General features: G+C 54.0%; 2 protein-coding genes, 1 long non-coding RNA gene, 1 other non-coding gene and 1 pseudogene across 13 annotated transcripts; 2 read left to right on the forward strand and 3 right to left on the reverse strand.

Annotated features, from left to right (window-relative positions):
- Nucleotides 1-4,161: 4,161 nt before the first annotated feature.
- Nucleotides 4,162-72,947, reverse strand: CRTC1 (CREB regulated transcription coactivator 1). 9 transcript variants are annotated; one of them, XM_074350381.1, is made up of 16 exons: nt 72,736-72,947; nt 30,580-30,696; nt 29,351-29,398; nt 27,653-27,790; nt 26,563-26,624; nt 24,809-24,903; nt 22,657-22,742; nt 19,717-19,757; nt 19,013-19,233; nt 14,191-14,324; nt 12,291-12,443; nt 12,132-12,182; nt 10,080-10,184; nt 6,606-6,797; nt 5,907-6,087; nt 4,162-4,524 (listed from the first exon to the last, which is right to left on the reverse strand). In XM_074350381.1, the coding sequence occupies exons 1-16, from the start codon at nt 72,859-72,861 to the stop codon at nt 4,313-4,315; spliced, it is 1,962 nt and encodes a 653-aa protein (XP_074206482.1). In that variant the 5' UTR covers nt 72,862-72,947; the 3' UTR covers nt 4,162-4,312. The 9 variants fall into 9 exon arrangements, with proteins under 9 accessions (XP_074206482.1, XP_074206479.1, XP_074206481.1 ...); XM_074350378.1 differs by having other exon boundaries at nt 12,132-12,443; XM_074350380.1 differs by having other exon boundaries at nt 6,711-6,797; nt 12,132-12,443; nt 72,736-72,944.
- Nucleotides 22,372-22,472, reverse strand: LOC123613443 (U6 spliceosomal RNA; annotated as a pseudogene).
- A 177-nt stretch (nt 72,948-73,124) lies between the features above and the next one.
- LOC141574652 (uncharacterized) lies at nt 73,125-80,903 on the forward strand. The gene is made up of 2 exons (XR_012501605.1): nt 73,125-73,275; nt 80,667-80,903. It is a non-coding gene; the product is annotated as an uncharacterized LOC141574652 (long non-coding RNA).
- On the reverse strand, nt 80,851-108,190 carry KLHL26 (kelch like family member 26). 2 transcript variants are annotated; one of them, XM_010972173.3, is made up of 3 exons: nt 108,054-108,190; nt 85,862-86,044; nt 80,851-83,661 (listed from the first exon to the last, which is right to left on the reverse strand). In XM_010972173.3, exons 1-3 carry the CDS (start codon nt 108,128-108,130, stop codon nt 82,080-82,082), a joined length of 1,842 nt encoding a protein of 613 aa, XP_010970475.2. In that variant the 5' UTR covers nt 108,131-108,190; the 3' UTR covers nt 80,851-82,079. The 2 variants fall into 2 exon arrangements, with proteins under 2 accessions (XP_010970475.2, XP_074206488.1); XM_074350387.1 differs by lacking the exon at nt 85,862-86,044 and having other exon boundaries at nt 108,054-108,184.
- LOC123613441 (U6 spliceosomal RNA) lies at nt 105,614-105,718 on the forward strand. Its single transcript, XR_006720813.1, has one exon. It is a non-coding gene; the product is annotated as a U6 spliceosomal RNA (small nuclear RNA).
- Nucleotides 108,191-121,538: the final 13,348 nt, after the last annotated feature.

A 121,538-nucleotide genomic window follows, 5' to 3' on the forward strand; every position in this document is an offset into this window, starting at 1 on the left:
GGTCCACAGAGAACGCAGGCAGAAACAGACCTGGCTGCCCACCCACCCCAGGCAGGCCTCCAGGGGTAGGTGAGGATCCTCCCCCAGCTCTTCAGGCAAGTGCTCAGGTGGCCACAGCTCCCTCACCTGGAGCATCACCTGCAGGGGCGGTGGGCCAGGCCCAGGGGTGCCAGGTACTTGACCTTGCACCCCTGTGCCCAACCCCGTGCCAAGGGCACCCTGAGGCCTCTGACTATGGTTCCATCAGAACCCAGTGAGGGTGATGGGTGCTGTTGCTCTGTCAGGGCCGGGGGGCAGGGGAGGTAGAGGGTCTCCCTACACCACCAGGCCTCACCACACCCAGCCTGTACCCCAGGGTGGGGATGCCTTCTCTGGAAATGCAGAAACCTCAGAATCCACTTAGGGGCAGAAGTCTGGCGGGATGTTTGGTTATGAACTAGCTCAGGGTTGGCCGAAACGTGGAGGCCTGAGGAGGGGTGCACCATCCCAAGTGTCCTCAGCCCCCTGGAGGCTTCTAGGTCAACAGAGCCCCCCTGAAGGGCAGGTGATCATGAGGGGTCATCAGGCCCAGGATGCTGGAGGAGGGTTGCCCCTGCTGCCTGAGCCCTGCCCAGGCCCCCACAGGCCCTGTACCTATTCCTGTCCCACCTGGCCACAGCCAGCACCTGGCACACAGCCCCCAAACCAGACACCCACCCTGGCGGGACAGATAAATAACATGAGGCCTCTTGTTCTCCACGCAGGGGTCTCACTAGCACTTGACAGATGGACATAGAGCTGTCCTCACCTGCCCCGCTGTGACACACGGGCCTTGTGACAGGGCCCACTTGGCTAGACATCCTCCTGGGAGGTCGGCCGCCTGAAGAAATCAGGCCAAACAAACCTACAACATCAGAACCCTCCTGCCCAGCCCCAAACCCCCACAAGCAGATGACAGCAGGCAGACCATAAAGGCTAAGTGTCCGAGGCAGGGCTCCCACCCCCAGTGCACACCCGTCGGGCAGCCAGGAGGCCCTGAGGCCAGTGGAGAGGCTGGAGGTTAGTGTGGAGCATCGCTGGGAAGAGGGTCACACACACACCCCTGTCCTGGCCTGGCCTGGAAGGCCTGATCCCGAGGAGCTCTGTGGACCACAGTGTGGGGAGTGGGGTGGGACCCAGTACAACTGGGGTACCTTCTGCTGTGTGCTCGTCCCCACAGGAGAGCCTGGCCAATTTTTGGATACTGCTGGTTGTGGGTCCCCAAATTTTGCTGAAGGGTTGACCTGCCCTGAGCCTCTCACTGAAGGCCTCAGGGTCCCCTGCCCCAAGGGACTGGCACCAGTGTCAGGGGAAGCAAGGCGTGCAAGGACAGCAAAGAGGGGCTGCAGGGTACCCCAAATAGTGCTGCCTGTCTTCCCTCTCGTTAGGGTGGGGGTGGAGGTCCACACAGGGACCTGAGACAGGGATCCCAAGACTCTTCCTTCTCCCCCAGGTCTGGGCACTGGAGGGGGTGATGCTGATGGGTGGGGGACAGGGGCATAAACTCTTCTCCAGAGGACACAGAGAGAGGCTGACCCCAGCACTCATCCTCAGCCCACGAGCCTCATTGGGGAACCAACTCACCACCCAGAGGGTTCAGGGGACAGAGGGTAAACCAAGGCAGGTGGGGACACACTGGTTGGCTCATACTCCCGGAGGAAAGATTTACACAGCTGAGGGGCCTTGGCCAAAGCGAGCAAGGACGCAGGCAACGGGTCTACATACACTACGCAGGGGCCCCAGCTCAGCCCTCGGCCCTCACGGCGCAGCCTGCCTGAAATCACAGTATTTTCATATCACAAGTCAAAGGGCTGATACCCTTAAGCTGTCTTGTTTCTAAAAGTCTTGGCAATTTAAGAGTATTTAGTAGAGAAGTGACATTTAAGAAGAAAACCCAAATCCCCTGTTGTAGACCCCCAGAGGCCTGCCCAGACCCAGGAGGGGGTGGTGAACCCTTTGAGGACGTCTGGCTGCGGGCTCCTGGTTGGAACCCCTTCCCAGGGAAATCTCTGCACCTACGCCTCTCGTGGGCCGAGTTAATGCAAGGTCACCTGTGCTCCTGGCCGAGGGATGCTAGAAATTGGCCATGGGGCTCTCCTGCCTGTCTGCACCAAGAATGCAGGGCCAGGCAGACTGAAGTATGGGCTGATGGGGCTCCCTCAAGGGGTCCCCAACGACTTGTTTGAAAATTGCATCCAGGATGGTTGCTTGTAATTTTATTAAGGCCATTTTTTTTAAAGTTCTACATACAATTCTAATGGTAATCAAATCCTTCTATGTACATGTAGTTTTTCTGTAAAAAACAAAACAAAACAAAACAACCCTCCCCCAAACCCAGTCTCCATTCTTTGCCCCCAGCCCCCGCCATGGAAAGAGGACAGGCCTTGACCTGGATGGACTGACACTGCATCCCCCAGCCCAGATAACAGTGGCGGAGGCCAAGTGACCAAGGAGAGGGCCCTTCTCATGTGTGGCTGCCCAGCCACTTGGCCACGTGCTAACAGCCTGGCTGGGAAACAGAGGGAGAGTGGTCGTGAGGATCAAATCTGGCTCCCACAGAGGTGGGTGCTCCCAAGGCCCCAGCGGAAGCAGAAACGCACCAGGCAGGAGGAGCCAGCAGGCCACCAGGCAGGTGGAGGAGCGAGTAATAATTCGAGATACGATGTCGGAGGGAATGAAACAGAGGTTCCTATTCCAAAGCAACCGACAGAAAACAAAGCCAGCCCTGCCGCCCACTCACAGGGCCTGTAGGGCAGAGGGACGGCCTCCGGTGCGCCAGTGAACCCCGAAGGATGGTCCACCTCAGCCTCCTGAGGCACTTTGAGAAGCACCTGGAAACCAGCCGATAAAATACATACTGTTCTCTGCCTCCAAACCCAGCCCTGACAGGAGGAGCTATGAAAGGGATGGTGGAGGGGATGAGGGTCGGCTGGTTCTCGGGGTGGGGGTGGCAAAGACAGTCTCACCTCTAGGGCATCTTAGGGCAGACGGGCTGCAGCTACTGCCGGCCACGGGGTCTGGGATGGGCCCGCCCTGAGGACCAGCTGGCCCCTTCGGGAGGGTCAGGTGGAGCTGGGTCTTTGTGAGACCCTTAATGAAAGCCCTAGCTCCTTTCCAGGAGTCTGTCACACGAGCAGAGCGGAGGTAGCTCTGGCTGCTGCTGCGAGCTTCCCTGGAGAGCCCGCCAGCCCAGCCCGGCCCTAGCCAGCCCAAGCCATCCTCACATCCTGCCGTTTTGAGACAACAGGGCAAAACTAAAAAGGCTGGAGATGCAGCTCAGACCCGGGCAGGTAGCGAACTGCTTCCAGTTAGCTTACAAATATACAGAATGTGGGATTTCTAGAATAAAAACATGCTCTCAGGCAAGTGTTGTCAGGGAGTCAGTTACTCATCTACAACCAAAATGTAAATACAAACCAAAAGAAATAAACAACCCCCCCCCCAAAAACACAACGAAAATGCCCTGGCCGCCCCCTCCCTACCCCATTCTTTAAATAATAGTAACAGTGACTACAGTACAGAGAAAGAAAGATGGAAACAAGTTGTGAAACTCCCCAGAAATAATCCCTGCCTCCCCGTGCATCCCAAGCAGGCCTGCTCGTCCTGGGCAGGGGGGTTTCACAGCGAAGGTGGCCACAGAGGGGCCTGGCTGGGGGTGGGTGAGGCTGGGGCCTGGGCTTCCCACTGGGCCCCGGGGAGATTTAGCTGCTTTGCATGCTCTGTTCACATGTTTGCATCCCACCTCCATGGGATGGATTCTAGCATTCTGTGTGTGCTCAGAAATATAAAAGACAGCAGTCCAAATAGTGTTTATTTCACTTCCTGTCCACCTCCCACCCTCTGGCGCCTTCTCCTTTTGGAAGGGTGGGGCTGGCTTGCTACCTAACCACGGGCTGGGGGCGCGGGCGGGTGGGGGGACCAGGGACAAAGGAAGGCAGTGAGAGCTGGACAACAGTCGGAAGATGCACCTCAGCCCACCGCCGTCACAGAGCACAGCGCCCTCCCAAGGCCGGCGGCCCTGCCCAGCACTTTCCGCATCTTACAGGGGGACGAGAGAGCAGGGAGGGTCCGCGGGGGCGACGCGCGACCTCACGCGGGAGAAGGGTGACGGGGATGGGGCGGCGGGCGGGGGGCGCTTGGCGGCATTGCAAGCTCAGAATCACAAGCTCGGCCGTTTGCGAGGGACGGAGCGCCGCCGTCCCTGGGCTCAGGGAGGTGCCGTCGGGACCACTGACCGGTGGGGTGACGGAACCAGGGGCTGGGCGGCAGTGTGGCAGTGTGCCGGGCGTGCCGCTCACAGACGATCCATCCGGAAGGTATCCTCAGTGGCCGGGTCGGCCAGGACCATGTCTGGGTCATTGAGCATGTGCAGTCCGTCCAAGGTCAGGGGGTCAATCTTGAGTTCATCCAGGGGGAACTGGTTGTCAGAGTCGAAGCTGACATCACCGACCCCGGCAAGCGTGCTGGTCAGTTCTTTAGAGAGGCTGGGAGGGGACTCTCCTGTCACTGGGGGTGGGGGGGCGGGGGTACAGACAAAAGGCTCAGCTCAGCCCTGGCTCTCTGCACCCACACTCTGTGCCTCAACAGCCCCCGTCAATGCTCAGGCCACATCAGGGGTGCTCACCTGAGTGGTCTGTCCCCCAGGGGACATTTGCAATGTCCAGGGACAGCTGTTGTCACAACTGGAGAGAATGCTACTGGCATTGGGTAGGTGGAGGCCAGGGATGCTGTTCAATACCCCACAGTACATGGGATTACCCCAACCCAGATGTTGGGGCACCAAGACCAGGAAGCCCTGGGATAACGGCTGCAACACAAACTTCAGTGTGACCTGGTGGGAGCAGGGACCTCTCCCACTTGGCCAGGTTCTACCAGGCAGTCTGCTCTGTGTGCATCAGGAGCCTTCCTATGGGTTGGAGGGAAGCCTGGGTTCCCCAACGGAGACTCAGGTTCAAACCTGGGCTCCCTCCTCTACTTGTGGTGGGACTCTGGGCCTCAGTTTCCCAATCTGGGAAATGGATGTGAAAGTTCTGGTCTTTCTGGGCTGTTGGACAATCATAGGTCCTGATCCTTATCACACAACCTCCACCACTAAGGCCTCCACTCCCAGAGCATTAACTGCAGACCCCTGGGGCAGGGAGAAGACACCAGGTCTGCACTGGGAGTCAAGGCCATGCAGGAGCTCTGGACAAGGACCCCTCCATCCTAGAGATGTCAGTGGGGACTTCTGGGAGGGTCTCACCCTCAATCCCACAACAGCCCTAGCTTATAAATAAGGAAACTGCTTCCTTCTTTGATAAAACCCAGAACCTTCAGCGGCATGATGAAGGGTGGGGGTAGGGGGACTAAAGGGTCTGAGCTCTGCTGGTCAGAGTGAAGACTTCCTCACACGTGCATGTGCATGTCTGGGTGCCTGGGCACTGTGCTCAGGTCATTTGGGGATGCCTGACACAGCATGTGGGAGCTGTTACACGTCTGCTGGCTGCACAGGAAAAGCCCCACTAGGCAGCGCCCATCCCATTGTCACTTGAGTCCCCAGCACACTCAACTAATGGGATTTAGGGGTCTGAGCAATGGAAGAGGGGATAGGTGAGTGACTGGCTCTATCCTGTTCTCGCTCTGAGCCTGGGATTCTGGACATTTGGTCCAGGACCCAATGTGTGTTCCCCACAAGCCTGTCCCATATGCCCAGCAGTGAGTCAAGGTTGTTGTCAAGAGGTGTTCTGGTCTCCCTGGGTCTGCACCGATGCCTCAGCCCTGTCACACCTCACCCTGCGGGGTGGGGATTCCATCTCCCCCAGGGCTGCGGCTTCTCACAGCAGCCTGGTCCCAGCCTTGGACCATGGGACCAAAACCCTCACCCAAGACACCAGCATGGGTGGCCTCACCTGTGAGGATGATGTTGGGGATGCTGCTGTGGCTGGGGTAGCCAAGCTGCTGTGAGTCAGGCAGGCTCCCGTGGCTGCCTGTGAGGCCCATCATGGCGGCCTGTGAGTAGTTGAGCGTTGAGCCCGGGCTGTACAGGCTGCTGGAGCTGATAGCGTTCTCCATCATGTTGAACTGCTCCAGCTGGGAGAGGAAGCAGACAGGCATGAGGCCAGCCCCATGGAGCTGGCCATCCTGGGGCCCTGGCTGCTGTTGGCCAGCAGGCCGGCCTGCAGCCACTGGCACCCTCTCCCCTATAAGACACCTAGTATCCATGCTAAGGTACACCTGGGGCTGCCAAGCATGAGTCTCTCCACCTTGGGGTCTCCCCGTCTCTGAACCTGCTTGAGTCTGCCAGCACACAGCCCCTTCAGGGCTTGCTGGATGGATGGATGGATGGATGGATGGATGAGCAAGTGAGTTACCAGCTCCAGGCAGCAGCCAACCCCTCCCATGCCCACACGCCCCCAACCACAGCCTCCACACAAAGCCAGCGCAACCTCCCGGCAAACCCACGTGCAGGGCCCCCATCAAGGCACCGATGTAAGAGCCACCACGCATCCCTGCCAGCGTTCACCACTCGCCCTTCCGCCCCCTCTGAGGGCAGCCTCGTTCTGTGGGCAGGGTGCAGACGCCAGGGGAGGCAAAGCCAAGCCACCTACTCCAGGGCCTGGGCCTCTGCAGCATGGAGACAGGAGAGGGCTGAGAAGCTCACACCCGAGGAGTGGGTGGGGTCTGGCGAGCGTCTGCTGAGGGCGCCCGCTCACCTGGTGGGACAGAGCATTGGCCTGCCTGGCCGCCATCTGCTGCTCAAAGTATGAGTCCCCAAACACGCCGCCCAGGGTGGAGGAGTGCTGCAGACAGAAGAGAGGCCCGCTGTCGTCAGGATCCCCAAATCAGGCAGGGGGTGAGGCTACTGTGGGGTGAAGGGTGGGGGATGCCCACATGGGCTGGCTGCACCCACACCCCTCTCCCGGGACCTCACCAGCTGGCCTGGGCTGGGAGACGAGGGAGGCCTCTGGAACCTCCTGGAGAATACTCAGGACACAGGAGGCTGACAGCATCTGTCTCAGGGCTCCTGGGAGAGCTCACAGCCACTCGGACGGACGGATGCACCCTTAATCTTGGGATGACTGCTCTCGGGGGAACCTCTGTATGCCAACTTCCCCAAAAGTGCCATCCCATCTCCTCTCCTTGAGGCCCAGGTTGGGGTGAGCCCATTTTTGTCAGATGGGAGATGGGGGGACACATGATGGGGAACCCCACCTGACAGGCCCTGGAGGAAAGTTCCTGGGGCAAGGTGAGAGGCACTCTGGATGTTCAGAATGGGATGTGCACGTGGTGACCCTTGTCAGATGTGGGGGACACGGGAGGGAGGCCACACACACGTAGGCAGGAAGGCTGCACAGAGTGAGCACGGGACAGGCACAAGGAAGCACCTGCCCACCTGTCCACTCATGGCTGCATATTGCCTGTCTGCCTGTGAGGCCCCAGGGCCGGTCCTGCTTGTGCAACATCAGATGCAGCAGAGGGATGGGGTCTCCCCTGGGAGAGGAGCAGGGGGCTGGGGATCCTCAGAGGCAGCAGAGATGCCAGAAAGAGGAAAGCAGAGCCCCTGCCCATCCTTGAGATGCTGCCAGGGAGATGGCAGGATAAGGTCTGGTGGGATGTGGAAGAGAGGAGAGGGAGGGCCATAGCATCCCCGAGGCTGGGCGCTCTGGCCTTTTTCCTCTTCTGCATGATGCATGTGCTCGGCCTGTATCCAGACCACCAGCCCTGGACCTCCTCCCTTTGAGCTCCCTGTTCTAGAAAGGTGCTCCCACTCCCTGACAACTGCCAAAGCTTGAGTCTCAGGCCTACATACCAGAGAAGGGCTGGACACAAACCCACCTACCACTCTGGACGATCAGTGGATAGACAGCCACCCTGGCAGGTGGGGTGGCTCCTGGGGATGGATGTTCCATTCAAACACAGGAATGAGTTAAAAATGTGAAAGGAGTAAAGAGGTGGAAAAGACAATGTGGCAAAAATGCCACATTTGCCGTAAAAATCGCCAGCTTCAGGTTTGGAAAGAGGGGCTGTGAGGTGCTGGGTTTACCCATGAAGGAGGCGGCAGATGAGGGCCTTGGCTGAGGCTGGGGGCAGGTCGTTCTGGGGCACCTGATCCTGTCCCCGTGGCCTTGGCCCCAGAGAGGCCTGGCCCACACGGGAGACCCCAAGCTATGCTTCCTCTTCTGAAGCTTTCAAAAGGGTTTGCCAGAAAGGTCTGCTCAGAATGGAAGAGGGAAGGCAGCCCACAGAACCCAACCCCAGCACCCCTGGTTGGGGTCAGATGGCCTGGCTCCATCCTCACATTTTTCATTTTTGGAAAGGGAGGTAATTAGATTTATTTATTCATTTACTTATTATTTTTTAATGGAGGTACTGGGGATTGAACCCAGGATCTTGTGCATGCTAAGCACGCGCTCTACCACTGAGCTACACCCTTCCCCTCCCCTCACATTTGAGTGAGTGGCCTATCTCCCTTGCAGGAGCACGATGGATGGACAGACAGATGGACCAACACACAGACATGAGCTTGATGAGATAGCAGCATGCTCTTTGCCCAGCATGAACCGCTTTGGTTCAGGTGAATCTCTCCTGAGAGAAACTTGCTCTGCCCTTAAATTCCTGTCCTGCCTCACACAGAAGAACGGATGTAACTCAGGAGCCAGCCCCCGACAGGGCAGCCCACCGGGGAGCAGAACCCACCTGCTGCTTCCCCTGCCTGGACGGGCTTCTCCCACCCTTAAGCATCCCCCCTCCCCCACCGCATCCCCCTGCACCTCATGAGGAGACTAGACGCCAGGGCTCAGAGCCAACAAGGACAGACCGAGAGCGTGCAGACACCAGGCTGACCCCTGGCCTGCCCCGAGCCACTGCACTTTCCCCGCCTTCTACAGAGCGGGAGGCTGCACACCTAATCCCAGCAGGACCCTTGGCTGCAGAGGGTGGGAGATGATGGAGGGCCCTGGGAAAGCCCCTCCTCTATCAGAGAGTCATGAGAAGAGCCTTGGGTCCTCCTTGATGCCCACTGTCCTGACCCACAGGGCCTGGCTCAGAGTGCACCTCTGAGAGCCTGGGAGATGGGGACAGCACGGCATGTCCCGGGACAAGGATCCCCAGGTCCTGCCTGGAGGAACAGCTCCTCTTCCTGCTCTACCCAGGAAGTAACAACATCCCTTCAGCTGAGAATGAAGCTTCAGGGCCTGGGGCACTGTAGTGGCTCCAAGAGGTTTCTCAGCTTAGTGACACTCTGGGGACAGGGAGGTAGGTTCCTGGGGAGGCTCCACTGCTACAGTGAGATTTAGGCCCACATGTCAGCTTTGTGGGAACTCTTTCTCTTCTGATGGAAGGTTCCAGGTAGAATGCAGCCATGGGTGGAGTGGAGCCAAGGGGAATTTTGAGGAACCTGGATTGGGTGTGTGTGTGTCTGAGTCGGAGATCAGAGTCCTGTGGTGCCTGGTATGGAGGGAAAATGTGAGTCTGACAGAAGTGGTCTAGCCCTGCCTGTCACCTGGAGCAAGCCTCGGTCTCCTCATCTGTGAGAAGACCAGGACCGAGAGGCTGCTTTGCCCTCAGAGAAGCTTCCTCAGCCTGGAGACCGTGAGACACATCCTCTTAAGGGGTGGAGAGGGCCGAGGAGTTGGAGTCCCCACTATAACCTTGCTGTCACCTCAGCTGCACCCTCAGGCGGGGGGGCACCCCTCCACCTCCAGAAGTCTGGAAGCACGAGGCCTCAGGGTGCACAGGCGGTTTGATGCCAACTCCGAGCCTCACACCAGGACGTCCCAGCCTTGGGGTGAGGAGCTAGGGCAGAGGCCACACCAATGTCACTAACGTGAGTGGAGAGCCCACCACCCCCAGCCTGGGCTTTGCACAGACCACAGAGGCACGGAGGGAACGGGGGCGCTCCCAGGGAAAGTGCCTTCTCCTTGGCCACTGCCCAAGGTGGCCACCCCTCTCCGGTCCCCACCCCGGTGGAGTGAACAAGATGGGATGGAGTGAGACAGGAGCACAGATAGTGGATGGGTGGGCCGGAGGCACGAGCTAGGCTGGAGCCAAGGAGGTGGGGAAGGGGATGCGGCGTCCCTTACTTGCGGGGAGCTCCCGGGGGAGAAGCCTTGATTGGAGACAGGCGAGGTGGGAGACTGGTTGGCTGGGGAGCCGGCGCTAGTGCGGTACTGCTGCAGAGCCGGCGCCTGTGACGACAGACAGGTCAGGACACTTAAGGGGCCCCGCGCCTGGCTGTTCCCTGCTGGGCCCCCTGGCAAAGCCCCCACCCCTCAGGTAAGCAGAGTACCCAGGGCACCCACAGGAGGTGCAGGTTCCTGAGCCCAGCAACTCGAGGGGACCTGCCTCCTCCAGCTCTGGGAGGGGTGGGGGCGCGTGGTCACAGAATCGCCCCAGGGGGCTGTGGGAGGGGTGTGGGGGAGAGAGCTGGCCTCTACTCAGCAGGTTTCAGAGCACCCCCATGAAGGCGCACCCACACCCACGTACCCGTGCACATGGCTGCACACACGTGAACGTGCACGCCCACACACATGGGCAGGGAAGGCCCAGGGCCAGTCAGATGGCCTTGAGGGGTGGCAGGACTGACAGTGAGGGCTGTCTGGGGCACGCTGCAGGGCTCCCGGCGCCAGGCAGTCGTTGTCACTGATGTTGCTTGGAATGAGCCTGCTGGGGTTATACTGTCCACAGACTTCTAAAGGGCGGCCACCCCCTCACTTGGAGGACAAAGGGCCTTGGCTTCTCACCAGATCCCTTGGAGGCAGGATGGGCCAGGCCAGGACCTGGATTTAGACCCTGTTCTGGTCCCACTCAGTGAGGCCCTGCTGTGTACCTCTGGGCAAACTATCTAACCTCTCTGAGCCTGCTGTTCAGTGAGGCCCAGCCAGCCGACCTGGGGCCCCCTAAGTGCTACGTCTCTGTCTCCTTCAATTCCTCAGCATCCTGTCCTGAGTAGTCTGGGATGGAAGTTGAGCCCAGGTAGGGCAGGGGGTTTGCACAGGAAAGTATGGGTATCAGAGACAACACTGTGGTCACTCAGCGATGACCAGCTCAGGCCTCCTCGGGGTTGGAAAGAGGAAAATGACCAAGGAACATTCTCCTCGCCTGGGTGGGTCTGCAGAAACACAGAAGCCACTGGAGCCAGAGTCCTGAGAGAGCCAGCACTCTCTTGGGGCAAAGTGGGAGTAACAGACGACACATGCCTTGACCTGAGAGCCTGGCCTGGACACCCCATGCTTCCAACATCTCCCCAGCTCCACAGTGAGGAACCACCCACATCCTCATTCAAGGGGACCCTTGAGGTCTGCCCTCCAAGGGGTCAGAGCAGCTTGGAAATGTGGGTCTCTACCTGTTGGGTTACCTGCCTGCCCTGCCCAGCTCAGGCGGGGGGCCTGTTCTTTGCAGAACACATGTTCTGATGACATTTATCCTGGGGCTGGCAGCCAGGGGAGGGCTGGCTGGGCCCCAAACGTGGGTCCCTGTTCCTCTGGATCTAACTGTGACCACCTCCCTCCTACCAGGGAAATCAGGGTGAAAGTCTGAACAGTCAGGAAGGTTTGGGTGCAGGGGTCAAAACCTAGCACTTGTTACCCTGAGCCTGGCCACAGGCAGGGGGTCTCATGGTCTGAACTGCAGGTTCCCAGCCCAAGGCCCTGTGCTGTATGAAGCAGAGCTGGCTTCATCCCTTCTTCTCCTCCAAGTTTCTCTCTATCCCTCTGGCTCCCAGAAACCCATTTCCCAGGCCCTGAGAGCTCTGTGCTCTCCCTGCCTCTAAGGTAGCCTTTTCTTGGGCGGGAAGGGCTGAGGGGGCATTTGGGCCCACGGGGGAGGGCTTGGCAAAAGACATGCAGTGGGCCATCCTGGTGAAGTTTGGGGCACTTGACCCTTGCTCGTGCCTCAGGTTCCCCATCTATACTGGGGTGACGACCTTGGCTTGAGGATTCCAGGGAGAATCCCCTGTGGAACCCCATGCCTCAGGCCAAGGTGGCCTCAAAAGCGGAGCCTCAAGGTGGCTGCAGATAAAGCCAGGTGCCCTCACGGTCCTCCTGTCAGGCCCAGTGGGGGCCTCTCATAGCCCCCAGGGTTCCTCCCACACAAGCCTCCCACCCAGGCCCCATAGGACTCCATCGCTAGCTTACCGAGGCAATGTCGATCCCCATCGGTGGCTGGCCTGCATTCTCTGGGGGGGACTGGGGGAGAGAGGACGGTACCGTGACTGCAAGTGGGGGCAGTTGGGGCCCCCGCGTCAGGCTGGTGCTCGGCATCAGGGAGCCGCCTGGGGGGAGGCCAACAGACACCTGCGGGGGCGGCGGGGGCGGCTGCTGCTGGGAGGCAGGCGGCGGCGGGGGTGGGGGCTGAGGTTGTGGTGGCGGCGGCTGCTGAGAGCCTGCCTGGGTGAAGAAGGCGTAGGGCAGCTGCTGCTCCAGAGACAGGGCATCCATGGCCACGGCCTGAAGGGAGAGGAGGGCATCAGACAAGAGACACGCTCAGAGGTGGGGCAGGGCTGGGAGCACCTGGTCCCCAGAGGACCCCCATCGGCCTGGCGTGCTTGGCAACAAGGTGATGGGCAAACAAAGGGATGTCCAGATCCTGGATCGGTGAAGCAAAGGCTTAGCAGGGAGGCCTCCTCCAGGACCCACGGAGGACCTGTCTTCAGCAAGCCTCTCTCACCACACACTGAGCAACAGCACCACCGTCTGCACTCAGAGACTCAAGATGCCCCTGGCCTTTCTGAGCTGGAGTTTCCCCACTGTGGGCAGGCACGGGGCACCACACTCTGGAAGCCTAGTGGGGAGCCAGCGCCCAGCCCCTGTGGGGTCCTGCAGGGGGAAGGAACCCCCCTCCCACCCTCCTCAGCCTGGCCCATCAAGGGGAGGCTGGAGACGAGTTGGGCGAGGAGACACTGATGTAGTCACTGAGCAATGACCAGCTCAGGCTTCCTTAGAGTTGGAAAGAAGAAAACAGCTGGAGAGAAGTTTTCAACATTCACAAGTCTGTGCAGACAGTTCCAGGGGCAGGCAAGGGCTCCTGCCCTCTGAGGGAGGCTGGACGTGCCCAGGAGCTACAGGATGAAACACTTATCAGGATGCCAGCTTCTGATCAGTGGGGAGCAGTTTATGCCCAAAAGAGTGTTTCCGGAAAGGGAAGGCAGGACTCAGGGGTGGGGCGTGGTGGGAGCAGAGAAGAGGCAGGGGCCACAGATGGAGAGACTGAGGACACAGCCACCAGGAGCCACCCAGGGCGCTGCCTGGATCCTGGTCTGAACAAGAACTGTACAAGCAGTGACACAGTGGGGAACTGGGCCCAGGTGGATATAGGAAGGTATAGAAGAATTACTGTTCATTTAGTTGTAAGTGGATAAGGTCATCGAGGTTATGTAAAGAAACAAACGTTATCTATTAGGGTCTGAAAAGTAGACAAAATAGACAAATTCCTCAGAACACACAAACTACCAAAACAGTCCAAAGAAGAAAAAGAAAATCTGAGTAGACTGATAAAAGTGAGATTAGATCAGTCATCACACAATTTCCAGTGAAGACATGCTGAGACCGCAGTGCCTTCAGTAGTGAATTCTACCAAACATTTAAGAAAGAATTAACCAATGCTTCACAGACCCTTAAAAAAAAAAAAAAAACCAGAAGAGGAGGGAACACTTCCTAACTTGTCCTATGAGCCTACGCTGACTAAGCGAAAGAGAAGATTCCAATTACTGAAATCAGAAATGAAAGAGGGAACATTACTGACCACTTTACAGAAATAAAAAGGACTATGAACAGCTATATGCCAGCATATTGGGTAACCCTCAGGAAATGCACCGATTGCTAGGCATAATCAAACTCCCAGAGAAGTAGACAAAGCAAAGACTGTAAATTGAAAAAAAAAACAAACCTCTTAAAACATTTTATTTTGGGAAATTTCAACTAGATCCTAAAGGAAACAAAACAAAACAAAACTGGATCCTGAAAGAGAGACTAGCATAATGAAGAAGGCCAGTCACGCAGGCACACGCTAACAGCCATGATTGGCAAAGGGGACCTCAGGCCACTGATTTCTGCATTTCCCATGTGTTTGAAAATCTGACAACAAAAAGCAAACATGTTGGGAAAGTCTTCAGGATTCTGCTCCCTGGAGGAGCGAGAGGCCTCCCAGAGAGGCAGAGCTGGGCCCCACCTCCCCTGCCCCACTAAGCCCTCGCACCTGAGTGATGGGTGACAGCGGGGAGAGAGTGGGCGACACCTGCTGGGCCTGCTGCCGCCTTGCCTCCGTGCTCAGGGACAGTGGGCTGACGCCAGCTGGGCGGTGCTGCGGTGAGGAGCCAGGCGTGCTCATCCCTGAAAGGGAGGGAGGGAAGGTGGGCGTGATGCGAGCCACTGGGAGCATGCAGGGGGTGGCACTCACACACCCAGGATCATTGCTGGGGACAGCCCAATCACACAGACAGAAACCAGAGGGCACATCCTGATCGCCAAATCCAGGACTCCACTCCCGCCCCAGGTCCAAAGCCCCGATACCCTAATCTCTGGATCCCCCAGCTCTGCACGGGCTCCATTCTCCTTCCCACCTCCAGTGCTGACCAACGCTCTCCCCACTGATCCCACCAACCCTCTAGGAGGGGCAGGTTCTGCAGGCCCCACTGATCAGCGCTTCCCCACCTCTGGGCCACAGCATGATTGGCCCCCAGATGGACATGTGACCAGGCTGGCCAGTGAGACCCTGTTCAGGGGCTTTTGCTGGGACTCCAGGAAGGGAAGTCCACAATTGTGTGAGGGGGCATCCGGTAACCACAACAGGGAGGGCCGGATGACGAACAGGGGGCTGAGGAGCAGAGTTAGCACCTGAGCCCCAGACCCAGCCACATTGGTGCTTCTTGATTTCGGGAGACAATTGGTCCCCTTTTTTGCCTAAACTGGTTTGGGTTTTGGAGAGCTCCAAGCAAGTCAGTCCTGCCTGATGCAGTTTCTTCTTGAGTCTCATCATTCTGCTCACCCTCCTTTCATGAACTTGCCCCTTCCCATAACTGCTCCTTTGGCTCCTCTTGGCCCCTGATCTATGTATCTGGTGGTCCCTCCCTCACACCCACAACCTTCTCCCCCCACCTCATGCACTCCCCAGGCTGGAGCACCACTCCCACAAGGATGCCCAAGTTGAAATCCAATTCCTTCATCTTCTTCCTGATAGAGCTCCAGCTGGGGGGCTCCAAGTCACCCTTTCCCTCACCCTGGCCCCATCCCTCAGCAATGTGATCCCTGAATGTATCTGCTGTGAAGGGGCTGAGTGAGGTCAAGTTCAGTGTGGCAGCAGTTAGGGCCTGCCAGGTGATCCTGGGGCACTGTGCCAGGGAAGCAACAGGCCCCTTGATGCTGGGGGAAGGATGGGGACCCCTGGCGGGGGAGGTCTCACCTGATCCCCCAGACTCAGTTTCCTTGTGGGTTCACTGTGAGGCCCTAATGAGGTCATGAGCAGCTATGGCCCACAGTCAAAGCCAGGTGAAGGCTCCTGACTCACTGGGGCAGCTGGGCCCATCCTGCGAGGGCACCAGATCAACCCTGTTTCAGCAGGTGAGGCAGCAGGTTCAAGGGCTGGCGAGCGCGCTCTCAGCACGCACTGAAGGGAGATGACGGGCAGCCTGCCCTCCACCAGGGCAGCTGTTCACTGGGGCTATGTCATCCGCGCCAGGCGAGCCCGGTCATGCCTGCACTTCCCCTAGGAGCCCTGGCAGCTTCACTTGGCCAACTGCGGGGGCGCCTGGCACTGTGGACTGCTCCCGCAGTAGAGCCCTGGGGGCCAGTTTCTACACAGACTTTGGGCCCACAATCAGGCTGCTGCAGACATAGCAACATCACAGGAGCCACTGGCGGAGGCCTAGGCAGGAGGAGTCTGGAAGACGCCTGTTGAGAGTGCACTGGGAGGTAGGACCCTGGGTTGCTCCTTGTCTTCTCTGAGCATCCAAATGCCTCATATGTCCGGTGGGCAGAGGAACACTCCACACCCACGTTGGGAGGAGATGTCAGGGCTCGGTAAGCAGCAGAGAAGCAAACACCAGGAGTGAGGGAGATAGAGGGATGGCAGGGATGGGAGGAATCTGTGGCAAATTGGAGTGCTCCAGCCCAAATTGAGGTGCAGGACCTCGACCCTCCATCGCTAGGCCTGATTCTTCCAGAGAAGCTAGAAATCCAGGTTTTTACATGTATGTTTAAATGTTGATTCAAAGCATCACACACAGTCGTAGGCCAGCCAAAATACACTGATGGGCTGGATCTGGCCCTTAGGCTACGAGCCTCTAATGTCTGCCCTGAATACAAGGGAGTTTTTAATCCTCTGCTGGGCTGCAGAGCTCGCTCTTGGCCTTCTATGGGGCAGCCACCACCCCCAAGACATCAGTTGGGCCGGGAGGGCTGAGGGCCACTTTGCCGTTGAATTTCTTTTGACAACCCGGATCACTTTGGGGAAAAGAAGTGGGTCCAGCTGGAAAGGAAGCCTATCTTGGGCAGGGAGAGCTGCCAGGGGAGGGCAGGCCTGGTGGCAGAAGCCCAGCCCAGGGGCACGAAAGCTCAGTGGCAGGCCACAGAGCTGTGCCAGGAAGGAGGACCCCAGCCTGTCCACCCTCCAGGTCCCACAAGCAGCCAGGGAAACGACTTTAGCAAATGTGGAAGGAGGCGAGAGGGGCCGCTGTCTCCCTGGTGGCGGAGGCCTCCCTCTTCCTCCTCCTCAGGCTCACGTTCTGACTGCAGGGTGGGCCGGGTGATGGTGGGGGTGAGCTCCATGTGTGCCAGCGGCCGGCGGCTCAGCTTGACTTAAAACGCGCCCAGAAAGTGAAGCCCCTGCCATGCGAGCTGCTGGAGCGGCAGGTTCGCAAACAACCAAACACATGTCAGACATTACTGGGCCGACGCTCTGAGCCAGGGAGGCTGGGGTCTGGGCCCCAGGCTCGGGGTCTGCACTCCGTCCCGCATCTATGGTTTTCACATGTGTGTGTTTTCCTGTGCTTGTTTAGACTCGGCGCGGGCTGGAGGTGCGCGGCTCCCGGGCGGGCGCTGGGGAGCTGCCAAGGACCCTCCGGCGGAGGGGGGTGGTGCTCTGGAGGCTGCTACAAGGCGTGAGGAGAAAAACAGGGGCCAGGGAACAGCACTGTCTGCAATGGGGGGGCAAGTCCCTAACCTGCAGCCCCAGAGCCAACCTTCTGATTTCTTGCCTTGCACAGGCGTGCGTGGACGCTGCCCACCCATCTGTCTCTTGGAGGGCCATGGGTCTTGGGCTCCCCCAAATCTGCTCATTTTGTCTTCTGGGGCTCCCCTGGAGGCGGGGCATGGCCAGGGCTGGTGTCCTCTGCCCAGTGGCTGAGCCTCAGCGGGCACACGGCCAGGTGTGTGGAAGAAACACAGCCTCAATGCAATCAGGCCAGAATCCCACTCCCCGCTTCACCATTCTGGCTTCTATCTCCTCATCTAAAAACCTAGGAAACCCTCACCTGCCCCCAGCCCTGTCGGCACCAAAGTGAGGAATGACTCTAGGCTCCTGTTTTGCTTTACTCCCTGAATCAACCCAGCTCCAAGGCTGGCCAATTTCACCCTGAAATCTCTCTGCACAGCTCTCAGTGGGGCTCTGCCCTGGTCCAGTTGCTGCTGCCCGTTCCTTATGGCCAGCTCTCCCCGGCAGCCAGAGGAAATGCGGCAAACACGAACCTGAGTGTCTGATTCTCTTTCACAAAATCCTGTGTGGCGCTACCCACCATGCTCGGGGCAGGGGTGCAGGGGGCCCGTGGATGGGGTGAGCGCTGGCCCGTGCATGGCTCCAGGTGAGGTAGTGCTCTCACTGACCGCTGAGTCCCGACACACATGGACTCACAGAAGGGCCCCCCGCCGTCCCTCCTGCCTGCCCCACCACCAGGCTGTGGTGGGGCCATCCCATCTCCATGGATACAAACCCACACGTCCCACAGTCAACATGCATACAGAGGTCACAGCAAGGACATGGGAGATCAGGGCCCAGCCCAGGGGACAGATGAGAGCAAACAGCGACTTAACAGCAGCAGGGAGGGTGCAGAAAGGCAACCCAGTGTGAGAGGCGGCGTGGGTTCGAGCAGGGAGTCAGGAAGGCCTGAAGATGGGAGGGGAGGTCATCTAAGCCGGGATGGAGCAAGGGGCCTGGAGGAGGAGGAGGCCAAAGGCCCCAAGGTAAACTCATGGGCTGAAGCAAAGTCAACATGGGGAGCAGGAATTAAAGGTCCCGGGGGTCTCAAGGTTTCACTAGGAGGGAGCTGAGGGGCTGTGCAAGGTCCTGACAAGAGGGCCATGAGCTGATGGCAGTTCTGGTGGTGAAGAGGCTGGGGGGCCCAGCAGGTGGAGGCCATCCCAGGGAGAGGATCTGAATCAAGCTGGGTCATGATGGGGGGCCGACAGGACATGCCAACGGGTCAGAGTGGATAAGAGGACAGAAGAATTGGGGAGGATATCCCCAGGGTCTCTGCCTGAGTTGTAGGGGGACGGTGCCGCTGGAAGTCCCCAGGAGGAGGGGTGAGGCAGCATCGAGAGATATTGGGATAGGAGAGGGGCCCGTGGAACATCCTCAAGGATGTGATCTGGAGAGAAAGGAGCATGGAGCGCTCCTCTCCCAGGGAGGGGGCTGGCTGGAGCGTCCCAAGCAGGCAGCCAGTCAGCTGCGGGTGGGAAGGGCAGATCAGGTCTGTCCCTCGATGAGGGGCATGGGGAAAGCCTGGCCCACCCCAACTCTCTGAAGCACCCAGCATCCCCTAAGAACCACAGTCCAAGGTCCAATCCCTGGGGGCATGAACCTGCGTAGTGCCAGGCCTTTGCCCAGGAAGTGCCCTCTGCCCAGATGCCTTTCCCCTTGGGTCAGCCTGGCAACAGCAAACCCTCGTGGTGGACTCTGCCCTCCACCCCCACGGCCAGCATTGTGGATGTGACCCTGCTAGGTCATCATTCAAACACATGTGTCATCATCACTAGATAGTGAGCTCTGCCAGGGAAAGGAGTGTCCCCGCCGCCCGGCCGGGCCTTACCCTGGCCAGCACCGCCGATGCCCAGGTGTGTCAGGTTGGCTGCAAGGTTCCCGGTGCTGCTGGAGCTGCTCAGCGCAGGGAAGGTGGGCTCCTCCGGGTCCAACGGGGTCGGGAGGGGGGAGGGGAAGTGGATGTTGGTCAGGTCAGGCAGGGAGCCCCCCGTGTTGTGGGTAGCGGGGATCAGGGCTGTAGTGTTTTCCTGGTCAGCAGATGGAAAGATGCTGGGGGGAAAGGCCAGACAGAGGGGGAGGTGAGCTCTTGGGATGGCAGCTGGCCCATTCTCCCCCAAAAGCTGTGGCTGAGGCAGGAGGAGGCCGGTGCAAAAAATCAGCAGGTGCAAAATGACACCCCACAATTAGGCGCTGCCCTGCTCGAGAAACAACTGTCAGCCCACACTTCCAACGGAAGCTTAGGAAGCAGCCTGTCCCTGCAGGATGGGGGCTGGGGTGAGGGTCCTCCCACTGACCAGGGACAGACTGTGTCTGAGGGGTGAGTGTGCTGGGGCTGAGGCCAGGGGTTCAGTCATCTCGGGCAGGGAGGGGTGGGAGCATCCCCCATGGTGAGGCTTGCTGGGTGGCTGCCAGAGGCACAGTGTCCCCTCCTGTAGGGACCTGCAGCCTCATGAGCAGACAGGAAGCCCTGGGGTCATCCAAGTAGCCCATGGTGGCCTTAGGCACACAGGGTGGGGCCCTGCTGACACTTACTTGATTCCGGGGACCTCACAGGACTTGGGCCTGGACCCTGTCTGAAAGAGAAGACAGCAGAGGCTGAGCTGGCTCCTCGTGTGCACTGTGCCTCCTCACAACATACTGATCTCCCCAGAGGGGCCAAAATATGCTCAACAAAAATCGAGTTTATCTGCAGATGAAGAACAGGTAGCCCCGTGGGATGGGGGGCCTGCCCCAGGCACACTCAGGGCAAAAATAAGAGCTATGTGGAGACGGTCTTCCTACAGGCCCCTCCCAGCTTCAATCTGTCTGCTTGGTAAGGTGGGCACAGCCCAGGGGTAGCTCGGTCCCTTGTCAGAGCAGGCATGGGGGAGAAGAGGATGCCTGCCCACTCTTCACATATGAAACCCCCTCCTCCAAGGGCTGTACCACGGCTGTCAGCAGCCAGCTGGGGGGCGAAGCAGCTGAAAACCCAGGTGCCTCCAGGCTAACCCTGAAGCCATTCCTGAGCCAGGGCAGGCGGGGGCTCCAGTGGCAAGGGATGCCTCTGCTCGGTGTCCATCTACCCGTGACAGAGAAGGACATCACATAGGGAAGTCTGAGGAGGCTCAAAGCGGATGCCCTAAATAACACAGAAGGTACTGCTGGTGCCCTCTGCTGACCCACCTTACAACGGTGCCCCAGAGCTGTGACTCCCACGGGGACCCTGGTGCTGGCATGCTTCCTGGCCCACAGGCCCAAGGACAGAGACCGTGGTTACCAGCCCTGGGAAGGGGGTCCCAGAGAAACCCTATTTCCTCCTCTGTGAACTGGGGACACTATCGCCATCCAAGAACTGCAGGCTCCAGGCAGGATCCCTAGACTCACGTTCAAGGACAAAGGAGGCAACTCTCTTCCGGTGGCAGCAGACATGATCGGACAGAACCCCGCGTGCCAACAGAGGGCTCAGCTGTGTGTTACATTCCCTTAGTCCTCTCTGCCTCTTGGGCCCTCAGGCAGACACTCCTGGCTGATGTGTTCTTTAGGGATTATCAGACAAGAACGTGGACACAACCAGCGGAGGGCTGGGCCTGCTTCACCGTGCACACACCCGGTGGGGGTGGGGGTGGGGTGGGGAAGGCCTGACTGGCAGAGACTGAGGAGCCCAAAGGATGGCACGTGACCAGCGGGTGGTAAGCCTCTGTGGGGAATGCCAGAGGAACGGGTTTCTGCTTGGCCACAGGCTCCTTAATTCCGTGAGTAAACACTCGCTTCATTACCAGATTTTTTTGCAAAGCACTTTGACAATGACTTTTTCTGAAAAATCTTTTCAAAAGCATTCCACGAACATTATGGGATACTAATGGATTTCTAAACAGCATTAAAAATCCACCCATCATCCCCCCACCCCCACAACGAATCCCCAAGAATTCCTCTACTGACACCCTCACAGATGCATCGTTTTGCGCGGCAGTTAAAAGGCATCTTGCCAAGATGCTGGGCTCTGCCGCCCTCTTCTCACTCCCAGGATGCTGGGGCTGTTTCCCTTCTCAGAGTCACGACACTTGCCACCTTCATTTTCTTTACAGCAGCACATCTAGGCACGCAGAGGGACCCTGTTGTCCTTTCTTATGCACCCCTTTGCAACTAGATGTTTCAGTTGCTTTCTGACTTTGAATTGTCAAAATTTTTAAGTTTTTCCCCAGAGTTTGAAAATCATATGCATTCTGCATGCAAAACTGGAACATGTAGACAGGGATTAAAAGGCCAACAGTGGTGCCCACACCCCACTACTTGGCAGGACATGCCCCACTCGGGGCTACCTGGGCTGCGTCCTGTACACCCAGGGATCTGTGGGCATCTCTGTGTGGTCTGTGCCTGTCTAAAGGGCTTTATCCCGCTCTTCCCACATAACAGTTTTATCACAAGTGTCTCTCATACCTTTAAAATTTCTTCAAAATTCCCAATTACAATCACATGGAGCTTTTCATGAGGTGCTGAGGACAATTTCCTTATAAATCCCCTACTGTCAAAAATTCAGGTTGTTTCCAGTTGATTTCAAAAGCTCAGAATCTATGCTTTTAAGGAACATAGGGCTGTTTGCTCATTCACCAGCTCCCTCCAAGTTCCTCAAGGAATAGGTGATTTTTGGTGCTGCCCCTTTCATGCAACTTGACCAGCAAAGGGTTTCAATTCTTTTTTTTTTTAACATTCAAAATAGCTTTAGTGTTAAATGCATTTTTGTTCTATTCAAATTCTTTGAAATCTGTATTCATGGCACAAATTCTATTTTATCACTAGACAGTTTCGTAGGTTGAACTTGAGAACTTTCTTTCTGGATACAGAAATCCCAATACAACTGGGAATTCCAAGTAGACGCTGTACTCTAATAAATTATGCGATTATTGTGCAAATGAATGGGAGTTTATGTTCAAGGATGATGATAAACAATGATAATTACACAATACTGTGCATTAGTAGCACGATTAAGGCTAAGAATTAGGAGGCATAGGTTCTAAAACCCTAAGTATCTTCACATTCTTGGGCAAATCACTTAACCTCCATGGCTTCAATTTCTTTTTTTTTTCAGTTGAGATAAAATTGACATATAACGTTATATTAGTTTCAGGTGTGTAACATAATGCTTCGCTATTCGTACATGTTGTAAAGGGATCACCACAACAAGTCTCGAGAACATCCATCACTACACATAAAAATATGCAACGCTTTGTGAATTTGCGTGTCATCCTCGAGGGCCATGCTCATCTTCCCTGTATGGTTCCAATTTTAGTGTATGTGCTGCCCAAGCGAACGTGGGTTTTAATTCTTTACATGGTTTTCGATAGGCTATGTAACTGGTCAAAACTGAATGAGGTTCACACCTCAGGGAAGGCGACTCTCACCCAGTGTATGATTTCGCCAGTTTCACCCAGGGTTGTGCTTTAAAAAAAAAAAATCAAGAAGGAAAACCACTTTCAAAAGTTCTTAGGTGCTTACCTTCTTGGTGTCCCACGCTTGCTTGGAAAGGTTCTTGTCTGTTTCCGATGTGGTCTCCTCCATTCCTGGGACTGTTAACAGTAAGACTAGGGAGGGGTGGGGTGAGAAGGAGAAGCAGAAAATGAGTCTTTTTGCAGCTGCGTGCTGGCGCCAGGAGGGCACTCCCTCGACATAGAGTCGTGACTGTGATATGATTGTAACTGCCCCAACTACTACTTCTGGGGATTGTACTGAAGTAAAAGAGTTTCGTTAAAAAAAAGAGAGAGAGAGAGAAAGAAATAAAAGTGAAAAAAGAGAGAGAGAGAGAACCTGTGACTTAAAAAGAAATGAGAATGAAAGCTCTGGAGCTAAGGACACATGTTGGCTCTGCCTCTTACAGGACCCACTCAGGCCTTGGAGGCCTTGGGGTGCAGAGAACAGCCAAGAATCTCTCCTAGCATCCCATGAGTGGTCGCCTTGCCCTGTGCACTGCACCTGTGGCCCTGTGGACACCCATCTCCCGCACTGGGCTGTCAGTACCCAGAGGCCGGGCTCCTCTTGCGCTGTTGGCACCAAGCACAGGGACCCAGGCCTCATAGTTCAACATGGGCTGAGGTTGATCCACGCATGGTAGTTATGGCCGCATGAGTTGCAATGCCAACCAGCCCCAGAGGAGGAAAGGAGATGAGAGGTCTGAGGGACTGGTTGGGCATCTTTCAAGGCCCTAGAACCAGCTGTGCCTGAAGTCCATTTCCCTTAAATCTTTCGGTTAAGGTAAAATGAAACATTTTCTTTATGAGACCCAATTTCTTTATGTTGGTTGGAGGTTCAGTTTTTCACATGCAATAGAGCCATTATGATGTGTTAGCCTGATGGGTTAATTCTTCCTTCTTGAAACCAGGACCAGGAGATGGAAGGGCAGCCAGACTAACCCTCAACTTCGTTACTGTCTGGGCCCCTTGAGGAACAGAGAGAGTTGATGTGTTTCTCCTCCCCCCACCCCAAAGCCAACTGGACTCTGAGCTGCCAGAGGTCCTTCCATTGTCACAGCAAGTCCCTGGGGATGGTGACACCCACTCATCGCCCCAAAAGCCCCATGTTCCTGGGGGACTCTCCAGGGTAGACAGCACCCTCTGAATGGCCCTCAGCATCAGGAGATGGAGAGAAGCGCCAGATCCATTCTTGTCACCCTTAGGGATCTGGAATCCTCGCTTTTATTATAGAGGCATTTCCTTCTGCGATCTTGCCTTTGCTGCCCCGTGAGCTGGGATCCCGGGAAGATCACATGAGGAAAGCCTCTGCCAGCAAGGGGTGAAGTTCTAGTTGACCATCCTTCTTCTAACAGCAAAATCTCCGTTACGTTTATACTGGCACAGTGAAATGCTACTAAAAAAGTAGTAAGCGTCTGGGCCTTCGGAATACACGATTAGTTCTCTGGTGTCAGTACCTTGGAACACAGCAGGCCCACATGGGGTTTCCTAGGGCTGGCCTCAGCATCGCTCTCCCCTCTATGGGTAACACTGCCCCAGTTTTTAAGATGGCATGTACTATCCTGGAAGGTCCAGGGATACTGCCTCCACATCTAGCTCTAAGGAGGGACTGGGGGCCTGGGCACAAATCTGCCCCAGCTGCAGGGGTGTGTGCATGGCCCAATTGGAAAGGAGGCTCTGGGCAAGAGTTAGGAAACAGTCAGCCTCTTTTCCACCCACTGTAGCTAGGATGGGCCCAGGGGCTGTGGACCTAGAGGGTCCTAAGCATCAGAAACAGGAAATGATCCAGTGTGAAGCCCTGGATCAAACTATACCTGAAGGTGAACATCAAGCCCTGACTGTTGGTCATAGCCAATCAAAGCCCTTTTTGCTTCAGCTTGCTGCTCCCAAAATTTGAAAGAATCTGTAAGTCCCCCAGACTGTGTGGCCATACCCTGAATCCATGAATGAAAGCCAAAGTGCATTTTCAGGGACTGTTTTCTGTGTCTCTGCACTCCTCAAAATCCAACTCAAGTAGCACCATCTCTGAAAGTTTTCCTGAACCCCTTCCCTTGTCCCACAGCACCCACTGAGTCTTCCCTCTCAAGTCTATCCACCTGTGAGTTTGTGATTTCTGGGAGCACAGCAGCCACCCACTGGACTTGCCTGACCCCAGGAAAGATGCCTGTGTGCCCTGTTGATACCTCTTTTCTGGTGCGTGTCCTGGGACCCACTCGTAAAGGGCTCTGGCTGGGTAGGCGTCATTGTGCTCTGGTGCAGGGCAGAGTCAGAATTGGTCCTGGAGAGAGGAGAGAGACAGTGAGCCTCAGCCCCAAAGGGGAAAAAGGGATAGTCCTGGCCCCGCTCTATCTGGGACATGCCCAATGGGACAGGGTGGCAGTCATAGGTCATTTCTGTGAGCTGCTGTAACCTGAGCAAAACCCTAAAGAGCCACAAGAGTGAATGCGGTTTTCGTCTGCAAAGGCTGCAGCAGAAATTTCCTTCCCTTCCTAACCACCTAACCAGCCCCTGTCTATCCCCGCCCCTTTGCTGAGCTTCTCAGCTTTAGGGAAAGGGTGGTGTTTTCCAGTTGAAATCCTCCAGAGAGAGGCCCTGACAGTCCCACAGTAGCCCAGTCTCAGGGGTACAAGCCCATCATGGAGTTCTCTCCTGGTGAAAAATGGCCAAGGGGAGTCTTGCTCCAACCAGTCCAAATGCTGCCAGGGGCCTGGGAGAGGCTCCACTCTCTGCCCTAGTAACACAATCTGCCCCCAGTTGCAGGTGCCTAAAGGGAGGGTCCCCAGAAAAACCCCTCAGCTGCCTAGGAAACCAGGGGCACCCATGGGGAGCTGGGCGGACATGCAAAGGATGGGCCCAGCTGCACAGCCAATTTGGGGATTAGAGTAAAAGCCACAAGCACCCAATGGGGATGTCCCAGACACTGAGAGTGACATGGGAGAAACTCGGTTCAAGGACAAGAACAGGTTACAAAGGACCGGGCCACCTCTGACCCTGGGGCCAGCTGGGCAGTGAGGAGCCAGGAGGATCCTGCCCTCCCCTCAACACCACCTGTGTGTCCCTGAGCAAGTGTTCTGACCTCTCTGTACTCTTATACCTAAAATGAGGAGGATAACAGCACCAACTCCACCAACGCACATCCTACATCAGTTAATGGATACGACAGTTGAAATAGCACCTGATACGTGAATATGACCTTGGTGGGTATTTAATTAGATTACTGAATTATATATTCAGTGTTGTGTTTATATATATATAATATATATTATACATATACATATTTTTTTAACAGCTTGCTTACTTTTGGTCTTTGTTTACTGAAATCACCTACGTATTTTTGTGTGTGTATGTATTGTAAAATAAACATAACATGAAAACTGCCTTTTTAACCTTTTTTAAGTGTATACTTCTTTTGCCATTAAGTACATTTACACTGGTGTGTAACAATCACCTGTGTTATTTTAGGCATTTATATTAACTATATTATTGTTATTTAAAAACATTCTAGATGATGGTATTATGGGTGGGGTTTTTTTTCCGCTTTCCAGATGCATTTATGTATTTTTCTAATCTTCTAGTAAAAAATATATAATCCTTTTACAATCACGTTTTCTATGACTGTTTGGGAATGTGAGAAACCAACCATAATACAGCATTAATGGAAAAAAAGTAAGCCGCAGCATTGAATAATCAATACAATCCCAACTTTGTTCGAAAAAGAAAAAAAAATTTGTAAATAGAGAAGGGGAAAAAAAATCCCCAGAAGACCCCAAACTGAGACCTCACTGTTAGAGGGCTAGAGCTGATTTCTAGAAACTTCTGGATGCTTCTTACTTTTGTCATTTTCAAGTGACTGAGTACTGGTTTTTCAAGCATGACCATGAGGAAAGTATGGCTTTGTTTCCAATGAGAGGGCTGGGGTTGGCTCTGAGTCACTGACCTTCTCCAGCTGGTGTCCGCAGGTGGCGAGAGGTACACGGTGCCGTATGGGCAGCTGTCCGCGTGAGTGTGAGTTAAGGGGATGGTGCTGTCAGCCCAGGCCCGGCCTTGAGTGCTAGGAACCCCACACTGACCATCGGAGTAGCCAGGCTGCTGGGAGCCTGCAAACAGCTGGGGCCTCGGGGCGGGGGGCCTTTCCTGCCTGGCTGCGAGCAGCCTCCAGGGTGCAGCCCTGTCCACCTAGCACTCAGCACTCACCCCCTGCAAGCGCACGTGCGGGCTGCACCCCTTCCAAGAGGGGCCTCAGCCGTGAAACGGGGGCCCATGGGGGTGCTGCGGGGAGTCTAGTTCAGCTGACCCCGGTCTTGACTCTTAATTCTGGGCTGACGGGGCGGCTCCCGGGGCCCCAGGGCTTGGTCTGGGGCCCAGCTGGTCAGGCTCCCCTAGACCATGGAAATGAGAACCAGGAAAGAACAGGCTTCTCTGTTCTGGAGAACCAGGGTTCCCAGGAGCAGCCACTCCGACTCCAGTGGTGGGGGAGCCTAGCTGGCCAGGCACCAAGGGGCAGCCAGGTGGGGGGGGTGGGGGGATTCCTGACAATCTCTCTGCTTGGCTGAGGTACAGAGGCAAATTCTATGTCTTCAGATCAAGCCTCCCTCTGTTCTGTCTGGGTCTGGCTCAGATCCCCCTCAGCCCCACTGCCTTGGCTCGGCTGCCCTCCATAAGGCCCTAGAGGAGGGCCTAGGCCCTAACATGTAAATGCTCTGCTCGCAACCTTCCTGGGCCCCACTGCCCAGCCAGGAGTCTGAGCACAATGTGGTCCAGCTTCATCCTCCCAACTCTCATCTCAGACTGTGTGCTCCAGTGGCCATCTCTGTGTCAATTGGTCCCTGTGCTCCCCTAGCCCTTCAGCTCACATTGCATCCTCCAGGAAGTCTTCTGGGGTTGCTGTGCAATTGTACTCCCTTCTTGGTGCTGCCCAGTAGCCCTGGAGAACTGGAGAAGCCCTGATTCCATCCCAGAGCTGGCAGCAGACAGCTCTATCAGCTAGATGAAGCAGTCCCCTCCCCCCTCCTCTGGGAAAAGGATATCTGCCTTCCATGTTTGTCCACTGACAGGGGCCGGCGATGTGGGGAGCCGAGCCGGCCACGCTCCCGGTACACTCTGTCCACTAGCCCATGGTGCCGGGTAGTTCGGCTGGTGTCCAGGCCCGAGGACTGGAAGGGTGTCTGGGGATAGGGAGGAGACCAACGTTGGGAGGGAGGAGAGGAAGAGATGGGAAAAGAGAGAGAGAAACCCAAATCACAGTTACCAGCTGTGGTATGAGATCCAACCCCAGTTCTGTCCCCCAGGATCTGACCTCAGGGTCCCCCTACAACCCTCCCTGTTCAGGTCTGGAGACACCGTCAGCCACTCTAGGTAGGCTTCCTTTCCTCCTGCGGCCCCTGCCCCAGGTCTCTGAGCACTGTGGGGCTGGAGGTGAGATGGGGTTCCCGGGCGCCAGGGCAGCAGGCGTGCAGTGCAGCCGGCATGCACGGGCCAGGCAGAGCGGCGCAAGCTCAGGGCCTAGTGCTGGCCGGGGTGCCAGGGGTGCAGACGGACTGAGCACCGCCCTCCCCCACCCCCAGCCTCGCCAGGTGCAGACAGGCCTCCGCCCTCTCTCTCCAGGCCTGGCCGGCCTCCTCTCCCCACCTACGTCATCCCTGGAGGGGCCTGCCAAGAGACAGCCCCGGGGCTTCCAGCCCAGGACGTCGAGGGGCCCACCTGGCCAAGTGCTGGCTCCCTGGAGGCTCCTTGTTGAGCCTGGGGCTGGTCTTGGTTGAGACTTGGCCCCCACGCGCCCTCCCCCACAGCCTTGTCCCAGCACAACCGGGAGCCAAGTGCAGGCACTTTCCGGAGCCCTGGCCTACAGCTTGGCCGGACAGGGCTCCCTTCCAGCACCTGGGGCTGGCATGAGGCCCCTGGCCAGGCTCTGCTCCCACTCCTGGCTCCATGCTCCTGGGGCCCCCAGGAAACTGCTCTCTACATGTCCTGGTGCCAAGGGGCCCTTCACCATCTGACTGGGGTGAGACTGGCAGTCTTAGCTAGCTCTGGATGCAGCCCGTCCCCCTGCCAGGCCATCTGGCCCTTGGGCCCTTCTGTCTTCTCTGGGAAGCCAGGCAAAAAGCAATTTCCTCCGGAAGACTGCCACTGGCTGGCTCACTGCTCTTCCCCACCCATCCAAACAACCTGGCTAGCATTCAGGGCTGCCTGCTCTCCCTGGCATTCAGGGACCCCTGTCTCTCCCTAACCCAGCAAAGACTCTACCAATTTGGGTCTTTCTGCACTTTTGCCTCCAAAAGGCTGTGGGCCCAGGAAATGGCAGTGACCAAGGGAGGGTAGGAACCTTGCCACCCAGGCAAAGACATCAAAGGACAGGGGCCATTCCTCTCCTCCCAGAGATGCCTGGAAGCCGAGAGGGGAAATCGAGGCGGCTGAAGCAGAGCCAGAGGCAGAGAGAAGCTCAGGCCCAGCCACAGCCTGGCTCACCAGGCCATATCCACACACACACACGTGTGCGTATGTCACAGGAACGAACCATGCAGCGTTGGTGCGCATGCTCAGATCCCCCAGGCAGGGGTCTCTCGACGCGCCCACACGCACTTCCCCAGATGGGGGTGCAGAGCAGATCTGTTTCCGTTTGGCAGACAGGACACCTCCTGCTGGGCCACGGGGGCGGCCGCACAGGGATACCCAGCGCCCGCGCACGTGCCGGGGATGCCGAGGCCTCAGCCCAGGGGCTCATTTACCAGAGAGACAGGAGCCGCTGTCAGAGCCTCCCCCAGAAATCCGCTGGGCTGAAAATGCAAAGAACCGAGACTTTGAGACACTCCTGCCTCTCCTGGCCCCCCAGTGGGAAGCCCAACAGGGCCCCGTGCACCCTCAGCTCCACACTGGCCCCAGGCAAGGGCCAAGCTAGGGGGTGCCCAGAGAGACACTCTCCTAGAGGGGGAAGGGGAGAGCCAGGGAGGAGGGGAGAAAACCCAAACTAGAAAGGGCACTGACAAAGAGGTCAGGCTTTGATGCACACCAGGATCAGCAGGACAGCCCCACTCATCTGCTCTGATGAGGAGGCCATCTGAGGAGGGCTATGCTCCATGGGCCCAGGAGATAGAGCTGAGCCGGCTGGACCCCGAGGCAGCCTGAGGGACCCTGGGTTGGTGCCCTGCTGCATCCCAGCAGCAGTGTGGGAGGAGTAGGAGCTGGGGAGTGACTCGGGTGGGTGGGTAGGGGCTGAGCTCCCTGCAGGACTAACCCAGTACCACCTGGCCTGTCAACACACTAATGCACGAGGCTGTTTCTGAGGCTTTGTCCCAGCAACAGGATAGGTGTGTGGCTACCTGATGAACCTGTCCCTGCATAGCCTAGACATTTGCTGGGGGTGGCCCTACCTCTTGGCCCAGCTCCTGGGCCCACCTTGACCCCACTGCAGACCAGGGGCGGGGGATGTGGCCTTGGGGAAGAGGCTAGCCCAGCTCCGGGCAGGCAGTGGGCCTTATCTCTCCTTATTTACGATAAGGACGTGCACGGCAGCTACATGGCCTGCGGGAGCCGCGCTGTGTGGGTCTCTGCCAAGAAACGTTTGCAGACAAGTGGGGTCAGGCCGCGGGGCCTCCTTCTGAGAATTGCTGGGCTTGTGGATTAGGGAAGCAGGACGGAGCCAAGCCCCAGAGGCCCTGAGCGGTTCCCGCTGCTGCACACCCGGCCAACAGGTGTAGCGGCTGCCGAAACACTCAGGGCCAGACCATGGCCTCACTGTGGGGTCTGCTGACAGAGGATGGGCAGGGGGGATCCGGGAGAAGCCTGGCCCAGGGGGAGGAAGGGAGTAGGCGGGGGTGGGTCGGGCGGCAGCAATCATCTGGTGACCCCAGCTGTTCACAGGCTGTCATGCGTGCTCACTTGCTCTGTGGCCAGGGCGGGGCCCAGACTGCAACACGTCCCAGGTGGGAGGTGGTGTAGGGGAGGGATGGGGGCTCACCTGGAAGGGCAGATCCACAGTGCCGCTCCCAATCTGGTTCACGTTGGGCAGGGACCCGCCATAGTACTGGCCACGGCTTGGGCCCAGCTGCAGGTACTGGGACTTTTGGAGCTGGAGCTGCAAGAGAGAAGCCAGCAGCTATAGCGGAGGCAGGGGTGGCTAGGGGTGGGGAGGGGGGAGCCCCTCACGAGCACACCCTGAAGAGCGCCATTCCCGAGGGCCCCAAGCAGTGGGGTCAGTGGCACCAATCACAGAGGGTATGGGACCCCTGTGACTCAGATTCCCAAAGGAGCCACGAGTCTTTCCACCAAAACCAGCAGAATCAGAAACCCAAGAAGCCCCAGGCGGCCCTCCCCAGGCAGGGAAATGTGTCCTGGGTGCACTGCCACCATGAACTTGAGGGAGGCTTGCTCGCTGACTCAGACGGTCTGTGAATAAGCAAGAGTATCAAGTGGACCTGGAGCCTGTGCAGGAGGCCCCGCACCCACCCCAGGGGAGCCATTTCTTATCACCAAAGGCTGCGTTCCTGGGGTGCGGGCCAGAGGCTGCGAATTTACGCCCGGACACAGGGAAATTGTCCTTCCAATGGCCTGAATCGGAGAGGCCGGCTTAGAAGTGCAGAGCTAGCTTTCAAAGTCCAGCATGTACAATCACTACGGCAGCGCACACAGGACGATTGGGTCTGCCAGACCCCTCCTGAGTTTTAAGGGGTCCTGCCCAAGCCCCAAGGCTCCTTCTGCCTAACCTGTCAGCCTCACCCACTGGAGAGCCTTCATCTGGGCTGGTCACATCCCTCTACCCTTCACTTGCATGGGAATTTGTCCCACTGGGCCAGGCCTCAGAACCAAGAGCCTGGAGCTCCCTGACCAGCTCCGGCTGCCTCAGAGCAGGGCTGGGACCTGGTCTCTTCTCCCTCCAGCAGCAATTCCACCTTGCTGGGAATGGCAGATGCTCCTGAGCTGGTTGATACCACCTGTGGCCCTCGGGGCCACAGATCCACAATGCCTGTTAAACTGCCATGGTAGGTGGGCGCCCTGATGGAGGGGCAGGGGCCAGGCATCTGGGGAGGGGTGGGCGTCCGCTCCAGCCGGCTGGGGCGGTTGCTAGGGTTGACACTGTGTACACAACAAGACCGGCTCACGTTCCCTCACAAACAGCTCCTGGCAGTGCTCCGTTTGCTGGCCGCCCACGCCGCCCTGCTATCCCACGCCAGCCCCCGCTTCCTGGGAGGCCTTGGACACCGGAGGGGGAAGTAAAGTTCAGGAACTGGCCGCTCGCCCGGCGGATCACCTCACCCAGGTAAACAGCTGTTTCCTGCGAACTGCGAGGGAGCCGGGAGAGAGATTGACCTTGCTCCATTCCTTCTCGGGGTGGTTCTCAGGCATCCTCAGGGCCCCACCCAGGGTCTGTCTCTAATGGCTGGGGACCTCACAGTGAACACCCCACCATGTCCCTCCCTGCAGTCACTTGAGATGAAACAGGCCAGCCCCCAGTCAGGAGGGAGGGGGAGGCCAAGCAGGATGGGGCGCCCACCCTGGCCTGGACATAGGTTGCCTGGGACCCGAGACCCGCCCTTATCCCTTCTTGTGTCTGAGCCATGTGGCAGGAACCCGCACTGCATCCACCTCTCAAGAACCATGTGGCCCTGGAGGGCTCCAGCCCTCTCTGGGCCTCAGTTTCCCTCTCCCTAAAGTGAGTGGTCCAGGCAAGTGTGTGTGCAAATGCCAGGTGTGTGATACAGAAGTGTTCACACCACATATGCTTTTGTCACAGGCTGAACTGCCAGCTCTGGAAACTCCGGCATCCAGGGAAGTACTCCGCAAAGCTGCCACATTCCGGGCTAGAGAGAGGCCAGACTGGGGACTTACAGGATGCTCACGGCTCAAGTGCTGCTGTAGCATTGGCCCTCCCAAGCCCCACCTCTGTCAGGCTTTGTGGTGTGGCCTCTGGAGCGGACACAGTGTGGGGCCTCACTCTTCTTTGGGGGACCCTGTGCTCATACTTGGTTGTACATGAGTCTGCAAAGGAAAGAGTTAACATGGTCCAAGGTGGTCTGACCTTTGCCCCCCAGCTCCTGGGCGATGAAAGCCCTTAGAAAAGTATTGCCTGATAAGAGTGTCTTTGTTTGCCTAGGGCCTCAGGCCACACTGGGTATCTATGCCAACAGCCGTGATTTGAGGTGGAGGTCTCCAGCCAATGCGATATCAGCTCACTCTCTGCAGGGGCTAGAGATGGCAGTCAGCAGTGTCTGTCTGCATGGTGAACCCCAGTGAAAACCCTGGACACCAAGGCTTGGGGAGCATCCCTGGACATTATCCCATGTGTGTCATCACACACTGGTACTGGGAGAAGCAAGCACTGTCCATGTGACTCCAAAGGGAAGGGACAACAGGCAGCTGTGTGCTGGGAACTCTCCTGGACGCCGCCCTATGCTGACTGTGTCCTTCTACTCTAACAGACCGTTAACTGAGTATAATGGTCTTCTGAGTCCTAGTGAACTGTCAAGCTGAGTGTAGTCTCGGGAACCCTCATATCCTGCAGCTGGTGTCAGATATGATGGTGGTCTTAGGGACCTCCTAACTTTGCAGGGGCTGACTGCCATCCCAGGCCTGGCCGGAAAACCCTAAGAGTGGGGTCCTGGGGTGAAAAGGGGGCCAGCCTGGGCTCTACCCATGGACCTGCTGCCTCAGAAGGTCCACAAGGACAGCAGAGTGATGCCACCAGGCAGGGTCTGACAAGCTGCCAGAAGCCAAAGCTCATGCCTCTGCCCACTGCCAAGCTACACACTCATGCACCCCTCCACCCAGCAATCCTCATTCTGTGCCCCCTCCATGGCACTTTCTACCCCACCCTGCCGCCAACCTCGCCAACAGAGCTCCATAAACCTGGCATCTGAGCCAAGGCCTAATGCTCAGCAGCACCTGGTGGTGGAACAAAGGAGCGGATGAACACACGAGTGAATGAATGAATGAGTGAATGAATGGTTAAGTGAATGAACACTACTCACTGTCAATAGCCAACTTTCATGAGCCAGGTGACAGTCCCGTATGGAGGCCATACAAGAACCTTTCAGGACACGGACCCAATTCCCAACGCCCTATGGAGGCTTGAGCCTTCCCGCCCCCTTGCCCCGTCCTCATGGTTTTTGGCAGAGCGGGGCGCAGACAGGAAAGTGAAGCCTGGCCAAGGCCACCCGCTGGCACAGAGGAGCTACAACTCCCAGGGCTCCTTCTTGCTTACGGCCTGTAGATCAGACAGCCTGGGGTCCAAGTCCAGGCTCCCCGACTGTGCAAGTGAACCCCACTCCAGATTCTAAGGGCATGCAGGTGCTCTGTGACCCATGCTTTCACCATGGCCTCTCCGCCCTCTATTCTACCTGATCTCCATTCCCTCCTGCCACCTGACCCCAAAGCACCCCGAGTCTGTGCCCCCCAGGCTCTCAGCCTGTGACAGCTCCCCCTCCACACCCATTCCAGAGTGCCTCCCTGATACCCCACCCAAGGAACAGCCCCCAAGTCACCATCACATTGGCCTCTGGCTTTTTTTTTTTTAATAAAAGTTTTTATTGTGAGTCTTAGATGTATACACACACAAAAAGAAACCTGTAAAGATGGTACAGAGAGCTCCTCAAAAGCCACCCTCTTCCTCTATTGGGTCAAAATTAAGAGAACGACAGCAGTAGAGCACCTCTGACTGACCCAGACCCTCTACATATGCCTCTTTGGGTTTGTCTAATCCCATTCGTCCCATCAGAAGTGTGTGGCTCATGATCTTGTCCACTGTCCCCATCCTGTCCCCCAGCAGGTGGCAGGCACCAAAGACTCACAGTCTGCTGGTCACAATGTGTCTGGCGCCAGCCCACCATGTGGCCACGATGGGCCCCTAGGAAGTGCTGCTGCGTGTCTGACCTCACCTCCCATCGGCATCCTGCAGCCCCAGACCCTTCCAGGAACAGTCCAGTTCATGCCTCGCAAACCCTCTTGCTCTGGGGTGTGAACCAACCAACCAAGTGGTGCCACATCCTAGGGGTCACAGGTGTTTCAGAGTTGAGGCTGACGGGGCCACAATGTAGGACCAGGAAGCACAGCGGAGACCTTAGCCACCCTGTGCTCAGTGTCCCCCAACCCCAAGCATTACCGACGGCACCAGAGGCCCTGCCATGGGGCACAGAGCCCTTCCCTAGTCTCAGCACGTTTAACATTTGAGCAGCACAACTGCCCTGTCCTAAGTGTCCTGATGCTACTGTAACAAATTACCACAAACTGGGTGGCTTAAAACAAAGGAATTTACTCTCTCATAGTTCAAGAGGTAGAAGTCCAAGATCAAGGCATGGGCAGGGGTGGTTCCTTCTGGAGGCTCTAAGGGAGATTCTGTCCCAGGCCTCTCCCAGCTTCAGGGGGCTCCAGGAGTCCCTCGGCTTAAGGCTACATTGTTCCATCTCTGCCTCCATCTCCACACGGCCTTCCCTTCTGTGTCTGTGTCTGCACTCTCCCTCTCTTTTCTCTAATAATACCTGCCCCTGGAGTCAGAGCCCATCCTAATCCAGAATCATCTCAAACTGAGACCCTTAATTACAGCTGCAAAGTAAGGTCACAGCCCCAGATTCCAAAACATATTTTTGAGGGGACACAATCTGCTCCAAGACAGGCCCTTTGAGGGGTGACCAGTGCACTCCACTTTCTAGATGGGAAAACTGAGGCCCAGCAGGCAAGGGAATTGCCCAGGGCCACACAGCTCAGAAGTGGCCAAGTAGGACATGGAGTCCACTCCTGGAACTTGACTCCTGCATAACCCTGTGGACCAGCAGGTGGCTGGGACCGCAGAGTGTCAGAAAGGCCACATCACATGGTAGATGAGAGCACTCCTCTGGGAGTTCACAGTCACAGCATCAACCCAACCACGTCAGCTCTGCCAAGAAGGGGCCCAGCACAAGTCTCACTGTAAAAGGCCACCTCAGGCCCTGAAGTAGCCCTGGACCCCTCATTTCCAGGCAGGGTCTCCCCCCCAAAAGCCTGGCACAGCCTGTTCCAGGACCATACCCCCTGCACAAAGTCCTTCTTCCCTGTCCCCACCCCACATCCATTTCCCCGACAGAACCCTGTGTAAATGGGTGGCTTCTTCAACCTCCCCCAACCCCCTTGCTGGCAGGACCCCACAGAGATGGGGTCACCCAGTACAGCATGCCTTCCCAGCCTCTGTCCGTGCCCACATTCCTGTTGAGCACATCCCCCTATCCAGACAGCATCCAAGGGGCTGGGAGGAGTGAAGGCCACAAGGTCAGGGAGTGGCCCTGGAAAGGCGTAGCACGGCAGATGCAGTCACTTCTCCAGGGCAGCCCACAGTCCTCTAGGACCCTCCACAGGATGCAGCAACCCACCCCCACCTGCCAACCCCTCCCAGGCCTCGCTCTCTAGGAGCTGGCCTTAGTCAGGCCCATTAGCAATCATCATGGCAACTGGTCAGCCTTCTAATGAGATTAAGGGGAGGAGCCATGCTGAAGGCTGAGCTCTGTCCTGCAAAGCCAGAGCAGGCATGGGGGCCGCACTACAGAGGGCCAGAGAGGAGCCATGTACTCTGAGCAGAACTGTTTCCCCCTCTCACCATGAAGGTCTGCATTGTCTGGCCCTCTGCTATCCCCCAGCCACTGCACTCCACCAGCTGAGGTAGCTGCCTCAGGGCCTTTGCACTGGCACTCCCTCCTCCAGAAGGCAGAATCTTCCCACTGGGCCAGCCCAACACTGCACCTCCTCACCCACGGGATTACCTCCTCCATAGCTCACTATCCAAAACCACCTGACCGAGGTCTATCTCCTCCCATCAGACTGTCTGCCCCACAAGGACCCTGGCACAATGGAGAAGCTTGGCACCCACGTAGGAACTGAGCGACCAGACAACAGAGGAACATGTGAACGCAGGAACAACTGCTCGGTGCACTCAGAATCCCAGGCAAGAACCATGTTTCTCCTGTGCCCACATGGGACTGCCCACTCCTACCTTTGGGGAAGCTGAGGCCCAAGGAAGAAGAGACAGCTCCCCAAGTGCACAGGCAAAGAATCACCCACGAGATGGAGGTGGAGAGCAAATCTCATCTTGAGTACATGATCCTTTTGGGACCTGAGTGCTGACCAGGACCCCAAGGGATTTGCACAACCTGGCCCAAAGTCCTGCTCCTCAGGGCTCACCTAGGTGGAGTCCTCAGGAGGCTGCCAATGGCAATGGGGCCCTTGAATGGGCCACCTTTGGGGGTTGTCCCCTAGGAGGGAGGGACTAGGGCTTCGTCAGGTTCTCTAAGTGTCCAGGCAGCTGCAGAAGCCCATGGAGGGAGTCCTGGAGAGCTCCTGAAAAGATCTGCAACTCCCTCACCCGCCAACCCCTCCCAGGCCTCACTTTCTAGGAGCCAGCAACCATCACCCCAAAGGACCCAGTGCCACTAGCAGTCCCTCCCCATTACCCTCACAGCTCCTGCGGCCACTAACCTGCTTTTTGTCTCTATGGATTTGCCTGTTCTGGACATTTCATATAAATGGAATCATGTAATAAGTGGCCCTTTGTGTCTGGCTTCTTTCACTCAACCTGATGTTTTTAGAGTTCATCCACATCATAGCATGTGTCAGGGCTTGGTTCCTTTTTATCGCTGAGTAATCTTCCATTGTATGGATGGACCATATTTTGTTTACCCATTCATCTATTGATGGACATGTCTGTTCCCACCTTTTGGTGATGGTGACTGGTGCTGCTATGCACATACGTGGACAAGTAAATGTTTGAATCCCTGTTTTCAAATCTCTCAGGTACCTACCTACAAATGGAACTGCTGGATCATATGGTAATTCCATATTTATCTTATTGAGGAGCTACCAGACTGTTTTCCATAGCGACCACACCATTTTACATTCCGACCAGCAGTGCATGAGGGTTTCAATTTCTCCACATCCTCATCAACACTTGTTAGTGTCTGTTGTTTTTTGATAGTAACCATCCTGATGGGGGCGAGGTGGTTTCTTACTGCGGTTCTGATTTGCATTCCACTGGTGACTAGTGATGTTGAGCCAGTTCTCATGTGCTTATTGGCCTTTTGCCTGTCTTCTTTGGAGAGATGTCTATTCAAGTCCTCTGCCTTTTTTAAAAATTGGGCTGCATGTCTTTTTCTTGTTGAGTTGTAAGAGTTCTTTAGATACTCTGGATCTTATTAATCCCTTATCAGCTTTGTGGTTTGCAAATATTTTCTATCGTCTTTTCATGTTCTTGACAGTCTTTTGATACACAGAAGTTTCTAATGTTGACAGGGTGCAATTAATCTATTTTTCTTTGCATGTGTGTTTAGTGTCATAGCTAAAAATCCATCACCTAATCCAAGGCTGCGAAGATTTACACCTATGCTTCCTTCTAGGAATTTTTTAGATTGAGCTCTAACATTCAGGTCTTTGGTATGTTTTTAATTAACTGTTATCAACTCTGTTGCTGCCTAGTTGCATCTTACCACTGGCCCCCATGCTGACTGAGGGCCCCACTATGAGGAGAGGCAGGCTGCCCCCACCAAAGCGTGCCTGGTACACTGGAGTTTCTCATTACACATCTGCCGAGCACAGGAAGGAATAATGAATGAATTCGGGAATGAATGAAAGCGTCACAGGCATGTGGCCGAGTGCAGATTTCAGGCTTAGTCACCCCAGCCCCTGGCCCCCTGGCCGACTAAGACACTCCCCAGCTGCCTCCTCGCTCGTTCCCAAAGTGTAAATACAGAACCAGATACACAAACACCGAGCATGCCTCGGAATGCCTTTAATCAGGCTCTGCGGCTGCTGCCAAATCCCCAACCCCGGCTGAATCAGAAGGTCTACTGTGAGCACGTTTTGTTTCCCCTGTTGGTGGCGGCTGCTGAGCACAGCCGTTCCGGCTGGGATGTAGGAAGGGTCCCTTGGGGTCTGAGTGCAGCACAGCTGGCTCGTGGGGCCTCTCTCCCCGAGAATGAGACTCCGGGCCTGGCCGCCAGCCGGGCGCCCACTCTAGGTGGGGCCTTGAAGCCACCCTGGGAGGGGGAGACACGGATTCACCTCTGTTTTACAAGCGGGGAAACTGAGGCCCTAGGGGATGATAGGCTTGCCCTGAGGTCACCTGGAAATGGGAAAGGGCCTCGGTTACATAATCCAGACTCTTTCTCTAGCAGACCCCAACTCACCAGCGGCCCACGAGACCCTCCCCTGCCTTCTGCCCCGGGGTCCTTGCACCCACTTCTTTTCTGGAACCTTCCACGATGCTCCTTCTCATCCTTTGGGTTTCAGCCCAAACATCACATCCTTGAGAAACCTTCCCTGACCCCTTACTTCAAAAATAACCCTCTGAGTTAGCTCAGGCCATCGTAATGAAATAACAGACTGGGTGGCTTAAACAGCAGGCGAGTATTTCTCACAGTTCAGGAGGCTGGAGTCGAGATCAGGGTGCCACAGTCGAGATCAGGGTGCCGGCGCTGTCTCTGGTGAGAGCCCTCTTGCTGGTCTGCAGAAGGCTGCCTTACCCAATGTTCTCACATGGCCTTTCCTCGGGGTGGGCAAAATGAGAAATGTCTCTCTCTTTTCCTCTTGTAAGGACACCAGTCCTATTGGATCAGGAACCCAACCTTACAACCTCATTTCATCTTAGTCACCTCTCGCGGGCCCCATCTCCACATACGGTCACACTGGAGGTTAGGGCCTCCACACAGGAATCCAGGGGACACAATTCAGTCTGCAGCACCCTCTCACGGAGAAGTAGCCGGCCCGTGTCTGTCTAGTGGGGGCCAGCATGCCCTGACAGCTGGGGCCCTACTTGCCTGGACACTGTGGGCACCTCAGGGACCAGCTCTCATCCTGAGGAAGTGACCATTGACAGTTGTATCTGGAATCAGGAAGCCCAGAACTGGTCCCACAGCCTGAGTCCTCCAGGTTAGCCTACCCTAACCCACAGTTGGCCAGGCCTAGGCAAAGCCCAGGGACCCCAGGATTCTCCTGGCAGGAGCCCTCAGGGTACAGGGTGGGGTGGCCTGTGAGGAGGGGCCTTCTCTGGGCCTGGCCCAGAGTCAGTGAGGCAGGGCTGACTAGCAGTGCGTGCTGCCCCAGGGCTACTGGCAGCAGAGACATGATAGGGGGAAAATCATGGTTGGCGTTTCCAGAAAATCAGTTGCCCAAATATAAAGCAATGTGCCTGTTCACCAGGGTAACGGGCTCGGGGCCGGGTGGGAGTACTTGCAAGGCAGCACGACAGAGCAGAAACAGCCCAGGGTGAATCAGCTCCACTCCTGATTCCCACCCGGAGAGTGTCCCCCAAAGTACATACCCACCCGGAACCTCAGAATGTGGTCTTGTTTGAAAACAGTTTTCGCAGTTGTGATTAGTTAAAGCTCTTGAGGTGAGGTCATCCTGGCTTTAGGGGGATCCCTAAATCCAATGACTGGCATCCTTGTAAGAAGACAACACAGAGACAGACAGAGAGGAGGCCACATGGAGGTGGAGGCAGAGACTGGAGTGATGCAGCTCCAACCAAGGAACCTCAAGGGTTAAAAGTAGCCACCAGAGCCTGGAGAGAAGCCTGGGATGGATTCCCCCTCGGAGCCTCCGGAAGGATCCAACTCTGCCCACACCTTGATCTCAGACTTCTAGTCTCCAGAACTATGAGGGGATAAACTTCTGTTGTCTTCAGCCTCCCAGTTTAAGGTATTTGGCTACGGCAGCCCCAGGAAATTAACTGCTGACGAGCAGACTCCATGGGGACCCAGAAAGAAGGCAGGGCCACTTAGAGCCAAGCTTGGGGACCCTGAGACTGTGTGGTTGGGGAAGGTCAATGATGAGAATCCTCCAGTCGATAGGCCAGTGTGAAGAATGAGGGAGTAAGGGTCCAGGGAGAGGGAACAGCAGGGGCAGAAGTGCAGGCCCAAGAAGAGAGGAAGGACAAGTCCAGGCCAGCTGATGGGCAGTCACTGTAGAGTGGGCGGGAGGGCAACACTGGTGCCCAGACTAGGACAGCACAGGGGGCAGTGAATGTCCAGCTGGAGACCCAGGGGCTGGTGATACCACAAGGGACTCATCAGGCAGAGGGTCTCAGCACACTGGGAGCCACAGAAGAGCTTGCACCTAAGACATGCCACCCCGAAAGGTCCTAAAGGCATGCCTCCATGACCCTAGGCCAACCCCACCCCAAGGTCCTGGGGCTGCACTGGGTGGAGCAAAGGGGATGCAGGGTCTCTTGGGCACAGAGCTCGGTCCTGACTGCACACCTCCCTCTGGCCTGCATCTGGGCACCACATCCCAGGAGGCTGGGGCAAGAGCCAGGGAGCAGGGGCCTTAACAATGTGACTGCCCCCAGCCCCCTGTAGCCACTGACCGCAGGGCTATAGCACATCACCATCTGGACCACAGCGGGCTGTGTGCAGCAGGCCAGGAGAGCCCAGGAGAGGCAGGAGGGGCCCCAAGTGGGAAGCAGGGGAGCCACGCTTCGCAGGTCCACATGCGGCCCAAAGGCCAAGTCCAGTGCTACCAGCAGGACTGACTGACCAGAGACGCCACTCACCTGATTCGACATCTCGGAGTCCATGGGAAAGGAGGCCGAATGTCCCATGGGCATGAGATGGCCTGCACCCGAGTGCCAGCCCAATCCTATCTGCCTGAGCACCAGGTTCCTGCAGCGAGGCCGAGCATCCCTTAGGCAGGCAGCCTAGCCCAGCACATGGGGAGGCCCTGTCTGAATGGCCCAGGGCACCTGGCTTCACCTTTGATCTCTGGAAGCTCTCCCAGCCTCCACAGGGGCTACTTGGCCTGAGCCCAGCAGGAGGCTCTGGGGGAGGTCCTGGGGCTGGGGAGGTCCTGGGGCTGGGGAGCTCTAGGCCAGTGGGGCTTCCAAGAGTGAGGCAAACAGAATGCAGTAAACTATGAAAACAGATCAGGCTTGAAGCAGTTACTCGGAGCTGCTCGTGTATATTATGACTGCATTCTAGCGTTACTTGATTTCTGGAGCTGAGATCTAGATCTCTGATATTTTTAAGTCCAAACCCCTTGGACACTGCAGCTCTTTCTGGGTTTTGCCTATCCACAATTCATTCTGTGCAGCTAATTAAGCTGAAGAAGCCTGGGAATAAAGTCTGGAACAAGGTTAATAAAGTTACTTGCCTAGCAAAAAGAAAGGGGGGGGTGGTCAGGACAGTGTACACTCCTGACCCCAGCAGCCTCTCTGGGTGGCAGGGCACGGCGGGAGCGGTGCTTTTGCGGGAGCAGGAACCCTGACCCCAGAGGCCCTCTAGGACCACCCCCTTCTTGGGCACTAAACAAGTGTCCTGGGGCTGCCACAAACTGGGTGGCTTAAAAAATAGGAATTTGAAGGGGGGTATAGATCAGTGGTAGAATGCATGCTTAGCATGCACGAGGTCCTAGGTTAAATCCTCAGTACCTCCATAAAAAATTTTTTTAAAAAAACCCACAGGAATTTATTCCCTAACCGTTCTGGAGGCCAGAAGTCTGAAATCCAGGTGTGTGCAGGATCGGGCCCTCCTGGATTCTCTCAGGAGAATCTGCCCCAGGCCTTTCTCTTGGCTTCTGGTGGCTGCCGGCAGTCCGCAGTGCTCCTGGGCTTGTAGACGTTACCCCTGATCTCTGCCTCCATCTTCACAGCCCTCTCCCTGTGTGACTCTGTTTTCTCTTCCTGTCAGGACCCTGGTCACTGGATTTAGGGCCCACCCTATTCCAAGATGACCTCACGCTGACTTGGTGAGATCTGCAGAGACCCTATTTTCAAATGAGGTCCCATTTGTAGGTTCTGGTTAAACATGAATTTGGGGAGACTCTCTTCAACCTTTCCCAGTCACCCAATCCTGTGCCACCTCGAGTCCCACACTAAGAACCATCCCATGGTGGCAACACCTCAAAGTCCAAGTCCAAGCCGGCTCCAGCAGCCCCTGGGCCCCCAGGCAGTGCTATCCCCTCTGTTTCCTCCATGGTCGCAGCACACGTCAGCCACAGAGGAAATGACCCAGACCTGAGAGGCAGGTGGCGGCAGCATTTGCAGGGCCATTTGGCAGCATCCATTGGGAACCTGAACAATGTTCCTGCCCTCTGACCTGTAATCCCACTTCTGGAAAGCTCTCCTGAGGGAGCTCGTCCAAAAGGCAGATTTATGCACAAAGATATTCCTGCACCACCAATAAGCAGAGGAGGGAGCCTGAGCTGCGCTGCAGGGTCAGGCCAGGGCCTCGCCTCCAGAGAAGAGCAGAGGATGCGCGTCCCAAAGCTGGAGGTGGATGGGGGGAACCTGCCCTTTGTCGGGATTTCTGGAATGTCTCTGGTTGGTCCGTACAGGTACAAGTGAACCCAAGATAAGGCTGGGCCACCCCCTTTCCAGGGACATCCCTAAGTGGGAACAGGAGCAGGAGTGTGCAGGGGGCATGGCAGGGGACAGGGAGACCAGCAGCCCCAGAAATGCCCCACAGGACAGGAGAGGAATTCTTCAGGTCAAAGGCAGGGCCATAGCAGACCACATAACCAGGGTGCCTGAGGCCACCTGGCTCAAGGCTGGGACCGACACTCCAGGTTCATCCTCTACAGGACAGAGACTGATGTGAACCTGAAAACAGGCCAGTGCAATGGGAGTTCTGTGAGGATGAGGGGTTCCCTGGAGGCTGTGGGGAGGGATGCCCCATCTGCACGGAGCTGGGGAAGGGGAGGCTCCTCCAAGTCACCTCCAGGTGACCTCCAGAGGTCAGAGAGGAGGTTCCCCCCTACTTAGGCCAAGGAGGGGAGTTGTGGGAGTGTGATCTCACATGTGGACAGTGGGTCACAGATGTCTGTCTGCCCTGGTAGACTTAGGGGATGCAGAGATGCACCCCTAGCTCTGGGCAGGCCCCCTAAAAGGGCATGAGAGGTGGGTGGGACAGGGCAGGCGTGTTAAGGTGACGTAGGTGGTATTGGGTGGGTGAAAGGGTCAGAAGCCCCTCCTGACAATATCAACGAAGACGGTGACAGCCAAAAGAGCACCTTCCCACACCCCGCCAGGTGCCACCCAAGCAGTTGATGCGGGTCAGGTACAAGCAGTGGGTTCACTTGTGTCCCTAAAAACCTACGCCCACATCCTCACCCCAGAAACCTGTGACTTTGACCTTATTTGGAAAAAGGGTCTTTACAGATATAATTAAGGTAAGTATCTTGGGATGAAGAAATCTTCCTGTGTTATTCAGGTGGGCCCTAAATCCAATGACAAGTGTCCTTACAAGAGACAGAAAAGGAGACACACACAGGGAGAAGGCCATGTGGAGATGTGGCAGAGACTAGGGTGATGCAGTCACAAACTAAGAAATGCGGGAGCCACCAGAAGCTGGAAGAATCAAGGAAGGCTCCCCCCACCCCGACCTTCAGAGGGAGCCACGACTCTGCCCATACCTTGATTTCAGACTTCTGGCCTCCAGAACTGCGAGAGAATAAACTTCTGATGTTAATCCCCAGTCTGTGTTACCTGTCACAGCAGCCTCATGACACTTATACCCACAGATGGCCCAAGCCATGACAGGGGCAGCCATCTCCCCTTCCCATGGTGAGCTGAGGCTGGGTGGGGGGCCCCGACCCCCTGCCCCACACACAGATGGTACCCTGTTACTTCTCTTTCAATTTGAAAATGATAGTGAACTCCAGCAAGCACAAAGAACAACACGCCACATAGTTCCACCCCAATCCAAGACCTAACAGCTGTCACTGCTCTGTCATCTTGGCCTCTCAATCTGCAAAGTGGACAATAGGGCCCTGAGGATGCCGCCAGGGCACTCACGTGCCTGCCATGCTTCCCTCTGGGTGGCGCTGGATGCCATCACCCTTGATGCACCAACTCACATCCTGCCTTCTCGGGGCTCTGAGTGCACCAGGGTCTCTGAGGGGTCAGAGGTGAGCTGGGGACCATTTCAATCCATCAGGGCCCCACACCATTCTGGCTCACAGGCCATTCTGGCTCACAGGCCACTCTGACCATACAGGGCACACAGCTCTCCCAGGTACCCCCTCCTCCCAAACAAAGGGCCCTAAGGCAAGAAACACCAAACAGATGAGCACAGGCCCCTGGCCTTCCAGAGCTCCCCAGGAGGTCCTCTGTCTAGCAGGCACCAAGCCCATGGCTGGGAACACTGCCCTGAACCCACCACAGCCATGAACTTCTGACACTTTAAACTTCAGGGTGGTGGTGCCACATGTCCCCAGAGGTTGAACAGCCCCACGGCCGGATCCAGCTCTGCACCTGCCGACCTCGACTTCCCAGGGACTCTCTCATCTGTTCCTCACTCCTGAGCACTGCTCCAGGGGCAGGAACGCTGGGGCAGACAGACGGAAGTGGGGAGATGGAAGGTCAGATGTAAATACATTTACAAAGCACTAATGGACTGCTCACAACTGCCAGAAGGTGGAAACAACCAAACAGATGAAGGGATAAATCAAATGTGATCTGGCCATACGATGGAATATTACTCAGTCATAAAAGGGAATGCAGCACTGACACACACTATGACATGGATGAACCTGGAAAACATCAGGCTGAGTGAAAGAAGCCAGAAACAAAAGGCCACAAAGTATACGATCAATTTCTATGAAATGTCCAGAACAGGCAAATCCATAAAGACAGAAAGCAGATTAGAAGTTACCAGGGGCTACAGGAGGGGTGTGGGGAGTGACTGTTAATGGGGATGGGGTTTCCCTTTGGGGTGAGAAAAATGTTCTGGAACTAGACAGACATGATAGTTACCCAACACTGTGAATTAATGCACTAAATGCCACTGAAATGACTCACTTAAAAATGGTGAATTTTACATTATGTGAATTTCACCTCAATTTAAAGACTGGTAGCTGCTGGCAATCCTGGTGTTTCTTGGCTTATGGCTACATGACTCCAGTCTCTACCTCCATCCTCACCTGGCTTCCTTAAAAGGACACCGGTTCCTGGATTCAGGGCCCACTACTCCAGGATGACCTCATCTCAAGATCTTTGAGTCATACCTCCAGAGATCCTTTTTCTAAAGGTCACAGTCACATGTTTCATGAGTTGGGACTTGGAGTTACATGTTTGAGGGACACCACTGGTATGAGGCTAACAGCCTATGTCTGTACCCTCCCTATCCCCTCCAAACCCCTGGACTGCTGCTCTCCAACCAAGGAAACACAGACAGATCTGTAATCTCTTGACCTCAGTTTTCTCATCTGCAACAAGGGGCTGGAAGTGCCTCCCTGGCAGGACGGTGGAGGGGTCAGAATGATTCTCACAGGGAAGGACTGCGTGGCACCTGGGATGAGATGAGACTACTCAGGGACACCATGGGCCCACAGTGCTCGTCCATAAAACCCACGGTTCTGTGTCCAACACTAAAGCCACACCTGGCTAAGCCGCTTGCCTCATGTGACCCAGGTGCCCCCATGTGCTTGAGTGTAAGGCAGGGTAAGTCACTGCACCTCTCAGGGAGCTGGGGGCCTGAGTGAGGGCCGGTGGACCTGCCTGGTAGAGGGTCTATTGTGGGCTGAATTGTGTCCCTCTAAAGTAGACATCCACGTCCTAACCCTGGTACTTGGGAATGTGACCTTATTGGGAGACAGAGTCTTTGCAGATGTCATTAGTTAAAGCAAGGTCATACTGGAGGAGGGTGGGCCCTAGTTCAATAACTGGTCTTTATAAGATGAGAAGCAACACAGACACACAGGGAGAAGACTGTGTGGAGACGGAGGCAGAGACTAGGGTGATGCAGCCACCATCCAAGGAACACTGGAGCCCCCAGAAGCTGGAAGAGGCAAGAAAGGATCCTCCCCTAGAGCCTCCAGAGAGCACGGCCCTGCCCACCCCTTGCTTGAGACTTCTGGCCTCTGGAATCATGAGAGAATACATTTCTGTTGTTAAGTTACCCAGTTTGCAGTCATTTGTTAGGGCAGCCCCAGGACACTGAGACAGGCCTGAGGTCCTGTATGTGCATGTGTGTTGGACATGGGGAGAGACGGGGACTCTGAAACTCAGTGTCTCAATCTTGAATCTGAACATTCCCCTCAGTGTACACTCCGCTTCTGGAACATGCAAGGGCACGTCTCTGTTTGGAGTGGCAGGAAGGGACCCTCTGCAGTTTAATTTTAAATCCATCAGCAACTGGATAACATAAACCACTGGCTGGGATGCCATCCACTGGAAACCAGGGCTGCATCCCGAAGCCCCTCAGCCGAGCAGGGAGACAGGGCTGGATTTGGCTGCTGCTGCTGTAATGGGTCCCATGTCTCCCTCTGCCTAGCCCGCCTTAAAAACATCAGACTGAGTTTCTGACTGGTGCCTGACCTGCTCTGGGGAAGAGGGGTCCCAAAGACAGCAGGGAGCGGGGCCTTCTTCACACTGTGGGGGTCAGCACCTGCCGGCCTCCAGGATCCCAGGCACCACAGGGCACTCTGCCAGCATCTGCTTTGGGCCGATGCCAAACTAATAACTTCTGAAAACAGCATCCACTCAGAACTCAGGTTCTGGGTTGAAACCGCCTCTCACAAGCCACTCCTTCAATGCTGCCTCCCCCCAGGATGGCAGGGGCCACAGGAAGATAAGACAAAAGCGAGATGCCCTCATTACCGCGGGCCCAAAATAGCTTTTATGCTCCATTTTTTTAGACATAGCCCAACTATGGCATTACATAATAACACCACACGCCGTTTTCCAGTCTGGGAGGCAGGATCCTGGGCCTGCCCAGGTCCATCCTGTGCCCCTTGGATATTTTCACAGTCCTGCCTGAGCCCCTAAAAGCCCCCAGGCCCAGCAGGCCCCTAAGTAGCACCTGCTTCAAGCATGGGGACAGAACGGGTCAGCCTGATGGCCGCCTCACTGTCCGCAGATGAGGTTCTCAGACTGGTGGGGTAGACCAGTGGACGGAATTGTGGGTGTCCAGTGGACACATTCCAGGATGGGCCTTGCCATGAAGGAACTGTCACCAGCCCGGGGCTGCACCCCTCAGGGGAAAGAAAGCAAGGACAAGGGCTCAGAAAGGCGAACACCAAAGGCTTGTGGGGATGAGACGCATGATGGCATGGGTGGCTGGGCAGACAGGCATGGCAGGGAGACCATGAGAAGGTCAGGCCAGAGAGGTGGCGGGGCCGGGGTGGAGAGAGACTGAGTGCAGTGCCGAGGAGGTCGAGGGACAGTCGGTGAGCATCCTGGAGTCTCCACGGCTTCCTCCCTCTCCCCCTCCCCCATGTTACTTCTGTGAGCAAGTCCCAGCAGCTTGACCTCCAGTGACCCTTGGGCGGCTGCCTCCCCGGTCCCAGCCTGTGTCAACCTGCACCAGGATGCCCGCACAATCTCCTCCCCAACCCCCTGCCCAAAGCCCTCTCCACATACTCTCAGGAACTCCCTTCTCTCCTTCTTTAATTAAGTTCAAACTGTGTCATGCTCCTGTTTTAAACACACCAGTAGGTTGCCTTCCTATTTAAAATCAAACATGACCCCAGTTTGGCGGTTCCTGAGCAAGTTAAAAAGAATGGCCAGAGGACATAATGGTTCTACTCCTCGGTACACACCCCAACAGAACTTAGACCTACGTCCACATGGACATTTGCACACGTGTGTTCACAGCAGCCAAAAGGTGGAAATAACTCAAGTGTCCATCTACAGGATAATGGATAAACAAAACATGGTCCATCCCCACAATGGACCACTACTCAGCTACAGCGTGGATGAACCTCAAAAACATCATGCTGAGTGAAAATGGCCAGACACAAAAGGCCACATGTCATATGATTCCATTTACAGGAAATGCCCAGAACAGCCAAATCCAGAGACAGAAAGCAGATTAGTGTTTGCCAGGGGCTCGGGGATGGGGAGGGGGGACTGAGTGCTCCTGGCCACGGGGTTTCCACTTGGGGGTGATGGAAGTATTTCAGAACCAGATAGTGGTGGTGGTTGTACAACATTGTGAATGTACTAAATGCTACTCAATTGTTCACTATAAATGGCTAATTTTATGTTACGTGGAATTCACCGCACTAATAAATAAATAAATGAATGAATGAAAATCAAACCCGACCCTGTCACGAGGCTGGCGTGCGGTGCCATCTTCTCCCCTGCTCCCTGTCCCGCCACCTGGGTCTTCTTCCTGCTCCCTGAGATGTCCAAGTCCCTCTCCCCTCAGAGCCTCTGTCTGTACTAGCCCCTCCTTCGGCCCATGCTCCCTCCAGCTCCGGGAACAGCTGCGCCCTGACCTGGAGGGTCGCAGGCCAAGCCCCTTCCTCTAAGAAGCCCTGCCTCAGCCAGAAGCCCCAATCTGCTGCCTGCCCAACACAGCCTTGCCTCCTCCCACGGGCCTAGGAAGACAAAAGTAGTGTCCACAGGCCTCCAAGCCACCTGGGGTCAAATGGGAGCTGTCGATGAGGAGGGGAAGGCCTGGCCATTCAGCTCTGCCAGTGCGCAGTGCACCCGGCCCTGCATGCCACATGGGGCTGCAACCCCTACCCTCTTCACAGTCTATCAAGAAGACTAGACAGGGCTGCATTTGACCCCAAGGGCCACCGCCTAGAAGCCCTTAAGGGGAAGGAATCCTCCTCTTGGCTCCTGACTGAAGTCTACTTGGACCCCAACACTCAAATCGAGCAGCCTCTTCTCAGCCCCCATCTCATGCTTCTCAGGATTCCCTCCAGGCCCCCCAAATTTATGACTTACTACCCAGTGCCCACCATCCTCACAGAGGCTGTACAGACATCACAGGCAAGATACACTACTCATATCGTTCACACGTGTGTGCACAGAGGCACATGCGCACGTCTGGGCACACACACTCACACAGATGTGTTCACACACACCCAGTACTGAATGCACACACATGCACACACTCAACCACACACTCCTGTGTGCACACCCTCCCACCTGGGACTGCACCACTCAGAGACACCCCCCTATCTGGCTCCCACATCCACACCAACACCAGGCCCTCCCACTCCCGGCCGCCACCTTCTCCCACCTCCTCTATCAAAGCCTCACCACTTCTGGCCCCACAAATGCAGGAGCCTCCTGCTTGGGTCCCCAAATCAACTCCACAGCCCCCCAGTCCTCTCTGAAGGAAGCAGCCAGAGTCTGCCACACTGACCATCTGAGCAGGTAGGTCCTAGAGCGCCTCTCCTCGCCGGGCCCTCTGACCCTTACCAGCGGCCTCCCCCAGCGCATAGGCCCTGCCCCTGCCCCCAGCTCTGCAGGAGCCACGTGCCAGCACCACCTTCAACAGTGATCCTCAGACCCAGGTCCCGCTCCTGGGACTGCGGGACCCAGGAGGCTGGGCACACAGCAGACTCCCCAGAGGAGGCTGAGAGCCCCAAGGCTTCTCCCCACCTACAGGACAGCATGGGGGCCCAGCCGTTAGTGTCCTCTCCCTTCAGCAACAGCCCCCCAGCCCTTTCACACAGCTGCACACGTGCCCCAGACTATGAGTACAAGAATGCAGGTGTAGCTCCAGACAGCAGCAACCCGGAAACAACAGCAGGAAGGAATATCAACTATGGCAAACTCAACTGTGGAACATAATATGATGCTGAGTGGCGAGGGCTCGCCCCTCAGCTAAGGCCAACTCAGAGAAACGCCAGCCCTGGGGTCCATCCGCACACGCAAACAGTGCTTTACCCTGGATATGATCAAAGCAAAGGTGTGACGCAGAGGCACCGAGAGGCCTGGCAAAGAGGGAGAGCAGGCGTGTCCCAGGAGGACCACGGGCGATCGAGGGGAAAGTCATGGCCCCGCGCTGGGTGCAGGGCCTTCATTATGGTGATCTTCAAGCCACATTCCCATATTACTAGTCTTCTGTTGGGGCTTGAACTGTGTCCCCTAAAAACAGATGTCTAAGTCCTAACCCCTACACCCAGAATGTGACCTTGTTTGAAAACAGGATCTTTGCAGATGTCATCAAGTTAAGATGAGGTCATACTGGAGTGGGATGCGACCTAATCCAATGACCTATGTCCTTATAAGAGGAAAGGATACAGAGACTGAGGAGAAGGAGATGTGGAAACAGAAGATAGAGACTGGAAGGGTGTGGCCAGAAGCCAAGGAATACCTGACACCTCCGGAAGCCTGGTACAGACTAACCAGCAGTAACATGACTAGTGGATGGGAGGCTATTCCTGTTTGTTCACAGAGCAATGGTTTTGCTGCAAACATGTTCCAGGTCCAAACTGTGAGGCTGCCCAGACCCCACTCGGGGTGCCCCCTAATGTCTACACACACACTATGCCATCATCCTAGAAATGGAGCCAATATGATTCCTGGGGCACCCTGGACCCCTTGCTTCTCACAGTCTTCCTGGGTGTGTGTGGCCTGCCTGGTGTCATGCTGCGGGCCAGTGGGGAGGCTGTGTGGGCCCTGGTAAGCACAGCCACTCCGCTGCCTCTGGGTGGGCCTGGGTGTGAGGGGAGGAGGCAGCACAGGCCACCCACAGGAGGCACATGGCTGCTGTTTTCCGGGTGGGTTTCCATACTAGCAGGCTGAGCTGTCAGAACGGGGAGCAGACTGTGGACAGAAGGTACAGCCAGGCGAGGAACTCACTAGCAGGGGCACCTCCCAGGGCGTGCAGTTAGGTGAGCACAAAGAGGTTCCCAGTCCAGCCCACGCCTGGCCATGTAGTGCAACATCCTTGGGCCTTCACTTCTTTGTTATATATTTGGTATATTCCAGATGGACCGGGGCAGGAATCCCAGCCTGCACTGAGCTCCCAGACACTGAGCTAAGACCAACCAGTGCCGAGCCTCATAGTTACTGAGCTGCATGCAAACAACACAAACCTCAACAACATAAAATAAAAGATGCCCAATAAAACTGAGAGTGAGTGGGGAGGGGCAGTGGAGGACCCTAAGTGGGCACAAAGCCCCAGCTCCCAAGCTGGGGTGCAACAGAGAATAGGCAAGGGGTAATATGCAACACCAGTTGGCTCTTGGAAGATGATCCCATGGTTCCTCAAAAAGTGACACTATTATCACATGACCCAGCATTTCCACTCCTAGGTATAGACCCAAAAGAACACAGTTCAGGTGTTCAAAGAAACTTGTACACCTACGTTCAGAGTAGCATGAGTCACAACTGCCAAAAAGTGGACGGAGCACATGCGTTCATCTACTGATGAATGGATAAACAAACTTAGTCCATCCATACAATGGAATACTACTCAGCCATAAAAAGGAAGGAATCCCTGATCCACGTTACCATGTGGATGAACCCCAAGAACATCATACCATGCTACTGGCAGAAAAACTGACACATAGGTCAATGGAACAGAACTGAGAGCCCAGAATTAAACCCTTGAATGTATGAATAATTAATTTATGACAAAGAGCAAAGAACATACAATGGAGAAAGGACAGCCTCTCCAATAAATGATGCTGGGGAAAGTGGACAGCCACATGCAAGAAAATCAAACTAGAGGGGAGAGGGTATAGCTCAGAGGTAGAGGATGTGCTTAGCATGCATGAAGTCCTGGGTTCAATCTCCAGGACCTTTACTGAAAAAAAAAAAAAAAAAAAAAAAAAGGAAGGAAGGAAGGAAGAAAGGAAAACAAAGAAAGAAACAAACAAACTAGACCACTATCTCACACTATACACAAAAGTCAACTCAAAATGGATTAGAGTTTTGAATGTAAGACCTGAAACCATAAAACTCCCAGAAGAACACATAGGCAGTATACTCTGTGACATCAGTCTTAGCAATATGCTTCTAGATATGTCTCTAGATAGGCAAGGGGAAAAAAAATGGAAAAGGTAACAAATGGGACTGCATCAAACTAAAAAGCTTCTACGCAACAAAGGAAACCATCAACAAAATAAAAAGACAACTCACCAAATGGAAGAAAATATTTGCTAACAATATACCTGATAAAGGGTTAATATCCAAAATGTATAAAGAACTCATACAACTCAACAAATACAATAACAAAATGACCCAATTTTAAAAATGGGCAAGGGAGTAGATGGTCATCTCTCCAGAGAAGACACACCAATGACCACCAGGCCATGAAACGATGTTCAACATTTTTATTAGGGAAACGCAAAACCACAATGAGATATCACCTCACGCCTGTTAGGGTGGTTATTATCAAAAAGGCAAGAAATAGCCAGTGTTGGAGAGCATGTGGGGAAAAGAGCAGTGTTGGAGAGCATGTGGAGAGACTGCAGGTGGGAATGTAAATTCCCAGTTATTATGGTGCAGCCATTATGGAAAACAGAATGGAAGTTCCTAAAATAGTATGGAGGTTCCTAAAAAATTTAAGAATAGAACTACCATACAATCAAGCTATTCTACTTCTAGGTATTTACCCAAAGAATACTAATTCAAAAATACATATGCAATACAACTGAATCACTGTACACCTGAAACTAACACAATGTTGTAAATCAACAACACTTCAATTAAAAAAAGAAAAAATTAAAAAAAAATGCACCCTATGGTCATCGTGGCATTATTCACAATAGCCAAGATTCAGAAATAACCTAAGGTGCCCTCATGAAAGGATTAAAAAACATGTGGTCTATGTATACAATGGAATACAATTCAGCCATAAAAAGGAATGAAATTTTGCCATTTGCAACAACATGGATAGACTCTGAGGGAGTGAAATAAGTCAGATGGAGAAAAATGAATACCATATGATTTCATTTGTATGTGAAATATAAAAAACAAACAACAACAAAAATAAATAAATGACCAGCCAAATAAAAACAAACATGTAGGTAGGTACAGAGAACAAAGTGGTGGTTACCAGAGGGGAAGGAGTGGGGGTGGGGATGAAATGGGTAAAGGGAATACACTGCCAGATGGTGGGTGATTTTTGGAGGGGAGCACACTGTAGGGTGTGCAGAGGTAGAAATATCATGTTGTACATGGTGAACTTATGTAATGTTATAAACCAATGTTACCTCAACAAAAAAATTAAGTGAAAAGAAAACATGACAGAAGCCAGACACAAAAGGCCACATAATGTATGATCCCATTTATACGAAATGTCCAGAACAGGGAAACCCATACAGACAGAAAGTAGATTAGTGGTTGCCAGGGGCTGGGGGAGGGGGGGTGGGGAGGGACCGCTCATGGGGACGGGTCTCCCCCTGGGGTGATGGAAAAGTTCTGAAACTAGACAGAGATGGCGGTTGCACAACACTGTGAATGTACAAAATGCCTCTGAACTGTACACTTTAAAACACTAAATTTTATGTTATGTGAGCTTTGCCACAATAAAACAATACATAAAAAAAATGAAAAGTATTCCAAGGTTCTGGCCAAGGGCAAAGTGCGCGTCAGCATGGAGGTAAGTGGTAAGTGCAGCCGAGGGACCTGTCCTGAACCTCCGCCTACAGGACATCAGCATGGGTGGGGGATAGTCACCAAGGACCGCGTCCCTGCCCTCAGCGCAGTGTCACCTAACCGGGAAGTCACCACTGTGCCACGTGTGTGTGCAGAAGAGGAACATGGATGGCTGACTGGAGACCCTCAGCCATGCAGCTTCCTGGCCGTGGCATGTCCCCTCTCGAGGCAGCCCAGGAATGGGTGAGCCTGCCAGCACCCACACCAGGAGTGGCACAGTTGCCTGTGCACTGCCAGCCCACGGGGCCTTGGGGTCCATTGGCCCACGTCAGAGCCTGCAACCTGGCAGGCAGCAGCACAGTGGCTGCAGCTGTGGCTATCCTGAGGTCTAAGAAGCATTTCAAAAAATGCAAACTAGTGGCCAACTTTAAAAATGTTTTTTGAAATTAACTTAAACATCAGAATTGCTGGCTCCTCCTGAAACACTAAAAGTGCCAATAACTTGGGGCCTGGATTCCTGGATGCTGATTTATTACCATGCCAGAGATGGGGTCAGCAAAGGTCCCCTCTTATCCCACGTGTGAGCCTGGGCTCTGAGAGGGTCGGCTGGCCTGAGGTCACCCAGCTGGCTACAGATCCAGGGCCGCCAAGTCCAGCTTGTCCCTGCTGCCCTCACTCTGGTTCAGCAGCTGCATGGAATGACCCAAAGCCTGGAGAAAGGGAACCCCCACCCCATCCCAGAAGCAGGCCAACTGTTTCAAGGAGGTACAGAGCTAGGATGCGGCATGTGGGCCAAGCGAGGACCGGAATGCAGGTCTCACCTTGAGCCAAAACCCCAATGAAATCCACTGCATTTAACCATTAGCAGCCCCTGTCAGAGTGGACACCAAGAGGCCTGCAAAGCCCTGGGGAGGGGACAGTGGCAAAGGCAAGGGGTCCAGCAAGGCCCAGGCCCAGGCTTCCTCAAGAGCCAGGGGTTCCTGGGGGAGAGCCCACACTGCACTCCACCCAGAGCCCCCCCCGAGGGAACAGCTCAACACAGCCCAGGAGCCCCGCCACCCACCCTGGATCCTGTCTTCGCCCTCCACCAGTCCCAGAAAATCCTGCATGTCCGGCCCAGCCAGCGGCGCTGGTCCCCTCCAGGGAGTGTCCAACCAGGCATGACCCAGTGCCAGCAGGACAGGAGGCCCAAACAGGCAGTTGGAGACATGGGGAGACTGTTGCCCAAGGGTGCTGGAAAGCAGGTTGGCAAGGAAGCCAGCAGGGCCGGGGATGAGCTCTGTGGGATCAAGTGCTCACCCACAAGCATAAAGAGGTTCTGGTGCGCTTCACGCAGCAGGCTGGCGGAGGCTGAGGATTTCCGAGTGAGAGGGGCTGTGCAGAAAACAAGCAGGAAATGGGGCAGGGATGGAGCTGGTGACCAAGGAGATTACACTGGTGCTGAGAAGAGCACCCCAGGCAGGAGGTCCAGTGAGTGCAAAAGCCCTGGGGTCAGAGTGAGCATGGCTGGGGGAGGGGCAGTATGGAGGGGGATAGCGGGGCAGGCCAGGCTGTCCACGAGTGAGCAAAGAGGTAGGCAGAGGTGGGCTCAGAGCCTTATGGGATCTCACTCTGAGTGTGATGAGAGGCAACTAGGAGTATTTGAACCAGTGACTTGTGTTGCCTTCCCTTGCACAGAGTCCCCTAGATGGGAGGAGATGGACAGAGGAGCCAGTGTGGGCCAGGTGATGGGGAAGCGGAGGGCCCATTCACAGCAGGCAGGGCCCAGGGCAGGTGGGGATTAGACTCCCAAGCCCAGCAGCCACCTTCCACAATGGGGCCCAATGAAACATCTAGGCAAATGAGCGGCTGTCCACAGACAAGGAAAACCACCCAGGGGAGATGAGACCTGGAGACTGACCGTTCCAGGGAACAAGCGCTCCCAGGTCACACTCCTGGGTACACTTCCAGCTTCCCAGCAGGTCCCAGGAGGATGTCAACAGGCACACCAGCTCATCCCAACCCCCATCCATGGGTTTGGGTGGACACAGCCCCCAGGCTCTTACTGTCTGTCCCTCTCTTGTCCCCATGTAAGTGCTGGACATCCTTCCTCCCGAAGTCTCCCTATTTCCCATCCAGACCACAACTCAGGCGTGCGGCCCCTCCCTGGATGATTATGAACGGTGCTTTGGCCGTCCCCGGTGCCAGTCCCCCCATCTGTCCCCTGCAACAGTGGCTGTGCCCCTCACTGAAGGCTTCCCACCACTGCCCTCAGGATGAAGTCCAACGTGCCTGCAGGAGCATGAGGCTAGACGGGCGCTCTCAGGATCCTGTCCCCTGGGTCCCCAACTTCTCACGTGCATCCCCCACCCTGCCATGCCAAGCCTCTGCAGCTGCTGTGCCCCTCACTAGGTGTGCCTTCACTGCCTCCCTCGGGGCTACCCTAGGCCCAGTGCAGCTCTCCTCGTGCCCTATCCCACACCTGCTGCTCCAGAAGCAGCTGTAGCCTGGCACTTCTAAGCACCACGAGGGCTCAGAGTAGGCACAGGTCAGACATTTGTCAACCGGCAGCGCCTCTCCAGCCTGGTGCCCACAGCTGACCAGGCAGTAGACAATCCCCCTCACCTCACCTCGCTCCTCCCCCAGCCCCCCTCCTGTGGGGCCCTCCCAGCTCCCTCCAAACAGGCTCACTAAGGATTCAGGCCTCTGTGCTTCTCGTGTGTCACCCCTTCTGGGGAGGCCCTGAATGCCACGTCAGCCAGCAACTCCGACGTGCCCCTGGCCCTGCTCTCAAGGCGCTCTCCAGAATGCTCACAGGAACCTCCTCCATCTCAGCAGCCCTCACTAGGCTCGTGTACTCCCAAATCCTCCATGCCACACCCCCACTCTTCCTGGCCCTGGCAGACAACACCATGATCTTCCCTGGGTGGCAGCTGGAAATCGGGGGTGGCCCCATTCCTCCCTCAGGCCCTGCCACCATGGCCGGCCCGGTGGTCCCCTCTCCATTACAGCTCCTGAACCCTCAACCCCAACGCCTCCCACCCCTAGTCCCTTCACTCCCGCAACCAGTCTTCTCAAGCTCTTCCCCAAACTCAAGGCTAATCTTGGGTCTCCCCTTCCCTACCTTAAAAGCCAGCTTCAGGACTGTGTCCCAGCTGCCCTGCTTGGCTCTTGGGAAGGGGACCTTTTAGATCTGGCTCTCCCCACCTCTGGCCACCTGCTCCCCAACCAGGTTCCCCTCACACTACGGCGGCTGTGCCCCAGACAATACCCTTCCAGGCCTCTGTGCCTCAGGACATGCTGTTCCTCCTCCTCCTCCCCCTGCCACTGGCCTCTTGTCCCACCACAGAGCTCACCTCCTCCAGGCAGTCCTCCAGGCTTGGCCCCACCCTCCAGTAACCTCTTCTCTCCTCTAAGCCAGTAGCTCCTCAGGGCAATCAGTAGACGGACTCCCTCCACAGGGCACCAACTGTGTGCATTCCTCAGGGTTGTTCACGCACTGACATAATTAACCCCCTCCACAGGGCATCTGGAACAGCGATAGGGAAACTGACAGGGGCCAGTTCCATGCTTGCCCGGGGTCCCACTGGGAGGAGGGGAGAAGACCCTCACACTGTTAAGGTGGCAATAATACCTAAAGCAACCTACAGCATCAGTGCAATACCTATCAAAATCCCAACAATATTTGGGGCAGAAATGAAAAAATCCACTGTAAAATTCATATGGAATCTCAAGGGATCCCAAATAGCCAAGACAATCTTTAAAAAGAAGAACAAAGTTGGAGTATTGACACTTTCTGGTTTCTAAACTTACTGCGAAGCTACAACAATCATGACGCTGTGGTACTGGCATAAAGACACAAACACCAACGGAACAGAAACAGAGAGCCCAGAACTAAACTCCAGCATATACAGTCAAATGATTTTTGACAAGGGTGCCAAGAACATTCAATAAGGGAAGGACAGCCTTTTTGACAAATGGTGCTGGGAAAACTGGATGTGTACACGCAAATGACTGAAGCTGACCCAGTATTTTATAACATATGTAGAAATTAACTCAACATGGACCCAGACCTAAAGCTAAAACTATAAAACTATAACTACATAAGTAAAACTATGAAAGCTAAGACTATAAAAACTCAGAAAAAAAAAACACGAAAAGCTTCACAACACTAGATTTGGCAATGACTTCTTGGCTATGACACCAAAAGCAGAGTCAACAAAAGAAAAAATATATAAATTGGACTTAGTCAAAATTGAAAACATTTGTGTATCAAAGGACACTATCAACAGAGTGAAAAGGCCCCATTTCCATGGAACGTGAGAAAATATTTGCAAATCATGTATCTGATAAGGGAATAATACCCAGAATATATACAGACCTCCTAAAACTCAACAGCAAAAAAAAAAAACAATTCAAAAATGGGCAAATAGGAAAACACTAATTTGAAAAGATACATGCACCTTTTTGCTCATTTCAGCATTATTTATAATAGCCAAGATATGGGAACAACCTAAGTGGCCATCGAGGGATGAAGGAATAAAGAAAATGTTTTATATATATGTATTCACATACACACACACACACACACACACACACACACAAATGGACTACTACTCAGCCATAAAAAAGAATGTAGTCCTGCCATTTGAGACAACATGGATGGATCTTTAGAGTGTTGTAAGTTGGAGAAAAATGAATACCATTTGATTTCATTCATATGTGGAATCTTTAAAAAAATGAACAAATGAAATAAAATAAAAACTTATAGACACAGAGGAGATTAGTGGTTACCAGCGGGAAAGGGGGCTCAAGGGGTAGACAAAATGGATGAAGGAGGTCAACTGCACGGGAATGGATGGTAACTAGAGTTGGGGAGGTGATCACTCTGTAGTGTATACAGATGTTGAACTATAATGCTATACACCTGAAATTTACATTTTAAAAAATGGGCAAAGGACTCAAAAGATATCTCTCCAAAGAAAATATACAAATAGCCAACAAGCACATGAAAAGATACTCAAATTACTAATCACTAGAGAAATGCAAATCAAAACCACAGTGAGATCCCACCTCACACCCACAAGGACGGCTGTAATCAAAAAGCCATAAAATAAAAAGCACTGGCAAGGATGCAGAAAAACTGGAACCCTTGTGCACTGTTGGTGGGAATGTGAAATGGTGCAGCCACTGTGGAAAATAGCCTGGAGGGTCCTCAAAAAGGTAAACATAGAATTACCACATGACTCAGCAACCCCATCTCTGGGTATATACCCCCTGAAAATGGAAGCAGGGATCCCAACAGATATGGGTACACTCATGTTCACAGCAGCACTCCTTACAACAGCCAAAAGGGAGAAGCAACCCAAGTGTCCACTGAAAAAGAAATTGATAAACAAATGTAGGAGATCCATACAATGAAATATCATTAGACCTCAAAAAGGAAGGACATTCTGACACATGCCATACCACAAATAAACCTTGAGGACATTATGCTAAGTGAAATAAGCCAATCACAAAAGGATAAATACTATGAGTCCACGTGTATGAGGTCCCTAGAGAAGTCAAATTCACAGAGACAGAAAGCAGAATGGTGGGTACCAGGGGCTGAAGGAGAGGGGATGAGGAGTGAGTGTTTAATGTGGGAACAGAGTTTCGGTTTTGCAAGATGAAAAGAGTTCCAGAAATGGGTGGTGGGGATGGTAGCACCACGATGTGAATGTATTTAATGCCCCTGAACAATATGCTTAAAAGTGGTTAAATGGTAAACTGTTAGGTATATTTTCCCATATTTTAAAAAAAAAGGAAAAATGTAAAAAGAAAATTAGCACTTCACTCCTGTGAAATTCCTGGAAAAACATACCATCTCAGTCCAATGGCAAGAAAACATCAGACAAATTGCCCTGAGTGACATTCCTCAAAAAGACTGAGCAGTTCTCTTCAAGGAGGGGGAAGGTAGCGGACGACTCAGAAACCCTGAGCCGTGGTCGCGGACTGGAGGAGACCCGACAACTAAATGCAACGTGGGAGCCTGAACAGAATCCGGGGCCAGAAAAAGGTTATTAGGGGACATCTGGGGAGATTCAAACACAGACTGGAGTCTAGTTAACAGACCTGTGATGACGCTGCTGCCCTGGTTCCGGGAGGTGCTCACAGTGAGGGGCTAGGGAAGCTGTGCTGTCTTTACAGCTTGTCAAGAAATCTAAAACTCTCTCAAAAGAAAAAGTGAAAAGAAATGAATTCCCCTCCCCCAGTAAAACTGAACACACAATTACAAAGCTGTGGCATCTGTCACATGTCAAGCCACGGCACGTGGGTGCAAACAGGAAGACTTTGCCCTCACAGCTGCCCCATGGGGTACCCTGACGCCCACCAGGCACGGGGTAAGTACTCTGGGTGGGTACGTAGTTTATTCTGTACAACTCTCCACATGAGGCACAAGAGGAGTCATCGTTTGGGGGAAGACGGCAGAGGCGGGGCTTTGAGCCACAATAGTGGCCATTTAGCCCCGCTGTGAGGGGGTGAAAGGAGGTCCATGGAGCAGGCTCTCTGGCACAAGTGGCCTCTAGCTGGCCCCTGCAACTGACCATCAGGGCTCCTCCCTCTGCATCTGCTGAGCCAGTGGGGATGAAATTAGCATCTCCTTGGCACCTAGGCTGCTGCACCCATAAATCACTCCTCAGGCTGTGCATTGACTCTGTGATGATTTAATGAGCCACTCCCATCCTAATTACAGCTATCAAACCCCTCCTGGCTGGGAGGAGAGAAAGGATCACGAAAGCACAGCGCTCACAGGTACAAAAGACCCACAGAGACAGGCCCCCGGAATTTATCTCTTCAGTCACTTGAGGAACACTCAATTTGATCTCAACACAACAGAGGCTGTTTAGCCAGCCGGGCATGGACATAGCAGCCCCTCCAAGGCTCTGGCAGAACAGCAACTCTTGGTCTCTATTGGACATGCTCCACCTCCCATGTCCCTAGCCCAAGGACTGGCCAGCTGGGCAGAGCCAGCCCCGGGCACTCTGCCTGGCTGGGCCAACACTTCCTGCCCGAGATTTCCAGGCGAATGACCAGCTGGCACGTACCCACCCACCCTCCGCGCCCAGGTGAGCTGTTGTCAGATGCACAGAGGAAAAGGGAAGTGCTTGGGTCTTCTGTTTTCAATTTCATCAAAGTTTTGAGACATAAACAATTCCTTTTTTTGTTGGGGAAAAAAAAAGCATGGTGGGGTGTTTCCCAGCAACTCCAGCCGGAAAGGAAGGGCAGCCTGCAGAAGCTCTCACAGGAGTGGGGCAATGGGGTAGGGACCACCGAGCTCCAAGGCTGGATCCAGGAACGGGGCTCAAACACTCAATGGCCAACAAGGGAGAAACTCACCTTTCTGGATGGAATGCCATGCCCCAGTTTTGGGGTGAAACCCCCATGATCAGTGGGGTATAAGGAAGGGACCACAGAGAAGGAGGAATTTCACATAAGAAATTAGGACTCAAAATCTCCTCTCTGCTGCAGGAATGCCTTTCCTCATTATGGGGGGCCACCAGAGTATGAAGTGAAAGTTGTTCAATATACACCTCCCCCATCACCTCCCTGGGGAATCAGATTCCAAATTCTTGGGTGAAAGAACTTCTGCCAAGTCAGGAAGTCCTGGTGTGGAATGAGATGGCGTTCATTCCCTCAGCACCTACCATTGCTCAGGGGACGCCTGCCCCTCTCAGATCCCTGCAGCCCCTGCCCTTTCCTCTACCCAGGCCTGTCCCCATATGGTGGCTGGAGGGACCTTTGCTACACCTACATCTCATGTCACTGCCCTGCTCATAATCTTCCTGGAGCACCCCACCACCCCAGAACCAGACTCCAACCTCTCACCAGGCCCATGACATATCACCCATGGAGCTTGGCCAGGCCGGGCTCTCCCCAACAAGAAGCTTCATGCACCCCATCCCCACAGCTCACCCTTGTGTCCCAGGGCTCAGCCCAAATGTCACCTTCCCCAAAGGGTCCCCCACTTCCCACCCTATTTTGCTCTCTCAGAGCTGTGACCTTGGGTCAAGGACTAGGAGGCTGCTGGCATGGCTTCCCCTGGGGCAGGGGCTCCATCTCATTTGTTCTGCAAGGTGTCCCCAGAGCCCAGCACAAAGTAGGTGCTCAATAAACACTGACTGAAGGAATGGACTTCCCAGTCCACACCCTGGCCACTGTAGGGAGACCTCCTGGGGCAACCCAGTGCTGCCCACATTCCCCCCAGGGCCATGCTGCCTGCCCACCATCCAGAGCCCATGGGAGTCTGCCAGTCCAACAGTGACACACCATGTGTGCCAATACAAACTCCAAGTCTCTCCCTGAAGTTGTTCAGAAAAACTGGAGCTCCAGGAAGATCACACTACCCACCAGCCTCCGCGGCCCCTCAGCGCCTGGTACACATTTCCACGTGGAAAAGAGGACTCCATGCCACAATCCCACTACTTAAGAGGAAAAGCCTGACTGTGTAATAGGAAACTGGCCCTTTTAAAGGACACTTGCACCCAGAAGATTCCAGAGTGAACCAGAGATAGGCCTGCCCTCAAGGAGCTCACAATTCAATGTCTGCTAAGCATCTGCTGAATGTCTGCCACGTGCCCACCTTGTGCCTGCTGAGCGCAGCTGTGCATTCACTATGCACACATCTTCAGAGTCTTAGCCGCAGCAAGCACGCAGCGAGTGTCCATGTGCAAGCCCCATTCCGGAAACACTATGTGGATTAATCCATCTAGGTCTCACCATAACCCTACGAGGAAGACACCACTATGACCTCCACTTCATGGAGAGGGAGAGGAGCCCAGGGGGACTCCCAGGTCTAAACTCACCCAGGAGGAAGCAGGAAGAAGCCCAGCAGCATGGCCCCAGGCTAAGTACCAAGTGTGACAGAACCCCCTCACCCCTGACCCACCCGAGCGCTTTCTCCCCTCCATGCTCATCTGAGAACCCTGAGAAGGAAGCCCCAGTTGCGCTTCGTTTCTATTTGGCAAATAATAAATATTGACTCTCTCTGAATCCTTGGCCCGCAAGGCACATGGTGGCTTCCTTGTTTGCGCACCTGGACCCCCATCCGGCCAGTAGCACCAGAGCCACACCTGACTGGGGCAGGGCACACCCACCTCTGCTCTGTAGCAGGGCTGGATGAGGTGGAGAGAGGGAAGGGAGGAGAGGGGGTCAGAAACACCCCAGCCAGAAATGGGGCTCATTCCATCCTACAAGCTCCACGGGGAGGTGAGACTTCCATCCCCATCCCATTCTCGCTGGCTCCCCCTTCACAGCGGGGGAGACCCCACCTCACCCTCCTTCCTGCTCACCTCTCAATAAACCCTGTCATTATCACCTCCTAAATGCCCCCAAGCCGGCCCTCCCCTGTCCTAGCCCAAGGTGCGGCATTCCCCACTCTGCTGCAGGGGGTGCAGAGACATACAAATTGAAGCTCAGCCTCCAACAGGGTCCCCTCTGGCTGCATTAAGAAAAACATGGGTCCAGGATTCAGAGATTGGATTCCAGCAGCTCTGCACACAGCAAACCACAGGACCTCTGACGCCTCGGTTTCTCACCTGTGCAACGGGGGAAACAGCAGGCCCTCTCTCATGGGTTACTGCCACAGCCCCCGGGCGCTCACACGTGGGCTCTAGCAGGTCTAGCTCCTGCCACTCCCTGTGCCTTCCTGTCACTCACATCGCATCCTGCTGGAACCTTCCATGACTCCCCAAGGCCCCTCACTAGGCCTGACCTAGGGCCCTCCACCACCCACTGCACCTTCCTCTCAGGCACACAGCCTGTGCAGTCTACGCTCCTGAAGCCGCTGCCTCCACGCTCCTGAAGCCGCTGCCTCCACGCAGGCACGAGGTTCCCACAGCCTGGGAGGCTCTGCCTGACCCTGACCAGCTGGCAAACTCCCAGAGCAGCATGAGACAGGAGAAAAGGTACAGGGGACTGGGTTAGTTCAATCGGGGTCAAATCCCAGCTCTGCCACCTCTAATGCTCTGTGACATTTGCTCTCCAAGCCTCCATTTCCCTCTCTATAAACCAGAGAGGATGCCGTTGGCTGCCCGGGGCTGTTGCCACATGGTCAGGCTCAAGGTCTGCAACTCACGGAACAGAGGGCCTCCACCGACCCCTCTGCACCTCCACTATCATGGCCCCGTGGAGGGGCGCAAGAGCAGGGCTTCTCAGCCTGGGCCCCGCCGGCAGCTGGGGCCCCGTGTCCACTGTAGGGTGTTGAGCAGCAGCCAGGCCTCCACTCACCAGAATCCAGGAGCACCCCCACCCCAAGTCACAACAACCAAAAATGTCCCCAGATGTTGCCAAATGCCCTCAGAGGCAGACCCAGCTGAGGTGAGCACACTGCACCACCCAGTTTTGATGCTTCCCCGCCACTGCGCTCCGGCCAGTCTTCCCAGGCCAGATCCTACCCCTGACATCTGCGTGGCAGTTTCCAGAGAGTCCCTGTTTAAAAGGAAATCCCCAGCACCAAGGACTCCAAATCCCGACCCCTGACGTGCCACTGCTTTGTCTGACTGAACAGCACTGAAGGGAGCCTATACCACTGAGCTGAAACCAGAAAGATCCTGGCGTCCACAGCAGAAGAGGAGAACCAGAGCTCAGCCTTCACAACGCCCGTGAAGGCCCAGCTCTGACCTGGAGTAACCTAATTAACCCTGCCCAGGACAGGAAGGGCCCCTGCACAAACAAGAGTCACCTGGCATTATGCCCCCGGGCTAGCCTTGGGGACAGCCACAGCAGACGCCTCTCTGGTGTGTGGACCAACAATGACCACCATACCACCAACCAAGGGCCAGACAGCCCGCTCACCCTCCTGCCCAAGGCTGACCCTCTCCCTCTGCCTGGCACAGCCCTGGTGACCCCAGTGTCCTGGCCTCCCAGCAAGGCACTCAGAACTCAGACCCCTACCCACACCCGCAGAAGCGGAATCTTGGAGGAGCCCAGGAGTTTGCATTCTTTGGCTCAGAGGTAATTCAGAGACCCCTTAAAAGTGGCAGAACCACCCCCCACCATCTTCCCAACCTTCCCTGTTGCTCTAGGTCAGTGGGGCTCAAACTGTAGGTGAGACCCATTGGCCCAGGGCTGGCAAACTCCTTCTGTAAAGCACCAGATATCTCCGCCTCCTGGGGCCATTCTGTCTCTCAACTCTGTCACAGACAAGGTGTAAATGAATGGGCGTGGCCATGTTCTAATAAATCTTTATTTACAAAAAACAGGCGTAGCTTGCTGAGCCCTGGATTAGTGGGTTAAGAGATCAATTCAGTGGGTTCCCACTGGCATTTTACAATAAACAGAAGGGAACCAATTATATCAATTTTCCCCACACACAGGGAGAGCTGCTCTCCTTGGAGAAAACTGTTCTAATGGTATGTTTGCTGGTGGCTGCTGGAATGTCATGAAACACAAATTTCTAACAGAGGGTCACAGTCAAGGAGGTGAGACAGTGATCTCTGAACTAAGCCCTCGGCACCCATGCCTGTCCTTCAGCCTGTAAAATCTTCCCCTCACCCAGCTGTAGACACTCCTGGTTCCACACCTACAGGTCCAGGAAGCCCTCCTGGATTTCCCAGAGCAGGTGGGCCCCACCACTGCACACAGTGACCACCGGCCACCACCCAGTGAATCAATACAGCAATTCCACTCCCGGACATACGCCCACAAGGTGAAAACAGGGGCTTCTGCAAACATTTGTACACACATGTTCACAGAAGCAGCATTTATAACAGTGAGAAAGAGGAAATAGCCTAAATACTCATCAACAGGTAGTGAATAAACTAAATGTGGTCCATCCACATGACAGAATGTAATTTGGCCACAAAAAAGAATGAAGCTCTGACACATGCTACAACGTGAACTTCAAGAACATCACACTGAATGAAAGAAGCTGGACACAAAAGGCCACAGGTTGTATGAACCCATTTACATGAAATGTCCAGAAAAAGCAGATCCATAGAAACAGAAAGGAGATTAGTGGTTGCCAGGAGCTGGGGGAGGGACAATGGGAAGTGGCTGCTAATGGGGATAGGGTTTCTTTTTGGGGTGATGGAAATGTTCTGGAACTAGACAGAGGTGAAGGCTGCACCACACTGTGAATGTACCAAATGCCAATGGACTGTACATTAAAATGGTTCATTTAATGTAAATTTCATCTTTATTTCTAAAAAGATTTTTTTAAAAGATCATTCTGCATGGTTCTGAGGCCCTGGGCTGGCCGTGAGCCGTAGGAGGGTTCTCTACACAGGACCCCGGGCTGGCAGGGTCAGTGTGGCAGTCCCCTGTAGGATACATGAATGGAAAGGTCGGAACAAAACCAGGACTCCCAGAAGGAAGCCTCCTTCCAAATGGCAACTGGTCACATCAACCCAAAAGCGTGTCTGAGACTAGCCACAGAGACTTCGGCTCCCAGCCTGGTCTAGACCATGGCTTTCGTGGGGAGAAGAGCCATGGGCCATGCACAAAGGTGTGTGTGATGGAGTTCCAAGGCCGCCACCTCCATATCAAGAACAATTAATGACAGGAAATGTGGATTTCTGGGTCCAAGTCACGAGAAATGTAGGTGTGGCTGGAGTAACTGAGTCACGTTTCAGAGAAACCAAGGCCCAAGTGGGGCCAAGCAGGCTCTGATGAGCAACAGAAGGTTCTAATTTGTTTTGTTAATTCCTTGTTTCAAACACATCCTGTGTGCTCACCCAGGGCTGAATATTAGTTCCGTCTCTTCCCAACCAGGATTCAGCTCTGGGCCTCAGTTTCCGGATCTGCACGATAGCAAAGATAACACCTCCTCCAGAAAGTCGGGGTAGGGGGTTGACAAAAAGAATGCGGGTTGAGTGAAAGCCAAATAGTGCCCAGCAGAGAGCAGGCACCGAAAGCGCAAAAGGCAAACTTTACCGCCACCCAAAATCCTCGCCCTGCACCCCCAGCACACTCTGATCTCACTCTTGGTCAGCTCCTGACAACAAGTTGCCCCCTCCTGCCCCAGGGCCCTTGCTCCTGCTCTTGTCTCTCTGGCTTGTTCACCATCACTGCTAGGCTCAGTACACAGTGAGAGTCCCCAGTTCCTGATACTGGGTGAATGGAGGGTGCACTTGAGGCCTTGGGGAAAATATGACCTGCATGAACTGCCAGAGAAGGACAGATGTACACACACACAGACGACCCCTAGGCCCACCGTCCTGAGGTGGCTTCCGCAAGGTACCCAGACTCCACAGGCTCTGTCTCAGCTGGGGGGAGGGTGTCCTGGGGCCGCCGTCACAAATGACCACCAACGGGGAAGGGGGTAGGCAGTAAAACAAGTATTTATTCTCTCAACAGTTCTGGAGGCCAGACATCAAAAATTCAGGTGTCGGCAGGGCCATATTCCCTCTGGAGGCCCCAGGGGAGGATCCTCCCTCGCCTCTTCCAGCTTCACGGACTCCACACATCTTTCGTTCGGGGCTGCACCATTCCAGTCTCTACCTCCAACATACATGGTCTTCTCCCGCGTGTCTGGGTCCTCTCCTCATCTCATAAAGACACCAGTCATCAGATTTAGGACGGCCATAAATCCAGAACGATCTTATCTGGAGATCCTTACCCCAATGACATCTGCAGAAATCTTTTTTTCCAAATAAGATCATAGTCACAGATGTGGGTCATGATGAGGGCAGATCGTCTTAACAGACCCCATTCAACTTACTACCGGGTGGGCAGCTCACAACCTGGAGAGCACTGACACTGATGGGGCTTTCTGGAGGCAGGGGACGGCGCACAGAGCAGCTCGGCGAGTCCTGCGTGCATGTGTGTGTGTCAAGGCTGCAGATGGCACCAGACACTTGAAGCAGCCAGCATAGAGGCAAACGGTGCCAAAGCCAGGACTGGGGCCAGGACCAGGGGCGGCCTCCACGCTCAGCTAACCCGAGCCACCACTGCGCTGTGCCTGCTGCCCAGGGACCCATTTTCCAACAGCCTGTGCAGAGCCACCCCCATCACAGGGTAGGGCCACGAGAACACCCTCCTTCAGTGCAGCTAGAGCTGGCGGCCCTGGATGGGCCACTGTGAACTGCTTTGCCTGCAGATTTTCTCTGGCCCAGGTGCCACTCCCTGGGATGCTCAATGATCCATCACACGCAGAACCTCCTGCGTCCTGAGACGCTGGCAAGTGGGCGACACGCCCCCATCTCTTCTCTCACCCTCCACATCTGATCCACCCACACATCCAGTTATCCCTGCTGCCAAAACATCACCCAAATCCACCACTCCAGGCCACTGCCACAGCCACCTCCCTGCTCAAGCCACCTTCTCCATCCCCTAACCTGGATGCTGCAGGGGCCTCTCATTGCCTGCCTGCCTCCCTTCTCACCACCATGCCTGCTCAGACCACAGCCACCTATGTAAGACATAAAGCAGCCTTAAACAGTTAAACAGAGAGTTACCATTTGACCCAGAAACTCCACTCCTCAGCATATATATCCAAGGGAAAGGCAGACCCGCGTCCACACAAGCACTGGGACACGAACGTCCATGGCAGCACTATTCACTATTCAGCCAAAAAGGTGGGAAACAATCCGACTGTCCACTGATGAATGAACAGATACTCAAAATGTGGTAAATCCATACAATGGAATATTATTCAGCCTTAATAAGTAATGAAGTAATGGGTGGTGGTGGTGGCTGCACAACATTGTGAGAGGGCTTAATCCCACTGAACTATATACATTTAAAAACAGTTAAGATGGTAAATTGTGGATCATTTATATTTTACCATAATTTTTAGAAAAATTAGGAAAAAGGAATGAAACACTGATACACGCTATAACTCAGGTGAACCTCAAAAACAACATGCTGAGTAAAAGAAGCCAGACACAAAAGGCCACATGTTATATGATTCCATTTACATGAAATGTCCAGAACAGGCAAATCCATAGAGACAGAAAGCAGATTAGTGGTTGCCAGGGGTGTGGGAGGGGGATGGGGAGGGACTGCTAATGGGGATGGGGTTTCGTTTTGGGGGAATGGAAATACTCTAAAGTTGACTGGTGATAGTTGCACAACTCTTTGAACATGCTATTAAAAAAAAACCCACTGAATGGTACACTTTACATAAGTGGATTGAATGTATAGGGAATTACATCTCAAGCTACATGAAGCCGCTACCAAATCAAGCAAGGATCAGGCCGCTGACCATCACAAACCCTCCCAGGACCCCGCCCTCAGAGCCAGCCTCACTCTCTTCTCTTCTCTCAATGCCGGTCTCACTGTCCTCTGACCTGATCCCCACCTCACCGAGCCCCTCCACCTTGGGACCTCTGGACCCGCCTCCCTCACAAGGGGCACCCTCTCCAGGCACAGAGGACTGTGTCTTGCTGTCCAGGTGTCAGCCTCCCACCCCAGCCAGGCCTAGAACATTGTTTGGCTTCTTTTCTTTGCAAGCATCTGCTTTGTTCATTGGGAGCAATTCTCTCCTGCCCCCCCAAAACCATGCTAGCTCCCCAAGAGCATGGTCCTCACATGCTGCTTGCCCTCAAGTACCCCATACAGTCCCTGAGATGTGCTGGGCAATTTAAAATGTCATTCTGTGAAATGAGCAAGCTACCCTAACTTTCTAGATCAGGATTCTGGGGCCTAGAGAGGTTAAGAAATCTAACCAAAGTCACACAGCAGAGAGCCACAGCCCTCCTTGCACCTAAGGCTGCCCAAGTCTGAGGACAAGAAAGGAACGCCTGTTCACTCACCCCTCTACCCTGAAACTCAAAAAGGCTTCCCCGACATCACACCCCATCCCCCCACCCAAATTAGTCCTTGGGGTCCCTACTCCCAAGTGATGTGACAGTATGGATTTACTCATCAGGCTCAACACCGGCTAACTGGCCTTCCACATGGGAAGGCACCGCGGGCACGCCCATCACTACCGAGGACTGTGAGCCAACCCGAGTCGGCACAAGCGGCCCTGCTGGCTCCCAGAGTGGGCAGGCTGAGCTGCAGAATTCCCCTGAGAGGAGGAGGTACCGACTGGGCCACATCCCACCTGTTCACAGGGGCAAGTGAAACGCTGATGCCTGTGGCAGGGGGTGGCAGCGTGGAAGGCTGCAGCCCCAGAGAGTGGGCAGGAGGGGACCCTGCATCAAGTGCGTTCATTCACCCGCACCAGACACTGCAGATGTACCAAGTGTACTGGCCAGAATAGGCTGGGAACGAGCTTGCCCATCCTGGTCTCAGGTGCACGAAAAGCCATCAGCCTGCCCAAAGTGGCACAGCTGTACTGGTGGGTGCAGTTTTGAACTATCTGCCCAAGTGCAAAGCTTGCACCCCTGCCCACACAACGTTTCCTTCAAACTGAAGGTTTCTCGGCCTTGGCACTGCTGACATCTGGGGCCAGATCACTGTCTGTGGTGGGAGCTGTCTGTGCATCGCAGGGTGTTGAGCAACATCTCTGCTCTCTACCCACGAGATGCCAGTAGCACCCCTTCCTCCAGTCGAGACAACCAAAAATGTCATTGCCAACTGTCCCCAAAGGGACAGGATCACCCCCAAGAGATAGCACTGCTCCGTCTGTAAAAATCTAGTATAAGCTCGCCTCAGCCCAGGACCCTAGCCCACCATGCCTCTCCAACTTCCAGTGTAAAAAAAAAAGGCAACAGAGGGAGAGAGGAAAGAGATGGGAAGTGGTTCCCAGGGCCAAGGGCACTACTGTCTGCAAATCTTAAAAATCTCTTCTGAATCCATCAATGAGTAAATGGATAAACAAATATGGTCCATCCACACAAAGGAGTATTACTCAGCCATAAAAAGGAAAGAAGTTTCCTGATGCATGCTACAATGTGGATGAACTTAGAAAACGTGCTGAGTGAAAGTAGCCAGACACAAAAGGCCACATCTCGTATGATTCCATTTATATGAAATGTCCAGAACAGGTAAATCCATAAAGACAGAAAAGTTGGTGGCTGCTGGGGCTGGAGGAGGGGCAAATGAGAACTGACAGCTAATGGATATGGAGTTTCTTTGGGGAGAGATGCAAATATTCTGGAATTAGACAGTGATGACGGTTGCACAACTCTGTAAAAGTACTGAAAACCAATGAACTGTACACTTTACACAAATGAATTATGTGATATATGAACTATATCTCAATAAAGCTATTATTTTAAAGATATCTTTTCAACAATTATTCACTTCCAATCCTACAGCAGAAACCAGACCTCCAATCATGAAGACTGCCATGAACCTAATATGACTTCTTCTTCCTGTTATACTATACACAGTTGACACCTACTGCATGCTAGCACACACTGCCCGCTGGAGACGAGGTAAAGTGGACGTTCCTGCCCTCGGAAGCCCTGACTTACGGGGGACATTCAAACTGCATGCTCTCATTTCATTCATTCATTCATTCACCAACCACATCCTGAGCGAGACTGTGAGCTGATGGAGCAGGGATGGGCAGCACCTGGCCAACAGAGAGAACTCGAAAGATACATGCTAAACAAATGCGTGGAAATGAAGACACACATTCTAGTCTATGAGGTTATGATCTCAAAGAGAAACAAGCAACTAACTGAAAAATAACATCACCCCAAAATCCCACCTGAGGAATCAGAGACTGAGGTTCATGTCACTGAGGTAGGTCTGCCTAAGACAGACTGGAGGCCAAATCAAGAAACCAGTGAGGTGGGTGTCTGCAGCTCCCACCCAACCCCTCCCCACGGCCCCAGGGTGCAAAACAGGGGTCCCACCACTCTGCAGGGTCACAGAAGAGATTTACTGCCACCTGTGCAAAGCATGCTCCTCTCCTGACCCACAAGGAAGGGCTTGCTAGACATTCTCGACAACGGAGTACACCAAGACCCAAGGCGCTTGGCACCTTGTGGTACTTGCCAGAGAGCTGTTACCTAGAAGAACCAGGCCTCTGACCCCGGCCATGACCAGCCTCTGCTTCAGGCCTACAGCAGCTTCCCAGGTGAGGTTAGCAGGGAACCTGGCCTGCCCCTGCACACCCAATCCACCCAGTCATCTGAGGAAGAACTGTTTCTCCACCCTGGTCCTGAAGGGCCAGGGGCCATTTGTGGCCAGCTGTCCCTTGTCCTAGAGGGAGGAGTATCACCTGAACCGCACCCTATGTGCTGCATGTGGAAGGGGCAGCTGTCTCCACTCCAAGCTCCAAGAGCCCAGTCTGCCTTCCTGAACCCCTCAGGTCCCCACAGGGAAGGGCACCAGACTTCTCCCTCAGGTATCCAAAAGGGATACCTATTCCATCCGAGGTCTGACAGTGGGGCATCTTGTCTCCATACCTGTCCTCCAAACACACAGGGAGTGAGGGCACAGGTGACAATGATGTAGAGACACCTGTCCCTTCAGGTAGCAATGGTGTGGGGGCAGCTGTCCCCCTCAGGCACCAATGATATGGAACGCCTATTCCCTCTCCCCAGGTAACAGTGATGCCTGCAAGGAGCACCCAGTTCACCCAGCGCTCAATATCATCCTGTCTCCCCTAGGTAGCAGTGATATAAGGGCACCTAGTCCCCTCAGAGAGCAATGATGTGGGGACACCTTTCCCTCCTTAGGTAACAATGATGTAGTGGTACCTGTTCCCTCCAGGTAATAATGATGTAGAGGCCCCTGCCCCTACGGTAACAATGATGTTGTGACACTTGCCCACCACTTCAGGTAGCAATGATGTAGGGACACCTGTACCCCTTCAGGTATCGATGATGAGGGGGCACCCGTCCCGCCCACGACGCCTGGGGCGTAGGGACACCTGTCCCCTCAGGCCGTGCCAAGCCCCGCCCCTGCCGCGCGCGCCCCGCCCCCGCCGCGCGCCCCCCGCCCCGTGCACGCGCCGGACACGCGCCCCCTCCCTTCTCTCCGGCCCTGAGGGGTCGGCGCGGGCAACCCTCTTACCCGCGCGGCCCGCGTCAAGCTCAGGTCCTTCATGACCTCCTCGAAAGCCGCCGTCTCCTCCGCTTGCTTCTGGTTATGCAGCGCGATCTTCTCGCTGAATTTCCGCGGATTGTTCGAAGTCGCCATCTTCTCGCCGCCGCCTCCTCCTCCTCCTCCTCCTCCTCCACCTCCTCGCCCCCCCACCTCGCCGGTGCCACCACGCAAGCGCCGGCCAGACCTGCGGGCGGCGGGCAGTGCGCAGGCGCGTCGGCAGGCGTGAAAATGGCGCGTGCGCATGGGAGCGGCTCGCCCCGCGGGGGCGACGGCGCATGCGCGCGCCTTAGCGGCGAGTTTGGAGGGGCCAAAGGGGGAGGAGGGAGAAGGAGGATGGAGATTTTGGCGCAGGCGCATGGAGCCTCTTCCTGGCCCGCTGGACAGAGGCCACCTGACTGTTGGGCAAGGTCTGGGGACGGGTTGGGGCACTGGAGCCCCCAAGAGAATCTGCTGGACCCAAACCGTTCCAGGTCACCAGGATGGAGCCAGCACTCACCCCAAGGACAGGTATTCGAGACTGAGCCTGGGTTTGGACTAGTTCAGCTCAGAGACCAATTCAGGGCGTTGCTCATCCATGCATGCATTCATTCATTTACTGAATGTCTGTATGTGCCAAGCACACTGGGGAAAAGGCGTGAGCAAGCAGACGTGTTCCCTGCCCTTATGGAGTGCACAGTCGGGGAGAGGGGGAACATAACCCACCAATAAACGTCCCAAGAACATTTCAGATGGAGGTAAATGTGATATGGCAAATAAAACCAGTAATGGGCCAGGAGGAGAGTGATCTTAGAAAAGGAGGCTCGTATCGCCACCATGATTTGGGGGGTGCGATCAGTCCCCAGCCCCAAATCCTGGTGTCATCCTGAACACCTTTCTTTCCCCATTCCTGTTCCCTATCCAGTTCCTATTCTCTGGGTCCTCAATCTCAGAGAACTGGAACTACAGAGCTTCAGCCTCCTCTCTCTGAATTTCTCCAGTCCAGTCTTGCTCAAGGAAGCCAGCTTTCCCTTGGGGTGCTAAAGGACAGGTCCAGAAATCCCACCCAGACCCAGCAGGGAAAAGGATAGCAGAGTCTCCCCAGTGACGGGGAGGGGGGTGACCTAGGGAAGCAAGAGGGGTTCTGACATCCAGTTGTCCCTCCCCCAAACAGAGGGACCCCAACCACCAATATCAAAAGTTTAGATTCAGGAGGCTCCAGGGATTTCAGGGCATGGGAGTGAGGGGGGCAGAAACCAGGAGGAGCAGCTCTAATCACACAACAAGCACACTTTTTACCAGGACAAGGGATGGCTGGAGGAGACACTGATGGAGATCATAGGGGCATACCAACATTTTCCAAACATGCTTTTATTTACATTTTACAATAGTTTAATGAAATGTCCACATTAAATATATACACATACATAGATTTTTACTTTGGAGTGTCCTGGGCACTGCCACTGCTCTATTTCATCTTTCTTGTTATGATTTTGAGCACTTTCTTGGACTTCTAGCCTTTTTGCCTAGCAAGCATCCACCCCTTATTCTGGGTGTCAACAATCAACTACCCTTCCAACTTTCAGTCCATGATCTGTGGTAGAGGTGGTCTCACTACTCGCTCTCCCCACAAAGTCTCCACTTCAAATTGGAAGACTTGGCCAATCAGCAGAGCCGTGCTCTGACCATCACAATTGGTTACCCAGTTAACCCAATGAGATGCAACTCTGCAATTTTTGTTTGAACTATGGGAAAGCGAAGCACCCTCTTTGCTTGGGTGGCTGATTTGAAGGATAACACAGATTTGCAGTGCCATAGGTCACCTCTTGAAGAAAGGTGTCCCGAGAGTAAACTCACACAGAGGAAAACAGAAACAAAAGGAGACAGATACCTGTGAATTGCTGTATCCAGCCATGCCTGAAGCTAGACATGTCTGCCTTTTCAGTTATATGAACCAATAATTCATTCTCTTTTTCGCTAAAGTTGATTTGAAGTCCATCTTCTCTCCCTAGCACTGAAACTGAAGTTTCTGAGACTCAGGTAAGGGACTCAACATTCTATGTATGTGACTTCTAATTCCTGCCACCATCCTGTGACATTGGAGAGGAAATAGTAACAGGGAGCAGGGATGGGAGTGCCCATAGCAAGTCAAGCGCCAGAGCCAGGACTAGAACTCAGGCCTGACAGCAGAGCTCAGCTTCCTTCTCTGAGATGGGTCTTGTAAGGTTTAAATGAGGTTAACACATGTCAAGTGCCCGTCTCATAATAAGGGCTCGAAAAATGCCGATTACCCTGATCACTTACATATGGCTGCACTAAGCCGGTTTCTGCACAGAAAGATAGAGGAGAAAAGATTTGAGGGGTAGCAGGGGCCACAGCAAGGGGCCATGCCCTCAGGGCAGAGGTGAGAGGCCAGTGCTTACCCTACTCACCCCCATTTACCCCACACCCTGGCGGTAACTTGATCCATCCTAAACCCTGGTGATGAGTCAGAGGAAGCCACAAGCCTGCTTATTGCGCAATGGCCGGACGGTGACCCAAGCCTCCTCCTCCCGCTCCACTGACCCCTAGCCTCGAGGATGGTGAGGCCAAGGTGTCTGGTGACCGAGGCAGAACCCAGCCCTGAGGTTTTCACTTTCTCCCTTCAGCAAAGGCAACTTCTGCCACCCAGCGTGGCCCACGCAGGACTTCTGGAGCAGCCCATAGTCTCTTTGTAAAGCAGGACGGATCTCATGCTCCCTATCACACTTAGGAAAAAATCCACCCTCCTCCCAATGATCCGCAAGGTCCTCACACACCCTGGCCCCTCACTCCAGCCACTCCAGCTTCCTTGGTATTCCCTCTCCAGATCTTTGTATGTGCTATTGCCTCTGCCGGGACTGCTCTCCTCCGAGATCCTTTCATGGCTGGCACCTTCTCATCTTTCAGGCCTCATCTCTGACCTTCCTGAGGGCTCTATCTGAAGTGTACCCTTGGGTATGTGTCCCACGACTCAGGAACTTCCCATTCTCTGAAAGCAGCTGAGCAGAGATCAGAAGCTAACACTGCATTCCCTTCTCAAACATTCTGGGGCTTGAATTTCCTGTGTGATGCAGAAAGGGCACAGACACACCCAATTCCCTACTCTTAAGGCTTGTCCTTTGTTGATGGCTCTGAGCACTTTTGGCCTCATTTTATACTCATCCGTGTTCATTCTGTTTTCCTGGATCCCCAGAGCTAACACAAGACTAGGCAGAGAAGGGGAATTAGGAAGTGTTTGTTGAATGAATCATTTTCTGCCTGGGAAACTCCTATCTACCCCTCAAAACCCAGCTCAAATGTCCCCCACTCCAGAAAGCCATTCCTGACCCCAAAACAGAGCTGTTTCTCACTCTAGACATGTCCTTCTCCAGCAAGCCCTGACCCAAAGGGACTGGGAGTGTCCCATTCTTGAATAACTTCACTTGAGTTAAAGAACACGTCCAAATGTGAGCTAACAGGCAAGTCCTGTAAGCTACTTCTTGCTGCCTCTATGATCCAGTTTTCTCTCCTCTTCTCCATAGCTCTGCCTGGCCCCATTTGTTCTCTGCCAGCTTCCTCATCCACCCTTCCCTTTTCCATGTCCTCCATCCAGCCTTGCTGCATTCTGCCTCAGGGCTTTTGCACAGGCTGTCTCCCTGCCTAAATTGCCCTTTCCCCTGCATCCAGGCCGCGTAGCACCCCTCAACATAAAGCCTCTAAATACATGTTCAGTTAAAACCAAAACTCCTGAGTGTTTCTGCATGGCCCAGCCCTTGCCAATTCTCCAGCTGTGTGACAACAGAAAAGTGACTTAATCTCTCTGAGACTCACTGTCCTACTGCCTTAAATGTGGATAATGGCACTTCTCATAGCAGGCTCTTGGGAAGATTAAATAGATAACGCATGTAAAGCACTTAGCTCAGCGCCTGCCTCCTCGCAAGCACTCAGTAACCGTTAGGGAAACAGAATTCTACCTCGAGATGTTAGTTTTCATGCTTTGCTTTTCTGCACTGCCTTATATGGACTCTTAGTCAATCCAGGGTATCCACATTGCATGGAGGTGAATTCGGGCCATTGGAGCGGGAGGGCAAAAAGGAAAACCATCCAGGGCCTGTCTTTCACTTCCAAACCAGGCCCTCATCAGAATTTCGAAAGGCAAAGCAAGAGCCAGGTTTAATTATGAAGCAAAAGGGAAGGACTCAATGGGAGCCAGAAACACCAGACGTGGAGCTCACTCCTTACAATTCAATAAGAAGAGGTTAGACAAGAACCCAGGCCCCTCAGCCTCCCACCTGGTAGAAGGTGGGATGGGGCAAGACTGCAAAGGAGGCTGGAGTTGAGGGGACAGGGATGGGGGGGGTGGCTCTGGGGCATGGTGGGGCAGGAGCAGAGCCAGCAGTCCAGTTCCCCCTGCCACCTCCTACAACCACCGTGCTGAAGGGACATTGGGGGCAGGCCTTCCAGTGACACTACAGTGGCTGAGACTTGTCTGAGCTCCAGCTGGACTCCTCAAATAGCACCCCCAGCCTGCCCCCTGTCCAATAACCCAGGATACTTACCACCCCAATCTATTCAATAATAAAAGAAGATCGACTCCCCAACCTCTAGGGGGCAGTGGCTGCAGATGAAATACAGCCAGTTTTTCTTTTTGGTGGCCCAGGATCTGAGTCCCCATCCAAGGCTGGGGAGTCCCCATTCATGGGAATTTGGCCCCCGACTGACAACAGAAACTCCAAAGCCAATGGTGTGGTCAATCAAACCATAAGTCTCAGCTCTCCATTCATCTCTTTGTCCTGCCCTTTGCACACTGTGCGTTCTTCCTTCATAAGGTGGAAGACATTTCCCTAGCCCTAATTTTGGGCTTGGCTATGTCATTTGCTTTGGCCAAAGACATATGGGCAGAAGCGACAGCACAAGAATTCTGAATCTGGACCTTGGGAGGCCTCCCATGATTCCCCCTTGTCCTCTGGCACCATCGTCAGAGGAGAACCTAGAAGGGTGCAAGGCAGGTGGAGCTGAGCCTCCTGGCACTCCACACTTACTTGCACTTGGAAACAAAGCTGCCCAGGTGAGGGCAGCCTAGAACAGGCACCCCCTCTACACACAGAGCTGAGTCACAGACACCTGAAAAACATTTATTTTTGCATGCCACTGAGACTTGGGGTTGCTTGTTACGCAGCAGCTGACTAATACACTGACATACTCACTTTCCCTGCTCCTTAGGCAGCTGGAGCATTGGCACAGGACATGGGCTGGGCCAAGAGGATGTTCCCACTTAGGAACAAGTGGTGCAAAGAAATAGGATCAGGACAGGAGCTTCTGGTTTCCAGGGGTGGCTATGGCAGAGTGCCAATGGCAGATGGCTGTGCCAGTTGAGGCATCTGGATTCTGTAGTGGTGGCAGAAGTGACCTCACCAACCAGTTCCCTGGTATAATTTCAGCTGGTCACCATCACCCCCTTGATTTCTACTATTTTCTGAGCCTGATTTTCCAGCCTTCCTGCCACTTCTGTGAGCAATTGAATAGCCTTCCAATGTACGTTTTTACTATTTAAATTGGCCAGCGTGTTTCTGTTGCTTGCAAGTTAAAACCCTGACTTACATAAGGTGGGGAAACCCCAGCATCTGTTACATTTATATTACAATTTTGGAACTGTTTAACAAGAATCAGAATATATGACCACTAGTATCTTGAACAGCACAGACGTGATTTCTCATAAAAACGAGTCTGGAGGTCAGAGGTCCTAGGGTAGGCCTGGTGGCCCTGTGGCTTCAGGATTCTGGGAGGCAGCATCTCTGTGCCTCTCTTAACTTGCTCCTCATGGCCACAAGATGGCTGCAGAAACTCCTGGCATCACGTCCTGGTAGGAAGCAGTAAGGGAGGGAAGGGGGCAATAACGCTGCTGCTATGTCCAGAAACCCCCACCCCAGACCTCCCCTTAAAACGTGCTGGCCAGAACTGGGAAATGCGCCCAGATCGAAAACGACCCCCTACAAAATACATTGCCAAGAATGGCTCAGCCAAATCCTAAATTAACCCCTGAGGCTGGGCACGCTGCTGCTGGCATCCAATCAGAGCTCTTTTGGTGAGGAGGGCGAAATGGCCGCTGGGATGGCAACAAGCATGGTCAGCCACAAGAACTAAGCTGGGGTATTTGTTGTGGTCAGGAGCACGGCTTCATGGGGCTCTTGCCCGTGGGGTCTGTAGGCCAATGATGCCCCCACGGACGCTGGAGTGGATGAGGCTCCGCTCCCACCTCCCCACCCCAGAACCTCTCATTTATGCAACAAACATTCAGGCTGTGCCTCCTGGGATACACGGCCAGGTGCCCCTAATAAAACCCGTGCGTTCAGGCTCCACCATGAGAAGCAAATTCTCTGGGGCCCGTGAGAACAGAGGAGCTGGAGCTGCGTTCTCAGAGATGAAGCCAGGGGCGGGTTTCCAAGCTGGCCAGGTCCGGGGCAGATTCCCACCTCACACAGCTCCCCGGAGGCCCCCTTGGCCCTCGCTCACGGTGAGGCCCCAGAAGTCACACTTGGCTCCCTCTTGCGGGCCTCCATCCCACCATCCCTGGAGATGGTGTTTTCCCACAGCCCAAGCCCAGGTGCGGAGGGAGGCTCCTGCCGGCCGCATCCAGGGCCACGGCGGGGAAGCAGGACATCTGGAAGCAGACAGGCTCTCCACAAGCTCAGTCCCTCCATGCCCAAGCTGCCCTGGGCGAAAGGTGAGAAGAGGTGATAAGGTGACGGGTTTCAGACCCCTTCAGGGTGCTGTGCAGGGGAGGGCCAGGCTGGTCCAGGAGGGTGTGCACGTATGAGCGTGTGTTTAATTGGGTGTGACTGAGCGCCTGTGCACCTTACAAAGCCTATGAGCAAGGCTACCTGGGAGCGTGACCATGCGGGTGTGCGTGTCACGATGCGTGAGTGCAGGTGTGCGTGTGAGCGTCTGCGTGCATGTGTGCACTCATGTTCTGCCTTTCTCTGAAGGACACAAATGTTCACAAAGTGAAGATTCAAGCCAGTTTCTGCTAAATTAAAAACAGCTTTTTCGTGTTTAAAGTTTACAATACGAAAAATAATTTTCCCTTCTTCCGGGGGGGTGGGGTGGGTGAAGAGGGAGGGGCAGGGGGCCCCGAGAACATTCCACGAACCAGCCCAGACAGTTATGCACAACCCGGTTAGATACGGCAGCACCCCCCCACCCCCCGCTCTGCGCCGGCACCCCTGCCAGCTCATTGGGGACAAGATGTTCTGAGGTGTGAGCTGATCTGGGGGGACTTGCAGCTGGCAGAGGCTTCTCACTGCCCCCCTGAAGGGGCCGTGCCTCCAGCAGGGAAGGGTTCTCTTTAGGGGAGCTCAGGTTGGGGGGATGAGAAGGGGCTGGAATTTTCTGGTAAGTCCCCAGTGGCTGCTGCTCTCCTTTCTATGCCCCTGACAGCGTGGGCTCCTTACTGGTTCCCAACCAAGTTCCTACTTCAACACTGCCCCCCACACACACACACACATCCAGCCTCACCCCGAGCCCTGATGGCTGTGAATGGAACACCAGGCCTGCGGGTATGTTTTGAGGGTGATCCCAGAAGCTTGCCCTTTCAGAAGGCTGTCTGAAAACTACATTCTCCACCACCTATTTGCACCCCGGGTCGCAGCGAGGCCTGCCACAGGAGCAGGGGCTGGGGGCAATTCGAGATGCTCTTGGGCCCATATGGAAGCCCAGTGACTTCATGCTTCCTTCAGGACCTGCCCTGCATCTCCCCTATTAAAGCCTCTGGGAAAGGGGGCTCCCCGGCTGCCCAACATCACACAAACGGAGACAAAATCTGCTGGGGACTGGCTGGTGGCAGGGGGCCGGGTCCCCAGTCTCAAGGAGGGAGTCTCTTAAAGGCTGCCTTGCCCAGGCTGGGTTTGCCCTTTGTCTTCCAGGCACCTGGTGGAAGTCCTAGCTGCACTTCCTGCTGTGCCCCACCCTATGCCCCAGAGCCAAAGGCCAGTCCCCTTTCCGGCTCCTCTGCAACTCAAGGTGGGAGATGAGCCCCCAAACGCACAAGGACATGAGGAATCTGCAACCCATCAAGCACCACGAGCTCAGCACTAGGCCCACTCCATCTTTTAACCATAACATTTTTATTAAATAAAAAGAAAATATTAGGAGACGACGTCTGCTAAGGTATGAGGTTAAGTCTTTACATGGCAAGTGGGTCACAGAGACACGACATCAATCGTCCATTAGCAGCAGAGGAGACACTTTAAGTTGCCCCAAGGGTAAAAATCGCATTTATAAGACAGCAGTGCTGGCCTTTTAAAAAAAAAAAAAGAAAAAAGGAACAAGGAAAAAAAGTTTTGAGGTTTAGACACCAAAACAAATGTGGCGGGAGATGCCGCAAAGCCCTTGAAGGGAGAGGCCTCATGGCCCGCCTGACGGCCCACGCCGGGTGGGCACAGACCTGGCAGCATTTCAACCTGACTGAACACAGGGTGAGGGGGGAGCAGAGGGCTGGAAAGAGGGAGAGAATAAAAATCACGGGGCAGGCCTGTGGAATGCAGACGCACTGTGAGACTCTAAAGCAGGCATCCCCCTACATCCACAGGGCAGGGACGGGGCCAGAGTCCCGGCCCCATTCTTGTTAAGGCCCCAGGAGTGACCCAGAGCCCAGTGGAAAGCCTGTTGCCCATAAGGGCCATCTCTGGGAGCCGGCTGTGTTTTTTCCTCCTAAAAGCCAGCAAGCAAACACCCTGAAGGTGCTGGCCCTTCTCGCCCAGCAGCTCGGGCTTCTGGAGAGGAGGAAATGTGCCCTCTGGTCACCCCCAAGCCAGGTACTTCCCAGCCGCCTCTCCTGCTCCTGGAGGTCCACGTGTGACAGAGGTTTGGGGTGCATTTGTTTTTAAAACGACACATGTAACTCATGGGGGTGGGGGAAACTGGGGGGTCAACCATTAATGAGTTCGCATCTGAATGTCACAGACCTCCAGGCAGGGTGGTAGGGGGAGAGAAGCAGGGCAAAGCCACACAATGACACCCCAAAGGAGACCCCGATTCCCCACCGGGTAGTGAGAATGCAATGCTGGGCAGGCGAGGAAACTACCTTGGGTGCGAGTCAGCTGCCATAACACATCAGCCTTGTTGCTGGCAGGCTCCCCCAGAGGGCGTGGAGCCAGGATCTGCTTCAGGAAGGAAGGAGGGACGGGAAGGGGGCCTTATCAACACATTAGGCCCCGCGAGGCCAGCCCCAGGGTGGGGGTAGCGGGGGTGGTTCACAGTTCTCCGCCCGGACATGCACCAAGCCCCTCAAAGAAACCCTGGCATGCGGCCAGGCCAGGGACCTGGGTTCCCAGGAACTACCTCCTGATTCCAGCCCGGGGCAGCAGGACAGGGGCACAGGCGATGCCTGCAAAGGACTCTGGGAAGTGCAGGTCACGCTCCCACTCGTCCGTCTCGGTGTTATACACCTGCACAATGCCTGTCACGTTGTTGAGTCGCCAGTTGTAGCCCCCAACGATGTAGATCTTCCTGTCCAGCAGGCAGCAGCCGGCCTCTGACTGGCCTGCCCGCATGGGGCTCACGCTGGTCCACTGGTCCGCCTCGGGCACGTAGTACTCCACCGCCAGCACGTCGAAGCAACGGTCAACATGGTCCATGCGGCCACCCAGGGCATAGATGCGGCCGCCAGCACCCACCATGGCATGGAGCACTCGGGGCTCACTCATGGGCGCCTTGAACTCCCACTGGTCGGCCTCAGGATCATAGCAGTGCAAGGCCTTCTTGTCCTCCACTGAGATACCATAGCCTCCCGAGATGTAGAGGCGGCCCCCAGCCGAGGCGCCTGCGTGGCCCCATGTGCGGCGCTTCAGCGAGCAGGCATAGCCCCACTCGTTGCGCCGCGGGCAATACCGCTCCACCGAGGCCAGGCTGCCAGCCCGGTTGCGGCCACCCGTGGCATACACCATGCCGCACAGCACGTTCAGCTGGAACTGGATCCGGCTCTCCTGCATGGCCTGCAGGCGCAGCCAGCGGTTCAGGTGGGGGTCATAGCGGTAGCAGGCATCCACAGCACCCTCGCCACTGCGGTACTGCAGGTGCTGGCCCCCCGCCACGTACACAAAGTTGTCCAGCACAGCCACGCACGTGTGGCTGCAGCCGACCTCCATCTCTGTAAGCTCGCGGAAGTGGCGGGCGCCCGGCTCTGGCAGCTGGTACACCTTGCTACTGACGGAGCGGTCGCTGTCGGTGTAGGGCGTGCCGCCGAAGGCAACCAGTGAGGGCACGTCTGAGCGCACAGCTGTGCGCGGAGACTGCATCTCATGCTGCCGGAAGGGTAGCACCTGGTAGTTGAAGGCCTCCAGGAGGTACTGGCGGCACAGCACGTCCTCCACCATGATATCCAGCGTCTGCACGCTATCCACCAGGTCTGATGACCGCATGAGCGGGAAGCGGATGTGGCAGAGCACGTGGCTGGCGCGCAGCCGCCTGGCAGGGTCATGCTGCAGCCAGCGGACAGCCGCGCGGAACAGGTCGATCTCTGCACAGCTCTGCAGCCGGTTGCTCTGCAGGAAGAAGACCAGGCGCTCCAGCGGCAGGTGCAGGAAGTCCTCCTCCTCAGCAATCTGCAGGAAGTGCCGGAAGGTGAAGGTATCCACCGATTCCTTGAGCGAGGCCAGGCTGAAGGTGGTGGCCATGTGGCCGATGTTGAGGCAGGTCTCCACGCTCATGGCGGCCTTGAGGAACTCCTCACACAGCTCCACCACAGGCAGCATCTGCAGGAACACAGCTGCGCCCAGCACGTCCTGCACACAGTCCAGGTCCAGCGTCACCTCGGCACTATAGGCGAAGTCGATGATGTGTTGCAGGCCGCGGGCTGACACGCCCTTCAGCTCGATAACATCCTGGCTTGCCTCCCTCATGCCGCCCGTGAACATGGCCCTGAAGATCAGAAATACAGCATGTGGGCTCGGGGCAGCCAAGGGGTGTTGTGGCTGGCTGAGAACTGCCTGGCCCCAGGATACCACAAGACTGGCATGGCTGGCCAGGGGAAAGCAGGATGGATGCTCATTAAAGACATACCCCCACCCCCCAAAAAATTTTTAATCCACCCCAAGCCATGTATCTTCCTATGAACAGTAACTCCTCACTCTTTCCCTCTACATGGGGCCCTGCCCAGCCCCACCCAGAGGTATGCAGGGCTGGGGCCCAGCTGGCTCGGAGGGCAGGAACCAGGGGCTGCTCGCTGTGGGGCGGGTACGTTTGTGCAGGAAGAGACCAAACTGACTTTGGCTCTGAGGACAGATCTCCAGCCCCATCTTAGCACCCAGCCTGGAAGACCACACCTGAGGCAAGCTCAGGAGACAAGGCAGGGACTCTGAGAACACTATGCACCATGGTTCACAGAGCCTAGCCCCTCACCGGCATGTTCACCGGCTCCACCTTCCTGGGTCTTGGTCACTGTCACACGAGTTGGAGAGGGGTGAGGGGCTCCAGGTCAGAGTACCCATCAGGGGGCTGTACTAGGGTCCCTGCCGTGTCCAGAGGCCTAGGCGGTCAGCGAAGCCCCCTGAGAATGGCCAGAGGAGCACTGGCCCATCGTGAGATCCCCCCCAGCAGCAAGTGACCCCAGTTCTGTCAGCCATACTGTCTTGCTTCTGGAAGCAGTGCTAATGTGAGCACTGGTGAGAGACACAGGCCCTGGGTCATAGCCCCCCACAGCCTTTGAGGGCCCCCCACCAGGAAGTGGGGCAAGAAACCCCTGCTTGGAGTTCTTGGGAGGCTCTAGAAGATGGTGCATGGCAGGCTCCTTTCCTGGGGCAAGCTGGCATTTCATCATAACTGTAACTACCATCAGCGCATGTCTGTGACAGCCGTCCAAGGGAAGAGAACTCCCAACATCGCCCGACGGATGCCCATCCCCTAGTCGCACACCCAGTGGGCCCGGCTCAGGCCCCAGCACAGGGACAGCTGAACTTGGTGCTGCTGTGGGCCCAACAAGTAACAACCGCCCAACCCTCCGCAGCAGCGCTCCACCAGCCCCCCAGACCCCACTTCTTGTCCCCTTGAGTCCCGTCAGCTCATTGAAGGCAGAAGCAATCACGGTGACGGGAGGGAGTGTTGCCTTTTAAGGCCTCTCCGACTGCAGTGCCAGCGCAGAGGAGCCTTTAAAGGGCATTTCTGCTTGGGCCGGCCCGCCCGTCCCCAAATCCAGAATAAAAATAGAAGCGGCGCCCCAGATGGCTTGGCTGCTCCAGCTCCCCAGAATGGCCTCTCTGAGCCCGTGGGGCGGGCAGCCAGGGGGCGCAACAGGCAAGGCACTGGGGATGTGAGGAGCACGCAGCCCAAGGTGGGCGCCCAAGCAAGGGCACTGTGAGCAAGCAGGTGCGGACGCGTCAGCCACCCCCCGACAAACTGGGGCTGAAGAACCACCCCCAGGGCGGCACCCCAGCTCTCTCTGGGGGCAAGAGGGAGCTTGCCAGCTAGTCACTGAGGGAATGAGGGAGACCGTCCCCAGCCTGTGACAGACCTTAGTTGGCGGAGAAGACTGGCCCCTGGCCCTGCTCCATGGGGCCTTTGCTCCCCTGCGCAGCCAGGCACAGGGAAGGAGCTTTAAGGAAAGGGCTTTTGGGACAGACAGATCCATATACCCAGCAAGGCCTCACCCATCACATGGGGCCTTGGACAGAGCCTGGCACACACGATGGCTGCTGACTAGGTGTCTATCCCATCCCTTGGCCTGAGCGCAGGCACCATGAGGGCAGGACTCCTGCCTGTCTTACCTCTGCCAAATCCCTGGGGCCTAGAACAGCACCTGGCGCACGCAGCACCCAGATGTCAAATAAAGACAGAAAATGAAAACCTGATGGAGCCCAGCCACCTCCGCAGGGCAGAAGCTGCTAATCAGATGCCCACCTGTGTCCCCCAGGCATGTTCTGCTTGTCTACTCAATCTGAATAAGTTGCAAACCTGGAAAAACCTGCAGGTTTACTGGACATCTGGCTTCTCTCTAAACCCAAAATGGGCCAACTGTCACATTCCCTCAGAGCCGGAGCTGTCCCTGGCCAGATGCCCTAGCCCTGAGATCTTCCCTCTGAGAAGGGCGGGCACACTCCACCCTGCCCGTGGGGCCCACACTCACCTGAAGTAGTCACTGCAGGCGGCCAGGACTACCTTGTGCGCATGGAAGGTCTCTCGGTTGATGGTGAGCACAACGTCCAGGAGCTGGCCCTGGGCGCGGAGGGTGGCGAGGCCCTGCAGGAGGCTGGTGCTATGGCCAGGGGCCGAGAAGGTGCACTTGAGGGCCCCATTCTTGTCTGCCATGCTGCAGGGAAACAGAGGTGGGCAGGCGGCTCAGAGGCCTCGGGGTTGTCTGGTCTCTTCTGGGGACCCTAGGCAGGCTTTGCAGGGCCCTGAAGCTGCCCCAGGAGGAGACGAAATTGCCAGAACCAGCCCCGGAGAAGTGGAAATAAGACCTAGGTCCCCATGGTGTCTGCCACCTGCCCACTGACTGGCCTTGGCAGTGGATGACCCTCTCCAGCCTTCATATGCCACCTGTGAAATGGGCAGAGGAGTTTCATGCAGGACACACAGAGGTTCCCATGTCTCTTTTCTTTGTATTCATTGAGGTGAGATTCACATAACATTCATCATTTTAAAGTGTACAACTCAGTGGCATAATAAAATCTACTCACGGTGCTGTACAACCATCTATCTAGTTCTAGAACATTTCAGAACTGCAAAAGGAGATCCATATCCATTAATAGTCAGTCACTCCTCACCTCCCCCCAGCCCTGGCAGCCACTAATCAGCTTCCCGTCACTATGGTATCGCCTGTTTTGCACATTTTATATGAATAGGATCATTGAACACTCAACCTTTTGTGTCTGGCTTCTGTCACTCAGCCTGATGTCGTCAAGGTTCTACCATGTCGTAGCCTGAATCCACTTCATTCCTTTTTTATGACTGTGTGATATTCCATTGTGTGGGTGCACCACAATTCCTTTATCTGCTCACCCACTTATGAACCTTTGGGTTGCTTCCAACCATCTCCTTTTTAAACATTTATTTCATCATCTTTCATTCTAAAATGACCTGTGCCTACTGAGTGCTCATTTTGACTCTCTGCATCACCTTACTGGTCCCTGTGCCCCAGCAAACCACCCTCATGAATAACCCCTTCTTCTCTTCCCCACAGAAGGCAGGGTGGGATTAGAAGCCAGTATGGAGGTCCAGTTGGGCCTAAAGGAGGAACTCGAAAGCTGCAGCCTCCCAGGCAGTATTAAGCCCGGGGGGTGGGGATGCCATGGGCCAGCTTCTCACTGCGGGGGAGGGAGCGCCACCTCCAGAAGGTGCTGGCTTTCAAGACCCATCAGGCTGAGTGAAAGAGGCCGGACACAAAAGGCCACACACTGCATGATTCCAGGCACTCTGATATGGCATGGGCCCAGTGTGCCTTTTGGGCCCAGAACCCCAGAGGAGGGTGGCTACACAACCATAAAGTCACCTTGGCTGTTTTCGGAAGAATTTGGCTCTGGCTGTGCTCAGTGGCCACCCAGCCAAGGGGAAACACCTGTTGATCCTACCTTTCAGGGACAGGGACACACTGAGCAGCTTGTCCATGGCTCCATGTCTAGAAGAGGACACAGGAGGATTTGAACCTGGGCCCAGGAAAAAGCACATCACATGGGATCTTCCTGTCACTTCGTGGCCAATGTGAAGAAACCATAAAATCAAGAATAACTGCCTCAAGAAGATGGATTTATTTGTGGGGGCATCTCCCTGGGGGGAATGGGACAAGTGAAACAGATTCCTGCACCTCAAAATGAAGATGCTCAAAGCAAACGTTGTTCTAGGATATAAATAAAGTTTTAAAAAGGCGAAGGGTGGAAACAACCCAAATTTGCATCAATGGATGAATGGATAAACAAAATGTGGTGTATGCACACAATGGAATATTACTCAGTCATAAAAAAGGAATGAAGCTGATTCATGCTACAGTGTGGAAGAACCTTGAAGACATCAGGCTGAGTAAAAGAGGCCAGACACAAAAGGCCACGTGCTGCATGATTCCATTTCTAAGAAATGTCCAGAACAGGCAAATCTATAGGGACAGAAAGCAGATCAGTAGTTACCAGAGACTAGGGGGTGGGGGGTAGGGAGTGACTGCTTGTGGGTACGGGGTTCCCTTTGGGGCGATAAAAATGTCCTGGAACTAGACAGAGATGATGGTTGCACAACATTGCAAAAGCACTAAATGCCACTGAATTGGATACTTCAAATGATGAATTTTATGTTATATGGATTTCACCTCAAAAAACAAAACAACACTCAAGGACATCTGCGCCTCCTCAGGTCCTGCATAAAACCCTGCCATGACCTCCAGGGCCTCAGACTATATCAGGTACTCTGTGGTTCAGCCTCTATCACCCCAACTCACCCCCCTCAGCCCCTCCCCTCAGCCCCTGTCCCCTTGGCTATTTCATCTTGGAAAGCTTTTGTAGAAATTCATCCATAAATGAATAGTTTAGGAGGCCCTAATACATCACTTCATTCTCCAAACATAATAGGAGGGGACAGTGCCCATCAGCCCATCAGGCCCCCATGGGGTCAAGAATCTTCCCAAGACCCTCGCAGCCCACACCCTACCCCACCCCAGGCAAAGGCCATCCTCTGCCGCACTCTGCTTTCTCCCCATGGTCTCCGGCTCTCTGGAACTTGCTTTCCCATTCCTGGGACTGACGCCTGCCCACAAATGAGGGCCAGGAATGTGGGAACTGGTCTTTCCAAGAAAGCAGGAGGGGAAAGAAGGCTCCTCGGCTCCCACTGCCCACCAGCTCCCAAAACACTATTGGGGGTAAAAGAGCTGATGCTGAGCACAAGGCACACAGTCGGGACTAACGCAAGGTCCCTGACTTGCATGGGCCGCCCACCTCAGCAGCCCTTCTGGAGAGTCTCCGGAAAGGGGACAAACCGACCAATGCGCAGAGCGGCTGCGGGGTTCCGGGCGTTGACCACAGGTCTGCCAGGTGCTCAGAGTCCCAAAGATAAGGGGACAAGATGGGGGGACAAGGGACATGGCCTGGGAGTGGACCTGGTACAGGGGACAGGATATGGAGGGAGGATAAAGGACATGGCAAGGGAGGGCCTGATGCAGGAGACAGGGGACATGGCGGGAGACACCACCCATGTATGTGGAAAACCTTCTGTCCCTGGGAGGCAGGAAGATATGTGATTCAGAGCCCAGGGCCATGGTCACCTGGGCTGGTGATGCTGAGGTGCCACTGGTGCCGGCAGTCAGATCCGGGATTTGTCTGGGAGATTGGGTGTGCAGACCGTGGAAGGAGGGAAGGAAGAGGGCCCAGGAGGACCCCGAGCCTCTAGCTTGGCCCAGTCACCTCTCCCATCAGGTGGAGGGCACACCCACCTCACACGCCCCCTCCTCTCCTCCTCTCAGCCAGTGCTGCTGCCCACCCATCCTGAATGGCCACTGCTGGGACCCGAGCCTCTGCTCTTTCAGTTTCCCAAGAACCCCAATGGACCCATGTTCTGAAGATTACAAAGACAGTGTCATTGGTTCACAGACCCTCAGAACTCAAAGAGCCTCCAATTGTACCTACCCTCTGGCCAGGGATGTCCTCGGCTATATAGGCACTGCCAGGGACAGGGTCTTGCAGTGTCCTCTCACCAATACCCTCTGACGGGCCTCTGGACCACCTGAGCCAAAGCCGTGTCCCACCTGAGCGTCTAAGGACCCTTGATGGCTCAGGTCCAACCCCCCTCCCCCACTCTCCTCACAGGCTTTTTTGTCAGCCCCTTGTCCCTTTCCCATCAGTGGGAGGACACAGCACAAATGAGACAGAGTAGCCCTGCCCTCACCAGGTGCACGGTCCAGGGAATAGGGACCCAAAGTGGTCAAATCATCCAGAATCAGCTTCATATTAGAGCTGTATCCCAGGGGGAGCAGATGGGGCTGGGAGTACAGAGGTGCAGAGGCTAGAAAATGGGGGTGTCTCCGGGTTCTCTTCCCAGCTCTGCCACCCCCGAGGTTAGACAGGGACACCAAGCCTCTCCCACAGAATGGAGGGCTGGGCTGCATCCTGTGTGTTGGCTGGCCCTGGGAAGCAGACCCCATTACTACGCAGAGCCACCTCTCCCCTATGCCCCACCCCGGCCTGGGGCCAGAAGCTCCACCTTCTCCGTGCAGCACAGCAGCCAGGGAGTCAGGGACAGCTGGTGTGACCCCTCAGAACCTCCCTCCCAGGGCTAAGGATGGAAGAGGTGTGTCTCAAATCAGGGACTGTGTTACAATGCAGATGCAGATACAGATGCAGACATCGTCGGTCTGCGTAGCCATGGGGAGGGCAACGCTGCTCTCTGCAGATCCCACTCAGCATAGTGGTGGCTGCAGGCTGTGAGAAGATGACACACGTACAGCAACAGCTTGCCACTTTCAACACTAGGATCCCCTAAAATCATCCAAACCTGCAGCCTGGCCCTGAGTAGAGTGTCTGGAGGGTTGGGCCAGGACCCAAAGCCTGGGAGATGCACCTTGGTGAGACCCACTCCAGAAAGCCTGCCTGGGCTGCACCATGGATGGCCCTTACCGCCACAGGCTCTAGAATCTGGTGTCACCCCTGCCCTGCTATGTGCCAGCTGTGTGACTCTGGCATGTTCCCTGGTCCTCTGGGTCTTCATTTTTTTAGCTATCAAATCGGGCAGGAAAGAGCACAGATGTCACAGAGCTGCCGTGAGACTTCCTGACCCCCATCCCCTCCTAGCCCCCATCACAAATGAGGGGCCACTGACCACCTACTTTCTCCAGCTGCACTTTGGGCTGGCAATGCCCCATGGGGGACTGCATCCTGCCACCACCCATATAAGCCACCTGCATGCCTTTGCATGGGGCCAAGTGCTTGGGAACTTGAAGCTTGGAACCACCCACAGAGTGCTGGCACATGACAGGTGCCAAGTTAGCCTGGTTGGCCTCTCTGTGGACACCTCGCCTCACAGATTTTGTACACTCCCCAACCCCAGCCTTTGCCATTTTGCTTTTAGCTGGCCTCGTTTTTCTCTTAGAAGCACCTCAGAGATTGTGAGGCTGGGAGAGAGGACTTCCTGGGCTTCCTCTGAGCCCTGGGGACTGGTGTGAATGTGCATGTTTTCACCTGAAGAAAGACCTCACACCAGAGGCAACTTCATCCTGGGGCTGCTTGATCCCTGGATATATATTCCCTGTGGTCCTCCATATATAAAGAGCACCAAGAAATCAATACAAAGCCACTAACCCCACCAAAAGCTCCATAAATGACATGAGCAGATAGTTCATAGGAAAGGAAGCCCAGCTGGCTGGAGAGACCTAAGAGTCAGCCTCACCCACAATAAGGGAAGTGTGCTCGCCAAAGGACAGACTTCACCCCTCAGGTGGGCAGAATCATCAGGCCATCTGGCAGCAGATGCTCGTGACCACACCCAGCAGGAGTGGGAAGTGGGACAACCCCCAGGAAGGCAGTTTGGCAGACCTAGCAAAATTCTAAAGGCTCACATCCTCGACCGAGCAAGCCAACTTTGGGGATTTATCTGAGAAATTCTCGCACGTGCAAGTTGAGAGATGTGTGAGGATACTCATCAAATACCATTTCTGGGCACTGAAGATGGGAGATGAACTAAAGGCCCTTTAAGGGGAGACAAATGGCTGCTCTTCAGCTGAGCACAGAGGCCATGCACACTCAGTGTTAAAATGCTCCTATGGGAGTTAGGACACCCCTGCCCAGAAATCCTGATCAAGCCCAGAGCACTGCTGGTTATAGGGTGTGGGGCCCAATTTGTACCAAGTGGACAGAAGCGGCCCCTTTCTGGACACGCCTCATCCTGCCCCAGGCACTCCTCCTCATGCCCCCGGCAAGGCTCGCAGCTCCCCACAAGGCTGTTTTCTTCTTCCCCTTTCACAAATGAGACAACTGTTCTTGAAGCCCCCACCACTACCCCCACACACACCTTATAGCCTCGGGGGAACTCAGAGGGGGCAGGAGGAAGCCGGCAGGGGCTAGAGTACCCAGCTGGACAGAGAAGCAGGCTTGCTGGGCGGAGGTGGGCAGGAAGAGGAGGGAGGGCTGGGGCCTGGGACCGATGACTAAGGGAAGGACCCATTACTCAGGCCGGCCCAGACAGGGGGCGGTCGGTGCGGCGGGGCCACGGGGCCCCAGGAAGGCGGCGGCGGCAGCAGCCCTGAGCTGGTCCGAGGCTCCAGACGGCCACCCGAGCCACGGTCACCCGCACTGAGTCATCGGAGCCAATGCGTCAGCAGCTGGGTCAGGCGTCTCTGGAGGCCGCTCACTGCCGCCCCCCTGCACCCTCAGCCTGGATCTGGCCTCTAAGGAGCTGTCCGTGCCCCTCGCTGTCCTGACCCCCAACCCCAACCCTGTGTCCTCGTAACACTGTCATTGGGCACCCCCAGCCACGTCTAGGCCTATGCTGGACATGGGACACAGCTGCTGCCTCCCTGCACAGAGGCTGACAGCCAGTGGGACTGGGTGGGGTAACACCCACAAGTGGATCACCTGTGAGGATGCCCACAACCTCAGGGAGCCCCCAGCCAGCTGAACCTATTGCCCACACTGTCACCAGATCCTTGCTGATACCCACTGTGTGGGCTCCTTCCCTCCCCCCACCAGTCCTTCATGGGGTCATCACCCCCACCACAGGCTGGAGTCTGCTTCAGGGCCTGCTTTGGAGGGACCCATGCCCAAGGCAGGACAGCCTAGTGCGGGATGGCCCCAGGAGTGCAGAGCCACACCAAAGGTGACAGGGCTCCGCGGTGAAGGTAGTGGGCTGCCTTGCGAGCAGCACCTGGCAGGGTGGGCGCTACCCTCCTCCTGTTCTTGCCGGTCTCCTGACCCTGGTCTCCATGGTTGGTTTCCCAAGCCTACAGGAGAGATCCAAAGCCCCAGAAAGTTCTTTTCATTGGAATGTCCAGAAGAAAAAAGAAAGGGAAAAGGCAAGAACATGAAAGAATTTCACGGAAACATTTCTTTGGGGTTTTGTAAAATCTTTTCCCACCCCCACATGGAGCCCAAAACTCAGGCCAGAACAGAGTCTGACGATATTGCCCCTTTAACATACTGTTCTGACATGCAAATTCCCTCACTTCCCCTCAAAACAGAGAGCACTTCCACTTTCAAAGCCAATTTTGGTTTTATTGTCCATGTGGCTCGATGGAGCACAGCAGCACAGCACAGCTGGTTGGCTCAAGCCCCGGCTGACACAGTACCAGGGAGTTCCAGGCCACTCCACCCCAGGGTCCTGGGTGCATCAGTGGGGAAGACACTGTATTTTGGGGTACAATGAGGGACAAAGACCCAGAGAGGCAGACAGAAGACCCGGAAAGAGGGGGAACTGGGACCCAAAGATAGGTAGAGACAGGGACCCAGAGAGAGAGAGAGTGGAACAGAGACCCAGAAATGGTTGGGGGGAGACAGAGACTCAGAGAGCAGAGGGGGGGGGCCGGGGTGAGTGGATGGGGCTTGGGCTCTCTAACTGCAGATGGAGAAGCACCGGCCACCCGCTGGTCACCTCTGTCCAATTTTCCACACCACTCCCCTTACCTCCTGTCCAGACACACTGGAAACTTCTCAGGCTTCCCCCTCCTGCCCACCTCTGATCCTTAACAAAGCAGGCTCACTGACAGAACACTCGCCGGGCACGGCCCTTCACACAGAACTTCGTGAATCCCTGGCCAGCCCAGGAGGTCAGCGCAGCAAATGTCCCCTTCAAGACAGAGAAAGTGAGGCCCAGCATGGCCCCCCGACACCCCACCCCGCACCCCACACAGCTGCAGGCAGCTCCAGCACCAGCTCTTGCTACAGTGAAGCCTGCTGACTCTGCCAAGGCCACAACTCCGACTCCAGGGCATGCAGCTCCATGGATAAAAGGTGTGTCTGAGTCAGGGTCCCACGCATCCCACAGAGGCAGACACCCCAAGCCACTGTTGCTGTGGTTACCACAATATTTCACAGCTCCGGGTACTGTGCTCCCAGCCCAAAGGATGCAGTCACCATGTTCTGGCACCTTGCACCAGGCCTCAAAGGCTCACGCTGGCCAGCAGCCCCCACACTCACGTCAGCATGCTCTCTCCTGGGACCGCTCACCCCGTGGCCAGCTCCGCCCTCCCTACCCCGCAGGCAGCCGCGGCCCCTGATAAGGGGCAGCTCCTTCAGAGATGCCTTCAGTCCTCTAGTAGGGCTTGATCCCAAGGTTCTCAGGGGAGAAGACGAAAGAGCAGGGCTTCTGGGTAGACAAGCACGGAACTCAGGAGCAGATGAAGGTCCCCACAGCAGTGCCCCAGCAGGCCAAGATGCCAAACCACTGAGAGAGACCAGTAGGGAACAGAGACCCAGAGAGAGGAGGGTGGCAGAAACGCAGAGGGAGGGAGACTGAGACCCAGAGAGAGAAAGAGAAAAGAAAATCCGGCCAGGGCCCCAGATCCCATGTTCCCCTATGCCTGGGCTCTCCCCACAGAATCAGCAGTTAAATTGTTTATTCCTCCCTCCTGGTCATCATGCTGGTTATTCTCCTACATCCTCTGCCATAATTTAAAACAGGATGCCCACGCCAAGGCAGATCTGTGCACCCTGTGGGAGGCCAACTGTGCCAGGCTGCCAGGCAGGGGAAGAGCCTCATCCACTCCGTCCCACCTGCCCTGCCTCCTCCAAGAGCTGGGTGCCGTGGACACAACTGGGGCCACTAAGAGCCCACCCTGGGAGCACTTCACCCCTGGGCCCTGCAAAGGAGCCCCAGGCCACACCTGCCCACCTCATCTTCATGGCATCATCATGCAGGGCCATCCCCTACATATATGTCCTTGGCTCCTGCTTATCCATGCCTGCAGAGCAATGACAGGGTGACAGAAGAGAGGGGCTGCTAGGGCATTACCAGCATGAGGTAACCGTGCAACGTGCTGGCACGCAGGACTAGTATTCCTGAAAGCCCCCATGTGATAGTCAGGGAGGCTGAGGGTCAAGAGGGTGGCAGGACAGGCAGACAGGTTCCCAAACCCGTGTCCACCTCAAAAGAACCATCATGAATCCTCCCAAGGACCTAGAGAGGGAAGAGAAGAAATTCCGAGGGGCTAGGAGTAGAGGCTGGGGTCTGGCTGGCCCCCAAGTCACTGGCCTCATAACGAGACCCTGGTGAGCCCTCCCCAAAGCCCACCTGAGATCCTCTGTGCACAAAGCCTGGCATCGGGTGGTCTCATTTGGTGCCAGCTCCACTCAAGGCAAGTCCCGCCAGCTCTGTCATCCTGCCCTTCAGTGACAGAGACAAACAGTACAGATCCCCCAACCCCTCAGTACTCACTGGGTTACAGCCAAGAACTTTGCAGGCATAGCCTAATCTCCCACCAGCAGAAGGTGATAATGATGTCAAACCCCATCACTCCCCTGCGTAAGCCCCCGTGGCTCTCCACAGTCTTGCTCCTCAGGGGCCACTGTGAGCCCAGTGCCCATAAAGCCTAGCCGTGACCTCCTGCCCGGGCTCTATGCCTTCACCTCAGCCTCTGACTGATGCCCGAGGGAGCCCAGGATGTATGGGGGTCTGACCACTGCTGACGGACAGGAGGACCCTGTAGGTAGCACCTGTCCAATCTCAGCAACTTCTCAAGGCTATGAAGAAGGAAAGGGGACACCCAGATCCCACTTCCCTCACCAACAGCGAGCTCTCTGCCTCCACAATACCCTCACTCCTCCCCATCCTGACAAGCGAGCACCTACTCCATGCAGGGCTGTGGGCCAGGGCAGTGCAGACCTGGCTCCCAGCTCACTTCTCAGTGGGCAGTCTGGAGAGGGGTACATCACTATCATTACCATCCTACAGTCAGGGACACGGAGGCATAGAGAGATTCAGGCACCCATCCAAGGCCACACAGCATGTAAGAGGCCCAGCCAGTGTTGGCCTCCCCATAGTCCCAGGTTGATGGGTCCCCTGATCATCTCCATGATGCAGATGATGACACCAAGGCTGGGTGAGGCCACTCACCAGGAAGTGGACATGAAGCTGGACAGCAAGTAGGGCCTGATGTGGCTCCTTAGTGGCAGCCAAGGTGAGGGTGTAGACTGTCCCACTAACCCTCCAGCTGTTATTAGGGAGGTAATCCCACTCTGCTGGGTCACAGTGGGAGAGCCCCACCCAGGCCCCCACACTTCTCTGACCCCCAACCCAGTTCTATTTGTTTCCCCTTCCAATCGCTCCATCTGGTAAACCATCCGTCCATTCCCAGCCTATCTCCAGGCAGGGTAGGGTGAGTTCTATCTCCTGCTATGTTCCAGCAACTGGCACCATGCCTGGCATGTGCTCAGAGGTCAGTCATGTTTGTTGATTAGATGGCTGGATGGCTGAGTGGATGAATGGATGAAGAGATGACTAAATGGATGGATGAATGGATAGATGGGTGGATGGACGATGGGTGGATGAATGGACGGAGAAAGGGATGAATGGTTTGGTGGATGAGTGGGTGGATGGATGGATGGATGGAAGTATCAGTGGGTGGAAGGATGGGTAGATAGATGGACAGTTGAATGAGGTGGCAGGTAGATGGCTGCTAGGTGGCAGCAGTGGCTGGGGCCTGATTCATATCTCTGCTGCAGATACCTGCTCTGTTACCCTCTCCATGTAACCTCCTGGTTCAAGTCCTGGGACTGAGTATGTTACCCTTCGACTGGGCTCAACCAGGAAGCCCCTGACAGGCTCCTCTCTGGGACGTCTGGCCTCCACATTTTGCTCATGCTATTCCCCATGTTGAAGGGTCAACTCCTTCTGCCCTCCCCACCCCCACCACTCTTCCATATGGCGCACTCTCAAGCCCACCGAGAGAGCTTTTCCATGCTCTCTCGGTCACCTTCCCCTCCGAGCCTTCTCAAAGTAGTTCTCCCCAATGGCCTCCCTTGCCCTCATGGCCCAGCCAGGGATCCTTACAGCCTCTCTGGCCCTTCAAAGCCCAGTCAGGGCCCCCACACCAGGGGCAGCAGGGGCAACTAATAAGCAGGTCTCAGTCTGAGGCATCACCTGTTTTCTTCCCACCCACTGACAGGAGGCTGATCCCCATAAGGGCCTATCCCCCAACACTGTCCCTGCTGAACTGGGCTTGGGCCACTTGAATGAGCAAAACCCCTTCACTCTACAGATCAGGCAAGCAGGCACATGACTGTATGGTCCCAGAACACCTCTCGGAAACCCAGTGAGATTCCAGCACTGCCTAGTTTCAGCATCTCAGGGCCCAGCCCAACTGTCTCCCCTGGCAGGGCGGGTGTTGAGTCGCCTAAAGGGACAGTTCTGCTAAATGGCACGTGCTCATGCCCAGTGGTACTAGGCCATACGCAGGCAGACATAGATGTGGGTATGGCTCAGCAAGGATGTTCCAATAGCAGCACAAAGTTCAGCATCAGAAGGGGCCTATCGTGAACATCATCATTTTATGAGGTGCCAACATTCCTCCCCTCTTCTGATAAGGGCTACCTGTTTTCTTGGGGAACCTCCTATTCTTCACTCTCAGCCCCAGTGGTAAGGATCAGGAGACCCACCTCTAGTTGAAAAGGGAGACATAACCCAGCCTGGCCAACCAGAGCCTCCCAGGCCCCCGGCCATACTGATTGGTCCCTGAATAGGGGGTGTGGCCCATCTGATTCAATCAGAGCCTTTCCTAGGATTTTTGCTGGAGCCACCAGGATGGCAACTTGCGTTCCCCCTGGGGTTGCTGGGATGGTGAGGAACAACGTGAGGTCACCTTGCCCAGTCAAGCAGGAAGGCATAGCAGAGAGACAGGACTCACAGATTTCAAGGGAATCATCTCAGTCCTGAATGTAATTTACCTGAAACTGGATCTCTCCCTGAACTTATTTTTCATGTGAACAATGAACTTTTCTTTTTTAACTGAAGGCAGTGAGCTGAGTTTCTGGCTCTTGTAAGCAAAGGGGGACTTCAATGTCAGGAAGTCGAATTCCAGGGCTCGAATTCCAGACAAGGCTCTGGAAAAATCACCATGGAGATGACACTCCTCCAGATACCAACTCTCCCTGCCCAGGAATGGGGGCAAGGAAGCCTGGCTGGTTGATCTGCAGGCAAGTGGTTGGCGACCAGACCCAGTCTGAGCCCCGCCTGCCTCTAACAGGACAGCCACCTCCCTGGGAAAGGTCAGCAAGCTACCCATGCCCCCTACTGTGAAAGTTCAGCAACTCTAAATGCTAAAATGCTGGAAGCAGGCCTAAGGCTGGAGCAGCAGGGCGGCCCAGTGCCATCAGCCTCAGCAAGGAAAACACCACCCATAGTTTCTGCAAGTGACTCACGTGGAGTGTAAACGTTTGTACGTTCCCAGCCTCCCTGCCTTACGGGCACACAGGCTGCCACTGCCCCTCACATGACAGGGGCAGGAAGAAAAGAAAAAGCAAGAGAAGTCCTTCTAGGATTGACCCAACGTCACCAAGGCAAGTATATGGTTATCATTTTAACTACAGTCCTGGAAGTTTTCCAAGTGAAGGCTGTCTTGGGGGTCCTCAGTGGGGCTCCCCTCCATGGCTGCTGTTCACAGGCATTTTGTCACCCCTTAAACCCCGGGTCAGGAGAATGCCCCACTCTCAGTTACGGTCGTGGAAGATTCCGGGTGATCACGTCTCCCTGCTCCTGCTTCCTTCGGCAAGCTGCTTCAAATTCTAACATCCCTCTGAGAGGCGAGCTCTCCGGATATCCAGCCCAGCCCAGCCCAGCCCGCTCCCGCTCGGATCCCATCCTGTCTTTGACCCCTGTGGAATTTCGCAGTTGTGGCGTCAGAAAAACGTCTTCAGCCTCGATCCTCGATCCTCGGGTGACCTCCTCTTGAGGCCTTTTAAAAGCCCAAAGGTCCACCCCTCAAGATTTTCTCCAGGCCAAGCGTGTTCAATTCCGGAAGCTGCTTCCCTCACAGGAAAGGTCTGCGATTCCCCAAAGGTGCCGGTTACTTCCTCCCGAACCACAATATTTTCAGTGTGCAGCGAGGTGGTCCGCGGGAAGAGATCAGCCGCTGGGCTGCTCAGTGAGGGGTCTGAAGTCACGCTGGATGCGCCCCAAAACCCACTCTGTAGAGGAATATTGGGGAAACGCTCTCACAGCCATGGGGGATGAGCTCTGTGAATCCTGAGCGGCCCTCTCTGGAGGGAAACGGGAAAGGGGCGGGGGAGGAGGAAGGGACTGGAGACTCGAGGTTAACAAGTGTTAAGAGCCCGTCTGCACAGCTGCAGAGCGGCTACCACAGGAGGAGGGCGGGTCGGCCGCGGTGGGGACCCAGTGGGCCCCAGCCCCCACTTCCCAGTGCAGGCAGCTGGATGGGGAGAGCGGCTGGCCGTTTCCCGTCTTCAACGCCACACTAAGATCCTGTCTGTGAACCAGATGAAGCCCATGCAAAAGGGTACTGCTCACTAGTTTCTCTCTAACGGGGCTGATGCACTGACAATACCCCGGTGAGTTTCTGTTTCTCTACCCAGACTCTGCCATTAAAAAAAAATGAGGAGAAGGAGAGTGACCCTTGCTCAGCTGGCCATGAAAGGCTGTTACAGAAGCCTCTCAGTCAGGCAGTTCCTCTTGCAAAGCCATCGCAGGACTGCGTGTGGAATATTCGCTAGACCATATCAGAACCTCCACAGTGAGGCCCCGCCCTCAGGGAGCACACATTCTAAAGAACACAGGTCCTTAAGAACACAGAACATACCGTGAGCACGGGACAGAGGGCAGAGAGGGGCAGACAGCAGGGGGGAACAGAGTGGCCAAGACCCAAGGAGGCAACACTGGAGTGTGCAAAGCTCCAGGACAGGATACTCCAGCCAAGGAAGAGCTGGGTCACAAGCCCTGCAGGGGTGCCAGCATGCTGGTGGAGACTGGTGGGCTGTGGAAGCACAGGGCCCAATGGGTGGGCAGGGCCTCACTGTGGGGGCCCAGGGGACCATGTGAAAAAGTGGATTTTGTTCTGAGACTGTTCTGAGTGAGAAGGCGCCCAGCAGGCAAGGGAGTGGCAGGGTCTGGTGCCCACCTTGGGAGGGTCCTGCTGGCCGTGGTGGGTGGGGGGTGAGCAGGGCGGCTCAGAGCCCGGATGAGGAGGTGGAAGAAGGGGCCAGACTGGGATGTGGCTCCAAGATGGAAGCAACACGATGTACCGACAGATTAGAAGAGAGAGCAATTAAGTGCACGTGTGGTGAGTACTCTCAAGGAGAAGCTCTGAGTAAAGTAGTGGGAACTGACCTGGGAAGACCTCCCAGACCAGGACCTGGTCCTTAGAAGACCAGTGGCCCTCAAGCAAGGAGAGGCACGACGACTTTTCAGAACAGACTGGGGACCTCGAGCCCTCCAGGCCAGATGTCCACCTCTGCTCCTGCTCTCTACTGGATACTCTCAGGCAGCAGAGCCTCTCAAGCCAAGTGAGGCCTCATCTTCCTGCCTGATGGGTCCTCCCCTAGTGCTTACTCTTTGGTCCGCGGGAGAAAACTGAGAGCCTGTGACTCCCTGCCCAGTCACCACCTTTGGTCAGCACATCACACAAGTTCAACCTTGAATCTTCCCCAAACCCATGCCTACCTCACCATCTCCACAGCCCTTCCTTAGTGCAGGCCCCCTCATCTTCCACCAGAGGGATACTTCTGAAACAGGAATCTGACCCAGGTGCCCCCTCACCCAAACCCTGCCCAGTGTCCCCCGCAACCCCCACCCCGCTCCTCCCTCTCACTCTCTCCAGCTCCTTTCTGCCTTCCGGACCCCTAAAAAGCCAGGCTTCTCCCCCTTTAGAACTTGCACGTGTCACTTGCCCACACCCAGAGAACAGTCTACCTCCCGAGACTCCCTTCCCTGGAGCTGATGGCATTAACCTTCAGACTCTGCTCAACCTCATTCGTAACGAGGCTCCCAGAACCTTCTAGAGAAGGCAGGGACCTCCAACTCAGCCTCAGGATCACTTATGGCAACAGTGGGGAAATGATGGCCCAACTATTTCACGTGCTGGTACATAGGCGCCCCACACAGGCAGGGCCTCTCTGTCCAGGGGCCCCACACACCCAACGCCAAGCTCGGCAGCAGGAACACAGGAGGCGCGCGACAACTGACAAATGCCAGGGGAAGAGGAAGGTGTCCAATGAGTCCCATCCACGACAGGAAGGAGCCAGGGATGCTGGCTCCTCTCTCCCTCCTCCCCCTTCTCCAGGGCCTTCAACTCCAAGTCTAAAGCATGCCCTAAGCCCCTATGGTGGGAGGACAGAGAAGACCCACTTTTAAAGTGTCTGGGGAGATGCAGGTGCAAACCTCCAACCTGGCCTCACTGAGCTCTCCCATAAGGATCAGCAGTAAAAAGTACCAGTTAAGGAAAGTGGGATGACATACGGCGTCCACTCCCTAGAGATGGTGTGATGATAGTGGAGGCTTTCTACCCAGTGACTATGGCCGACAGCAAGAGGGCTGTCCCTGGTAGGGGGTACTGCAGCTACCAGGTGGAAGCGGTCCAGCTGTGACACAATCACTTTGCACAATTTGGGGTGAAGTGTGCAGTTGTCAGAGCAATTTCACATCATGAGCTCTAGGGATCCTACCGGCAAGGTGAGGAAAGGGGCGCCTCACTCCCAGAGGAGGAGCTGAGCTGCGCGGCCCGGCCCCTGAGCACCTCCAGCTCAGTGCTCCCGCCAGCCTGCCGCAGGCTCAACTGCCCCCACCCCAATACCCTGCCAAGACCCATAAGCTTGTGCTCCACAGTCTGTTCCCAGGTGCCAGGCTCACACGGCAGCATCTGCCCTTTGATGCTGCAAAAGCAACTCAGATTTGACAAGTTCCAGTGTCTCACTGGCCCTGCCACTGTCCCTCTCATGCTCACCAAGTAATGATACCAGTGTCCTTCCAACTGCTCAGGCCAACTGCCACAGACTGTTTGTGCCCCCCTCAAAATTCACATGTTGAGATCTATTTCCTAATGTGATAGTGTGAAGGTAGAGTCTTTGGGAAGTGATAAGGTTATGACAACGGGGCTCTCATGAATGGTTTTAGTGCCCTTATAAAAGAGACCTCAGAGAGCTCCCTCGGCCCTTCCACCATGTGAGGACACAGCAAGAAGACTGTGTCTATGAACCAGGAAGTGACCTCTCCAGACTTCCCAGCCTCTGGAACTTCGAGAACTAAATTTCTGTTGTTTTTAGCCACCCAGTCTATGGTATTCTGTTACTGCAGCCAGAACAGACTTAGACACCAACTTTCTCTTCCCAACCTGCCACACTGACTCGTCAGCAAGACCTGCCAAATACCCCATGATCCCTTCTTGGTCCACGTGGGTGCAACGGACAGAACGTTAGCAGTGTCAGAATCACAGGGCAACGTTGCCAGCTCCACACTAACACACACGATGTTAACATCACGCGATGTGCTGGGCACCCTCTGAGCACGCCCTCTCCCTAGCTGGCTCCTTCCCAGCTACCCGGCCCAGTGGGCCCGCGGTCTCACCTCCCAGGTGAGGACTCTAACACACAGAGGGTTGCAGGTGTGCCCAAGGTGTGTAACAAGCACGAGGGACCACACATACACACACGTGGGTCTGCTGAGGCACCTGGTACCACCAGATCTCCCAGAATTCCCAGGGAGGAGTTGAGTTCCTGTCTCTGAAGGGTCAAACTCCTGCCTCTCTCTTTCAGCTGAAAAGAGGATAAGGCCAAATGAACAAGAACTTTCTCAGTAGGCCAAATCTTTCACACAGGGCTTGGGGGCTGGACTCTTCCAGAGCCTCAGGGATTAGGGGAGACAATCCAAGGTGCAGCCAGAGAGGGCTTGTTAAGAAAGTTTCAACAAGCAAAGGCCACCAAGCCAGAAGCAGACACCTCGGTTGAACTGTGCCAAACCCGCTCACGCTGTGGCCCAGCCACGACTTCCCATGAAAACACCCGTGGCCAGTATGGCCCTCACCCAGATACTCCTGCTTTGCCGCCCAAGGAACAGCGTGAATCAGTAAGTCTGGGCCCCATCCAGACACCTTTAGGAAAGATGGGCTGAGAAGAGAGGATGCCAAAGGCCCAATGTAGGAAGAGCCTCTGTGGCAAGAAAGTTCCTCCAGAATTAGACTGGCCGGGTACCTCACAGTGACAGAATTTTAGCTGGGGAGGTGCAACTCCCAGGAGAGTTCCTTCTCCTCCTTGCAAAACTGTACATGGCCGCAAACCTCCTCACCCTCCAGGAGCCGGGACCCCGGCAAAGGCCTGGGGTGGAGCTGGGAGGGGGCCTGTTGCAGAACAAGTATCTTTTGTGTGAGTGAGCCTGCAGCTAGGACCCCACCTCCCCTCAGCAAGCCCCTGGCCAAAGCAGCCACGCTCTGTCCATCCCAGAGGTTCCTCTTGGTCATTAATGACCATCTCTACTAGGCAACGGGCTTTTTGTTGATCCCTCGAGATAGGAAGAAAGGAGAATAAGCTTTTCTCTTTCTTTTCTCCTCCTCGGTTGCAGAAAAGCAAAGTTGGAACAAACAAGTTATATAATGCCGGGGGCGGTGGGGGGTGGGGGAACGCAGTCCCTCCTAAGGACAGTTTTTTGAGTTGTGGGACCGCTGGAAGGGCCAAGGGGAAGACAGGAACCGCCCCCACCCCTGGCCGAATGACAAAACCCTTCATGGGACAACAAGGCAGACACAGGCACCACCTGGAAGGCTGGAAAACCAGCCTCAAAGACAGGGCCAGCCTCCCCCTAGTCCTTGGCAGCCCCACAAGTCTCCCCAGGAAGGCAAGGGATGGACTTGATCACCATGAAGGGACTTCCTACTGGCCAGACTGCAAGTCCCAGAGAGCTTTTCCACACTCAATTCATCCAGTCCCCTCTCCCTCCCTTCTTCCCACCCCCATAGCCATATTTCTTGAACACTTATTTCCTCTGGGCTGTCTGTGCTCCAGGTATACAAGACAAAGACTGTACAAGACAGACACAATCTCTACTCTCAAGGCATTCCCACTAGTAAACACACCAAGTAGTGTTGGGCGGTAATAGCTTGATCAAGGACACACACAGACATTATGACCCAGCAATTCCGCTCCTGGTATACATCCCAAAGAACTGAACATAGGTGTTCAAAAACTGTACATGTCTGTTTATAGCAGCAGTATCCAAAATAGTCAAAAGATGGAACCAACTTAAATATCCTTCAACTGGTGAATGGATAAACAAAACATGGTACGTCCACCCAATGGAATATTAGGCAGCCATAAAAAGAAATGACTGATACATGCTACATTGCAGATGAATCTCGAAAACATAATAGGGAGTAAAAGAAACCAGACACTGAGGGTCACATGTGGTATGATTCTATTTATAAAACAGGTAAATTTACAGAGACAGAAAGTAGATGAGTAGTTGTAGAGGCTAGGGGAGAGGAAAATGGGGAGTGACTGCTCACAGGGACAGGATTTCCTCCTGGGGTGATAGAAATTTTTTGAAACTAGACAGAGGTGATGGTTGCATAACATTCACCGTGTTAAATACCACTGAATTGTACACTTTAAATAGGTGAGTTTTATGTTATATAACTTTTACCCCCAAAAAAGCCAACACAACAAGGTGATCAGAAAAAGTGTTCCTGGGGCTACTTGAGCTTGGGTGGTCGGGTAGGTGGCTCAAGAGGCCATGATCTTGGAGTGGAAGTACGAAGAAGAATGAGGCATAGGCAGATTGTGCACTGGCCCTAGGTGGCTGGTTTGGAATAAATAAGGGAGTGAGGCGGGGGTGGGTATAGCTCTAATGGAAGAGTACATGTTTAGTATGCAGGAGGTCCTGTGTTCAATCCCCAGTACCTCCATGAAAACAAACAAACAAACGAACAAACGAATAAATGAACAATGCTACAAAGGCCTCTACATCTCAGAAGGATCCTTGGGAGAATCTTGTGTGCCATAATCTCCCTCAAAATTTGATCTTCTTCCATGTTTGCTCCATCTCCCCATATGGGGGATTCTCGCCCTTCTCCCCGCACTAGCACTGCAGGGATAAGACACCCCCCATCAGTTGCTCTAGACAACAGATTTGTCACCAGGATGGAGGGCAGGGGGTAAATGGGCATCTCAGAGGTGGGGGAGATGTCTTTTAAGAAAGTGCCTCCATCGCAGACATAGTAAACTATCTTATGGTTACCAGGGGAAAGAAGGTGGGAAGGGATAAATTTGGGAGTTTGAGATTTGCAAATGTTAACTACTATATATAAAAAAACAAATTTCTTCTGTATAGCACAGGGAACTATATTCAATATCTTGTAATAACCTTTAACAAAATAATATGAAAATGAATATATGTATATATATATGCATGATGGACATTGTGCTGTATACCAGAAACTGACACATTGTAACTGACTAAACTTCAATTAAAAGAAAAAAGTGACTCCATTTGGAAAAGATTTCTTAGATATAACACTAAAAGCATGATCCATAATGAGAAACAATGATAAAGTGGACCTCCTCAAAATGATAAACATTTGCCCTGGGAAAGATATCATAAAAAAAACAAACAGACAAGCCATCCGCTGGGAGACAATATTTGCAAATCATATATCCAATAAAGGACTCATACCCAGAATACATAAAGAACACTTAAAAGTCAATAGTAAGACAACCCAAATAAAAAATGGACCAAAGATTTGAAAAGATACTTCACCAAGATGAATAGCCAGTGAGACCATGAAAAATGCCCAATATTATTAGTTATTAGGGAGATGCAAAATAAGATACCAGCATATGCTTAGAGTGGCTAAAACTAAAGACTGGCCACATCAAGTGTTGGGGAGCAACTGGAACTCTCATACATTGCTGGGTGGAATGCAATCTGGTGCAGCCACTCTGGAAAACAGCATGGCAGATTCTTAAAAAGTTAAACCTAAGTGCTTGCTTCAGTAGCATGTAATACCAAAACTGGAATGACACAGAGAAGATTAGAATGGCCCCAGCACAAGGATGACACACAAATTCTCAAAGCATTCCATATTTTTTCATCTAACCTCAAAAAGAGGAAGCTCTTTGACAAAGATATGCTGAACAATTATTCATATTTTCTGGGATGGGGAGGCTCTACTTGTTAAGAAGCTCAATTCTTAAGATGAAGGGTTATGCTACAGTGTGCTTCATTGATTTCCCCTGCCCCTTTTGCTGTTTTACTACAACCCCTAATTTGTTTATCACTCTAGTATTTGTAGAAAGATGTTTTGTATTTTGCCACATCATGATAATAATAGTGCCAGTTTGCAAGGCTGGTTTATATGTTTAAGTACAAGTAAATCAAAGATCCATTTACTTAAAAAAAAAAAAAAAGAAAGCTAAACCTATACCTACCATAGGACCCAGTCATTCCACTCCTAGGTATTTACCCAAGAGGGTGAAAGTATATGTCCACACAAAGACACATACCCAGATGCTCACAGCAACTTTATTTGTAATGGTCAAAATGGAAACAACCCAAATGTCCATCAACCAGTAAATGGATAAACAAACTGTGCCCATCCATACAATAGAATACTAGGTAGCAGTGAAAAAGAATGAACTTCTGATACTTGTGATAACACTGATGAACTCCAAAAAGATTCTGTTAAAGGAAAGAAGCCAGATACAAGAAACCACATATTATATGATTCCATTCTTATAAAATTTCTAGAAAGACAAAACTATAGAGAGCAAAAGCAGATCACAGTGTGCCTGGGGCCAGGGGTAGGAGAGAAATGGACTGAAATGGGCTTGAAGGACTTCATTGTGGGGATGGAAGCATTCTCAAAACCTGGATTGTATTCATGGGTACAAAACTCTATCAATGTGTAAAAATTCAATGAACTGTTCAGCTAAAATGAGTGAATTGTATGCTATGTAACTAATTATACCTTGCCTTTGCCCCTAGGTTATCCTTACCCAAGGCAGGGACCTAAAAGTTTGCTGTCCCTTCTTAATCTGTCCCTTACATGCCACCACATGCCTGTCACCAAGTCCCACCCACTCTACCCCCTGTATGTCTTCCCAAATCCTCTGATCTCTCCTTGCTCCCCACTACAGTCCTCCAAAGCCCAATTCGTGCACGCAGGCCATCAAGCCTTTCCAGCCTGTACCAGCCCAGGTCCCCACAACGAGAACTGACTCCCTAGCACACGAGTATTGACTGCTTCATCATTTATCACATTGGCTGAAATTATTTGCTTCCCTAAGCTCACCAGTGAGAAAAAGCCCAAATTTCTTCTTTGGCCAGCCAAGGGTGGCAGGATGTCCTGGAGGGCTGCAGGATGGGAGGGTCTGAACTACTCTGGCCTTATGTAATGGGAAGAGGGAGGGAGGTCTTGCACCCTAAGGCAGGTGTTCTTCCCCTCTGAGGACCCAGAACTATGCATATAAACACCTTCAATTGCTATGTCAATTCTGGGGTTCAAGAAACCAGTCTCCGGACTTGGCCAAAGGGGAAGGGAGCCTCTCTCTGATCAAAGGGGGTGAATTCTTCTGCTGTGGTCTGAGGGCAAGACCTTACTTCAAGTTCTTTAGCCTGGGGTGGGGGTGGGATATATATACCCAATGGGGATTGGAGGGAGAAGCCTCAAGGATAGACCCTCCACGTGTTTTTTTTAAAGACCTTTGGGGCTCTTTCACTATCTTCAGGCTCCCTAAGACCCACTCCAGCCCCTCAGGACCCCTGGGACCCCCAGACTCCTCCCTGCCCATCAGGACTCACTGGGACCTCCAGGGCCCAGCAGTTTCCTCTCAGGTTCTCCCAGATCCCTTTGGCCTCTTTCAGTCCCTCAGGTTTACTTGAGTCTCCTATTCCCAACCTTCCACAGTCCTCATCCCTCCCAGGTCCCCTCAGCAAGTCCTCAGGACCACCTTTAAAAACCTCAGGGCCCTTCAGCACCCTCCAGTGAGCCCTGGCCTCAGCCCCTCCAAGTTCTCCTCAGTCCCCTCCTCAGAGTCCCCAAGACAGCTTCAACAACCTCAAGACAGTCTATGGGCCCTGCTCAGTACCTCCCTGTCTCCCAGACCCCTTGGCATTCCCAGTTCACCCATGGTCACATTACAGTCAGGAGCCCCTGGGTTTCCCTTCAGATCTCAATGTTCTCTCAGGCCCTTACCGCTGCATGCAGACGCCTGGAGGTCCTGGGGCCCCCAGCCTGCCCTTAGATGCCCCTTGAGCTGCTCTCGGTCCCTCCAGTACTCCATGGCCTCCTAAAGCCCGCAGCCCGGGTAAAGATCCTCAAGCCGGCACAGGCGGCTCCCCAGTCCATCAGGACTTCCAGGACTCCCCATAGGTCACCCTGGTCCTGGGGCAGTTCCGGGCCCACCCTGCGGGCTGGGTCTCACCTGCTCGGGCGCTCGGGGCCCGGGCCCGCGCCGAAGCCGCCGCCACCAGCGCCACCGCTGCCGCCGGACTCCGCCATCTTCCCGCCGCTGCCACCGCGCGTGCTAGTGACGGGAACCGCGCGCGCCGGCCCGGGAGACTAAGACGCGGGAGGTGGGGCGGGGCCTGCTCTGCGAAGGGGCGGGGCCCTAGGCGAGGGGCGGGGCCAGGTCCAAGGAGAGTGCGGGTCCTGGCCGGGGAGGGGGCGGGGCCTACGGATGAGCGCAGGCAGGCAAAGGCAGGAGCCAGTTCAGCTAGGGGGAGAGGAGCGGAGTCTGGGACGAAGCGCGGGCGTGGATTTGAGGAGGGACGGGAGTTTGGCCCTACAGGGACTAGGGGCGGGGAGCATGGTCTACTGAGGGGCGCGGCATGGGTAATGGGCGGGACCTTCTGGAGGGGCGGGGCAACTGCGAACTGTGCGTGTTGGGGGCGTGGCCTGTGGGGAGTAACAAGGCGAAGGTGGGACGCGGGAGAAGTGGGTGGAGTGGGACGGGTTAGGGAGCTAGGAGTAGGGGCTGGCCAGATGGAGCCGGGTCTGCTCTGAAAAGGGGGAGGGGCTTGACTGAGATGAGAGGAGGAGCATGGGGAAATTGGTCCAAGAACTCTGAGAATCACCCCTCCTTCCTTCCAGGGTCACTCCCTCGCCAAGACCTCCCTCAGACTCAGGAACTCACCTGGCACCCAGGCCTCAGACTTCCAAGCCATCTTTGAGTCCCAATTTTCCCCTTTCTTCCCAGGACCTCCTTCCTCACACTCAAGAACCTCCACCCTCAGATTCCAATCATCTGCACTCAGATCCCCAAACCTCCTGCTGAACCTTCAATTCTGGTTCCCATACCTGGAAACCCCTGCCCTCAAGTTATCTCCCCCATCCTCTACTCAAATCCCAACTCTCCTCCCCCAAATCCTTGCCCACAGACCCTTCAAACCCACACTTACACCCCCAAAGTCAATTAAACCAGACCCAACTCCTTGAGCTGCCCCAGCTCCAGAGCCCCTAACACTGCAGTCTTCAGCCAGAGTTCAAAGTCCTACATCTGTTTCCTTCCTTTTTCTCTTTGTTCTTCTTTCTTTTTGCCTTCTTTTCCTCTCCTTCCCTCTGGACCCCATGGAGCCCAGGGTCAATAAGCTCTCTGTAAAGTTTCCAGAGCCTTTGAGGTCACTCATCATTCCTCCAACCCACTGAAAGCCTAGAAACTTCATCCTTCATTCCAGGATTTTCTCTCCAGCCTTGAACCCATTTATTCTATCAACTTCTGTGTATTCGAAAATCTTCCCTGGTGTAGCTTCAGGCAGGGTCCAGGGGTCCCAGTGGGGTTCAGAGGCTTCCTACAGTCAGTGCAGGGAAAAGGAGGCAGACATGGGGCTGGAGACCCCAGAGGAGGAAGGAAGGGGCCTACCTGGGTGGGCTCCTTCAGGTAGAACCAGACTCAACCGATCCATCCCTCCAGCAGAGGGTCAGGTACACAGCAGGTACTCAATCATTTGTGTAAAACACTCAGAAGTTGACACTGCAAGTTGATAGATACCAGGTGCTGAAGGGCCCTGCGACCCCTCCAGAACACAATATACCCTCAATAAATATCGAATGTGTGAGTGTCTAAACAGCTCACATTCCAGCTAGCTCTGCACATACCCCCTCACCCGCCTGTGGTCTGCCTGCCACTTGAGCCTTTGTTCCAGATGAGCTACATGCAGGCATCAAACCCTGCTCAGCAAAGACCTACAGCTCACAAGCCCAACACACAAACAGCTGCAGTCAATGGTATCCATATGCACGCACACTTCATAAACACTCAGATTTGACCCACGTGTCAGACACACAGTCGAAGATAAGCAAGAAGAGATTCCCTGGGTCCCTTGCTGTGCACTCACGTGTAGCACACTGCAGATGCATGGTCCGTGGATGTACTAAGTGCTTCTTCAAGATTACGTGGCACAGGACAGCCAATGCAAAGGCTCTGAGGTAGGATCATGTCTAGAGTGTTGCCTGGTGGGGGAAAATGAGGGAAAAGGAGAGGGGAAGAGAAGACAGGATTGGCAGCAATGAGGGGTGCTCTAGGTCATGGAAGCCCTTGTAGATCACTGTGGAGACATTTCTTCTTTGTGAAATGAGGAAAGAGAGGGGGCTTGTGAGAAGAGGGAATGTAACCAACACCGACAGTTGGGGCGATATCTTGAATTAGGGACATTACTTAGGAGGCAAGATTTCCTGGCCAAAAGATGGTGCTCATCCCAGGGTGGTGGCCATGGAGGAATGGGAGGTGATCCCAGCTAGGATGTACTTTGCAGGTGGAGCCAACAGGAGATACAACAGTTGGGATGTGGGGGTGAGGCCAAGCGAGGCCAGGGATCTCCCCCAGGGTTCTTGGCCTGAGCCTGATTCAAATGCAGCACGGACAGTTGAGGACATCACGGACCCACCAAGGTTACTGCACACCCTCACCCAACAATGACCTGTGGTCGGACAGAGCCCACAGGAAGGGACATGGCAGGCAGTGTCCACAGGTCTGGCCGCCATCTGGCGCACAGCTGGCACGGCTCTCCCAGAGGCAAAGGCTTTACCACCTGCTCTCCCTCTCTGGACCAGCTGTGGAAATCAGGGCCCCAGGTCAGAGTCTCGAGGCCTCCTTATAACCCCCAGATGTTACAGAGGAGGAAATTGATGTCTAGGGGTTAGGAGATCCCTTGCTTTCCTACAGCCTCATGGCATCAGCACAAGATGCTGACACTCCCAGCGCCTCCTCTGCCTCTCTATAAACTGGACTGGCCAGCCTCCAATAAATGCTCACTATCTTTGCATTTATCCTTAGTTCTGCATCCACTTCTTTTTTTTATTTTTCCTGTATATATATATATAAATTTTTTGAAGTATAGTTAGTTTACAATGTTATGTCAATTTCTGGTGTACAGCATAGTGCTTCAGTCATATGTGAACATATATATATATATTCATTTTCACATTCTTTTTCACCATAAGTTACTAGAAGATATTGAATATAGTTCCCTGCACTATGCAGCATGAACTTGTTATAGCATAAACTTGTTGTTCATCCACTTAAAAGCCTCAAGGCCTTGAGTGGATTGCTCCAGATTTACACATGAGTTTTCCCATCTTTAAAATGTCCTTGTGGAACAGAGCAGAGACTGGGAGAAAATAAACAAACAGTGACCCTCAGGGCGACTCAGATAATAAGCCCTAACTCCATGCCTGCTGTCAGCATTTTCCCTCTCCCACACCCACACTTTGTCCCCCAGCCCCAACTGATCTTTCTACTTACCAAACTCTGTATTTTAGATTTCCCTTTTTTTAAAATTGAGATGTAGTTCACTATTTTAAAGTGTACAAGTCAATGGCATTTAGTGCATTCATGTCTAATGCATTTAGTTCATTGCTAATATCATGCAATCAGCACGTCTATCTAGTTCCAAAACATTTCCATCACCCCAAAAGGAAGCCCTGTTCCCATGAGCAGTCATTCCCATTCCCCTTCCCCCAGCCCCTGGCAACCACTAATCTGCTTTCTGTCCCTATGGATTTACCTGTTCTGAACATTTCATATAAATGGAATCATATATGCCCTTCTGGGTCTAGTGCACTTTACTCAGCATGAAGTTTTTGAGGTTCATTCCCATGGTAGCATGTGTCAGGGCTTCATTTCTTTTTATGACTGAGAAATATTCCATCATATGGATGGACCACATTTTCTTTATTCACTCATCCATTGATGGACATTTGGGTTGTCCCTCTTTTGGCAGCTGTGATTAGTGCTGCTGTGAACGTGCATGTACAAGTATCTCTCAGAATCCCCGTTTCCACTGTTTTGGGGCACATACCTAGGTGCAGAATTGCTGGATCCCAGGTTAGCTCTATGAAGAACTTTTTAAGGAACTGTCATGCATTTTCTTTTCTTGCTTATCATTTGTTTTCCTCCTGGCCACTCCATAGAGCCCTGGGCAGCACCCAGCACATTAGGTAAATATACATTCCGTAAACAAATCCATGTGACTCTTGGCTGTACAATAACTCCTAGGTTGTCTTGGATCTCAATTTCCATATCTGTGAAATGGGAATGAACTCAATCCTTCCCTTGGTATGAATTAGTCCCCCTTCCTCCAAAAAGGCTCTGAGACTGATACTCAGATGTCCACAGTATATGTGCCATGGGCTGCTAACTGTCCCCAAGAAAAGAATCACCGATTTCTAACTCCCACTGCTGCCTCCAAAGATGCTCAATGATTGGGACCTGGATGGCTAAGAAGTTCAAGGGCAGAGAGAGGGAGGGGCTCCTCCAGTCACATGGCGAGGGCTTTGGGCTCTGCACCCTTAGGGAGTAGGCTGTCTGAGAGGCTGAGTCAGAGGGAGCTCTTGGGACCCCCCACCTCAGTTGAGTGGTGCGAGCAGACACCAGTCCACAGCCAGGCAGGGCCAGGACTACTGCCGAGAGGTGAGCCAACACCAGAGGCCCTCGTGCAGAGTAGCAAAGTAGGCCTCAGTGACTGATCCCCAGTAGGAGTGGGCTCTGGGCAAGGGGAGGAGTCCCAGCTCCCCTACTGTTACTATTAATAATATAATGGCCATTATGAACCCAGTGTTGTTGCAACAGTTTCTCCCAGAAGCTTCTTCCTGTGAGCCAGAGGTCCTGGTAGCTCCCCAGACCCAAGGTCACATTTGAGTGTCTGGCAGAGCCCAGCCTCAAGCCAGATCCAAATTTCATCTCATTCCAAATCCATACTCTTCACCACTGACTCATCCCCTCTCAGCCTCAGTTTTCTCATCTTTAAAATTGGCATACACCCAAGAGGATTGAAATCGGGTGTTTAAACAAATACACATGCACACATGTTCACAGCAGCGTTAGTCACAATCGCCAAAAGGAGGAAACAGCCTAAGTGATGAAAGAATAAACAAAATGTGGTCCATCCTCACAATGGACTATTACTCAGCCATAAGAAGAATGAAGCTCTGACACACACTACAACGTGAATGAACCTAGAAAATATGCTGAGTGAAAGAAGCCAGACACAAAAGGTCACCTTTTGTATGATTCCGTTTATATGAAATGTCCAGAACAGGCAAATCCATAGAGACAGAAAGTAGATTAGTGGTTGCCAGGGGCAGGGAGAGGAGGGGTGGGGAGTGGCTGCTAATGGGAACAGGGTTTCTTTTGGGGGATGATGGAAATGTTCTGGAATTAGACAGAGGTGATGGTTGCACAACATTATGAATGTACTAAATGCCACTGAATTGTTCACTTTAAAATGGTTAATTTCACATTATGTGAATTTCACCTCAATGAGGGAAAAAAAAAGAGGGACATATAAACCACTTCCCTCCAGGATTGTGAACAGGGCTCAGTGACAAATAAATATAATTGCCCTTAATCTTGCTCTCTCCACATCACCCCAGCGAACCATACCTCCAGCGTCAGGTCTGCTCTGGGTCCACCTTCTCTAATTTTACCTGCGGTCTAGAATGTTACCTGCCAGGGTCACCCTCCCCCTACCACCACCATAGCTATACTTTACCTAAGGTCCTACTGGGTACTTGGTGACCTTCAGACTTTGACCCTCATCCATTCAACAACCTTGTAAAGTGGGGAGCATGAGGCTCAGAGAGTGGAAGTGGCCTACCAAGGCTCAGGAACAGGAAATGGGACCCCCACTCTCTGACTCCCAGGCTTATGCCCTCTCCAGCCCCCCTTGCTGCCTCCCTTTCCCGTGTCTTGAATTCAAGCATTCAGAAAGCACTTACTGGGGGGGAGGGTATAGCTCAATGGTAGAGTGAGTACTTAACATGCACAAGGTCCTGTATTCCATCCCCAGTACCTCCATTAAAACATAAATAAATAAACCTAATGACCCCCCAAAAATAAATTAAAAACAAACAATCTAACAAAAAAAACAAGCACTTACTGATTGCCTCCTGTGCACCAGAGCCTGTGATGGACATAGAGCACATGCTCCAAACAAGACAAAAACAGTCCTACCCCCAGGTGAACAGTCTCACTGAAAAGAAATTGAACACTCAGTGTACTGGGTTAAATGGTGTCCCCTGGCCAAAGACACGTCCACCTGGAACCTCAAAAGACGACTTTTTTTGGAATGAGTATTTGCAGATATAATTAACGTAAGGATCTCAAGATGAGATCATCCTGGATTGTGGTGGGTGGGCGGGGCTAAATTCAGTGACTGGTGTCCTCATAAGAAGAGGGAAATTCAGAGACAAGGCCATATGAAGACAGAGGCAGAGATTGAAGTGATGGAGCCACAAGCCAGGGAATGCCAGGGGCTATCCGAGTTGGTAAAAACAAGGAAGGATCCTCCTCTAGAGTCTTCTGAGGGCACACAGCTGCCAACACTTTTTGGTGGGGAGGAAGAGAATTTGGGTTGTCTGTTTGTTTGTTTGTTTTTTTGTTTGTTTTTAAGTGGAGATACTGGGGATTGAACCTCATGCATGCTAAGGATGTGCTCTACCCTCCCCCAGCTGATAACACTTTGATTTAAGACTTCTGGCATGGCAGACAGGATGGTAAGTGTCCTGCACACCCTCCCACATTCACATTCTTCACAACCACTGCAGGTATCTTCCTCCAGGAAGTCTTCCTGACTGCCCAGCAGAGCTCTCATGTCCCCTCTGCCCAGTCTGGCTGCCTTGCCTATGTCCAGTTTGGGGCCTTGCCAGGGTCCCAGCATCTCTCATCCAGCATCTATTGGCAGCACATCTGTTGGTGAATGAATGAATGAGATTTTTCTTGTGCTGGCTCTGCTCTGGCTTTCCTTAGTTGATTCCAGCCCTACAGCCTCTCTCAGGCCTCCCAGTGTCCCCACTGTTACCCCAGACCCCACCCCCACTGGCTCCTCCTACAGGAGGAAAGGAACCCCACCCTGAGTTCCCTGTATGTGACTTGTTCTAGGGAAGGGCAGCAAGACCCAACATTGAAGACAGATGGAGTTGAGTTTGCACCTTCTCTGCAACTTTTTTTTTTTAGTGACCATTTACAGAGTGTTTTCAATGCCCAGAACTATGCATTGGACCCTCGTGTATCCTCACCACACGCCAAATGGGTATTAATGTTCCCGTTTTAGAGATGACGAAGCAATGGGTCTTCCACTCAGCTGGTGGGAATGTCAATTGGTACAACCACTTGGGACAGCCATTTGGCAATATTTTGTGAAAGAGAATGTGATTCCATCCTTGGTTATTTTATGAGTGTCTTGGGGCTGCCATAACAAATGACTACAAACCGGATAGTTTAAAACAACAGAAATGTATTCTCTCACAGTTCAGGGGGCCAGAAGTCCAAAATCAAGATATTGGCGGGGTTGGTTCCTTTGAGGGGCTCTGTGGGAGAATCATGTCTCTGTCCCAGCTTCTGGTGTTGTCTGCAATTTTGGGTGCTCTCTGACTTGTGGCTACATCACTCCGATCTCTGCCTCCATCTCCACATGACCTTCTCATGTCTCTCTGTGTTTTCATTTCTGTCTCTTACCAAGACACTCTCATTGGATCTGTGGCCCACCCTAATCCAGTTTGATGTCACCTAGATTCTTAGCTAAATTACATGTGCAAAGACCCAATTTCCAAATAAGATCACATTCTGAGGTTCCAGGTGGGCATGAATTGAAGGAGATAGGGACACCAATCAAACCACTATAGATATTTATCCAACAGAAAAGAGGACAGTTTCACCAAAAGATGTAAACACAAAGGTCATGGTAGCCTCAAACTGAAAACAGCCCAAAGGTTCATCAACAGGTTGTTGGATAAACAAACAACAATGTGTTCACTGGTGGAATACTATGCAGCAAGGGAAAAGAATTACCAACTGCTACATGCATCCCACAAGGGATCTCACCAGCACTGAGCAAAAGAAACAGGCACAAAATGGACACATATTATGATTCTATTTATGTGAAGCTCACAAACAGGCCACAACTAATCTATGGTGACAAGAGGTTGGGCCAGGGGGTGACCTGGTGTGAATCATTAGGGAGGCAAAGCAGTGACCACAAAGGGGAACAGGACCCTGGGGTAATGGAAATGTTCTCTATCTTGATTATGGGACAACAAGGCAGTTTACACTTGTCAAAACTCATTGAGCACTTAAAACGGTTGCATTATTAAATGTAACTTTTGCCTCCTTAAAGCAGGTTGATTAAACAAAAATGAAACAGGTCAGATGGAGCCAAGGAGATAGAGGTCAGACCTGGGGCTGCCTCTGGGAGGTGACTGAAAGGGAGCTCACGGGAGCCCTGGGGGCTGGGAGTGCCCTGCATTTGGGTCACAGAGCTATACAGGAAAAATGGGTTCTCGTTGCTGTTTGTAAATTACACCTCAACTGAAAAGAAAAACCCTTGGGCTCAGAGAGGTAAGGAACTCACCCAAAGTTCCAGCAGGAGAGTGTCAGAGCTGTCCTACCCTGGAGCTCATCACCACCTCCTGATCTCATCACTTCATCCTTCCATTCAATCAACAAGCAATTATTATGCACCTGCTATACACCAGGTAGTAGGGATTCAACTGTAAGCACACCAGACACGATTCCTGCCCCTCATGTTCCAGAATATTCCCCTAATGGGAAGGACAAACCTGAGATATACAAACCAATCAATGGCCAAGACCTTTCCAGATGGTGATAGTTGCCACAAAGGCCAGGGGATGACACCAAAAGGGGAAGGAGTGCTTTAGCCAGGAGGTTAGAGAGAGCCTCTTTGAGGAGATGATGTCCCAGCTTTAATAAAGGCAGGAGACAGAATGTTCTAGGGTGTTCTGGGACATTCCAGAACATTGTGGAAGGGCCCAGAATGTTCCTGAACATTTTAGGTGGATAATATGTGTGGCCCAAGCTAGGTGCCAGAAAGAGCCTGAGGGACAGGGACAAGACCACATTGGCTAGGGGAATGTGGGCAAGGCTTGGAGTTAGCAGAGAGAGTGTTGACAAAGATGTATTGAGAACAGCCTCCTCAGTGTGTGGGACACAGCTGTGACCGAGACTGCTACAGTGTCACATCTGGCAGAGGGAACATTTATTAAACCAATCATCACACAAGCAAAGAAGCAATAACTTAATTGTCAACATGATAAAGGCTTCAGTTGGGGCGTAGTGATTTAAGGGGTCTGGGCTGAGCCAGGAGGTCAAGGAAGGACATTCAAGTTGAAGAGCTGGCCAGGAAAAGAGCAGAGACTTCTAACCAGAGGGAACAGACTGTATGGGAATCCTGAGGAGGGAGCATGCCAGAAGCCACATGGAGCCTGGTAGGCTGGGTGTGAAGAGTGTGGTGGGCAGTGTCATGTGACCCAGGATCCCTAGAGGCTTCAGCTTCCCTGCTGGGCTCACAGCTGGCCCTGAGCAGGGACCTGCGCAACCCCCAGCTGGGATCTGGCCTAAACATCCCCCCACAGCAGGGAAAGCTATGAGTCTCCATTCTGCCCTCCAAGCATTTACAGAGAGTCTCCAGAGACACCTCCCTCCTTCCCTTCCCACCCCTAGTCTCTGAACTCAGGCTTGTTGCCAGGGAACCAGGACCGCCAGTTGCCATGGCAACCCTCGCTATCCGGACACGTAGGAGCTCCTGCCTGTTGCCATAACACCAGCTACCCACCCACCCTTCACCAGGTCTGCAATGGGGTGCAAGAGGAAGGTGGAGGGAAGACCACAGAGGGCGGTTCCCAGATGGCTCATAGATCTGGGAGCAGATGAGGAAACTGAGGCTCAGAGAGCTGCAGCAAGTCAGGACTCATCTGTGGGTCAGCTCTGCAGGTCCCTGGCTCTGGGAGGAGCCCTGGATGGAGGCAAATGTCCCCCTCTCTCCTGAGACTCCGGAATAGTCTTCACTTGGCACTTGGGAGCCCTCCCCCATGAAGCCTTTAGAAGGGCAGTTGATGTGAGCAGGCATTATTTTTCTCTGAATGCACACACATCCCTCCAACACACACATCCATGAACCTGGAACACTCTCCCTTCTTCATGGATTCTACCCATTCTTCAAAGTCCAAGTCAGCTGCCGCCTCTTCCAGGCAGACATCACTCACCACCTGCTTGGAGGGAACTCCTCTCTCATCTCCATACACCAATAGTGTAGTGCTCATGGTTTCTACCCGCACCATCTGGCATTATTCATTCTTCATCTATGAGATGTCCACTCTGGGCCCAGCCCTGGGCTGGTCACCAGGGCTTCAAGAATTAATACAGTAGACACACAGCAGCAAACAAGCAAACTCTCTGCCCTTGCAGCTCAGTCTTGAGAGAGGGGAGAGAAGACAAAGAGAGAGGAATCAGTCACAAGTTTCAAGGAGTCCAACACAAATTGGCTTAAGCTAAAAATCAAGGGACATGATGGCTTCAGGCACAGCTTGATCCAGGACTTCCAGCAATGGCGTGAAGACATTATCTCTCTCCATCCTCCAGCAGACTCTGTTGTCGTAGTGACAAACAGCCCTTGGCAGCTTCAGACTCACATCCTCACAGCTCAGCAATCCCAGGGGATGTCTCTCTCCCAGTAAATCCCACCGATACCCCAGGAGGCTTGAGTTATGCTGCTCAACTTCCCCTGAGCCACATAGGTTTGATCAAACCAAACCAGAATTCTATTAGAAAGGAAGAAGAGAGTGATGAGTGCCAGGTAGAGTCCTACCAGGTCTGTGATGGCATTCTGAGCAGAAAGAACAGCTATAGCAAAGATCTGAAGGCTGGGCCATTGATGTGACTGCAGAAAACAGTGAGGATGAAGCCCACTATGTCTTCAGACCAAAAGGTGGGAGGGACATAACAAGAGAGGTGGCTGCCAGCTTAGCAAGGGGAATTAAAAGCCCTTAAACGGAAAGCAGAGGAAATTAGGTGGTATCTGTGGGCAACAGGGAGCCTGCTGGAGAGGGACAAGGTCAGATCCCATGTAGGGAATGGACTTGACCAAGTGAAGCTGCTTCTGAGGTCTGACAGAGAAGCAGGGAGACAGCCAGGTAAAAATAATTACTGATAACCTTCTCCATGCCAGGTCACATGAGACCTTTGGGAGCTTCCCTCATGGAGCTTATAAAATTATGTTAAAGGAAGCCAACATTGAAACAAATAATTATTCATCAACTACAAATGCACTGAGTGTTCTGGCCAGCACCAGGTGTTTGAGCTATATTAGTACAGGTACTGGACAAGTGAATGAAAAAACCATGTACCCACAGAATGGTGAGCAAATAAAATGATTGTTGTTTTTTAGAAAAAGGAAACTGTAAATGTGGTAAGCACAGGGAAGACAAACAGGGAGCTGAACATTGGTATGACAGGGGATGCTGGCCCAGTCCAGGGTGGCAGGGATGTCTTTGGCTAAGGAAGAGCCCTTTTTGTTGAGAACTTGGATAGAGCAGGGCTTCGAGGGAGTTCCTGGCTAAGGGAAATGCAAGTGCAAAGGCCCTGGGGCTAGAAGGAACAAGGTGGGCTTGAGGAATCCAGAAAAATTCCATGTGGCTGGAGCATAGTGAGCAAGGGGCAAAGCCTCCATAGAAGTATATGGAGATGTTAATAGTTGTACTTTATTATTTGGGGGGAGAGGTAATTAGGTATGTATGTATGTATGTATGTATGTATGTATGTATGTATTTGGGGGTTCTAAGGATTGAACCCAGGACCTTGTGCATGCTAAGCATGCACTCTACCACTGAGCTATATCCTCCCCTCTGGAAATGTTAATTAGACCAAATCCTGGGGGCCTTGTTGGTTCCTGTGGATATTTGGGCTCCTCGTGGCAGCACTAAACCTCAGTAGGGGGTAATGTCTAGGATCAGATTTGCTTTATACCAATAGCTCCCCAGTTGCTGCATGAAGCTGGAAGGTGGCTGGAGGGAAAACAGGGATCCCCAAGAGGAGACGAGCACATTCGTTGGGCGAGAATTACTGGTAGCTTGGACCTTGGTTGTTGCCATGGAGATACAGAGAAGCTTGTGGTCTGGAGGCTAAGGGGACAGGTCCTGCTGATGGGATAAGGTAGAGTGAGGACAGCAAAGAATCAAGACGCCATCCATGTGTCTAGAACCACTGAAATGGAGAGACTGGGGCAGGGCGGGTATGCAAGGGAAATGACAGCCAAGGTCCCCTTTGAGCTGGGCTGAGGAATTATGGTCACCATTTAAATTAACAGCAGTGATCATTGCACACCATTGTGGACATACCTAATACCACTGAACTGTTGGCAAAAACGGCAAATTTTATGTGCTACATATTTTTTACCGCCACAAAAAAAGTAGAGGAAAAACCTTAAATGTACAACAACTCAAGCTAAAGAAAATGAGAAACGCAGTCCTTAAGTCGCACTAGCCACTTTGCAAGGGCTCTGTAACACCGTGCAGCTGGGAGTGGTACATATAGAATGTTTCCGTCGTCATGGAAAGTTCTACTGGGCAGCGCTGACCTGCCGTTGCTTCTCGCCTCTGCCCAGGTCTTATTTCCTGACAATGTTCCTAGGGACTACTCCAAAACCCCACGCTAGGCCCAGAAAAAACCCCTGGGAGCCTAAATTGCCTTTATGTTGAGTCCTGATGTTCATATCAGGCAGGGTCCTGGTAGCGAGCAGGAGGCACTCAGAATGGATGATTCAGGAGGGTGGTAATAAAGGGGCTACTCGCAAAGGTGTAGCAGAATTGGGTAACTGACATGGGGTGGTAAAGCATGTAGGATGGGCAACAGCAGGGAGCTGAAGGCTCACTTGGTGGAGCTATGGCCTTGGGTTGGGGGATGTAGGGAGGGAAATGGGGAGAGAAGCCCCTCGACTTCTCCTTCCTTCCACCTCCTGCTGGTGGCCCCCTGCGGCTGACACTAGCAGAAGGCTGAGGGCCCAGGTGAATCAACCTCCAGGGATATAAGGTGGGTGAAGAGTGGAGGGGCAGAGAACTAGTCCCACTCAGCTCTCTAACTCACCTTCCCCCAAACAACCATCCATCACCCACAAGCCTCCATCAGCCCCAGGAAACCTCTGTCCCACTGGCCATCATGGGCCACATCCAAAACTCTTCCAGGAGATGTGGCCCCCACCAGCCAGGCATCTCTGGTTGCCAGCAACAGAAATGACTCCAGCTGACTTAACTAAAAGATTTATCGGAAGGATCTTGGGGAGTCTGCAGAATGGACAGGAAGGTTGGAGTGCCATGGCTGTGGCCTCATCAGGGGTCAGGCCTGGGCTGCTTCTGTCTTTCAAGACTCCTTTTGAATGCAAAGTGCAGGGAAAGAATGCCAAGTCTGGGCCCCTTGGGTAGGGAAGGGGAGAGAACTTGTGGGAAGGGGCCTGAGGTTGCCTCCAGCCTCCAACGGGGCAGAGCTCCATTCCCAAAAGAAAGGAGGATGGAAGCCAAGTGGTGACAAAATTAACAAATGTCCTTTTCAAGAAGTGACCTGTCCATTTCACAGGAGGGACATGTGGGCCCAGGAAAGGGCACTGACCCACACAGGCCAGGCAGG

The sequence above is a fragment of the Camelus bactrianus genome, chromosome 22 (genome assembly GCF_048773025.1).
Source record: "Camelus bactrianus isolate YW-2024 breed Bactrian camel chromosome 22, ASM4877302v1, whole genome shotgun sequence".
Classification (NCBI taxonomy): Eukaryota; Metazoa; Chordata; class Mammalia; order Artiodactyla; family Camelidae; genus Camelus; species Camelus bactrianus.

Coding starts and splice junctions, on each gene's coding strand:
- CRTC1 (XM_074350378.1), bottom strand. CDS start 72,861: ATGGCGACTTCGAACAATCCGCGGAAATTCAGCGAGAAGATCGCGCTG. Junction 24,904..26,562: donor GCGGACACCAGCTGGAGAAG/GTCAGTGACTCA, acceptor TCCTCTCTCCAG/GACCAATTCTGACTCTGCCC. Junction 22,743..24,808: donor GGACACGCACCAGAAAAGAG/GTATCAACAGGG, acceptor ACCCCTCCCTAG/TCTTACTGTTAACAGTCCCA.
- KLHL26 (XM_010972173.3), bottom strand. CDS start 108,130: ATGGCGGAGTCCGGCGGCAGCGGTGGCGCTGGTGGCGGCGGCTTCGGC. Junction 86,045..108,053: donor GGCCCCGAGCGCCCGAGCAG/GTGAGACCCAGC, acceptor GTTTCCCTGCAG/CATGGCAGACAAGAATGGGG. Junction 83,662..85,861: donor GCCTGCAGTGACTACTTCAG/GTGAGTGTGGGC, acceptor TCTGATCTTCAG/GGCCATGTTCACGGGCGGCA.